This window comes from Micromys minutus (genome assembly GCF_963924665.1).
Source record: "Micromys minutus genome assembly, chromosome: 21".
In the NCBI taxonomy this organism is placed as follows: domain Eukaryota; kingdom Metazoa; phylum Chordata; class Mammalia; order Rodentia; family Muridae; genus Micromys; species Micromys minutus.
In genome coordinates this window covers 11,845,058-11,988,514 of record NC_137956.1, presented here as the reverse complement: position 1 = coordinate 11,988,514, position 143,457 = coordinate 11,845,058, and the positions used below count along the sequence as shown (strand labels likewise).

General features: G+C 44.2%; 4 protein-coding genes and 1 pseudogene across 5 annotated transcripts; 4 read left to right on the top strand and 1 right to left on the bottom strand.

The window, feature by feature from the left end:
• Positions 1-6,886: 6,886 nt before the first annotated feature.
• SLC17A5 (solute carrier family 17 member 5) lies at positions 6,887-41,969 on the top strand. Its single transcript, XM_080934412.1, has 11 exons — positions 6,887-7,010; positions 15,978-16,174; positions 17,494-17,727; positions 19,173-19,260; positions 22,462-22,548; positions 24,222-24,340; positions 24,519-24,677; positions 26,011-26,143; positions 29,284-29,431; positions 39,151-39,241; positions 40,362-41,969. Exons 1-11 carry the CDS (start codon positions 6,917-6,919, stop codon positions 40,497-40,499), a joined length of 1,488 nt encoding a protein of 495 aa, XP_080790538.1. The 5' UTR covers positions 6,887-6,916; the 3' UTR covers positions 40,500-41,969.
• A 36,287-nt stretch (positions 41,970-78,256) lies between these two features.
• Positions 78,257-78,968, top strand: LOC308434094 (ubiquitin-conjugating enzyme E2 R2-like; annotated as a pseudogene). Its single transcript has one exon. The product of its transcript is annotated as a ubiquitin-conjugating enzyme E2 R2-like (transcript).
• Positions 78,969-89,550: 10,582 nt separating this feature from the next.
• Positions 89,551-92,812, top strand: EEF1A1 (eukaryotic translation elongation factor 1 alpha 1). Its single transcript, XM_080933931.1, has 8 exons — positions 89,551-89,623; positions 90,561-90,738; positions 90,824-91,003; positions 91,099-91,395; positions 91,472-91,622; positions 91,731-91,987; positions 92,074-92,308; positions 92,402-92,812. The coding sequence occupies exons 2-8, from the start codon at positions 90,595-90,597 to the stop codon at positions 92,524-92,526; spliced, it is 1,389 nt and encodes a 462-aa protein (XP_080790057.1). The 5' UTR covers positions 89,551-89,623; positions 90,561-90,594; the 3' UTR covers positions 92,527-92,812.
• A 6,336-nt stretch (positions 92,813-99,148) lies between these two features.
• On the bottom strand, positions 99,149-124,083 carry MTO1 (mitochondrial tRNA translation optimization 1). The gene is made up of 12 exons (XM_080934007.1): positions 123,808-124,083; positions 122,432-122,631; positions 122,232-122,349; positions 116,887-117,176; positions 113,600-113,712; positions 113,322-113,512; positions 112,892-113,022; positions 110,388-110,592; positions 109,882-110,053; positions 107,300-107,418; positions 102,073-102,233; positions 99,149-99,555 (listed from the first exon to the last, which is right to left on the bottom strand). The coding sequence occupies exons 1-12, from the start codon at positions 124,019-124,021 to the stop codon at positions 99,439-99,441; spliced, it is 2,031 nt and encodes a 676-aa protein (XP_080790133.1). The 5' UTR covers positions 124,022-124,083; the 3' UTR covers positions 99,149-99,438.
• A 4,732-nt stretch (positions 124,084-128,815) lies between these two features.
• CGAS (cyclic GMP-AMP synthase) lies at positions 128,816-138,438 on the top strand (the record flags this gene model as incomplete). The annotated part of the gene is made up of 5 exons (XM_080934154.1): positions 128,816-129,439; positions 134,279-134,498; positions 135,968-136,210; positions 137,170-137,272; positions 138,096-138,438. The coding sequence occupies 5 exons, from the start codon at positions 128,816-128,818 to the stop codon at positions 138,436-138,438; spliced, it is 1,533 nt and encodes a 510-aa protein (XP_080790280.1).
• Positions 138,439-143,457: the final 5,019 nt, after the last annotated feature.

Genomic DNA, 143,457 nt, shown 5'->3' with positions numbered 1-143,457 from the left:
TTATGGTCTGTCTTGCTTCCTTCATTCATCTCCCACAAGTGACCTAGGAAATTTTGCATCTAGTTTACAAAAGGTTGTCTCTGTCTTGTGAATTTTTGAAAGGTTGATATTCTAGATTTCCAAATGTCATTAGTATATGTTACAAATGTCTTTCCAGTGCCTTGTTTTTTGTTTATTCTGTGCTTTGTATTTGCTAAGTATCAAATTCATCAAATTTTAGCTTAAGGACATGTACTTTATACTTTTTCTGGGGAAAAAAAACTACAAACACATCAAAATGTGTCCTCTATATTTCTACCAGTCTAAAACTATTTCTCACACTTAGGGTTTTTGCTTTTGTTGTTGTTGCTGCTGCTGGTGTTTTTGTTTTTTGTTTGTTTTAGGGCTTTGTGTTTTGTTTTGTAGTTTTTATATGGGGTTTCCCTAGCCTGGTCTCACTCTGTAGAACTTACTGTCCTCAAACTCACAGAGATCCTCCTGCCCCTGCTTCCTGAGTGCTGGGAAAAGGTTATCATGCCGTAGGAGAATGTGCCCTGAAATTGTGGACACACACACAAACAAACATATAAATAAAATAAATACTTTTAAAAATAATAACAATAAAGCAAGTCTAGGCCCCTAGTGTTCTCTGGAATTTAGGTGAAAGAAACTAATAACTCTTACGCAATTGGCTGCTAGGTCTGTTACTGAGAGAATAAAACAACATGGTTTCCATACTGTGTTTATGCTAATTTTCCATGTAGGCATCAGCCTATGTATGACCTCTCACTGAGATGAGGACATGCTTTAATTCAAATGATTCCATTTTGATTTTTGTTTTTGTTTGGTTGGTTAGTTTGGTTTGGTTGTTTGGAGGGGGTTGTTTTGGGGAGTGGTTTTGTTTTGGTGTTTTAGTTTTGTTTCTTTTGGTTTGGTTTGGTTTGGTTTGGTTTGGTTTGGTTTGGTTTGGTTTGGTTTGGGTTGGGTTGGGTTGGGTTGGATTGGGTTTAGGTTGGGTTTGGGTTTGGGTTTGGTATTTCAGCACAAGGTTTTTCTGTGTAGCGTTGGCTGCCCTGGAACTTGCTCTGTAGAACAAAGCTTCACACTCACAGAGATCCGACTGTCTCTGGCTCCCAAAGGCATGTGCCACCACCTCCTAGAAAATGGTTCAATATTAAGTTTGTTGTCTAATAAGGAAGTCCTCCTGCCAATTTCATTTTGTCACTTGGTTGGTTGGTGGTTTGCTTGAGACACAGTTTGTCTCACTTCTTAGCCCTGGCTAGCCTGAAACTCATTATGAAGACCAGGCTAGCTTTGAACTCACAGAAATCTACTTTCTTCTGTCCCCCAAGTGTTGGGATCAAAGACAAGCATGACCACACCTGTGCCCCACCAATTCTTTCTCAAAATTGTTTTCAGGGCCAGAGAGGTGACTCAGTGGTTAAGAACACTGGCTGACCTTGCAGAGGACCCAGACTTAATTCCCAGCACCCACATAGCATCTGTAACTGTAGTTCCAGAGCATATGACAGCTGTCTCTTGTCTATCCACTGGCCAGCAGGCATAGAAGTGCTGCACACAGACACAGACGAAATACTCTCATGCATAAGTAAATCTAAAATAATAAAATTAAAGCTTCAACTCTTTTTTTAAAAGCAGTTTGGGCCTTAGGCGCTAGTGTTGGAGCCTAGTGTGTAACATAGCAACAACACTAACAAGGCAGAATTATCATTTTAACAAGGATACAACCTAGCACAGGGTGGGGCAGGAGGAGGAGGACAGTGGGGCACAAGGGCTAGAGTGGTAACAAATGAACGGACACTCGATCGGGGAAGCATCCGAAACGGTAACATTTGGGGCAAAGGAATTTGTGCCAAATGCACACTTTTGGTCAATCCAAAAGTTGTTTTGTTTGGGTTGAGATTTGAACCTCAGTAATGGAGGCAATGCCATTCCAAAGCAGAACGAAGAGACAGCTGGGTCTGAGTTCTTGCAGGGATGGAAGCCAATCTAGGCTGAGCCCATTTAACCTCTCAAAACAGTGAAGTGGGGGATACTTTTGTCAGCTGCAGTATTCTCCAGGAGCCACCAATATATTCCTATATGATGTTATAATTTTAATCACCACCTCTAGAATCTCTGGTTCTTTTGTTCGGTTGGGTAGGTTTTTTACTTTCATTGTGCGATCAGAGTTAGATTTCAGAGAGTATTTGGTCTCTGAATAATACTCAGATTTTCAGCAGGAGGATTTTCTTATTAGGCAGCAGACTTCATACTGAATCACTTTTTCACATATGCTCTTTATGAGTACTCTTTATACTGTGGTCTCTTTAAGTTCTAAATGTCAGTCCAGGAGCTTGAACAATAACATTAAGGAGAGAAACAGTTCTTTTACCTACAGCCAGACCTGTACTTGAATGTCTAAAAGCAGAAACTAGAAGAAATTTGGAATATAAGCCCATGAAATGACAAACACTTGAATTCACCCAGACTTCACATTACAAATCTGGTGAAAGCAGTGCAGATGGTTTCCAGCCCGGCAGTGCCATTAAAGACAGAGGCTGTGGTCATTCTCCACCAGCCTGCCCCCTAGTGCTCACAGGACTTAGTGCACCACATTATCAGCATCAACATACAAACTGCAATGGAGTGTCATCCTTTTCTGCACCTGAGTCCTGCTTACTGGGAAAAATCAAGGAGGGAGAGCAGGCATTCTGTTCCAATGTGTCTTGAGCCATCCCAGACTCTGTAACAGACTTCATGACAATATAAACCTGAAATCGTATCTCCCACAGGTCTGGTCTGGAGATTGGAAAATCCAAGATCAAAGATGTGTGAGGTTCTGGGTCCCCTCCTTAAAAGAAGGAAAAAAAAAAACTTCTCTATACGTTTATTCTCTTTGTAATTTGTTATAGCAGTGGGAAGGTAGATAACACCATCCCTCTAAGTGTGGACTGAGACTAAGTGTATTTTAGTTCCCAAAATGTACTTCCTGAGCATTTGGTATTTTTAAAAACACTATGTTACCAAAAGTTCTTTTTTTTTTTTTTTTTTTTTAATTTACAGAGAGAAGGGGGGGGGGGCATGCGATACTGTGCTAACAGAGACCAAAAAAGGGCATGAGATTTCTAGGAGCTGGTGTTACAGGTCTGCAGGGTACCAAGTTTGTTACATACGTGGGTGCTGCAATCCAGATGACTCACAACAAGCAGTTATAACCACTGAGCAATCTCTCCAGTCCTTCTGGCTTCTACTTTCTTGGGTTTCCCAATGACTCTGTGCCAGCCCATAGGATTTAGCAATAAAAGCTGCCCCACCCCCTCCTTAGTCCTAGCCTAACGTACTCTCTAGCACATCATCAAACCTTCATCCTGAAACTCTTCCCACCGATGGTGGGTTTAAGTGATGGACCAACAAACTCCACGTTGACCAGAACACAACATGGAAAGAACATGGAATTAGAAGTCAGAGAGACACAGATTTGGCTTTGGTGCTTAAGCTATTTACCCTCAATGACGTCAGGTTTCCTCAGCTATAAAATAAGAATGAAGGGCTAAAGAGATGACTCAGCAGTTAAGCATGCAGGCTGCTCTAGCAGAGGACCCACAACCATGTCAGAAGGCCCACAACTGCCTGTAACTCCAGTTTCAGGGGCTCCAACACCCTCTTCTGGCCTCACTGTATGTGTACCGCACTCGCAAACACACGCACACACATTCTAAAATAATAATATAAAAATAAAAATTACATCTTAGCCTATGACTGTGGAGAAGTGGATAGTATGTGCATCACCATGTCTGAAACATATATTACATGGAATGAACACATGTTTTCACTGAGAGCTGTAGCTTGCAAGCTGTTGGCTCGGCTGCTTTGAGAAATTAATAGCATCAAATTTTAGCCGTGCTGTGGCTCTCTTCTCCATCAGGTAGAAATCTCCCCACATGGTGCTTTTGCTAGGGGAAAATCTGTAGTGGACAAAAGGAGCTATTATTTTTCTTTATCATCTCACTGAGGGTCTTCAGAAAGATGTGAAACCAGGCGTGTCTCAGCTGACATCACAATGAAACAACTGAACTACTGGGCTGTTTTTCCAAATAAACACAAATCAATGTAGAGGGAAATGCAAAATCTAACAGATTAAATAGCTTTGATTGCTCTATCCTTCAGAATAGTTTTGGAACTTCCCCCTAGAACTGTGCTCAAAATTTATAAAGCTCTTACACTGTCTTATTCTCACATATTGTAAGTTCAGACAAAGACTACATGAGATGCTTTCCTTTCTGTGAAATGGTGTATACACACACACACACACACACACACACACACACACATCACCATTGATAGTTCAACTAAAGGCTGGGGAGAGTAGGTCAACTAAGTCTCTAAACTACATTTTGGGGTTTGTTGTCAAGTTGTTATTATCCATAGTGATAGAGATTTGAGTCTGACAGAACTTTTTAAAATAGAAAGAAATGAATAATGGCATGGGGGATTTGAAATAGAGTTTCTCAATATACCCTTGGCTATCCTGGAATACTCTGTAGACCAGGCTGGCCTCAAACTCAGAGATCTACCTGCCTCTACCTCCTGAGTGCTGGGTGTATGTAAAGGTGTGTGCCACCATCGCCTGGCAAAAGAAGTGAAATTTAATATCCTGATTTAGTAGCAGAATGACATTAATTGCCACTAGATTTATAGAATTGCATTTCTTATTCCTGAGAAATGAAATTAAAAAATGTAATAATAGCTGGGTGGTAGTGGTGCATGCCTTTAATGCCAGCACTCAGGAGGCAGAGGCAGGAGGATCTCTGTGAGTTCTAGACCAGTCTGGTTTATAGAGTGAGTTCTAGGACAGCCAGGGCTGCACAGAGAAACCCTGTTTCGAAAAATAAATAGGTAGATAGGTAGATAGATAGATAAATGTATAAAATTTCAATTAAACAATAGAGTAAACTCTTGAACATACTATACAGAATGATTAGGAATGTTCAGCTACCTATTCGGTTTAAAAATGCAGATCCCTGAACTTCAAAGATGGTTCAGAGGTTAAGAGCACTGACTGCTCTTCCAGAGGTCCTGAGTTCGATTCCCAGCAACCACACAGTGGCTCACAACCATATGTAATGAGATCTGGAGTCCTCTTATGGCTTGCAGGCAAACATGTAGGCAGGATATACATAATAAATAAAGATTTTTTTTAAAGGCAGATCCCATCTTATGTGAAGTTTGGGATGTAGCTCAGTGTTAGACTGAGGAGTCTGTTAGACTGCCTGCTTAGCACACCAGAGGCCTAGAAGTCTCCGAGTTTACTAATCTGGGAAAGCAGAAAGGTCACACTGGAAGGACACACATGATCCTTTACAGAAAATTGTGTGAATTGCACAGGAATTCTTAACTCCGCGGGCAAGATATTTCACCCAGACCTGAGAAGGAGAGGCTCCTTTCCATGTCCCCACAGAGACAGCCTTCCTGTCCTACCTCGGACTCTGGGTATTGACTTTGCAACTTTCCTGTAACCTGAACCTTCCCAAGTAAAACGGATACTTAAACCCGGTGCTGCTAATTTCAAACTTTTGGAGACTGTTGGAATCTGATTCCGTGTGTTGGAAGATTCCCTTAGCTGTCCCTAGCCAAGAAGGATGATCTTAGCCATCTTTTCTTAGAAAAATGGAGCCAACAAGGGAGGGGAGATGTTGAACAAACCTATTGGCTCGGACAAGACAGCAGTGGTGCAGAAAGCTGAGAACCCTGAAACTAAAGAAACCTGAAGCCCGTCTGCTGGAAGATACCCCCCCATGCTCAGGGGTGGGATTGGGGCTTTAAGGGGATGAGGTAGGGAAGCTGATCTTTTTGATCTAATCAAACCTTCAAATAGACTGAAATCCACCCACGTGATGGACATATCAAAGCAACCACACCAGAACTGCTGTTTGAACATACATTTTATAAGAATTTTCCAGGTAGTAATTCACGAACTCAAGGGCCTACCTATCTCTTCAATTGTCCGTTGGAAATCCACAAGGTTATGGTTGTTTTAACCTGAAAACTTGCGAAGCAGCATTCACTGGCCCAAGAATTAGGGATGTCTTTAGTAAGTCTCAGCCATCTTCTAGACAGGGGCCTCACCTGACTCATCTGCTCTTCCTTGTCTGCCTGGAATTCTCCAAGGGCATCTACCACATCAAGTCTTTTCCATCTGTCTGCAGATATGGTCTTTATTACTCAGAGGCCCAATGGCCCCACCGAGGCTGACTGAAGCGTTTTCCTAGTTCCTCTTTCCTAGAGTCAGCAGTAGGAAAAATCTGTCCAAATTAGATTTACAGAGAAAACTCCCCCACGCACATACATCACGTGACCTGCAGCTGGGCCGTAGGTCAATGGTATCGGCGTTAGTCTAACGTGTGGGGCCCTGGTTCAATACGCAATACCTTCCTAAAAAGAAAAGGCAGCTGCCTACACTGGGGTTCACCGCTGAAACAGACAATTTTCGTCAGACAAAACAAGTTTCCCTTTGCTACTTTTCCACTCCAGAATCCATATGCTGTCATAAAACAGATTAAGATTGCTATTAGTAGCTATCTGGAAGGTAAATACTACCGGCCCATTTCCCTAGCTTCCTATCACTGAGAGATGCAAGCCCCATCGCGGCCTCCAGGCTGCCCAGTGCCCCGGCTTTTACCAGGGAAACAGAGCCCGGACTCCCCACCACTCGCGACACACACCCAAGCGCCACGCCCAACCCAGCCCTGCCCACAACCGGGTTGCCCGAAACTAAGATGGCGCCTTGGGAACGTGCAACCAGAGCTGGGCGGGCCCTAGAGGGCGTAGCGGGCGGAGCAATATCCTGCCCCGCCCAGCCAGCGCGGCGAGGGCTGTCCTGCCGAGAGCTCTGTTGGCCAAGCAACAACATCCGCACATCTGCTGTCCAGGCGTCATGAGGCCCCTGCTTCGGGGTCCGGCGGGAAACGATGATGAGGAAAGCTCGGACAGCACCCCGCTCCTGCCGAGCGTCCGGCAGACCGAAGCGGGTGAGCCGCAGGACCACAGAGAGGTTGCTAGTGGCAGCGTTTGGGGCAGGCGGGTGGTTCCCGGCCGTGGGCACCTCGAGGGAGTGGCTCCGGGGTCGGGGGACAGGTAGCAGGTGTAGCCCGGTTGGACGGGACGGAGCTGCCAGTGGCGCTGGCTGGGCTGAAGCAGTTCGGGGTCGGAGGGGTATCCAATCCCAGTCAATGAGCAAAGGGCCAAAGTGCCTCTCGCTCTCCTCCAGCGGCCGCCAGGTTTCCGCTTATGCCAGTCTGCAAGCATGTGATCTGGTAGCGCCTTGTTCAGGGAAGAGAGACAAAAACAAAACAACAGCAAAAGAGTTAACAGCTGTTGAGTGTGCCGAGGACAGTTGCATAATCCCGCCAATATCTTGACTTTGTGCTGTAAGAGACCGAAATATTGCAGACGTTTCTATTTTTTCCTTGTCTATCAGACTACAGTTTAAATTAGGAAACAGGTTATTCCCAAGATAAGATATCTGCAGCACTCTTAAGATAATATGCCATGCCAAAGGTCTTGCAGGAGATACTTCAAAAAGCATCTTCTCTGCTGGGGGTCGGACGTTGCTCAGTGGTATAGTTCTTTACTGACAAGGTTCTCATCTACGGACCCACCATCCCCCAAAGCACAAGTGTGTGTCTTCACTGGATTTCGCTACACTTGTGTAATGTTAGCTTCCTGAAGCTACAGAAAACTAAAGGACAAATCGCCTTGCACATACTCAAGGATATAGGTGTGAGAAAGACTTGAACTGGAATTTTGCCTTTGTTGGCCAGGAACAGTCTTCTGTGGGTGTCTTTTGTTAACATTACCAAAGAATTCTTTTGTAACTGCTTAAACCATACATTGCAGATAAGCATCCTTCCTAGTTGTGCTGGTAACTAACCTACTTTCTGACTTTATTCACACTACTTTTGTTGGGTTTTTTGGTGACTTGGTTTGGTTTTGTTTTGTTTTTAGAATAGTTTGTTGGGGAACTGGAGAGATGGCTCAGCAGTTAGAGCACTGGCTGCTCTTCCAGAGGACACGGGTTCAGTTCCCACCCACGTGGAAGCTAACAACCATCTGTAACTCCAGTTCAGGAGATCCAACACCCTACTCGGGCATGCACGTGGCACACATACATACAGGCAAAAATTCATATACATCACAGAATTTTTTTTATCTAAAATAGAATGTTTTTATTTTGAAAATTGTAAGGCATCAGTGGGTTGAACCTAGGACTTGTATTTTTTTGGTTGATTGGTTGGTTGGTTTTCTTTGAGACAGGGTCTCGTGTAGCCCTAGCTGGTCTCTTATTATGTAGCCGAGGATGGCTTTGCACTCCTGATTCTCCTGCCCCCACCTCCTGAATGCATGGTAAGCAGGCACTCTCTGCACCGATTTACACCTCCAGCCCTTTTCCTCTTCGGTTAGAATCAAAGTTCGCCACTGTCTAGATTCCCGTCCCTGTGCCTGTCATCACAGTCCTTCTCTGCACCGCCTACTGCCTCTGCTGCGGACACACAGGAGGCACTTGAAGTTTTACAAAAGGCCGATCTCTCCCCACCAGTTTGGTGGGGAGCCCTGTCTGTTCAACTAGGAGGAGCCTCGTGCCCCACAAAACTTAATTTCCCACAAATGAGAAATAACCACCCTTCTTAACATAGGAGCTCGATTTCCAGGATCCAGAGGAAGCAATGGCCGCAGCTCTGTTACTGGAGTTACTGTGTGCTGAGTAGTGTTCTGTGTGCTTGCGGTTCATCTTCGTCATTCTGTAACACGAGCTCAGTACAGTAAGCACATTAGCTGTAGTTAGTGAACCGACTCGGGCGAGGGAAGGTCTCCCTGTGCCCTCCCTGTGCCTCTCAGTCCCTGCTTCGAGCATGGCTGCCCTCACACCCACCCCACCCCTGCAGCTACCTAGCAACTTCCTGCTCGTTGATCGAGGAAGCCTGTTAGATGTCCCTCTTCCAAAAAAGACCTTTCCTGGCTCATCTCCCAAGGTTAGTGGGCCTCCTTTCTCCCTTAGATAGGTATGTAGCACTTTATTTTATTAGAAAAGCTTTCTCAGAGCCAGCCAATGATGGCACATGCCTTTCTTCCCAGCACTTGGAAAGCAGAGGCAGGTGGATTGCTGAGTTCAGGACCAGCGTGGCCTAGAGAGTGAGTTCCAGGATAGACAAAGACTACACAAAGAAACCCTGTATTAAACCCCCTCCCACAAACAAACAAGCAAAAAGTGCTTTCTCAGGTGTGGAGATGGGGACTTTGTGAATGTTCACTTGTGATTTCCTGTGGTCTTTAATCCCCCCCCCCCCCCAGTTCAGTTGAGCTGGATAATTGTAGAGGACGCCAGGGAAACCAGGAACGTTAAACACACAGGGTTGTCTCTTCAAGGGAAGAGATGTATAACTGTTTTCCACCTAGAAGACTAGGAGTAGATATGGTTAATTAAGCCTGGTGACCTCTGCTTTGTATAGGGCCAGGCCACACCTGACTCCCGGAGACTTTTATATCCATCCCAGACTCTTCCTCTCCAGACCTTTATCTCGGACATTGTTTCTCAATCACTAGAATCCATCTTTATGGAAGAGGTCACATGTACCTTGTGGTGCCTTAAGCTTCGTTGTGCACTTGGGGCTGAGTTCATTGTCACCAGGAAGCTTTTTTCCAAAATTGCACAGTACTTAAATGTGCCTAAAACAGACTGTCCATCGGAGGTTTGAACCAACACCAGCTGCTGAGCTGTGTAAAGCCAGATTCCCTTCTTGCCTCACTTGTATTAATACTCCCGGCAAAGCACCCCAAAGTCGGCGCTCAGTCATCAGAGAAGGTAAGAACATCTTTCTTGAATAGAAGCATAAGGCAGGAATTCTGTCTTCTTGCCCAAGGAGTCACGACCTTAAGTGAGAGAGTGAAAAGAATCATAGGTTCTAATCAGAGAACTTCATACCATTATTGAAACATTTGGTAAGACTCAGAGGAGGGGGCTGGAGAAATGGGTCAGAGCGGTTAAGAGCACTCGCTGCTCTTCCAGAGGACCTGGTTCAATTCCCAGCACCCACATGGCAGCTCACAGCTGTCTATAACTCCAGTTCCAGGGGCTCCAACACTCTCACACAGATGTGTGTGTGTGTGTGTGTGTGTGTGTGTGTGTGTGTGTGTGTGTAGGCAAAACAAGAATGCAGAAAATGTAAATAAATTAGTAAATAGAGCAGCCAGGAAAAAAAAATACTAAAAGCAAGAGCTTTACAGCTTTGTACAAGTAACTGTAAAATGTAATCCTTGGCTTCCTAACCAAGTAACTATTGCTATTAAATATTGGAAGCACATAGGAACTAAAGGTAGGTAAATTTTCTGTCAGTTATTTTGCAAGCTAGAATACAGTAATGTATTGCTTGGACCTGCTCAGGAGGATTATTTGAGAGCAAGAAAGAGAAACAAAGAGATGGAGAAAAGACAATTTTCTGCTGAAACAGATCTTGGCAGGGAGGGTCTAATGGAGTCCCACAACCGCTCAGACATACCCGGCTCATCCAGCTCAGTGCATTGCAGCTTGTTCTCCTGAACCATCTGACTGGAACTCAAAGCCAAAGGCCCTTCCTACTGCCTGAGTCTGACAGAGCCTGGAGCTGCTGGATACAACACCTGAGTTCCAAGGAAGGCGGGCAGGCAGGGTCTAGGTCTAGGCACCCCCGGAGTTTAGGGAGTTTGGAATTTTGTTTTGTCTTTCTCAAGATAGGGTCTCACTATGAAGCCCTGGCTATTCTAGAACTCACTCTGTAGACCAGGCTAGCATTGAGCTCAGAGAGCTAGCTCCTCCTGCCTCTGCCTTCAGAGCGCTGGGATTAGTGTGCGCCTGATTACATTATGCCGCCACCACCTTCTTCCAGATGGCATCTCAGAAGGACAGGGAGTATGTGTTTTATATACAAATTCCACCTGCTCCACCAAAAAAAGATTGTTACCCAGCCCTGGCTGTACAGCTCAGTGGTCTGACTGTGTTAATCAGCCAGCTTTTATTAGGTGTTTCTCAGCCACTGACTATTCTAACTGACCTAGTATATAAATTAGTGAAAGACAGAAACTCACTCTGAATGGAAACCGGCCTAACTTGAAGGGAAGTGTTGCCGAAGGATTGTGAATGTAGAGAGGGTGTAATGGAAAGACGGAAACGTTTGGAATGAGGCCCTCCATCATAGAGTCTAGTTAACGGGAAGTGGGAAAGGATGGGATGAGCAGCTTGGAGACAGAAACAGAAGAGACGGAAATATAAGAAGGTTTCGTGTGCTCCTTCAGCTGAGTCCCCTCGCTTTAAAAATAAAAGATAAATAGAATCAATCCTATGGAAACAGCGATACTGAACCGCTGGCACCTCTGTCTAGAGAACACAATCAGGCAGACCCTAGGAGGGAAGCCAGGGACAGCCATGGACTGTGCTTGATAACAGGGTTGATGCCGTGAGTGTTACTACAGGCCAGACACAGTCCCTGCTGATGCCTAGACCCAGCGCAAATTCATCCGGTGATGGCTCACAGCATCTCAGCCTTTATATCAAAATGGAGACTTTCTCCTTTGTTCTCTGTGTAGCCCTGGCTGACCTGGAACTCACTCTGTGGACCAGGCTGGCTTTGAACTCAGAGAGTTGCCTGTCTGTGCCTCCCAGGTGCTTGGTACACATTGTGGCATGGTTTTGTTTAGTTGATTGCTTATTTTTTGCTTAAGATTTATTTATTTTAATGTGCATTGTGTTTTGCCTGTATGTACGTCTGTGATCCACTGGAATGATGCCAAATTCCCTAGAACTGAGCAGACAGTTGTGAGCTGCCACGTGGGTGCTGGGACTCTGGTCCCCTGGAAGAACCGCTAATGTGCTTAACGGCTGAGCCATCTCTCCAGACCCGGTTCTTGGCTTTTTAAGACAAGGTCTTTCAACATAGCCTTGAGTCTCCTCAGCGATTCTCCTGCCTCTGTCTCCCAAGTGCTGGAATTAAAGGCGTGCACCACCACTGCCCAGCTTTTTTTTTTTTTTTTTTTTTTTAATTTGTATTTTTGTACATTAGGAATTTTTTGTAAATAGGCTTGGAATGGATTTAAGAAGAAAATAGGAAATTGAAATAAAGTTTTTAAAAAATATCCTGTATGATCAGCAGCCAAGAAATGCAAACATAATCGCATTTTTCTCAGATCTCCATATAGGCCAGAAGGGATTAAACCAAAAGTACGATGAATAGAGGTTAGATTATCTTGAAGTTTTCACCTAAAATTATTGTTGGTACAGCTTGAGAATTCCATCGAATCAGACTGTCTATAAAATGTAATAAAGGCTACAGCCTTCCATCGTGAAATTGTTCTGCTTGGGTCTTGGCCACAGTTTGGTTTCGTTTACAGCATCGCTTGTTCTGATCCATGCTTTCATGGAAAACCGATAGCTTTCTTCTTCAGAATTTCCTGTGATTAGTTCCCAGGTGCCTCTGAAACCCCTGTTACCTAGCAGGAGAGTCTGAAGCTCAAAATTAAAATTGACTTAAAATTTAAAGATCCGCATTAGCCGGGACATTGGTAGTGCAGGCCTTTGATCCCAGCAGCCCATCAGATCTCTGAGTTCCGGGCTAGTCTGGTCTACAAAGTGAGTCCCAGGATAGCTAAAGCTATGCAGAGAAACCCTGCCTCGGGAAAAGAAGAATAGAAATATTCCAAATCTTAAGTTTAGGTTTGAATCTTTAAAGCTTAAAGTCTGTTGTTAACCAAGTGGATTGTGTTTGCCTTTTAGTTTCATGCCATTAATCTGATAAGTGGTCAGACCCTGGCAAGGGAGGGAGTTAGGGGAGGCTCACCAGAGCCTGTCCTCCACTGAAGGCCTTGTTCAGAGAATGAACTCACAGCCCTGGGTGAGGCACAGGGACCCAGGAGCTCCAGGAAGATTCTGTTAGCCACATGTGGGACTTGACTTTGTCAAGTAACTCTTGAGTTTATCTTTTTATTGTTGCTATCTTTTTTTTTTTTTTTTTTTTGAGACTGTGTTTCTCTGTGGAGCCTTGGCTGACCTGTAAATAACTCTGTCAACCAGTCTGGCCTCGAACTCATAGAGATCCACCTGCCTTAGCCTCCCAAGTGGTGGGATTAAAGGTGTGTGCTGCCACCACCCAGCATCAGATAAGTACACATTTTCTTTCTAGGGCTCACTTCTACTGAGAAATGATAATGGCTGTGCTTATATTAGCAAACACTTTAAAGAATTTTACAGCTTCTATAATATTAGTCATGTTACTAAAACCCTTACAGTCCACAGGGTTATGCTGTTATGGAATGGCTGCATTAAATACTTAATTAGCAAAAATTAAAAATAAGAGGGGTGCATCCACCAGTTTCCATATGCTATGCTACATTTAACTATGCTGACTTCACTTTAAAGAATAATGCTTTCTCTACTGCTCAAAAGTATTTGGCCCTTAAGGAGACACAGTCTAAAATTGTGTGTGTGTGTGTGTGTGTGTGTGTGTGTGTGTGTGTGTGTGTGTAAAGTTCTAGAAACCAATCAATAGTAAGGGCCCAATGTTCTTCTAACATCAGGTCTAGGTTATATTTATATCTTTCCAGAAAATGAAGGAAGTCCCAGATGGCTCCCACTTCGATGCATATGAACAGGACAGCGTCCCGGAGACCGTAGGACAAATCAGTCATCTAAAGATAGGTGACAAACCCATCAAGAGGAAGAGTAAGCCAAAAGCTTGGGAAAACATCAAGACTTTAACTCATGAAGCTCAGACTGGGGAGGTGACAAGGATCCAGTACAGCTGACCCCAAATGATGCTGTTACACAATTCTCCCTTGCTAATGCAAATGCTCTTTTGTCTAGGGATGCATTAGGAGAGAGTGTGATATTACTTGATCATACAAAAAACTGTTTTTAGGCTTTTTTATTGCCAGTCCCAAAAATAGTTACATACACAAAGAGAGGTCTCAAAGATGGCCCGTGTGATAGTAAAACTACTAATATTGTGTCAAGCATCCTAGCAAAAATAAATCCAGAGATGGGTGGTTTGGGGGCCGGAAGTTTTACAAAACAGAGCTACTATAAATAATCTGTTGCTCAAACATAATCTTGGTTATCAATAGTTTCTTGGTATGTGTTGCTTTAATGTATCAGATTCTTCCCAATCTATCGATGGTCAAATCAGTGATTTACATAAAGAGATGTATGGGCAAAATCTCTCCAGTGACTGTCTGTCAAATGGTTATGATTGAGGTTCCCATCCGGTTCTCTGTTCACTAGTCTCAAAATTCTCTTATGCTTATGTTAATTGGACTAGCCTTAGAGCCATCGTATTCGTCCTCTATTACAGCCACTGATTTTTTTTTTCTTTAAAAAAAAAAATTAGAAATGGGGAGATGTAGAGGGTACGAGGTCCTATTGCTCACAGATTAGCACTAGGGAAACCAGGAATGTCAAACACACCCCTCTGTCTCTTCAACAAAGGGATGTTTACCTGTTTTCTTCCCAGGAGGCTGGGAGTGGATGTGGTTAAGAGCCTGGTGACCTTGTGTTGTCGGTTGGGCCAGGCCACACCTGATTCCCCTCGACTTGTTTATTCCAGACTCTTCCTCCTCAGACCTTTATCTTGGGCATTGTTTCTCTGTCTGAACTGTAGAATCTGTCCATATCAGAGATGTCACATGAGCTTTAGGGGTGGAACAGAAAGGCACACAGGCAGAAAGTGCTCTCACTAGAACTGAAAACCTTGAGGAGAAGAAGGCTGTTATCTTCTTCTGTGTCATCTAAGTAACTAGGCCCACTTGGTCAGAGCTAAATCACCCGTGGGCCTCCTTCACTGTTCGCCTTTATTCTCGGTGTCACCCACTCCATGTTCCTGTGTGTATAAAGCACATTTTAGAGGCTGGTGTTTGTTTTGATGAGTGCTTTGTCATGCAAGCATGATTTTGCTTTGAACTCAGTGTGGTGGGTATCCAGTATCCTGGCTCTCTGCTATGCAAGCTGGTTTTACCTTGGATCGATTTCAGAGAATATTCAAATTCATTCATAGGCACATTTTCCTTCCTAAAAATATTTCTGACTAAATGGATTTACAGGCACAACCATTTTCATAAACCTGGTACCGACTTATTTTTAGTGTAACTTTTTTAAACTTTCTAGTCTTGTATTTTCTGATTATTGACAGTACCTTAGAAAGGTAAGTTGCTTGAGCTATAATTTTTTTAAGGATTGTCATCAGTATTTTGAAACATTTTGCTCACCTCTACATTATTTTTAATTATTTGGGATTTTTTATGTGTATGAGTTTTGCCTGTCTGTATGTCTGTCTGTTCTCTGTGTGTATACAGTGACCACGGACCGGAGAAGAGAGCAATGGGTTTTCCAGAAATGGTGTTTCAGACTTCGGGTGCTGCTCAACTGACCCTGTTCAGTTTCAGACTGTTAAGAGCAGTCAGTGCTCTTAACCACTGAGCCATCTCTCCAGCCCTAAAAACCATTTATATATTTAGTGTTGGGGATGGGAGTCAGGGGATGACTCCCGGAAGTCGGTGCCTCTAATCATGTTGCTTTCAGAGACCTGACAAACAAGACCTTACCACTGAGCCATCCTGACTGCTCTTTCTCCACCTTTCTCCTCAGCCTCCAGACCCAAATCTCACTCACATAATGAAGGGCTTATAAAGCCACATCAACCAGGGTGTGAGGAGAAATGCACAACCTGCAATAAAAGAAGGGAACTATTAAAAAATATATATATATACTGTGATTAAAAAAAAGATACAGTATCCAGGCAGTGATGATACACACCGTTGATCCCAGCACTCTGGAGGCCGAGGCAGGCAGGTCTCTGAGTTCAAGGCCAGCCTGGTCTACCGAGTGAATTCCAGAACAGCCAGGGCTACACAGAGAAACCCTATCTTGGAAAACCAAATAAATCTCTTAATTTCAAGTTTTCTCTCTGTCTGAATTTCAGCTCCAGCGTGCTGCTCGGCCCGGTACAACTTAGCCATGTTGGCGTTCTGCGGCTTCTTCGTTCTCTATGCGTTACGGGTGAACCTGAGTGTTGCCTTAGTGGACATGGTAGATTCAAACACAACGCTGACCGATAATAGAACTTCCAAGGAGTGTGCGGAACATTCTGCCCCCATAAAAGTACACCACAATCACACAGTAAGTGCTATTTTTGAACAACAAGTGGATATACTTAAAAACAGAGATACTTAAAAGTAAAAATAATGAAAAATATATGCCTTTGTTAGAAACTAAAGTATTGGGGAGGTTGGGTTGGGTTGGTTTTGTATTCTCCCCAGGTCTTTTCCTAGCTTCTTGAGAGTTCATTGAACAATTAACTTAAAATTATAGTTTGTGCTTCCACATACATTGATCTGTTTGAAAAGTAGATTTTCAGGTTCCTGAGGAGAACTTGAAGACATCTCATTGGTGCATCAGAAGATTCAACTGCTTTAAATTATTTTTGTTTTTATTTTGCTTTTTGGTTTCTCTTACTGTCTTGGAACTCACTCTGAAGACCAGGCTAGGCTTGAACTCAGAGATCTGCCTGCCTCCTGAGTGCTGGGATTAAGGGTGTGTTTAACACTACCCAACTGTTTAAACCCTTTCTTAATTTTTATCTTACTTATGTGTATGAGCACTCTGTCTGCATGTATATCTGCATGCCAGAAGAGGACATCAGATCCCATTATAGATCATTGTGAACTGCTATGTGGTTGCTGGGAATCGAACTCAGGACCTCTGGAAGATCAGCCAGTGTTCTTAACTGCTGAGCCATCTCTTAATAAGTTGGTTTTTCCAGGACATTATTGGGTGGGGTTTGTTGTTGTTGTTGTTGTTGTGTGAGACACAGTCTCTGTCTATGTAGCCTTGGCTATTCCAGAACTCAGTATGTAGACCAGACAAATCACGGAGGATGTCTGTCCTTGCCACCTGAGTGCTTGCCTTAAAGGCATGAGCCACCACAGCCCAGCCCAAGCCTGTGGCTAAGTCAAGGTTGTTCCAGAGCCTCCAAAGCTCTTCTTTTACAGCTGCATCATAGAATGGCAAACTTGTGGAAGTTTGTGGCTTTCAGTTCTTTGTTCACTCTTTGGAACACTTTGGAAGCTGTGTTGTAGCAACGACTCAGCTACCTTCTAGAAAGCTTCTCTCAGGTCTTGGTGATGAAATCCCAGAACCACAGACAGCTGAGGAGGAAAGAATTTATTTTATCATGAAGGGAGGTCAGAGCAGGAAGCTGAAGGCAGGAACTGAAGAGACCACGGAGGAACAGTTCTTACTGGAATCTGTCCCATAACCTCTGCTCAATTTCTATAGCCCGGGACCACCTTTCCACAGTCGCATAGATAGGCACTCCCACATCAATCAATCATCAATCAAGAAAATGCCATGCAGACGGGCCTGTGGGCCATCTGATGGTGGTGTTTTCTTCATTAAGGTGGGAAGGATTGTCTTCTGTTTTGTTTTTTTTTTTACAGGGTAAAAAGTACCAGTGGGATGCAGAAACTCAAGGGTGGATTCTGGGCTCTTTCTTTTACGGCTACATCGTCACACAGATCCCAGGAGGGTACATCGCCAGCAGGATCGGAGGGAAGCTGCTGCTGGGGTTCGGCATCTTAGGCACCGCTGTCTTCACCCTGTTCACACCCCTGGCTGCAGACCTAGGAGTGGTGACTCTTGTGGTACTTAGAGCCCTGGAAGGACTAGGGGAGGTAAAGCTTTTGCTCCTCCTTTTACTTCTCGTGTTCTTTCTTTTCTTTTTTTTTTTTTTAATTAATTTATTTATTTTATGTATATGAGTGCACTGTAGCTGTCTTCAGACACACCAGAAGAGGGCACCAGATCACATTGCAGGTGGTTGTGAGCCACCATGTAGTTGGTGGGACTTGAACTCAGGACCTCTGGAAGAGCAGTCAACCGCTGAGCCATCTCTCCAGCCCCTAGAATTCTTCTAAACTTTTATGCCGTGAAAAATATTATTTGTTTTTGTGCCCTTCATCATTTTCTTCTTATTCGGTCTTGTTTCTGTGCTGGGAATTGAACCCGGGGCCTAGCACACACTGCGGATGTTCTCTAAGACTGAACTACAGGCCCACTTAGAAATCTCTTCATTTTTAACTTTATTTTCCTCTCCGTGCCTCTTCTGTTTCTCTCCATCATAAGTGAACGGATGGTGACCTTAATGAGTGGCCTCCAGGCTAGAGTGATGCTCAGTGACTAAGAGCCCTTTAACTCAAGCGCACGGTCGTCCCTGGCTCTGAATAAATAAATCTTAAAAAGAAAAAATAGTGACCCTTTGTGACAGCAGCAGTAACAACCGGCCACAATGTTAAACATCTACGGACAAGAGCCACGCCATGACAACAGCTCAGCAAAGAGGTGCAATAACCAGATCTAAGGCAACAACAAATCAATAAAATTCATTTAGGGAAGAAGAAAAAGAAAACCTGGGAACAGAGGGGCCCATAGGATTTATTTTGTAACCTGGAAAAAAATGATTTCATAGACTTCTGTGAGGAAGACTACTGAATATGGATGGAGTGAGGACAGGCAAGCTACCAACAAAACTTTAAGTTGGGAGGTGGAGGTGGTGGCACACACTTTAATCCCAGCACTTGGGAGGCAGAGGCAGGTCGATCTCTGAGTTTGAGGCCAGCCTTTTAGGCGAAGTGACAGCCAGGGCTACACAGAGAGATCCTGTCTCTTATCAATAAATGAATGAATAAATAAACAAACAAATAAATAAGAAAATTGTGTGATTCCTGTGAGTGAGGGTGGGCAGGTACTCAAGTCTCAATTATTTGTACTTTTTAAAAAGATTTATTTATTTATTATGTATACAGTATTCGGCCTGTATGTATGCTGAAGAGAACATCAGATCCCATTACAGATGGTTGTGAGCCATCATGTGGTTGCTGGGAATTGAACCCAGGTCCTTTGGGAGAGCAGTCAGTGCTCATAACCGCTGAGCCATCTCCCCAGCCTGGCTGTATTTTTAATAGAATTTTAAATTGTGTTTACACTTAGAGCCTCTCATTTTCACCATTTTTTTCTGTGCATGCCATTCACCTCACCCATAAAGCTAGGTCAGCAACTTTTATCTTTTCTGTCTGATTTTGAAGCTGCCTTGTATTTCATCAGAAATATCCACCCCCAGGGTGTTACGTTTCCGGCTATGCATGCCATGTGGTCTTCCTGGGCTCCCCCTCTCGAAAGAAGCAAGCTTCTTACCATTTCCTATGCAGGTAAGATAACGGTCCTTATAAAAGTTTTACTGTGAATCGATACCTATGTGCCAGCCTTGGGAAGTGAGCCTGCATGCCAGTGTCACACAGCGTAGATGCCTCTTCCTGGAAGAAATAGCCATGTGAGGATACACCTTTACCATCAGTTTTCCTCTTGGCTCCGAAACAGAATAATGTGCTCTGATTAGTCAGTGCTATTTTCTCTCCTTAGTGTTATTTATCTCATAATACACTGTCTTTTCAAATGTCCGTATTTATAAAATAGTTCAGCAGCTGGAAAAAAATTATTGGTTTTATTCCTTCTGTTGCTGTTTGGTTGTTTGGCTGGTTGGTTTGGTTTTTGTTGTTGTTTGGCTGTTGTGGAACTTGCTGTGTAAACCAAGGTACTCTTGTTCTGGTAGAAATCTGCCTGATTCTGCTTTCCAGGTACTTACTGGGACTAAAGGCATATACCACCATGCCCAGCAGGATTTCTTTTGTTTTTAATTTTGGGTATGTGCATGTGTTTGTGTGTGTGTGTGTGCATGAGTGTGGTATCAGATTCCTGATGTGGACACTAGGAGTTAAATTCATGTCCTATGAAAGAACAGTATGTAGTCTTAATCGTGTGTGTGTGTGTGTGTGTGTGTGTGTGTGTGTGCTTTATGTCTATGTGTGGTGTATGTCTGTGTGTATGGTGTATGTGTGTGTGTTATATCTATGTGTGGTGTGGTGCATGTCTGTGGGTGTTTGTGTATGTGTGTATGTCTGTGTGTGTGTGTGTGTGTGTGTGTGTGTGTGTGTGTGTGGTGTATGTCCGTGTGTGTGGTGTATGTGTGTGTATGTCATGTCTGTTTGTGTGTGGTGTGGTGCATGTCTGTGGGTGTTTGTGTGTCTGTGTATGTCTGTGTGTGTGTGTTATGTCTGTTTGTGTGTGGTGTGGTGCATGTCTGTGGGTGTTTGTATGTCTGTGTATATGTGTGTGTGTGTGTGTGTGTGTGTGTGTGTGTGTGTGTGTGTGTGTGGTGTGGTGTATGTCTGTATGTGTGGGTGGGTGTGATCGCAAGCGCTGTCACATGCATGGAGACACCCCTAGAGGTGTCTTCCCTAGAGGACAGAAGAGGGTGTGGGATCTTGTGGGATTGGACTACAAGTGGATGTGAGCCACCTGATGTGGAGGCCGAAGGGACTGAGTTCAGCACAAGACACCCCAAAATCAAGTCCTTAGCACAAAGGAGATTTGCCCCAAAGGGATAGAGGACAGGGAATAAAAGACAAAAATGGGAGATAGAGGATAGTGGAGAATAGGAAAGGAACCAGGGAGATGGGGACAGGATATTTGTCTGGGAGAACAAAGGACTGCCCCTGGATAGAGGAGACAGAAGGCACATTATGCAAATGGCAGTTTATGAAGGAGGAACCTTGCATTAGGATGAGGTGTTCTGTTTTGATTGGACAGGTTAAAGTAGCCAGAGCAGGCTTTTGATTGCTGGACTTCAAGACTCTGGGAGCTGCACCTTGGCAGTCAGCCTCAGGAGGAAGAAGCGGCCAAAGAAGGAAACAGACCTTGGTGGGAAGCATCAGGAATGTGATCTAACAGTGTTTAGCAAGGCAGAGGGAATGGGGGAAGGGCAAGGCCTGCCAGAGCCATGTTTGCCCTGCTCAAACTGGGTCCAGTCCTTTCGGGTGCTAGGAATCAAATCTGGGTCCTCTGCAAAGGTGACACCAAGTGCTGTTAACTGCTGGGCCATCTCTTAGCCAAGTGAGAGACATTCAGTTTATAATCTAAAGGCCTCTTTTCTGGCAGCAGTGAGACTGGCATGAGAGGTCTGATGATAAACTCAAGACTAGATGCTACACTGCGCTGCCTCTCCAGGGTCAGGTGCTGTCGCTCTTGACTCCTCCCAGCTCAGCAGTGCTCCGGCTCGGCAGTGCTCCGGCTCGGCAGTGCTCCCGCTCGGCAGCGCTCCGGCTCGGCAGCGCTCCCGCTCGGCAGTGCTCCCGCTCGGCGCTGGCACACTGCACCTTCCACAGGGTTCAGTTCTCGGCCACCCTTCCATCTACTTCTCAGGCTTTATCTCTGTTCCTTCCCTCTACCCCAGCGAAGTTCCCAGACTCATCGTCTGCTTTCCTGTCTCAGCCCTCTGTCCGTCCATCCTAGACTGCTTCCTGCTCTTGTTCTGTTTGGCTGTGCTTTTGGATTCGGTTTTTGGTTTTTTGTTTGGTTGATGATCGGTTGGTCAGTTGGTTGCTGCTGCTGCTGCTGTTGTCATTGTCATGTTTGAGACGTCACTGGCCCTGCCTCCTGAGCGCTGGGATTGATGATCTGTATGTACCGTTGCATCCAACTATCCTACTTCCTGGCCTTAGCTGCTCTGGGACTGAATCTTTGCTATCTTTGCTCCTCCATACATCCTGAGCCTTTGCTTGGGGAGGTCAGAAGTAACTCCTGTTTGAGCTCCGTGTTACTCTGTGGGTCTTCTGAATTTGGAATAGCCTTTGGTTTAGATCTGTCTCCTGCCTATGACCGCAGCATGGGATCAGAAAGTGTCTAAGCCAGGTCACGGTAACGTGTATTTACAACTCCAGTATTTCAGAACTGGAGGCAGGTCATCCTTAGCTACGTATGGAGACCTGGGATTCCTGAGGCTTCACGAGACCCTGGCTATAAAAGTAAGTAAATATTATCTAGCCAATCAGGGCGGTTCGCAGCTGGAATCCCAGCAGCTGGAAAGCTGAGGCAGGAGCATTCTGTAAACTTGAGGAAAGTGAGTTCAAGACCACCCGGGTTCATGGTATAATCCTGTCCCAAGAGAAAAATATATATACAGACTATTGTTTAGCTCCCCATTGCACTTGACTAAAATGTCAAGCATGGTTTAAATGTACTGTTTTATTTATAAAACACTTTAAAATGTAATATTAGGAAAAGCCTCATTGTTATTTCAAGCATGCCCGTGGCCACTGGCGTCCCACAACAGCCTCTCTTGTGCTGGGGTCACAGCATGCACCACTGTCTGCATGGATGTAACCACTGTGACTGTTTATGTATACGTCTGTGCTTTACGTCTCCTGGACGTGATCCTGTAGGGCGTGCTGGACTGTCTCTTCATGTGTAGTCACATCTGATTCCGTAGTTCCTTCCGTTCTGTCCACTTAGGTGGCAGCCCTTTACTGTGTTCCCCTTCCCCGTGGCTTACAGAGTCTTCTGTGTCGGTCTAGGAGCACAGCTTGGGACAGTAATCTCGCTTCCTCTTTCCGGAATAATCTGCTACTATATGGACTGGACTTACGTCTTTTATCTTTTTGGTAAGTATGAATCTTTAAATTCTAACATAAATTAAAAGTGTAATAGCATTTGATTACATGTAAATGGGATTCTGTCTCCCAGCTTCCTAACAGAAAAAAAATTTCATAACAACCTGGGAGTTCGTAAAAATATAGTAAAAGGTTTCTGAATACACATTGACTAAACAGTAATTTACAATAAAACATGTAAGGTCCTGAGGCCCTTCTGGCAGCGCTGGCCCAGGTTGTAGCATGTGACTTCACGGCAGCCTCAGCTCTGAAGGAGCACACACTTTGGATACACACTACTGCCAACAACTCAGAGTCAACAGCGTTGCATGCCATAAACTGAAATGTTTACACTATACATGCAAAGCTTTCTGCTGTTCTAGAAACGTACTAGTTTACTGTAGAAAACAAAAGGCAGTTTTTCCCACTGTGATTCTTCAGCTTGTAAGTTGGATCTTTGGGTTGGATCAGAGTGTGATTTTAAAAATTAGTGTTTGAGGGCTGAAGAGATGGCTCAGTGACTAACAGCACTGACTGCTCATGTGTGTTTTGAAAATACTTTCTCAAAGCAAAGTAGGGTATTGTCTCTCCCATGATGATTAATCTTTTTTCTTTCTTTCAGTGTGAAGGCATTTCATTTCTTAAACTGATTGTTAGGATCAGACATATTTGTAATAAATTATATATTTTTTAAAGATTTATTTATTTTATTTCAAATATGTGAGTACACTGTTGCTCTCTTCAGACACACCAGAAGAGGGTATTGGATTCTGTTACAGATGGTTGTGAGCCACCATATGGTTGCTGGGGGTTGAACTCCTCTAGAAGAGCAGTCAGTGCTCTTAACCGCTGAGCCATCTCTCCAGCCCCTAAATTATATTTTTAAATGGGTATTTTTTACAGAAAATGAACCTTCAAAATGAAGGAAACAGACATCTGGAGAGATATAGACACAGATGTTATGGAAATGGGTTTCTTTTTGTTTAAGACAGGGTTTCTTTCCGTAGCCCTGGCTGTTTTGAAGCTTGCTCTGTAAACCTCAGAATGGCAGGGACTCACTGTCTCCTGAGCACTGGGATTAAAGGGGTGTGCCACCGCCTCCCAGCTATAAATTCATTCTTAAGAGATTTTTCTTGTCCACAATAGACAATCCATTAGAGACAAAATGTAAATTTAGAATTTATGTCACAGCATGGGAAGAGATGGGTATTAGGATTATTAATTGTCACAGGTTTCCTTTTTTGGCTATAAAAATGATCTGGAGTTAATTATGTTAGTACAGTGAAATAGGTATTAAAAATTTGTTCTGAGCCAAGATGGCCATGGAGGCACATCTGCAGACCCTGATTGGCCAAGTCTTCGATTCATTTTATTAGATAGTGTTTGAAGCTGTGTATGTTCACACATAGGTGTTATCCCAGCAGTTGAAGCAGGAGAATTGCCTCAAGTTTGGCCTGAGCTTCATACTGAATACCTTGCCAGCCAGAACTACCTAGCAAAGCCCTGTCTCAAGTCATCCCCCAAACTCATAGAGTAACAGTTACCATTGCACTGAAGAGCTGAAGCTTGAAAATAAGTCTGATTTTACATTACACTTATAGATATGTAATCTTTTCAAGATGTGTGTGTACAAAATGCTATTGATACATTCAAATTGTACTTAGCTGTTATCTTTCTATTTTAAGGTATAGTTGGAATTGTCTGGTTTATTTTATGGATGTGGATAGTCAGTGATACACCAGAAACTCACAAGACAATATCCCATTATGAAAAAGAATACATTGTTTCATCATTAAAGAATCAGGTACGGACTTTGGCACGTATTAAAAGTTGATTTAACAGTTTTCAAACAGAGTTGATTTGAGATCTAGAGTGCACAAGGGGATTTGGTGTTCTGTGCTCCAGGCTGAGTTTTAGCCGATGATGTGTGTGGCTAAGTGTTACCAGCTGCAGCATCTCCTAATTTGGCCTGTTTCCTTCAGCTTTCTTCGCAGAAGGTAGTGCCGTGGGTGTCCATCTTGAAGTCACTGCCACTTTGGGCAATTGTAGTAGCACATTTTTCCTACAACTGGACCTTCTACACTTTACTGACGTTATTGCCTACTTACATGAAAGAAATCCTAAGGTTCAATGTTCAAGAGGTAAGAGGAAATCTACTGTAGACTGTACTTTATAGATAGAACACACAGTTCCTTATCATGCTCAGTCATTTTCTTCTGTGCTGGCTACTTTTTATGCCTGCCTGTCACAAGCTAAGTCATTTGGGAGGTGAGAACCTCCACTGAGAAAATGCCTCCATGAGAGCAGGCTGTAGGCAAGCCTGTGATGTCTGTTCTTAGTGATTGGTGTGGGAGGGACCAGCCTACTGTGAGTAGGGCCATCTGGGGATGATGGTCCTGGGCTCTATAAGAAATCGAAGTGAGCAACCCATGGGGGTCAAGGGAGTAAGCAGCACCTCTCCATGGCCTCTGCGTCAGCTCCTCCTGGAGGTCCCCCCCCCCCCACATTTGAGTTCCTGCCTGAGCGTCCCTGACTGGACTGTGATTCATGATATGTAACTAGATGAACCCTTTCCTCCCCACGTTGCTTTGGTCATGGTGCTTCTTCACAGCAGTAGTGAACCTAACCAAGACACCGCCTGTCTTCTGTGTTCTGCTGTACGAATTCTTTTGGTTTTTCTGTTGTTTGGGTTTTTTTTTTTTTTTCTCTTTGTTTTGTTGTTTTGTTTATTTGGGGTTTTTTTTTTGTTTGTTTGTTTATCTTTGTAGCTCTGGCTATCCAGGAACTCACTCCATAGACCAGGCTCACGGAGATTCACCAGGGCCCAGCTTGCTATACTGTTTTCTCCTACCACCGGTGTGTGTGAGTGTGGTGTGGTGTGTGTGTAAGACACAGAGAGAGAGACAGACAGACAGACCCTGAGACCGAGATCATATCTCATTGGATGAGAATAGGGTTTGAAAATAAGTATGTAGCTGCACAGAAACACAGTTCAAACCGACTTTTTCCTTCAAAATCAACATATTCATGAAACCCACGAGATGTTCTTTGCTCCCGATAGGGCTTATTCTGAGAAGCTTGTGTGTTAACGTGTATTTCAAAACTTCAAAGTAGCCAGATGTGGTGGTATATTCCCTTAGTCCCAGCACTCAGGAGACAGGTGGATCTCTGTGAGTTTGAGGCCAGCCTGGTCTTTGAGGTCCAGAACAGTCAGAGCTACACAGAGAAATCTTGTCCTGTAAAACAAAAACAAACAAACAAGGTGACCTCCACGAAGACCTGGAGCAGACAGAACTGTTTCCCATGAAACCAACTATTACTGGGATGATCGCTGCAAATGCTGATCATATATGTGTGATATATGGACATTACCATATTGCTCCACTGTCTCTGCTATCTTCAAGCAGTCAGGGTTGGCTGCGACTCGTATGTTCTGCCATAGTTGACATAGTCGAATCTCCTTCCCTCTTCCAGAACGGGTTTCTGTCTGCACTGCCTTATTTTGGCTGTTGGTTATGCATGATTCTCTGTGGACAAGCCGCTGATTATTTAAGAGTCAAGTGGAATTTTTCAACTATAAGCGTTCGGAGAATTTTTACCCTTGTAGGTAAGTGAGATGAGCCAAGTTTTGTTTTGTTATCCAGTCATACACAACACTCTAAACCCCTTTGCCTCTGACCACAAGAATGGAAATTTCCCCACATGCAACCAGTTTTGCAGCACACAAGCTGTGTGAAGCAGCCAAGTCTCACAAGACCGCCCTCTTTCACCTTAGAGGCTATCCACAAGACCCGCCGGGGCTGTGACCTACACTTTTAACTGGCTGGCTATTAATTAGGGTTTCCATGGCCTGTCCTTGGGCTCCGTTAATTTGCTAGACTAACTCACAGAACTCAGGGCACAGACTTTATTTCTGATTACTCACTTATTATAGAGGATATTACAAGGGAACAGATAAATAGACAGATAAAAAATCCTTAGGGTAAGGTCTATAGGAAGGGCTGTGGAGCCACCTCCCTTCAGAGGTAGACCATCTGACAGGGACACCACGAGGAGTTCTGCTGCCCGGAAGCTCACCTAGACCTCACCCATGTCCTCTGGTTTTGTTGTCATTGGTGGATGGACTGTTGGTTGGTTGGTTGGTTGGTTGGTTGGGTGGGTGGTTGGTTGGTTGGTTGGTTGGGTTGGTTGGGTGGTTGGTTGGTTAATTGGTTGGTTAATTGGTTGGTTGGGTGATTGGCTGGCTGGTTGGTTGGGGGGTGGCTGATTGGTTGGTTGGTTGGGTGGGTGGGTGGGTGGTTGATTAGTTGGTTGGTTGGTTGGTTGGTTAGTTGGTTGGTTAATTGGTTGGTTGGGTGGTTGGTTGGGTGGGTGGGTGGTTGGTTGGTTGGGTGGTTGGTTGGGTGGGTGGGTGGTTGGTTGGTTGGTTGGGTTGGTTGGGAGGTTGGCTGGGTGGTCAGCCAGGCTCAATATATAGCTCAGGCAGCCTGGAACCCAGAAGTCATCCTCCTGCTTCACTGCTCTGAGTACCGGAGGTACAGCATGGTTACTCTGTTAGTTGGTAGTTTAGGTGCTAATCTAAGTCAGATTCTCCATGCTGTGCTGCCTGGGTCTGTGCTCCGACTGTCAAGAGCTGGGATTACAGACCTGGAGCACTACATCCAAGCCAAAGCTTGTCCTTCTGTGATTCTGAGGAGGCTACCTTATGCCAACAGGACTGAGTGAATCATTGGTCATATGGGCCACTCAAGTTTCAGGCCCACCATATCTCCTCCTCGGTGACTGGTCCTTTGCCTTTTTAATAGTCAGTCAACATGATGTGCACTGTAGTCCTGATACTGGGGAAGCTGAGGCCAAGAGTTAGAAGCCAGACTGGGTAACATAAAAAGACTCCATCTCAGGAAGAAAAGTTGAGAGCCAAGCCTGGTGATGCGTCTCTAAGATCCCGGCACTTCAGACGTAGAGCCAAGAACATCAGAGATTCAAGGTCTTCTGATACATAACTAGCTTGAGGCCAGGTTAGGCTCCCTCAGATGATGTCTCAAAATACTGGGACAGATACACTCTCTAGGGACACTGGTCCCAGTGCTACCAGTCATGGTGTTAGCAAACAAAAGACAATCCTAATCACTCTAGAAACTCCAGACGCAAAAGGGCTCTGTGCCAAAAACAGGAGTGGGAGCAAGAATACACGTTTGTTCATGTCACAGACATAAAAAATAATTCTTTACCCCGATCACATGGGTTCTGACTTTGGTTCCCACTGCCACACCTGCCTGGAACTCCACTTACAGGGTATCTGACACCTTTTTCTGGACTCTGCAGATACAGAGAGTACATCAAACATACATAATAATATGTTTTAAGTAAATGTCTGTGCATGCTGGTAAAGTCCCTTAATCCCAGTTCCTGGGAGGCAGAGGCAGGCAGGCAGACCTCTGTGACTTTGAGGCCAGCCTGCTCTACATAAGAAGTTGCCAGGGCTACATAGTAAGATCCTGTCTAAATAAATAAATGTAAATGTGGGTCCCAGAGAGGTGGCCCCGCCAGTAAGAGAACTGGCTGCTCTCACAGAGAGCACAGGTTCAGTTCCCAAAACCCACATAGCAGCTTACAACCATCGGCAGCTCAGTTCCATGGAATCCGGGGCCCTCTTCTAGCTAGACATGCATGTGGTGCACAGACTTGCATGCAAGTAAAACACCCATACACATAAAATAAATCTTTTTTTAAAGCTATGTGGTGAAAAGATCCGTTCTAGGTAAATTCTTCAAACACCTGCTGAGCACTCACTACAGGAGTTGCTATTCTGTCCTGTTCACATACCACTCTGACTTTGATCATCTGTAAAGGAAATAATTTCCCTTTGAATTCAACCTGATTTTTTTTTTCTTCCATGGACCTGCTGTGTAATAGTATGCATTTTGTTATCAACCCCTAAAACCAAGATGGATCAGATTACATATATTTATTTATTTATTTATTTTTATTTATTTATTTATTTATTTAATATATGTGAGTACACTGTAGCTGTCTTGAGACATGCCAGAAGAGGGCATCAAATCTCATTACAGATGGTTGCTGGGATTTGAACTTAGGACCTCTTGAAGAGCAGCCAGTGCTCTTAACCGCTGAGCCATCTCTCCAGCCCCTGGATCAGATTTCTAACTACATCCAACAAAATTTATTATTTTGTAAGATTTACATGTGTGTGCATGCTGTGTACATGCATGCATGGGTATGTGCCATTGCAGAAGCCACTGGCACATGGAGCCACCCAACATGAGTGCTAGGAACCTAACTTAGGTCCTCTGGAAGAGCAGGAAACACTCTTAGCCACTGAACCATCTCTCCAGGCCCCAGTCTCGTTCACTGTATAATATATTCACTTTGATGATAGGAACTTTAGTCAGAGTCTGTGTCCGCTGTTGCTTCTCCCTTCTGCCCTGATTTTCAGTCTTTCTGTCCTTGATGTTGAACTCTGTAGATGCAGACTGAGTTTTTATCACAGGCCAACTGAAGAGCACAGCACGGGGAGGGTTTCCTTTTCTTATTACATGAGTTTTATATCCCATGTTTCCTGCCAGGCTTTCTAGTGATGAAAGCAATGAAGACGCTCCGGTCTTCCAGGCAGTTCAGTGTTTCTGCAGTAGGTGGCAGCACTATCCAATTCGGGTTCTACGCTTTTAAATTGAGCAACTATCATAATGACACTTCTTTTTCCTCTTACAACTTTGTTAACTCCAGGAATGGTTGGCCCTGCAATTTTCCTAGTCGCCGCTGGATTTATAGGCTGTAACTATTCTTTGGCTGTTGTGTTCCTAACCATATCCACGACGCTGGGAGGCTTCGCCTCTTCTGGATTTAGCATCAACCATCTGGATATCGCTCCTTCGTGAGTACAGATACAGAGGTTTGCTGGGAAGGGCCGTCATCTTTCTTTTCTTACAGTCATAGTGAAACATGGATAACGTAAAACGAGCCGCTTCAGCCGCTGTTGAGTGCAGTTCTGTGGCCTGAAGTACACGCTACTGCTCTCAGCCATTACACCTGCTCTCTCAGCTTTTACATCTCTCCAGTTAGAATCCTGTGGCCCTCCAACCAGCATTGGTGCCACATGTCCCGTTCCCACATCCTAGCAGCCACCACTCATATTTCTTCTTTCCGTGAGTTGGACCGCTAGAGGAATCACTTGACATTTTTTTGCTAGATTTCAGTTTACACAGCTCACAGTTTACAAACCCTGAACTGCCACCACCTCTCCCCCATGGGGTTCTTCTGCACACGGGGGTCTGTGCCCTGATAGCCCCTCCTCGGGAGCTGCCTCGGCGGTTGACACCAGAAGCATTAATTGGACCAATGAGCAACCGCCCTCTTGGTCAGAGACAAAGCTAAGAACTCAGCTGGGCTGGTAGAGGCTGCGGATGCGGTCGCCGGCTCCACATACACTGAGAGGTGCATCACACACCTGTAATCCCAGAATCTGGGAACAGGAGAGTTCAGAGCCAGCCTAGGACATAAGAGACCGTGTATCAAATAAGCAAGCAAATAAATAAAAATGGAGCCAGCAAGATGGAGGCTTAGAGGGTAAAGGCATTATATATATAATATATATATTGTATATATTAATGTATATATACATATAATTTTCTTTGTGAATCGAAGACGTGGAGGCAGGAGGAACACAAAGCCATTCCCATATGAGACCCTGTCTCAAAACACAAACAAAACAACAGTGGCAAAGAGTGGAACCATTGACTAGCCCAGTTGGCATTTGTCACCTTACCTGCATGTGACACAGGACTCCAGTACTCGGTTGCTTACCCATCTCTTTTTTTTTTTTTTTTTTTTTGCTTACCCATCTCTTACGTGAGCATTCTTGTTCATCCTCAGAGGTCCAGTGAGGTGGGCGGGTGCTCTTGACTTACTTTATAGAAACTAAGTAGCCTGTGTTATGCCACATGGCTAACAAATGCTAAATCCACAACCTAAACCTAAAATTCTTACCTTAAGCCCAAACAAGTTTTTATATCTACTTCTCTGGAAACATTCTTTGAGCCACATGGCTCTATTTTTTTTGTTTGCAGCTAAGATGAAGGAAGGGACTAGATTGAGTGCCTTGCCTTAGAAGATTTGGGGTACTTAATTTATAAGAAGTAATGCATATCTGTCTATTTTTGGAGGAATTGCATTGGAGGAAGTATTTTCTTTACCTTTGAAATACCCCAGACTGCACCTAGCCAGATGTTAGAGCCCTCTGACTCCTGTTAATCCTCTCTGCCAGTGAACACACCAAGACAAGGCCTGCTCCACACTTCTCAGCGAGGCCTTCCTAGGTCTGGTGGCACACTTCTGTAATCCCAGCATCATGGAGGCTGAGCCAGGAGGGTCACAGAAAGGTCAAAGCCAGCCTGGGCTACACATTGAGACTGTTTCAGTTTTTTTCAAGAAAGAACCTGATTGTACCTTTAAAATTAATCTGTTCTCGTATGGAAAAAGATACAAGAAAGGATTAGGGTTTCATCCTGGAGTTCAGCTGGTAGAGCATTCCCCTGAGAGATGAAGTCCTGAGGTCAAGCCCCACAGCTGAAGAAGGGGATACTTTCATCTTCTTAATAAGGGGGCAAGCTCCTTCCAGCTGACAGCCTCAGAGCTCCACATACAACCATTCCCAACAGAGCTCACAGAACACCAGCCATGTGGGAGCTCATAACTCTAATTCTAACACCTACCTGTCGTTTTTTAGTCACAGAAGCATGTACCTAATGTTGAGAGGATTTACTATATACCTGCAACTTTAAAATAACTGTAAATTATAAAGAGAAGAGTTCGTTGAACTTTACAAACTAGACACTGTTGAATATGCATATGGATAAGGTATGAACTGAAGGAGTTTAATGGTGAGAGTTAATTGCAAGGAAACTTGGTTGAATTTGGTGATAATTTGAAAGATAGAAACCTAACTGTAATAATAAATGCTTTGCCAGACAGTAGTGCACACCTTTAATCCCAGTACCAGGAGGCAGAGGCCGTGGTTTTCTGAGTTTGAGGCCAGCCTGGTCTATAGAGTGAGTTCCAGGAAAGCCCGGGCTACACAGAGAAATCATTTCTGTGGGGTGGGCAGTAGAGGAAGTTGGAGAAAACACTTCGAAACTGAAAGAGCTGAGGCACCAGAAGCTGTTCTTTTGGAAAATGGACATAGAGATGCTTTATTAACAAAGAGCTTCTTCATAACGGGGGCATCCCTGGTTATATACCTAGTGAGTTCACGATGTGAGAGACCCTGTCTCAAATAACAAAGTGACAAAGAACAGAGCTATTGATTTTTCCAGTTGTCACTAAACACCATTGTCTAGTACTTGATAGCTTCCTGGTCGCTTGTACAAACATTTGTCCTGAAAACAGTCTAGTGAGGTAGGTGTGCATTCTTGACCAGTTTCCAGGCAGAGGAAATGTTAACAATTTATGGAGTCGGAACCAAGCCTGATTACCCGGATGGTTCAAGGAGATAAACAGTTATTTTAAATAGGAGGGTCTGGGGCCATGGCTCCTGATAAAGAACTTACTGAGTTTGTGTGAGGCCGTGGGGTCAGCACTGCAGACCAAGAGAAATCAGAAAGCATTGCAGATAGAACATGTTTCCAGTTGTGTAACTCGCAGGATCCTAGAGTGTTGAGTTGGAAGGATTTTAAGTGACCCCCTGAGTGCGCTCTGCAGAGCAGGGGCATCAGCTCTGAGCTGATGAGAAATGTGACATCCTGGGCTCTACCACAGCACACTAACAAGAATCTCCACTTAGAGATCCCTGGGTGAGTCTCTCACACATTCAAGTCTGAGGCACCAGTCAGATTCTGTCTCCCCCCCCCCCAGAGCGAATAGTTGTGGAGTTTATACTCAGCATCTAGAACCCCACATGACTAAGAAAAGATTCAGTGCCTGCTTTGGAGATTAGTCAAAGACAGGGATGAACCAATTACAATTAGGCAGTTGTAGTATAGTATAATTTTTTTCAACAAATACTAAGTATGTATAAGTTTGTACAAGCCCTAACAGACAGCCTACTCAATTGTGGGAGACAAGAAAACCACACAAGTAAAGCAATCGTTTTTTGTTCCGGGGCTTAGTGGAACATGTCCATAAAGAATGACAGGTTGAACCTAGCCTGGCCTACATGGTGTGAGCCTGTTTCATAAAAGCAAAAGAAAAAAAAAAAAACAAAAACTGTGACTGAGGCATTTAAATATCACAGAAGTCTGAAGGAACATTGCAAAGTTTGCCAAGCAGAGAAGTTGTGTATCAGCTGGGCAGCTGGATTTGGTGGCACACACCTTTAATCCCAGAACTCAGGAGGCAGAGGCAGGTGGATCTCTGAGTTCAAGGCCAGCCTAGTCTGCAGAGTGAATTTCAGAACAGTCAAAGCTGCACAGGGAAACCCTGTCTCAAAGGGAAAAAAAGAAAAGAAAGAAAAGAGTGTGTCCAGGGTTTGAGGATGTAGTTAAGTGGTAGAATACTTTCCTCACCATGGATGAGTCCTAGGGTTGTTGGTTCCCAGTGCCACAAAACAGGGCAAAGAGCTAGTATTCAAAACAGAGGAATTTATAAGAGAGGCAAAGAAAAATTGGTGTCTTGGTACAACAAAAGAGGCTTAAACAAATCAATTTCATATTCTATCTAGTTCCGAGACATATATCGTGAAAAACATTTTTTGTTTTGTTTTAAGATAAAAGAAGGGCTGGAGAGGTGGCTCAGTGATTAAGAGCACTGACCATTCTTCCAGAGGTCCTGAGTTCAAATCCCAGCAACCACATGGTGGCTCACGACCATCTGTTATGGGATCTGATGCCCTCTTCTGGTGTGTCTGAAGACAGGCTGTAGTGTACTTACATATAATAAATAAATAAATAAGTACATAAATAAATAAATAAGTAAATAAATAAATAAATAAATAAATCTTTTTTTAAAAAGATAAAAGAAACCTAACCCAAGCATGTTAATATGCTCACAAAAGCCAGTGAAATTTCACACACACAACACACACACACACACACAGGCAATTGAACCTGGCACCTTACACACTGTCCCTCAGCCATGAGAAGGAAAAAGAAAGTAACCCTCTCCCGTTCTGCACCCACCCACTAGAAAGTGCTAAGGATGCTCAGAGTCCGTGCAGCAGAGACACACTGATAAATGTGCATCCAGAGAGCACCAGAGGACACTGTTCCTTCCCTAGACCTTTGGAGCCTTGAGCTCAAATCTTGGCTAGCCTCAAACAAGCAAGCCCCAACAATCTTGCTTTATCGGGTTGCTGTGAAGCTGGATTTATAGCATTTTCCAGATGCCTTGTGTATTTTAAAGCATGGGCACTGAGTTCTAATTCTCATCCCCAGGACGGCCCAGCAAACGCTGTTCACCACTCAACCCTATCTCCTTAGCCTTCACAGAACTGGTCTTATATTGGATGAGATGTGGAAAGTACTTATAAACCACTCATAGTTTTCCCAGTGGACAGTCAATATTCCTGTTAACATGAAGTGTGTGCCTGGTATTTTCCAAGCCCTTCCATAAATTGAAATGAAGAGGGTTTTTTTGTTCGATTTTAAAACAGGCCAGCCTCAAGCTTATATCAGTCCCCCACCTCAACACCCTGCTTGCTGGGATTACAGGTGTGCATCAGTATAGGTGAAACCATGATTTACCTATGGTTAGTTAAGGTGCCTGGAACCTATAGATTTTTCAGTTGTTCTGTCCACAGGCATCCCACACTTCAGGACCAGAAAACACTGACTAGATATGTGCAACGTGTTTTCTCATCTGTAGGCGTCTGTCTTCAATGGCGCTTCCTGGCCAAGGGGATATAAATAGTTGAATGGGCGTCTTGCTGCTGACATTTAGTATTCACAGCATCCGTCCGTACTTACGATCTGTCGGTGGAAAGTTCTGGCAACAGTGCAGCTGGTTCCTCCTCCTGCCAAGGTGCTAATGGTTTGAAAAAAGAGAAGGAGAGAGGTCCTGCCAAGCTTGGTTAATTTAAGCTGTACTCCTGAGGGGAACGAGCCAAAAAGATCTTGGCTTGGTTATTATATGGTTTGTGTATGAACTTCAAGTATAAAGATCTGGATATTTGTAGATGGCTGAAACAGGCACAGCAGAATTTATTATCATCATCATCATTTAGGAGTCTTTCCATTTAAAATGAGAAAGCAATTTCAGATCAGTAGCTAACAGCCTAGATGCCAAGGGTCCAAGCAGAACTTGCAGCATCTGTCTCACAGCATGAACTATAGAAATTCTTTCATTTGGGCCAGGAATTTGTTTTTCAGGCCTAGTGGTCACCTATGTAAAACACTAAAGCTCCAGCAGGACTTCTCAGGAATGTAGGTGAACATCGTGAAAATATGCTTACAAGGCTGTTTTGGGGAGCCACGATAGCTGAAGCCCTCCACCTTTCTTTATAACAAGGTGTCAAAAATAATTCAGGGAGCCCTCTAAAATCCAGACTCTAGATCCTACCATATGCTTGGAAGGGACATAGGATTATATTAAATGATGCACCATCTGGGTAATCTATAAAAACCAGAGGTTGTTTTTAATGATTTATTTATGTATATGAGTACACTGTAACTATCCCCAGACGCACCAGATCCCACCACATGGCCACTGGGAACCAAACTCAGAGCCCCTCACAGAGCAGTCAGTGCTCTCAACCACTGAGCCACCTCTCCATCCCAAAATCCAGGGTTTAAAAAAAAAACACATATCACCTCGGTAGAAAGAATAGTTTACAGAATGAACTGGTTCTAACAACAGTTTGTAGTAAGTCAGCAACCCTGGTATGTAATTCAAAATGTTACACCTGATTCCACCTGTACAAAATTCCTGATCAGGAATTGGCACCTTCGGGTCCCATGTGTGAGAGAGGCACCACCCTTTGTGCAGCTAGGCTCCCCGTGGTTGGCATTTCCCGTGGTCCACGCATGGGCTGTGGCTTGCCCATGGATAAGCACGTGTGCCATGGGAGGCGGTGGACAGAGAGGAAGTAAAGCCTGAGTTTGCGTTGAGATTGTGCGCTCAGTCAGCAAGCTTGCGATATGGGACAGTTGCCTGTATTGCTAACATGGAGGACAGAGCAGGCTTCCCAGCAGAGAGGCTGAATGGTGAATGGTGGAATTCAGGAGTTCCGGTTTTAAGTGGCAGTAACAGCAGGAACAGTCAGGTAACAGGAGTGCTTGTGGCAGACATGAGCACCCGGAATGAGCGCAGTGAAGGTCTGAAGGTGTGAGTGTACCATTCTTGGGAGTAAGGGGAATCAGACAGGCAACTGCTCTCCCTCTCTTCTAGTTAGTTAGTTAGTCAGTTTGTTTGTTTTAGTTTTAGTTTTTGAGCACATGGTCATCTGTAACCTAGGCTAGCCTTGACCACAAAATGTAGCCAAGGATTACCTGCTTACTTTTCTGATCTCCTGTGTCCATCTCCCAAGTATGAAGATTGCAGGCAGGCACCACCATGCTGAGCTATTACAGCCTTCCTGAGATAGATGTTAAACTGTCATTGTAGGCTTCTTACTAGGAGAGGAATGGGCTAACCGCGTACATTAAAGTATATGCAGTCTAAAAGGCAGGCCAACTTTGTAGCTGCTGGGTATGGTGACACATCCATAATGCCAGGACTTGGGAGGGAGAAGCAGAAGAGGCAAAATTGGGGGGAGGCAGGCAACTGGAAAGGTGGCTCCACATTGACACAGAGAATCTGAGTTTGGCTCCCAGCGTCCATGTCGGCAGACAACTCACAACCGCCTGGAATCTAGTTCCAGGGCATCTGACATCCTCTACAGCCACACACTCACACAAACACATACACTTGTTACAAACAAAAATCTTTAAAGAGAGTTCAAGGTGAGGACTAAAGAAATGGCTCAGCAGTTAAAAACATGCACAACTCTTATAGGTGACCCAAGTTGAAGTCACAAGATCCACATCAGGTGACTCACAACTGCCTATGACTCCAGCTCCAGGTTATCTGATACCCTCTTCTAGCCTCTGACACATATATACATAATTTTAAGATATAAAAAATGTAAGAGTTTTAAGGCCATCTTTAACTACTTGGTTAGGTTCAAGGACAGCCTGTGGTCTAAGAAACCCTGTCTCAAGAAAGTTTGTAACTGACCCTCTTGCAAAGTTTGTGCCCACTCTTGGGTAGGAACTATCTTTTCTCTAGGTGCCTCTTCTCTCTAATGGCTTGTGCTTAAATCTATATTAAAACTCTGCCTCAAAAAGTGTTTATGGCTGGGGGTATGGTGATATACCTGTAATCCCAGCACTCAGGAGAGTCCCAGGCCAGCCTGATCTACCTCAGACCTCAGAATTTAGTAGTGAGAGGGCTTGAGACCTGGCTCAGTGGTTAAGAATACTTGTTCTGCAAAGGACCTGGGTTCAGTTCAAAGAACCATCCACAGCTAAGATCCAGGGGATCTGACTCCCACCTCTGACCTCTGAGGACACGTGGTAGACATGCATGCAGGCAAAACACTCATCTGAGATAGAAATTAACTTTTAAAAAAAGAATTTAATAACAAGGTTTCCCTGGAACCATTCCTATCCAATAGCCTCCCTACGTTTTCAGGTGCAGAGGTGGCTCCATGGTTAAAGCACTTCCTGCTCTCACACCAGAGAGTCCGTTCCCAGCACCCACACCAGGGACCGGTGCACATGTGGGACACATAAACTCATACAAGCACATACGATTATATGTTTCCCGTACATGCACTATGTGGTGGTCATATTGGTCATGGTGGTAGCTGGTCTCATTAGCCCAAACTCAGCTTTACGAGTGAAGTGATCAAACCCAGTGCTTCCTACATGCTAGCCAAGCTCTGTACCAGCTGAGTTGTAGCCCCTGAGTAAGTAAATCTGGTGGAGTGAGAGGTAGAGAGCTCGGTAGTTAAGTGCACTGGCTACTCTTCCAGAGCTTGTTAGTTCCCCAGCACCCACATGGCAGCTCATAAGCTGATGCCCTCTCTGGTCTGCAAGCATTCATGCAGACAGACAGACTGTGTACATAAAACAATAAATCCTTTTTTTTTTTTTATAAAGTCTGTTGGCACATATGGGACGAGCTCTCTATATGAGAACCTGACAACAATAAACAGCCTGCTGTCCACTGGTCTAGGGTCACATGTCATGCATAGTGGAGCTAGCAAGTATCTGTGTTCCTGCTGACTCACAGTAGGCCTCTTCAGACAATAAACCTTAGTTCTCCATAGGATGGAAATCCATGAAGGCCTTGGCCAGCCTTCTTTAATCTGCATGTTTCTTTCTTTCTTTTTTTTTAGATACTCTGTATTTACATTTAAGATGTTATCCCTTCCCCCCCCCCCCACCTGCTCCCATCCCTTTGTCTTCACAGAGGTGCACTCCCTCCTAAGTCTGCATGTTTCTTAAATACAGCATATTGAAAGTTTTGGGTTTTGTTTTGTTTTGGAGACAGGATCCTGGAATTTTCTATGTAGATCAGGCTAGCCTTGAACTCACAGAGATCTTTCTGCCTCTGCCTTTCAAGTGCTGGGATTAAGTTTTTTTATATATAATTTTTTCTTTTTTTTTCTTAAGATTAATTTATTTATGAATGAGTGTTCTATCTGCATGTACACCTTCAGGCCAGCAGAGGGCATCAGATCCCATTAGAGATGGCTTTGAGCCACCATGTGGTTGCTGGAGATTGAACTCAGCCTCTGGAAAAGCAGCCAGTGCTCCCCAGCCCCTGGGATTAAGATTTGTATCAAAGCATTGATAAAAATATCTGATTGCAGGGGAGGGGCTGTGTCAGGGCCAGTGAGAACTGCAATCAGGATGTAAAGTGAACTATTCAATACTTAAATAAATAAATGGAAAAATTTTTAAACAGGAAAAACAAAAACAAAAAAATCTGATTTCCTAAGGTTTACCCTTAAAATAAATCACAGCATTTGAGAAACTTTCCCCCTGCTTATTAAAACCGCCTTTCTCCACACATACAGAGTAGACCTAACTTGTGTACTAGGACAGTGTGTGTGGAGATTTATATGTCAGCAAATACGTAATTAGTGAAACAAGTGAGTTGTGAAATTGTATATTTAATATGATCTCATGTCTAATTACATACTTGGAAATATAAGCATACACCAGTAATGAGTACATTTACCAAGGTGCTAATTAGATGATTATCTCTAAATGAAAGAATTATAGACTTTTACTTTCTTAATTTTTTTTCTTGTCTATATAATTCTCAAATTTTTAAATTCAGAGAACTGTTGGAATCGCTCTGTCGCACTGGGCAGTGATGGCACCTGTCTTTAGTCCCACACTCAGGAGGCAGAGCAGGCCGACCTCTGTGAGTTTGAGGCCAGCCTGGTTTACAGAGTGAGTTCCAGGACACAGAGAGACCCTGTCTAGAGGGAAAGAAAAGAAAAAAAGAAAAAAAAAAACATAACTACATGCAAGGTTTTTGCCAAATATAAAATCCTGGTTCTGTAAGTCATTTCATGGAGACAGAATGTCTCACCACGGGCCGGGAATGGGGAAGCTGTCTGTACAAGGAGCTACCCTTTAACACAAGCCTCTGTGAAACTCTTCCCAGGTATGCGGGCATTCTCCTGGGCATCACAAACACGTTCGCCACGATTCCCGGAATGATTGGGCCCATCATTGCTAAGAGTCTGACTCCAGATGTAAGTAGAAATTTGGCTTTTAAACTAAAATATTTGGAAGCTTCACATCTGTGTCAGGTTGATGATAAAATCATGAGGTTTTTTTAATGTTTATATGGATGTTTTGCCTGAATGTTATATCTAAACACCATGTACATGCAGTGCCCAAAAAAGCCAAAAGAGGTTTGACAGTTGTGATATTTCTCCAAACACACTGTGTGTGTAGTTTGAAACTAGCAGCGTATCGGCAGAAACACAGCTCAGTGACAAAATGCTTGCCTAACACAGACTCTGACTTCAATCTCAGCAGCAAAAGGCACATAGAGTATAAAATAATAATTATGTGAAATGGATCATCAGGTGTGCGGTGTCAGGAAATCGGGGAGAGAGTGAATGGGAAGCAGCCAGAGTTACCGTGAACATCCGCAGGACTCACCTACCAAGCGAAAAAAGTACTAGCTTAAGCCAACAGCAAGGATAGTGTGTGCCTATAGGCCAAGCACTCTAGAGATGGGAAAGAGTGGGAGAGGATCAGGAATTGAGAGCTGCAGAGCAAGGTCAGGGCTAGCCTAGAACACATCCCTAACGCAAACAGGTAAAGGAATAAGCCGGACACTGCATGCACCCGTAACCCAGCACTTAGGAAGGCAAAGCAGGGCTACTTAATGAAAGCTTGTCTCGGGAAAGAGGAAAGGGAGGAAGAAAGGAGATGGGAGACAACTTAGTTCTGTAAAGGCGGACGGGACAAGTCACAAGAGACATTAGGAGAATTCACAAATCCTAATGAGACAGCTCCATACATATTCAAGACATTGATAGGTCTCGGAGCAGCACACCACCCCTCAGAAGGAGGTTCTCTTTCCTGCCATCCCTCCCTCACCACTGAGGGCAGCAGCCACCAGCTTTGTCTGAGCTTTTTATAAAAACGTATTGTCCGTGTCTGTATTCGCTGGTTCACCCTCGTCGCCAGTTGATAATGGACTGACGAAACGCTCCACGGTCCTCCTGCTGACTGACGGGTATTTGCTTTGCTCCAAGCACAGACATTTGTGAATATTTCTGTTCTCCCAACCTTGCGATTGCGTCCTTTTTATACAAACGTTTTTTTTTTTTTTTCTTCACCTCTTCCTTCCTTGTCCAGAACACTATTCGGGAATGGCAGACTGTCTTCTGCATTGCTGCTGCTATTAACGTGTTCGGTGCCATTTTCTTCACGCTGTTTGCCAAAGGGGAGGTGCAGAGCTGGGCTCTCAGTGACCACCACGGACACAGGAGCTGAAGACAACAATAACTGACGTATTTGTATTTATCGTGGAAACTGAAAGTGCCTTTGGTATTTGAATGTGCAAGCATTCTATGTGAGAAAAAAAATAGTACTTATATTTGTAAGATAATCATGAAATGTTACTAGTTCCAAAATCATTTAAAGTGAGCTGGTTTCAATTATTACTAATATATCTGCCAGACGTTATACTGGGTTCACATACCAGGCTGCAACTTAGGCAGCATGATATAAGGTAAGGGAATGGAAATAAAGCCGGAATGGATACCCCACATACACATTGGCACACTTGTTTAATTAAATCAGATAAATCATCTCAGATCTTGTTAAATACCTGTTTCTGTCTCCTTCCCTTATTAAAAGGTTGCCAGCTCTCCCTGACACATAGGTCTCAACAACATCTCCATAAATCTGCTAGCCACGGTAAGAACTGGGCTGGCAGCAGCACTGGGGGCTCCGTGCCCAGACAGCTGCTAAGCCTTCCGTCCCTGGCTGCGGGGCCGGCATGCCCAGCACTTAACAGGGGTGGCTTCCAAGTGCAGGGCCAGTGACAAGCGTTTGGCTGACACAGTTCCCCGTGGCTGTTAATGTGTAGATAATGCTCTAAATGACTGAAGCAGTGGGATCCGAAACTACCGTCCTAACACTGCCTGCCTTGGCAGCACCCAGGCCTGACTGCTGGCAGGGGATCCACAGAGCAGAGGCGTAGTAACCAGTCCGTCGCAGAGAATACCAGCCTTGATGACGGTGAATGGTCCCTGAGTCAGAGAAAAAGATTTCACATTCAGGTTTTTCTAGCTACGATAGAGCTTATTTAAATGTTTTACATTTCTTTTCTTCAGTTCTGTCTTGATGTATGCTCCTGGTTACAGTTTAATGTAACTTTCAGGGCCAGGGGTTTGGCCCAGTGGTAGAGCAGTCAGATAGGATTGTGTTCCGTCCAACAGCAGAACAGGAAAAGGTCGGGGCACCCACGGCAGGTAAACCACCTTTATCCTGCTTCCTGAAGCCAGCATCATGCCGCTTCGCTGAACAGTGTCTCCTGGTTGTTGGGCACAGTGTAAGAGGCCCCTGGTCTATGTGGTGGCTCGTGCCTTTAATCCCAGCACTTAGGAGGCAGGGGCAAGGAGGCCAGGCTGGTCTATAAAGGGATTCTAGGACAGCCAGGGCTGTTACTCAAAAAGAAAGGAAGGAAGAGGGCTGGAGAGACGGCTCAATGGTTAAGAGCACTAACTGCTCTTCCAGAGGTCCTGAGTTCAATTCCCAGCAACTACATGGTGGCTCACAACCATCTGTAATGGGATCTGGTGCCCTCTTCTGGTGTGCAGACGTACATGTATGCAGAACACTGTATATATTATAAATACGTATTTTAAAATAATGTTTAATTAAAGAAATATCTAAGGATTATGCAAGGATTGAAAGCCTGCATTGTGTTTTATTGTATTTGTTCAACATTTGTCTGTTTTAACTAATGATTTGTTAATGTACTGTGTTTATATAATTTGTTTTTAATTTGTGAGTTGCCATGTGACATTTCTTTTATATAAATCATCAAAATAAATCCTTTTGCATTAGTTTTTTTTTGTGGTTTTAATTTATTTTATGTGTATGGTGTTTTGCCTGCATGTACTTTTGTACAACACCTTCATTCTTTGCTTCCCAAGGAGATGAGGTCATCAGCTCCCCAAGAACACAGGTGTGGGCTGCGATATGGGCACTGGGAATTAAACCCAGTTCCTCTACTAGACCAGCCAGTGCTTAAATGACTGAGCCAGCAGATCCCTCTGCGTTCCTTGTATCTGGCTGTTCTGTCCAGTTTTTCATCTTCTCTGCATCCTCTTCGAACCACCCTTCCAGCTTCAGGTGCATCTCTGCCACTACCTGGTGGGAACCATCAGAAATCTCCCGTCTCCCTGGAGAGCACATAGGGCACTAGCTGAACACTCCTGAGAACCAAGGTTTATCCAGAGGACTGGGGGGAGGAAGAGGTGTGAGGAGAAAGGAGAAGAAATCTTATTTATGAAAAACTTGGGAAGGGATGCTCATTTCTTTGTGACAGGGTCTTAGTCTATGTCCCAGGGTGACCTGTAACTCATTATGTATCCCAGGCTAACCTTGACCCCTAGGCAGTCCTCCTAGGATAGCCTTCCAGTTGCTGGTGTTTACAGGCATTCCAACCTTTGAAAACTTCCATGCAAAGCTTTGTTAGACAACATCCAGCAATGAAATCCCATGGAGATGAGTTGCCAAATGACCTTGAAAACCAGGCCCTTGAAAGCAGTGTAGACAAACACCAGATTCAGCAGTTTGTTCTAGCCCTGGTTATCTCTCTCTGGCTCCTGTTTGTTGCAAAGCAGATTCTCTGATTTCTCTTAGGACCACATCCCACTATTAGAAATAAAATAGAACACACACACACACACACACACACAAACTGTGGTGACAAGTTTAAACTTGAGCCAGGTGTGAGCACTGGTGGTGGCCTGCACCTATAATCGCAGCCCAGCTGTAATCCCAGCCCAGCTGTAATCCCAGCCCAGCAATCAGGAGGTAGAGGCAAGATGATCAATTCAGTATCATCCATCCTTAGCTACACACTCGGTTCAAGGCCAGCCTAGGCTACGAGAGACCCTGTTTCAGGAAATAAAACCTGAATAGATCTGAAAGCAGGAAGAACACTGGGAAGTAGCCTGCTTCCTCTCAGCAGCACGTCGCGCCTCACGGAGGCAGTACAAATGCGTCACTTCCGCTGAAGAATTAAACTTTCTCGTAGACGTAAACCTGGATGCCTCTGCATGTCAGAGCGGCCGTGGGCTGGACCACAGGAAAACGCAGGAAATATCTCCAGATGTTCGTCGGTAGAGGGCGAGTTGGAAAGGTGTAAAAAGCTGCGACTTTCCCACCTTCGGGAAGAACACTGGTGATTTTTCCAGGTGTCTGTTTGTTTATCTGGAGGCTAGAGAAGAGGAAACAGATCCCACCACACTGCCAGCCCAAGTGTAGCCGGCCTTGCGCAACAGCATCTAAACATCCGGCCCAGGGCCGGCAGAGACTACCCTCTGGCCCTAGAGGCTAGCAGGTAGAAGTTAATCAACACCCACATACAGACACTGGGTTGCATTTCTAGGCTTAATAGCCGAAACATCCCAGCTTTTCTTAACACACACATACAGTGGGTCCAGTTTGCTCTCCGCGCACTGTGAGCCCTGCTCTAAAGCATTTTTTTGTACTTTCCCTTGGCAATCCGCAACACGCATTTTAGTTTCGTTGAGATGGATAGCAATCTGTACAGGATAGTCGGGTCTTTTTAATGTTCAAGAACGCACTTGTGTAGTGGCTGTGATGGAGATTTCCCTAAGGTCGATCCAGGAGAGTGGTTGGTGCAAGTCTGTAACCCACAGGCAGAGTCAGGAGGATCGGGAGTTCAACAGCATCCTCAACCACTTGGTGAGTTCAAGGCCGTTCTGGGCTACATTAGACCCTCTTTTTGAAAGCTAAGGTGAGGAGAGGAGTTTATCCAGAAGACCTGGTCTATAATCTCAGCAATCAAGAGGATGTCTGCAACTGTGAAGTTAGGCTGGTCTAATGAGGAATTCTAGGTTATTGGTAGCTACATAGTGAGTCTGGAGAAATGGAGTGGGTAGGGGGAGTCCTTGGGGAACTACCCCCTAGGAAAGTTGTCTGTTCTAGAGAACTTGATCAACAGTATAAAACCCACCTAAGCACACTGGTCTCTCTGACCACTGGTCACTTACACCCCATTCAAGTGTTCCCCTCTGCTCTGGTCCTTTTGACCACATACCAGAGTCATTTTTCTAGAGTCTTATAGATTATGATAAGCACCACCTGCTTTTTACACTGTGCTCCATGTAAATTACTTGTGATTTCTTTCAACCCAGAACACAAGGGACAGAGCGCTAAGGGAAAGCAAAGTTCAAGATGTCATTCACACTCCTGTTCGCCCAAAGATATCACTGAGTTAATGAATAACGGATGAGAAGGGAGCTTGCAGCTTCCTATCAGTCCGAAAGACTATTTAAAAGAATTCTTGTAGATCTACAAGAAAAGGTAATAAAATTAAGTTTTGTGTGTCAGTGAAGTTCACATTCCGAACAATCGGGAGCTAAGACAAGGATTTGGAGCCATTTTGACTACACAGCAAGTTCAAGGCTAGCCTGAGATACATGAGATGCCTTGTCTCAAAAACCCAAACAGAAAAGGGGAAATGGGGGAGCAGAATAGACAATTCAATTAATAGGAAGGAGAGCAGATGTCAAACAAGCATAAGAAAAGACGGTCGGTGTCCTTAGGAGACAGAGAAAATAGAAAGGGAGAAAGGGCCGAGGAAAGAGAGTGCTAAAATCACAACAGTTCCTTAGGGCAGCAAAGACAGAAACATTTGGAGCAACTGGCTCAGCAGTAGTGTACCCGCCTCACAAGAGTGGTACCCGGGGTTCAGCGCCCAGCACTACATACAAAAGGGAGAAAGGAAAGTCTAGAGTTTCGTTGTGTTGGCAAAGCGTGTGCAGAGATGAACATTCCTGTTCAGGAGAGGAAAGGAAAAGGCTCGGGCTGGCAGACCTCCCAGAAAGCTGGCGATCTGGGCTCTGGTTAGTTTGCGGAGTGGTTGGGTTTGGTTTTGAGACTGGCCGGCTCTGGAACCCACTTTGTAGCTGACCTTGAAGCCTTAACCTCCCTTCGTCCTTCCTTTGCCTCCCTGGAGCCAGCATTATAGAGGCCTGTGTTTCAGCTAAAAGGGAACATGACCTTGTTCCCAGATATGTGCTCTGTACCTGACTATATCCGGAGTGATTCTTTCGTGGGTTCAGGCTTAATGTGACAGAGATAAAGGCAGCCCACAGGTGTTCCGCATCATGGCAATAAAAGTTGAATATCAAGTTTACTAAGAAATAATGTAAACTAAGAGCATGCAAAGACCTCAAAATATTGAGTAAAAAGTTTTATACTACACTACCACTTTCAAAAAAAAAAATTTTAAAAAAGAATCTTGAGACAGGTCTCATTCTGAAGCCTGAAGCTAACCTAGAACTTACTTGATAGCCCTGGCTAGACTCACACTTTGGTTGATTTGCAGCATTTCTCCCGTCTCATACTCCTGGGGGTCACCAGCATGAGCTACCGCATCCAACAACAGCTTTTTGTTTGTTTGTTGTTCAGCTGTTTATGATACTATCTCCCCGTAAAGCTCTGGTTGGCCTGAAAGTTGCTACATAGGCCAGGATGCCCTTGAACTTACAACAGTCCTCTGGCTCTGCCTTCCAAGCCCGGGGAAAGGTTTTCATTTTGATAGCTGTTACGTTTTTTTTTTTTTTGTTTAGTCCTAATTTTTTTTTTTTTTTGGGGGGGGGGGCGATGTATTGGTTGCAAGCTTAGCCTTTAATGGCTGAACATTCTCTCCAGTTTGTTTGCTTTTTTTAATCATATTTACTTACGGGGCAAGAGCACAGGTGTGCAGTGGCCGGGGATCTTCAACGGAGCAATTGTCAATGTTAAGGGTTGGCAGCAAGCACCTTTTCTTGCTGAGTCATCGCACTAGCTCTTTGGTGTTGTGTTGTCATTGTTGGGCTTTTTGGTTTTATGTTGTCTTTTGGGATTTGGTTGGTTTGTTTTGTTTTGTTTTTGACACAGGGTCTTGTACAGCCCAGGGTTGCCCCGACTCACTGTGTAACTGAGGATGACAGTGAGCTCCCCCAGCCCACTACTCCACCTCGGTCAGGTGGGGTCACAGGCCTGTACAAATGTGGCAACTTTCCAAGGGCACCCACATAAATGAGAGTAAGTAATAAACACCTTAGAGGGGCAGAAGGGGAATAAGATGGTGTGGGGGGGTTGAAAATCAAAAGACTGAGGGAGGAGGTGGTGGAAGCAGTGGAGGAGGGGACGGGATGGTGCAGGAGACCCACTCAGGAAGGACGGGAGCAAGAGGCTTACTGTAAGTTTCCAGTCAGCCTGGTCTCCATAGCAGATCCCAGCCTAGCTATTTGATGAGACCCTACATCACAAGAAAAAAATAAATAAGCAATGAGACTGGGGGTGTAACTAGGCGACTGTGCCCGGTGCTAGTTCCAATGGGAATGTTCTCTATAGGTTTCTAAGTGTGGCCTCATTGGGGAGGGTGTGTCACTGGGATCTTCAGTGTATTAAACCCAGGCAGGGAGAAAGCTTTCTAAGTTTCTTTCCTGTGCGTTAATATTTTACAAGGCATGCTAATTGTTTTGGTAATTAAAAATATAAAAGTGTTATAGAAAAATAGCTATTGGGAATATTGTAGGACTAATCATAATACAGTGTTAGGGTTTTTTTTTTAAGACTTATTTAATTTACATGAGTACACTGTAGCTGTCTTCAGACACACCAGAAGAGGGCATCAGATCCCATTACAGATGGTTGTGAGCCACTATGTGGTTGCTGGGATTTGAACTCAGGACCTCTGGAAGAGCAGTCAGTGCTCTTAACCACTGAGCCATCTCTCCAGCTCCACTGTGTTACTTTTTATAATGACTACTGAGATTTTTAAAGATTTGTTTATTTTTATATATTTGAATACATTGTGGCTGTCTTCAAACACACCAGAAGAGGGCATCAGATCCAATCACAGATGGTTGTGAGCCACCATGTGGTTTGAACTCAGGACCTCTTGAAGAGTTGGCAGTGCTCTTAACCACTGAGCTGTCTCTCCAGACCCTAACTACTGAAATTTAATTCACATACCATGAACTCTCCCTTTGAAAGTGTAATGCTAAAATCAGGGATGTGGCTCAGGGCAGAATGCTTGTCTAGCATGTGGAAGCCACTGTCTGGTACAAACCCCAGCACCACACACACAGAGGCATTTCTTAGAGTCCCTGGGTGCATTGCTATCAGATTTCTAATTCTGGCACAGGCAGAAGCCCCACCCCTTCTAGCACTCACTGGCTTCCCTTTTGCCAGTTCTCTCTGAAGATTTGCTATGGTGGCCAGCTGGTGTGATGGAATCCTTTAGGACCAGAGCCATCATGGCTGACATCTTCCTCACAGGATCTTAATGTCACAGCCTGTCCCGGTACCCCATCCTGTCATGCCATTTTTCTTTATCCACTCATCCCTTGATGGACATACTTAGGTTACTCCAGTTTGAGAACATTGTTAATAAAGCTGGTGGGGGGGTGGGGGTAAGAGATAATTCTGTAGATAAAGACGGCCTGAGTTCCTCCCAGGAACATGAAAGGAGGGACTCTCAAAAGCTGTTCTCTGACCTCAACACTCTTTGCTGGTGTGTGCTTCTGCGCTCGAGTGCGCGCGCACACACACACACACGCACACACACACACACACACACACACAAAATGTAATCTAGAAATTTTTGTTTTTTTTTTTTTAAATAATGCTGGTATAAACACTTAAGTGTATTCCCAACAAAAACTATGAACACAGAGAAAACAAAACGTTAACAGTGTTTGCTGACAGTGAAAAAGGGGTTAGGTGTTCTGTTTGTTTGTTTTTCTCTCCTGTGTTTTCATTTAGTCTTGTTGAGATAGGGACTCATACATCTAAGGCTGCCTGCCCTTCTGTCCCTGACCTTCCTGCTTCCACCTCACATGCTGAGACCTCAGGCCTGTGCCACCAGGACCCCTTTATTTAACCAAAATGTTCAGAAATTAAAAAGAAAAATCAATCAGGGGGAAAGCACCTCAGGGTCAATCTGGACCTGGTGAAAGGCTAAGAAGGCCACAGAAGGCCTCTCTGGGCTGGCCTTTAAGTGCCTGCACCCTCACAAATCACAATTGGCTGGGCTGTGAAGTGGCACCTTGGGACAAAGTGGCACTTGTTGATATTCACATCAGCCACTGGCCTTGCCAAATGGCCCACATTTACTTTCCCTGGAGTTTGCCCCTCGGCTCTGCCTCTTCCTACACTCCCTTACCCCAGTATAAATCCCTTATTTTATTTTATTTTTTCAGTATTTTTTTTTTAATAACCACATTTTTCTATTTTGAGACAGTCTCATAAAATTCAAACTGGCCTCAAACGGACTATGTAATGACGGCTGGCCTTGATCCTCCTGCCTCCACCTGGCAAATGCTGGGATTACAAGCCACACCACGCCCAGACATTCATTCATTCATTCACTCTTTCGGGTTTTTTGTTGTTGTTGTTTTGTTTTGTTTTGTTTACTTCATTATTTTAAATCCGTGTGTGAAGGTTAGAGGGCAGCTCATTGAACCCGGTTTTCGGTTTCCGCCTTCCCAAGAGGCTGAACCCAAGTTTTCAGTCTTGATACAAGCTCCTCCTCGGAGCCATCACGCCTTTCCAAAGAAGGAACGCTGTGATTTTTAGAGAACGATTTTTTTAAAGCGCACAAATGCTCGTCTCTTCTGAAGCTTGGGACTTAGGACAGTTTCCCTGCTGCTCTCGCTTTCCGCTTTAATCTTTGACCCCGAACCCCACAGAAACTCCGATTTGCCCCGGGGCAGCGGGCGTTTCCCCTGGGGGGAGGGGAGGAGCGAGCGCTAAGAGCTCTCGGGAAGCACGAGTTTGACTCATGGCCTTAGCAGACTCAGGAAACCTGATTAGCAAAACCTAGATTTCTTTGTCTGGAGAAAGGAGATGACTCACAGCGACCACGTGCAAAGAAAGGCATTTAAAAGGGCTCAGCAGCACGACTCAGTGGAAAGTCACTGCGGTCAGGGGAGCCCCTGGCGTCACCCCCGCCCGCGCTCCCGCCTCTGGCCGCTGGAGGCAGCAGGACCCTGGCTTCTTCATTTCCATTCTAAAAGGAAATGTTAGCTACTAACCGCGATTCCGGCCAAGTGTGTGGTGACTTTGAAACCAAAACGAAAGCCACGTTGTTATCAAGCCTCCATACCTTACAAGAATAAATCTGTTTTCTAAGCCTAATGTATCCTACAAGCCATGTTTTTCAACCTGGGCTAAACTTGTAACCCCATGGTGTATACCCACCCCTTTGCCTTGCTAAACCCCTGAATCTGTGATATATGATTGCCCTTTTGTCTTATGGGGATACGTTTCTCCAGATACCTTGATGATTCCCCCTTCGTGTGATGCATTTTTGCACCTACTTACGCCAGAGGCAGCCGTCCTGAGTCGCTCCTCCACCACCAGCACCACACTCCTGTGTCCAGGGGCTAACAGCTAATTATCTCGACAGTTCTTTTCTATCAGCCCTAACCCTTCTGCATCTAAGACCCCAAAAGCCAGTGAAGGGACTGTTGGGATTCTGTAAACCCCACACCTCAGTTACCGGAAGTAGCCAGGTATGCTCCGCCCCAGTTTCCTGACACTAAAAAGGGGTTGCTTGCCCCCTCCTCTTTCTTGCTTCTCTTGCTCTCCCACCCTTACCAGTCCTCTTCCCCACTTCCCTTCCCCCCCCCTCCATGTGCTCATGGCCAGCCTCTACTTTTCTACCTCTCTTCTCTCTCTCTCTCTGCCTCTACTACCCCCTTAACTCCCCCATGACTTGAATAAACTCTATTCTGTACGATAAGCGTCGTGTTGCTGGACCCTTAGGGGGAAGGGATTCCCAAAATGGGCCTCACAGAGGCACCTCCCTTGCCCCCGGGCCACGCCTGCACCTCCATGGGCCATTACCCCACCCCCACTCTCTTCATCCTTTTCCTAACAGGGATGCTCTCTGAAACCGGAACTTAGGGAAAGTCCACCTTCTAAATACAGCGTACTTTAATCAGACAGTGGTCAAAATGGTTTTTTCCAAGGTCTAACATTGACCCAGGTTTTTAATCCCGGCACTAGGGAGGCAGAAGCAGGCAGATCTCTGTGGATTCCATGCCAGCCTGGCATACATAGCAAATTCCAGCCCAGGCTACATAGACCGAGTCTCCAAACAATAATGCCTTTAATCCCAACTCTAAGAATTAGGAGCTTAAAGTCATCCACAACTAGTGAGTTTGAGACCAATCAGGACTGTAGGGCCCCAGGCACAGAATAAGAGCCTGACATGCTTGCTCATGTCTGTAATAACAACATGTAAAGTTGTTAGACAGCTGTAAGCTTGTGGCTAGCCTGGGCTACAAATAGAAACCTGTCTCAAAACGGAACAAGATCAAGAACTCTGCCTCTGAAACCCTTGGCTCCATCCCAGGCATGAACTTCCCAATATAGTTGAAGGCCAGCATGGATCTCAGTACAGAATTGGTTTTTCTGCCAGGAACAGGGACTTCAGAAATAAGTTGGCTGAGGCCTGGAAGTTAGAAGGAGTTTTCTTTAAAAAAAAATACAGCCGTTTAATAGAGGATTTGCTGTCTTTGGGATTTCTCCTGCAGAACTCTCAAGGAATGGAGAAGCTACAGCCAGTACTGAGAAAGTCAGTAGAAGTCAGACATGGTGGAAGCCCTATAATCCTAGCCCTTTTGAGGAGGACAGAGGCTTGCTAGCTTACTGTCCTCTTAGACTGCGTAGTCCTAGGCCAGCCTTGCTATATAGCAAGACCCGGGCTCAAAAAGACTTAATTTAGCCAGGCTGTGGTAGCTCACAGCTTTGATGGCAGCACCTGGGAGACAGAAGCAGGCCATTCTTGAGTTCCAGGACAGCCAAGGCTACACAGAGAAACCTTAAGTGGGGGGGGGGGGGGACTAAAGAACAGGGAGAAATATCAATAGAATCTGTTAAATGATAGCTTTTCATGTGGCAGAGCATCTGCCCATAAGTAGCATGGAAAAAAGGTCCAGGCTGGAACAGGCTGACTCAGAATATTCTAGGATTTCCCTTATCCCCAACCCCCCCCCTATTCTCTTCCCAGCCCTATGTAATTTGGGTTCAAGTTTCCCAGTTCACACTCTAAGCACAGTCTCCTCTAGGGAAAGGAGGATCTGCCCTCCGGCAGACTCGATGGCCAGTGTTCCCTTCCCCTAGAGTCTCTGCCACCCCACCCCTGTGCACAAGAGCTCACAGGTACTCAAACTGCTTTTTATGCAGATACTAAAACCTACAATAGGCCATCCATTCCTGATACCCTGGTATGCATCAATCCGGTCACCTCTGTCTTCTAGGGAGGATGTGGTCATGTGGCTTGCCAACTCTACTCAGATTTAAATTTTTTTTAAATTTACTTTACAGGTGTTGTGGTTTGAATGAGAAAAACATCAGGTTTTCTGCTAAATCACTCTTTTCCTTGACACCGCATCATGCTGGGTAGTTTTATGTCAACTTGACACAAACTATAGTCATCTGAGAAGAGAGACCCTCAATGGAGAAAGTACCTCCAGAAGAACAGACTGTAGCCAAACCTGTAGGGCATTTTCTCAATTAGGGACCTATGAAAAAGGACCCATTGAAGGTGGGGACACCCCAGGCTGGTGTTCCTGGGTTCTCGTTGTTGTTGTTGTTGTTGTTGTTGTTGTTGTATTGTTGAGACGGGTTTGGTGTTCCTGGGTTCTCGTTGTTGTTGTTGTTGTTGTTGTTGTTGTTGTTGTTGTTGTTGTATTGTTGAGACGGGTTTTCTCAGAGTAGCACTAGCTGTCATAGAACTCACTCTGAGTACCAGGATGACCTTGAACTCAAAGATCAGCTCCTTCTGCCTCCTACCTGGGTGCTGTGATTTAAGGCATGCCCACCACCCCCGGGCGCTGTTGTCTTCCTTTGACCCTAGATTGTATGATCTTCCTGCTTCCCTCTCCCAAGTGTTGACATTACAAACCTGTGTCACCATACCCGGCGTACCTGTGATTATTACAGACCTATGGTGTTTAGGGAAAGTAGCTGCGCTTCTCTGTAAGTTTCTAGCTGCCTAGATGTAGTTGGCAACAGCAGACCAATCTTTCTCAGCAACAAAAAAAAAAAAAAAAAAAAAAATGGTTTTGATTCAGAATCTCACCATGTAGCCCTGACTGGCCTGAAACTCACAGTGTAGGCAGGCTAAGCTCAGCTTCACCGATCAGCCTGCCTCTGCCTTCTGAGTGCTGGGGTTTGAAGGTCTGTACCACCATGCCCAGCATCTCAACACATACTTTATAACATATACTCTATGTGGATAGTAAGTGTTTAGGAACTTTCCGTGTATAGCTCGTTAAATCCTCATAATACCTCTAAGAAGCAAGTATTACCACTGTTCTCCTTTCACACATGGGCATTGAAACTGTGCAGACATCACAGGTGAGAACAGAAGCCAGTATATTACCAAAGCTACCTTATGCCCACCCAGCCTCTGAATGCTTCCTAAGAAAGGTCGAACTCGCTGATTAGGATCCTTAGCTTGTACTAAAATGTGTTTACTTCGGGGCATGCCTCTAATAAATATTCCCCAGAGCCATCCCAGAATAAGACTAGGTTCACATCACTGCTGTAAGACTCTTTTTTTAAAAGATGTATTTATTTCATCTATAAGTGTACACTGTCACTGTCCTCAGACACAGCAGAAGAGAGCATCAAATCCCATTACAGATGGTTGTGAGCCACCATGTGGTTGCTGGGAATTGAACTCAGGACCTCTAGAAAGAGCAGTCAGTGCTCTTAACCACTGAGCCATCTCTCTAGCCCACTATAAGACTCTAATGGGTTCTGTGACATTTTCCGGTGCCTAAACGGGGCACAAAAGAGACCAGAGGAACATTTTCTCCCAGGTCTAAGTGAAGCAGTTTAGGGGTTGTTTGGTGTGGCCCAGAGATTATTACAGGAACATGGATGGCTGAAGGCATACGCATTCTAGAAGCACAAGACGGCTCCAGCTCTGGCAACAACTCCCAAAAGCAGCCTGCTAGGAGTTCTGCGCACCTTGCTGCCTGCTGGGCTGGTTGGAGAGCCTCCTTCCCCGCTACTTTTACAATTTATATAAACTTGAGGAGCCGCCTTATGAATCTTGTAAGTTTTGGGAGCTGCCTGAAATTTGTGAGTGTCCTGCACTCTCTGACTGGTAAGTTGGAACTGTTTCTGTTATAGGAAGTAGCTACCTAGTAACTGACAGGAGAGTCTTTCTCTTTTCTCCTGTAGCCTCTGCTAAAGGACAACTCAGCTTAAACCGACTGTGACAGTGCACTCCTGCAATCCCACCAGGGAGTGGGACAAAGGAGGGTCAGTGGTTGTAGGGCAGCTTCAGCCATAAACTAGTGTCAGACCAGTCGGAGCTCCCTGAGAGCCTGTCTCAAAGACGAAACAAAATAATTGTTTACTTGAAAACAAACAAATGAAAACTCTCCATTTTCTGTTGCTTTGAAGATCTCCCGAGACATTCTTCTTTTCATGTATTATTATTATTATTATTATTATTATTATTATTATTATTATAATTATTATTACTGAGGATGACCTTGGTCCTCCTGCCTTCACCTCCCAAGTTCTGAAATCTCCAAGTGACACCACCGTGACTGACTTACCCGGCTTCCTTTGTGGAAGCCTCATCTACCTTATGCGGGCCTTGCATTGCCACAGAAAACAGAATCTCTCCAGCATCTGCAATCCTTTATCTGCACAAACCTGCAAGCCTTATCTCCCCTACACAGCCAGCAATCGCTTTCACACACAACCCTTAGCTCTGCACACTTCCACTTAAGTAGCTCACAAATGTATAGCCCCGTGTTGTCTACCTTCGATTCATTCTCTCTGCTAAGCAGCTATTAATAAGTATGATGCACTGACCTTTATTTATTTATTTATTTATTGATTTATTGATTTATTGATTGATTGATTGGAGATGGGGACTCTTTATGTAGTCTCGGCTGTCCTGGAAGTATCTAAAGACCCACCTGTCTCAGCATCTCAAATGCTGGGATTAAAGGCATGTGCCACTATGCCAGCCTGATTATTTTCAAAGCACAAAATGCCTTTCTTCTAAAACAAGAACAGCGATGGCAATACTAAAAATAATAAAAATTCTTATTCTTATTATTACTATTGTAATAACTCATGTCTTGGATTTGGCTCAGGAATCTGTCTTCCATGTTCTGGAAATTTAGGCTGACTGTTTTGAGCCAAGGTTCTCAAAAAAGAAATAGAAAGCAGTCACACACATGTTATATGAATAGGTTTTTCAATAAGCAAGTGGATCTCTGTGGTTTCAAGGCCAGCCTCCTCTGCATAGTGAACCCAGGACAGCCAGAGCTGCAGAGTGAAACCCTGTCTCAAAACACACTTATGTGCACTTCATACACACAGAAACAGAGACACAATGATTCAACATGTTTTCAGTATAAAAGTCATTTTCAAAAGCCAGACACAATGGTACAGGTTTTTAAGCCTTGAACCTGGAAAGATTCCCTTCAGCAGGGGAAATCACAAGTCCATGGTCTGTCTGGGTTAGAAGGCGTGCAAGCCTATCTGGGCAACCCTGTCTCAAAATCAGAAGTAATGATGATAATGAGGAAGAAGAGGAGGCTGCTGAGGCTGCTGCTGAGGATGCTGTATCTCAGTGGTACAGTACTAGAACACTTGTTGAGTTTGTATGAAGCCCTGAGTTCAGCCCCCAATACCATCAAAAGCAAAACACACAGACTTAAATTCCTGGAGATTTCTGAAATTTGGTATTACATTTTTGTAAAGCAAATTAATTCAAACCAGCCACTGTTCAAGTGCTCAGCTGACCCACAGAGCCAGTAGCATCCATTTTGATCAGGACAGGCCTGAACTGATCAGCACAATCTCCCCCTTTACAACCCAGCAGGCCAAATATAGGCCCAGGAGTATTAGCCTGGGGAACCTATGTTGTGTCAACTGAAGCAAATTATTTGCTGATTAGTTGTGAGACATTTCTACTGCTTGCAGTAACCAAAGAAGCCTGTGGCTCTGATTGGTGGGACCTTAGTAGGAATTGTCTTGTAACCAAAACTATCAGGCCCAGTGTCAGGAGGAAGCCAACATTGAAGGTTGAAACAAACAAACAAACAAACAAACAAAAATACACATCCTGGGGGCTGGAGAGATGGCTCAGTGGTTAAGAGCACTGACTGCTCTTCCAGGGGTCCTGAGTTCAATTCCCAGCAACCACATGGTGGCTCACAACCATCTGTAATGGGATCTGATGCCCTCTTCTGGTGTGTCTGAAGACAGCCACAATGTATTCAAATATATAAAAATAAATAAATCTTTAAAGTACATATTCTTAATACGATCAATAATTATAGCTGGAAGGCCTAGGCAAAAGAATCACCATAAGCTTAAAGCCAGCCTGGTCAACATAGTGAAATCCTGTCTCTAACAGTAATAGTTTCCTTTGAGTTAAGCCAGTGTGAGTCAGTTCATCCAGGAGCACCCCATGACCAAGGCTAACCTTTGAATCCAGTTCTCTAAGCTTCCCCACCATGGTGCCTTAAAAGGCAGATACTTAGGTAACTCTTTGGACCTCTTTTAGAGTTTTTCTGTGGCACAGCAGTGGTTAAATGACAATAAATTTGAGGTAAAGATCCCCTGGCCACCCCTCTCCCCCCACAAGTGAGTCAACACAGCAGCAGATGTCAACTTAGAACATGGGAGGGTGGGAAGTCCCTTCTCGGGCAAGCTAGCCGCTGTCTGTACAGTCGGCCAGCTCGAGCATTTGTCACAGCCTTTCAACACCTCCCCTGGGTCCAATAGACCTTAGGGCTGTCCAAAATCTGGATGAGTGTACGTCCTCTACCAGAAGGCTGCCCAGAAAGTCATTCCAGTGTGTTATAGTAGCCTTCTCTGGCAGGCCCTGAAAATAGGATCAGCATATCCTCAGCCAACCAATGGCGTGAGGAATGTGGGGAAAAGGTCAGAAAGATTGACAAGAGCATTGGCAACTACAAGGCCTTAGACTGAAAGGAAGGACAAGTGGGGAAAAGAAAGCAGAGAGACAGTTGCTTGAGTATTGAATTCCTGACACTGTGCTGATGACTCTGAGGCCAGCAGCTGATGGCTCAAACAGAGCACAGGTGCTGTAGCTCCCTCAGTAGAGAAGACAGAGCATTCAGTAAAGAAATGCCTTACTGTCTTGGAGAACACACACAGGGGAAAGTGGTGTGGAGAGACGAACGTGGTTTTGAGAGCCATAGACTGCCCTGGTGCCAGGACAGTGTGGGAAAGCCACAGGCCTCCCCGGGATGTTTCCTAGTCTCTAAGTGCTCCACTATCTCTCACAGCTCCGGGATGTTTGTTTACTTTGTAATAAGTGTAACAGGCAGGCTGGGACAGGAGGAGCTGAGAGTTCCTCATCTTTATCTGAAGATTGCTAGCAGAAGACTGGCTTCCAGGCAGCTAGGGTGAGGGTCTTAAAGCCCACACCCACAAAGACACACTCTCCAACAAGGCCACATCTCCAAATAGTGCCACTCCCTGAGCCAAACATATTCAAATCACTACATTGTCTAAACTGGCTAATTTCTGAGCTCTTGAGATTCTTTGTTTCAGCCTCCAGAGATCTGGAAAGACAGAAAAGCAACACCACACCTAACTTATCTGATAGGTCTTTAGTATCCAGAAACTATGAGCATTGTGTGACATTCCTGGGATGATGGGAATAATTTTCTCTTTACCCCAGCTAGGTCATCAAAAACAGACCAAAGAATTCTACCTGTCTATAGATTGTGGAAACAGTCCATTTAAGTGAGGTTATTTATGGAGCAAATCGTGAGAGATACTTACAGGAGCATGAACAACTTATAGACAGCTAAATCACCAACAATAACACACCACTACTCCTCCACCTGTTCTTCTAATTAACAGCTTTCCCCTGAGAGAAGAGGCGCTTTGTGCACCTTGGGTCCTTGGGCTGCCTTGTGAGCCCTTCCTGACTTTCTCAAGGGAATATTAATATTGATTGTCTCATGCGGTTAATTACAACTGTTCTGATTTCAAAACGGCGATGTCTGTGTCGTGCTAAGAACGGAGTGCCACAGCAATCTACCTCTTCCTCTGGCTTTACATTCTTTTAGCTCTCTCTGCCTCAGTGTTCCTTAAGCTTTTTGGCAGGGTTGGGGGAGTGATACAGATGTATTTTTCCCAAGTAGTGAGGAGCATTGGTTTCTATTTCATTATAATAGTCACTTTTTTACAGAACTTTGGCTGGTTTTGAGTCTCTGCAGTAACCTCTGACCAAGGCAAACAGTGACGATAATCAATGATCATAAACAAATGTTTAGAAGGCGATCTGACAGGCACATCAGAGCCATCTAGCAAAACAAATTTCCCACCAGGCCTATAACTTTTCTAGCCACAGAGTTCTTGTCTTGGCTTAACTATGGGTTCCTTCTTGTAGTATGAACCTTAAATCCAACCAGAAAGTATGTGGTTGTACTTACTGACCATTATCCCATTATTGCACAAGCAGGAATATTTTAGCAAGACTGTTGGTAATCCAGAATACTGTCTGCAGGACATGAAGACTATGGCACACTCACAACACAAGACTAGTGAACACTATAGCACAGATGGTGGGGGAGCTCTCAAAGCTCCACTCCTAGCTGAAGGCCATTGGCAACTGACAGCTGCTGGTAGGTTGGTCATGCTCTGGTTCATCTTCCTGTATTCACGGGCATGCAGGCAGCATTGCTTGGTTTCAGTGGGTTAGATAAAAGAAAGAGGGAGACATGTTGAGTGGCCCAGGAAGAGTGGGAGGTGGAAATTATCATGACTCAGTACATGTATAAAGTTGTCAAATAAATAAATAAATAAAAAACATTCTACAAGCCAGTCAGCACTCAAGCACGAAGGAAAGAGGGGCTCAGTAGCCCACAACCTTAGTTGAGGAGCTGTTAACAGTTGATGGCTTCAGAAGAGGGAGAGACAGTTTTCTTTAAGGATGTGACCCCCTAGTAAGTTGACTGCTCCACTGGGTGGCTCTTCACCCATGAGTGACATAAATTGGATTTGGTAGTATAGATATGTGGGAGGGCAGGAAGTTGGGTGGGGGTGGAGATTTGAAAGTAAATCTGGGAGGAGCTGGAGATAGAAGTGAAGTTGAATATGTTCAAAATAAATTGTATTCATGTATGAAATTTTCGAAGGGTTAATTTAAAATGTCAATATAATAACTTTAATATACAATTCTAATAAAAAAGATTTCTTCAAAGTATGTCTTTTTTCTATACATTCAAGATGTTTCTTGCTTTTAAATTACTTGGGTGGGACTCAAGACGTGGTAAAGGTGCTTGCTGTCAACCCTGATAGCATTTGGGAACCCACACATACACAACACATGTACATTTTCATTTATTTATTTACTTTGATACAGAGTCTCACTGTGTAGCCCTCGCTGGCCTGGAAGTGTCTGTATAGAACAGATTGTTCTAAAACTCACAGATACCTACCTGCCTTTACTTTCAGAAGCTGGGATTAAAGGTTTGTACTACTATACCCAGCAAATACAATTCATGGGCTCTCTCTCTCTCTCTCTCTCTCTCTCTCTCTCTCTCTCTCTCTCTCTCTCCCCTTTCTTTCTGTGTATGGGTATTTTTGCCTGCATGTATATCTGTGCACAATGTGTATGGCCAATAGATACATTCGGAGGCCAGAAGAAGGTATCATGTTAGTGGAATTACAGATGGTTGTGAGTCCTTTGGAAAAGGCAGCAATTCTCTTGACCCATGAGCCATTTCCCTAGACTCCCAAAATACAGCTTTTTTAAAATGTCCTTAGGGCCAAGTGTGGTGGTACATGTCTTTAATCTCAAACTTTGGAGGCAGATGCAGGCAAATCTCTGTAGGTTCAAGGGCAACCTGGCCTACACAGTAAATTCCAGGACAGCCAGAGCTACATCAGCCCTACCTGACTCCACTCCCCAAAGTCTTTAAGGCCGTTGTGGGATTTTCCTCAATTGCCTGATGATCATCATCTGTGTCTTATCCAAGAATTTACATCGGTAACTGAATTAGCCCTGTGTGATGATGCAGGCCTTTAATAACAACTCTCTAGAGGTTGGGACAGGAGGATTGCCATGAGTTTAAAGTCAGTATGGATTCCAAGGTTAGTTTGAGGCCAGCTTGAGTTATGTTACAAGACATAGAAACAAAGAGTCTGCCAGCATCCTGCAGATCTTTCTTTGATCCTCTGCCCAGTCTGTCCTCACGGCCCAGAGAGATGCTCAGCACGTCAGAGCAGCCACTGTTCTTGCAGAGGACCTACACTCTGTTCCCAGTACCCATGGTTAGGTAGCTCACAGTCACCTGAGACTCCAGATCGAGGGATCTAACACCTCTGGCCTCCATGGGCACCTGCACTTGTGTGTACATATTCACACTCAGAATCATACATACATACATACCACATAACAAGTACATAATACATAGTAAATAAAGTAAGCTTAGAAAAATAGATAAATTGCCTTTCCTAATTCACACTTCAGTGAATGCTTCGTCTGCTTTTCATGGTAACCCTTTAAGTTAAACTCATACAGTCAAACTAGAAATTCCAGTCATTTGTCACCGTTGGTGGAATTTTCCTGCTTTATCTTCTCAACCAATCTGTTCCAAATGATTCCACCCTGGAGTGAAGCTGGCATGTCTGAATGTGTGTGCGCTGGTCTGTGTGCTGGCCTTGCTCACCTTTCCAGACCCATCTTTGCCACAGGGTAGAGGTACCACACACATGCTGCTGGCTTTCTCCCCCAGCCCCTTACAGTGTTTCCTTGACCTAGATCGTGATGGCCACGTTGATCACCCAAGACTTAGCTCCCTGACAGTCCTCTCAGAAGCTCTTCTGGGCCTCATCCCTCATGTATTTTGAACATACCATAGGGGCCATACCTTCATCTGCTCCTATATCTTACTTTGACACAACAATCTACAGATCTGTGTTTAGTGCCAGCTTTGCTACATGACACAATCAGCGTTTAGCTACTGAGCTAATAACTAAGAATATCAAATGAATGACAAATGTGTCATCCAAAAAAACCAAACTGTGTTTTTTGTTTTGTTTTTGGTTTGATTTGATCTTGTTTTTTTTTTTTTTTTTTTTTTTTCTGCTGTCCTTTCTTCCTTTTTATTCCCCTCAAAATTGGTATTCTCTGAGTAGTCTTGGCTGTTCTGGAATTTGCTCTGTAAACCAGGCTGGCCTCAGCTTCACTCAGAGATTTACCTGCCTCTCCCTCCCAAGTTCTGGGATCAAAGGCATAAAAAGCGTGAGTCACCACTCCTTGGCTTACTCTATTATTTTATTTATTTATTTATTTATTTGAGACAGGATCTCAATTATCCCAGGCTATCTTTGAACCCCTGAGCCTCCCAAGTGCTGAGGTTAGCATTATATACCACCATAGTGAGTATCATTATTTTTAAAAGTCAATGGAAGGAAAGAAGGAAGAAAAAACGTTTCCTGAGTTCTATGGGTCCTGAGGCCTCAGGACAGTGAGGTTAGATCCGGATGTTCCTGCAGAGCCTCTGCCAATCCTCATAAGACAAATGCTTGGAAGCAGCTTGTGTGGAAACACACAGATCTCTTGTAGCTGTAATACTGAAGTTTATGCTGCCTGTCAACACAAACACCAGGGCAGAGGCAGGTACTGGATCTCCAAGTGATGACTGATTCAGACACAGCAAGCCATCCAAGAACTCAGCAATTTCACGCTCTAAGAAAGATCCAAAACTCAGATGACAGCAGATGCTGGCGAGGCTGCGGAGAAATAGGAACACTTCTCCACTGTTGGTGGGGTTGCAAGCTAATACAACCACTCTGGAAATCTGTCTGGCGATACCTCAGAAAATTGGATATAGTACTACCTGAAGACCCAGCTATTCCACTTCTGGGCATATACCCCAGAGACACTTTAATACACAACAAAGATATATGCACCACAATGTTCATAGCGGCTCTATTTATAATAGCCAGAAGCTGGAAGGAACCCAGATGTCCTTCAGAAGACGAATGGATACAAAAATTGTGGTACATATACACAATGGAATACTACTCAGCCACCAGAAACAATGACTTAACCAAATTCTTAAGAAAATGGCTGCATCTAGAGAAGATCATCCTGAGTGAGATAACCCAGTCACAAAAGAACAGACATAATATGCAGTCACTGATAGTGGGATGCTAACCCCAGAGGCTTGCACTCCCCCAGAAACAACTCACAGACTGTATGAAGTCCAAGAAATAAAGAAAACAAAAAAATATACATATATTCACAAAACAAGAAGACTTTGACTATTTCCATGTTGCGTTTTGTTTTGCATGTACTTTACGCTTATTTCAACTAGTACGTTTTCAATGCATACTGTCAAGCCCTTGAAAAAAATCAAGTACTGACTAAAAAACATATTCACATGGTTTTATGTAAAATTTATTTTAATGTCTGAAAAAACAGTACTGACAAAAATGTATAATTTTAAGCAAAAAATGTTTAAAATCTTTACATGTATCTTTGTTTTGCAAAATAAAGTCGTTTAAAAAAAAAAAACAAGAAAATACGTGTATATTTTAAGTACTTGTTAGAGCCCAGCACATATATATTTTGTATATTTAAATAAAAAGAACATTTTCAATACAAAAAAAAAAAAAAAAAGAAAAGAAATGGGCCACTTGATGCTGTTTATCCAGCCAGTATGTTTCGGGAGGGTTGACATGGACGGGACAGAACGCAGGAAGAAGGTAGGCAGCGAAGCTCTGGAGAACTCAGTCTTGCGCTCTGGCTGGATGGTCAGTGCCTTGTCCCTGAGAGGCACACTGTGGCTTTAGCTCTGCTTATCACCTTCGGCCTGTTCCCTTCTTTATCTCCCCCTCATTGTCCCTCTGAGCATCTGGGTCTGGTTAGTATCTGCTGGCCTCAGGCCTGTGTTCCTTCCGGCATCACCTGGGTTAGGGATTAACCCAGAGCAAGCAAATCATTACAGCAGTGCGTGCACAGCCTTCCTATACCACGGAATGCAGAAGTGTGCTACGGCCCTGACCCTTGTCATCCTCACCTCTACCAGGCTGTTACTAAAAGTCAGAGGAAAGGGTGACATGTCTGCCTTCACTCCTATCAGCTGTGGAGACACAGAGATGAGCAATCCTCATCCCTGGCTCTGGAACCATGGAGGGTCCCAGGGACACCAGGAACTGAGAGAGCACCCCTTGCTCTCACCCCCAGATGAAGGCAACTGTCCGGGAGAATGAGGCCACACCCTGGAGCAGAAGTCATCTCCTGAAAACCAGCAGATGGTTTTCCTCCAGGCAGCAAGGACTGCTTGGACCAGCTTGCAGGCGCAGAGCTCAGACGACAACCAAAGGATACAGCCAAACCCGACTGCGTTGATTATGCACACTAAGGACCTTTTCCTCTCATTTTTCCTCTAGTTCAGCCTAAAGTTCGTACGAACACCATGAAAACAAGACTTAGGCCCACTAAGGGCCTGGCCTCTACCTTCTCTAAGTAGCCACACTGAATAAATCTCTTTCTCTGCTGTTCACCATTCAGTTACCTCTTTAGTTGGCACCTCAGGGCAGGTGACTGAAGCTACCTTACTGGGGCAGCTAAGTCTAGGCTATGCCCCTGGGAACTGTTCACTCCCATACAGTACTTGACATATTAATGACACATTTTTTTTTCCATGTGAATTATGAATTCATCTTCTAAAACCCCACAAACCATGTTACAGTCACTTCCCCATTTAACTACTTATCCTATGGCCTCAGAACTATGTTCAGTCTGTCCACAAACTCTGCTGACTTATGTTTTTAAATATATTTTATTAATTATTTGAAAATTTCATATAATGCTTCTTGATCGTATTTACCTTCCACTCCTCCACCTAACTCCTCCCAGATTCACCCCTACTTCCCTACTCCCCCCCATTTTAAGATTTATTTACTTTTATGTGTATAGGTATTTTGCCTGCATGCATATCTGAGAAGAAGGCTTTAGATTCCCTGGTACAGGAGTTCTAGAAGATTGTTATCGGTCACGTTGGTACTAGAGATTAAGCCAGGTCCTCTAGAAGGGCAGTCAGTGCTCTTTTTTTTTTTTTTTTTTAATTTATTTATTTTATGTATATGAATGAGTACACTGTAGCTGTCTTCAGACACACCAGAAGAGGACATCAGATCCCATTATAGATGGTTGTGAGCCACCATGTGGTTATTGAGAATTGAACTCAGGATCTCTGGGAGAGCAGTCAGTGCTCTTAACTGCTGAACCACTTTTTCTTTTTTCTTTTTTTAATAGCCTAACAGTTCTTTATGCTGCCTATATACTGATGAGTATGGGACCACTCACTGGAGAGAGGCTGACTTAGCAGAACCAGGAACTTAAAGAAAAGGCTCTTCCACCTTCAGGAGCCCTAAACTCAGAGCTGCTGCTCAGTTATGGGTGGAGCTCCTGAGCCGCCCCGCCCCTTTCCCGTGCTGGCCTTAGACTAGCTTGGTCTTGCGTTGTGTGCAGGCACCGCAGCGGCTGTGAAGATGGGTACAGTGGTCTCATCGTGTCCAGAAGCTACGGTTTCACTCCACACCCAACCCTGTGTCTCTTACAACTTTTCCTCCTTCTTGTTGACTTCTCTCCAAAGTTTTCGGGCTATCAGGGAACAAATTACAGCGATTTAAACATTTTGGGGTTGACATTATGCCAGTCCAGGCTGAACTCAGTTTGTAGTTGAGGATTACCTTGAACTCTTTATCATCTGTCCCTACCTTCTAAGAACTGGGATTACAGATGTGTACCAAGTTGCCTACCGTATCGTCTCTCTCTGTGTGTGTGTGTGTGTGTGTGTGTGTACTCACATTCAAGTGTTCTTCTATTCACTGAGCCATCTTTCTGGCTCTAGCTTTTCCTACCTTACTCAGTGCCGCAGATCAAACCCAGGCTGACCCCAGGCCTGTACTCTAGTTCTGAGCTACATCCCTGCCCTGCCTCTTACTTTCAATTCCAGAGCAGCCGGTCATTCCAAAGGAAAAAAAAAACTTTGGTGGGCGAAGCAGGGAAGGTTGTTTTTATAGACTAGGAAGGGCTGAAAAAAGCAAAACAAAGTGTCTGACACTGTCTTCTGGACTCTGCAGGCACTAGGCATGCGTGTGATACAAACATGCTCACACAGGCAAAATAAATAAACCTTTTTTTGTTTTTTAAATGATGGTGCACATCTTTAAGCTCAGTACTCGGGGAGAGGCAGAGGCAGGGGGATCTCTGTGAGTTTCAGGCCAGCTAGGTCTACAGAGCAAGTTCCAAGCCCGCCAAATTTTATCTCAGAAGGATAGAGGAAGAGGGCTATTGTTCCACACAGAGAACAATTTAAGTTTCTTTCTTAAGATTTATTTCCTTTTGAAACAAAATCTCATTATTCAGTCCTAGCTGGACTGGAACTGACGGAGACCCACCAGCCACCGCCTCCCCCGAGTGTCAGGATTAGTGTGAATCACTGCACCCCGTTTATTTTTTCTTTATGAGTACATGTGAGTGTTTGCCTGTATGTATGTGTGCTACATGCGTGCAGGTGTCCTGGGAGGCCAGAAGAGGGCTGCGGATGCCTGGAGATCCCACAGACTGCACTGGTCCTTCCGATGTAGACCTGGGAACCACACCTGAGCCTGTGCAAGAGCAGCCAAGTGCCCCTTAACTGATGGCCCCTATCTCCAGCTCCCTAAAGCTACTTTCATTGTGACTAGGGACTGAGTAATTAGAAGACAAGCTAGCATTAGGATACCTTTTGTGTGTGGCTTAATGATAAGGGACATGAAAATTTCCAGCTTAGGGAAATGAGCAACGGGCTATATTATCTCTGTATGTGTGTATATATAGTTTGGGGAAATAATCAATGGGTTATATTATCTCTGTATGTGTGTGTATACACACACACACACACACACACACACACGGGGAAATAATCAATGGGTTATATTATCTCTATGTGTGTGTATACACACACACACACACACACACACACACACACACACACACACAGAGGCATGCACTACCATGCCTGGCCAGGCTATTATGCCTTTCATCCTGGTTTCCTGATTTCATAAAATGTATGTAAACAGCTTGGTTTTGGTTGTGTCACCTGGTAGCTTGTGAATGACTCCATCCCGACCCTCAGTCCCTTCTGCAAGCCAGCAGCCCCTATAGTGTCTATTTAACAGCAATGCTCTCCCTCAAGTGCCACAGGGATCCAGGATGGACAGAGACCAAGTAGACAAGCATGAGCTAGAAGGCCAGGGTAGGGCCTCTCACCTCTCCATCACAGCACTCAGAAGGCAGAGGCAAGTGGATCTCTGTGAGTTCAAGACTCGGCTGCTCTAAGTAGGGAGTTCCAGGCCAGCCCAATGCGCAAGGAGATCTTGTCTCAAAACAAACAAACAAACAAACAAAAAAAAAAAACCAAAAAACCCAACAAAACCAAACAAACAAAACTCACAATAAAAACAAGCATGAGCCAGGTCCAATGTACTAGTCTATAATCTCAGCTACTTAGGAATATGAAAGAAGTTCTCAAATTCAAGGTCCACAAGGATGAATTAATGAGATTCTAGAATGAATGAAGCCCTCTGTTTAATCTCTTGTATGGAGGCAAAGGAAGAGGGGAAGGGAGAGGGGGAAGGGAGAGGGGGAAGGGAGAGGGAGAAGGGAGAGGGGGAAGGGAGAGGGAGGAGGGTGGAGAAGAAGAAGGAAGGGTCAGGCTAATTATGGCTTAACTCAAATTCCGATCTTATTTCTCACAAATACCTACGAAATTCCTGAAGTCAAATAGTCTAGACCTGCTGTCTTGCTAAAGTTCAAACCAGTCCCTCACAGTCCCTGCCAGGCTCTGTCCCAGAATGCCTATGCATCCTTTGAAGCCTGCCTCAGTGACAGCATTCCTCCGCATATTATTCCTGCCGTCGTCGCTAGCCAGTAAGCAAGGCTGCCATTTTTAGGGATAAACCCTTAAGAATGCGTCTGCAGTGTGCCTTTTCCCTTATTCTTGGCTAGCGTTGGATGACGCAAGCTGAGCGTACCCAGACAAGGTGCGGTGTTCCTGTCCTACAGTTTAAGTTTCAAACATGGGATCCATGGCGGCAAGTTGAGCAAGCTCACAAACGTGTCTGTCACCGTCTGAGATAAGGAGCTTCAGCTGCGCATGCTCAGCAGCGTCCCCAGTCCTGAGGGAGGGATTTTCTCCCGAATAGGAACAAAATCCCTGCAGTTCTCTGTTAGGGGAGGACATTGCTCTGGAGATACTTCCTGAGCTCTCACTGAAGCCTTTGTGTATCTTTTGAGTTTTTTTTTTTTTTTTTTTTTTTTTTTTGGACTCACCAAGATATGAACCTATTACATCCAGTTTCAGTATGTGCTTCAAAATAATTCCGGCAGAGAGCCGAAGCTGTTAGAAGTGAGACCAGACCTCCATGACTTAGAGTAATCAGTGGGTCTAACAGATAGGTGTAAAGGACATAGCAGGAAAGGGGAATTATTCTCTCATTCTTTCTGCTTTTCCCAGAAAAAAATAAAAAAGCTATATTTACATCGTGGATTCTAATGGGCTTGTTGACTGATTGAACTTAAAAAAAAAATGCCCTCAGAACCCAGAAGACAGTGGATCCCCTGGAGCTGGAGTTAAGACAGTTGTGAGCCATCTGACATAGAAAATAACTTGTCACACTGGGCAAGAAACTGGGAAGGAAGCATAGTGGGGAGTCTGGGAGGAGTTGGGGGGCAGTGTGGGTAGATACAGTCATAATACATTGTATGCATGTAGGAATTCCCAAAGAGGAAATTTAAGTTTTAAAAAAAAAACTGTTTTCCCTTTGAAACAAGGTCTCAACACCATGCGCATCCAAGCAAGGCTGGCCTCAAATTCTTCCAGAGGACCTGAGTTCAACTCCCAGCACCCACAGCAGGAGGCTCACAATCACCTGTCATTCCAGCTGCGAAAGATCCTGTTTTGAAGCTCTGTAGTCACGTCTGCGTATCACTGACGCAGACAAACAGACACATCCTACTTCAAATTACTCCAATTTAAAAATAAAATGCCCCTTGTACCATTGCCTTTGGCTCCTGTTTTAACAACAATGGATCCCATGAAAATGCAGTTCTCAGCCAGCCATGGGGTGCATCCCTTAAGTCTCAGCCCTGGAGGCATAGACAGGAGGTTCGAACCATTCAGGTCTTGTATAGGCAGCCATGTTGAAGAGACTTCATGGGTAAAGCTTCCCTGGCATTTCTAGGAGACACCACCTCACAACAAACCTCCTGCTTCTCTGGCTCTTCCAACTTTTCTGCCCCTCTTCTGCAATGATCCCTCAGCCTTAGGTCCAAGAATGATGCTGTAGTTGTAACAACAAGAACGGGGTACCACATGGGGTCTCTGTGTTCTGGTAAGTTGTGGTTTTCTGTATTGGTTTTCATCTGTTTGCAAAGAGAAGCTGCTTCGATGAGGGGTGAATGTAAAGATAAGTATTTAGAACATAGTTAGGAATTGTGGTGATTTAGTACAGTGTGAGTTTTAGATTCTCCTTCAAGGTATATGATTTCACTAGCCTTGGGTAATTGGCTAGGTTTACAATACTAGTCATAGTTTTCTCCCTGTTGAGTAGGCTTTAGGTCCATTTAGAGAGTTATTGGTCACCAACAAGGCATGTGTGCCTCTATTACACCCTTAGAGTCACTGTGTCATGCTGGTCATTTTTGAGGTTCATGGGCATCATAGCTGGGTAGGTATCGGGGTTGTCCTTCTTCCTTGGAAGCATGCATAGTGCCTCTGGTACTATGAAAGCTAGTCCTCAGAATAGATGCATCTAAGCCAGGCCTAGCTCAGGTCCTCTGGGGTGTCCAGCAATAGGGATTTACCTTCCACCTCTGGGAGGCAGCCAAGGGTAACAATAATAGCCCATAATGTCTTGGGAGTCTGGTGAATGACCCTGACAACTCAAAAGGGACCTTCTTAGGCCTGGTGTTAAGGTTTTTGTTAGATTGAGCTCTTGGGAAGAGCTCTGTCAGCACATATGCGGAAAAAAGTTTATGTAAAATAGCTTTAACAAAGAAAGAAAGAAAAAGAGAAAGGAAAACTGCTTTTCACATTCGGCTGTATGGTGTGTGTGTGTGTGTGTGTGTGTGTGTGTGTGCCTGTGTGTGTATTATTTAGGTGTAGGTGCCAGAGATGTCCTCTCAGCTACCTATCTCTAACTTAGTCCTTTGAGGCAGATCTCTTCCTGAACCTTGAGATAGTGTGGGTTCTTTTCATCTAGAGGTGGGCAGCAAGCCCTCAGAATTCCCCTGTCTTTGCCTCCAACAGAGTTGGGGTTACTGGAGTGTGCCAACCCATCCTGATGTGGACTCTGGGAATCGGGTCCTCTTCATTGGGCAGCAAGCATACTGAACCCCAAGGCCCCATGAGTGACTTCATTAAAATTCAAGTCAGTTGCTGACGTGGAGAAGGGTGATAATACAGGGATACTGTGTGAGAAACGAGGGACAATGCTGACTTCATTCAGCATAAATCCCCACAAGGCAGCTGGCAGGGCTACCTCCAGTGCCTTCTCCCGGCCTCTGAGGTACCCATCACACAAGTCACACAAATGGTACAGAAACAAGCAGGCAGGCAGGCAAAACACCCAAACACACAATAAAAATAAATTGCCAGGCAGTAGTGGCTCACACCTTTGATCCCAGCACATACATACATATGCAAATTTATATTTATATACTTTTGGAAAAGAAAGAATTGAGCTGGAGAGATGGCTCAGTGGTTAAGAGCGTTGACTGCTCTTCCAGAAGTCCTGAGTTCAAGTCCCATTAACCACATGGTGACTCACAACCATCTGTAATGGGATCTGATGCCCTCTTCTGGCTTGTCTGAAGACAGTTATAGTGTACTCATATAAATAGCAAATAAATACATCTTTAAAAAATGTTAACAAGGAAACAATATACTTTGTAATTTAGGGATTTACGGTAATGACTACTACTAGACCCAGTACAACAAGGCTAGCACTCCTAGGCAGAAAGACCATGCTTACTTAAGAAGTTTATCCCCCCCCCCCCCCCAAAAAATAGAAATATAATTTTGCAGGTCTAAAGATTTAACAAGAGGCTGGAGCGATGGCTCAGTGGTTAAGAGCGCCCCCACTGCTCTTTCAGAGGTCCTGAGTTCAAGTCCCAGCAACCATATGGTAGCTCACAACCATCTGTAATGACATCTATTGCCCTCTTCTGGTGTGTCTGAAGACAGCTACAATGTGCTTATATATAATAAATAAATAAATCTTTAAAAAAAGATTTATCAAAAAGATATTATTTAAATTGGCCCAGGCCTGTAACCACAGCTAATCAGAATGTTTAGGGAGAAGTGTCCCAAGAAGTTGGCTGGCTTGGGCTGTAGAGTAAGAACAAGGTCAATTTGGGTAACTTACTAAGATCCTGTGTCAAATGAAAAGTCAAAGAGACGGCTGGGAGTCATGGTGAGAAGCCATTAGTGCCAGCGGGTGCGGAGCTCATCTTACCTCACTGAAGCCAGTTCCACGCATGCTGTGAGGGAAGATGTCAACATTTTTACAGCTGTGTGATTCTTGTATGTGGACCACATTTCCACCAGTGGGTCCACCTTGACAGGACTTAAGTAGCACATGCCTGAAATTCCTGAGCTCAGGAGGTAGGGGCAGAAGCTATATAGCTTTAAGAATTCCATGAGAACCTGTTTCAAAAACAGCAAACTGGGCTCAAGAGATGATTTATTGGTTAAGAGCACTGACTGCTCTTCCAGAGACCCTGAGTTCATTTTCCAGCACCCACATGGTGGCTCACAACCATCTGTAATGGGATCCGAGGTCCTCTTCTGGTGTGTCTGAAGACAGCAACAGTGTACTCATATGCATAAAATAAATAAATGATTCTTTAAAAAAAAAAAAAAACAAAAAAGCAAACTAAAGCCCAAAAACAGAGTCAAGTACAGTGGCAAACATTTTTAGTCCCAACACTGTAGAGGCAGAGACAAGCAGATCTCTGAGTTCAAGACCAGCATGTCCTATACATATTGACAGCCAAGGGGAACGTAGGAAGATCTTTGGATTTTCAGGACAGCTAGGGCTAGTTATAGAGAAAGAGAGAGACCCTATATCGAAAAAAGGCAAACAAGCAAGGAAGACGAGAGAAAAAGTAGGAAAGAACAAACAGGGACTAGACAAATGGCTCAGCAGGACTACATAGAAACCCTGTCTCAAAAAAAAAAAAAAAAAAAAAAAAAAAAAAAAAAAGATGAGGGAAAGAGAAAAAGACAGAGACAGAGAGATTGGGGGAGGGTTAGGGGGAGGAGAATATGAGAAAGGACAAACAAGCAGGCTGAGCAGCCATGGGGAACAAGTCACTAAGCAGAGTTAGGGTTCACTGTGGCTTTTGTTTCAGTTCCAGCCTTGAGTTCCGCTTGGGCCTCAGTTCAGGTTATGTAAGTGAGCTAAACCTTTTCCTAACCAAGCTGCTTTTGATCTTGGCCTTTGTCATAGCAACAGAAAACAAACTAGGACGTAGACAAAGATCAGAGGAGCCTTTGTGGAGTTCTTCCTTCCATCTGTACATGTGGTCTAGGGGTCAAACTAAGCTTGTCAGACTTGTACAGCAAGGACCTTCTCCCACCTGAGCTGTCTCCTCCGACTGTGTTTGTTCATTTGGCCTCCTGTTTGTTGCACAGGCTCACTTTGGACTTCCTGTGAAGACCAAGGCTGACCCTGAATTATTGATCGTCCAGCCTCCACCTCCCAGAGTGCTAGCATTGCAGGATATTGCTGTGGGACACCACCCAGATAAATTTACATTTTAATTTACATTTAAATTTAGCTTTAGAATATAGCGGGCAGAAACTGCCAATGCAGGTGTCACACTTGCTGTTTGCAGAAGTCACTGGATATATACTGTTATTATTTTATCAGACAGGACCTTGCTGTGACGCTCAGGCTAGTCCAGCTTCTGATCCTGAGTCTTGAAATAACAGATCTGTGCTACTATACCTGTCTTCATTGTTGTGGTGGTGGTGATGGTGGAGGAGGAGGGAATAAATTGGGATTTGTATCCTAGGGCTTGAACCCAGAACCTCAAATATGCTAGACAAGTGTTCTACCAGTCCTTTGAGGCTGTTTTTAAAAATCTGTTGCGTGAATATATAATAAGAACTTTACTATTTTTTGCAAATTTTCTGTAAGTCTAAAATTATTACAAAGTTGAAAAATATCTTTTTGTTACTTGACTATTTCTGATTTCTTGGCAATGTGGGGAAAGCATGTGGGAGTAGGTATAGCTTCTTTCTCCAACAATGTGAAAGGTACAAGATATCCTACCATCTTAAAAAATGATTCAGGCAGGGTCTTTCTGTGATGTACCTCTGGCTGTCCTGGAACTGCCTCTGCCACTGAAAGATGGGGTTAAAGGTGTGTGCCACTACATCTGGCCCCTAGCATCTTTTTAGTAATGGAATTATCAGTATAGACACTAGGAAGTAGCTTCAAGCAACTACTCTATGTACAAACTGATCATCAATATCACATTCCTCTCAAGAATCCATTTTAATTAGGAGAACTGGCTGCTCTTCCAGAGGTCCTGAGTTCAAATCCCAGCAACCACATGGTGGCTCACAACCATCTGTAATGGGATGTGATGCCCTCTTCTGGTGTGTCTGAGAACAGTGACAATGTACTCATATATATAAAATACATAAATATTTTTAAACACACACACACACACACACACACAGTGGCACCAACAAATCCTGAGTGTGATAGTGCTTGACTGTGATCCCAGTATTTCGGAGGTAGAAATACAAGGACCATGAATTCAAGGTTATCCTTGGGTACATAGTGAGATCAGTCTGGACTACATGAGACCCTGTCTAAAAAAATAATACATGTGTTGAGGCCTGCTCCTCTTAACATAACTAGAGCCATTTTGTATTCGGTCTTTATTTTTCTCATAAGGTAAAATTAATTTCAGGTTCTCAGACTACTCTTCCCAGAAGTAATTATCCATACCAGATACTAAAGAATGTTACTGATAAGCCAAAAAGTTATGGTGTAATCACTCAAGTTCTGTTATCTCAATGAAACTCCTCTGTTCACCACCTGTCCACCTCCCCTGACCTCACTCAGGACCAATCAGTTTAAAGGTTGGCTGATGATATGCTATCTAGTTAGCCAAAAATGCAGTACCACTCCACTGCCTGCCTTCGAACTTTTGAGCCTGGGTTTTTCACAAAAAAAAGGGTCCTGGGGACAGACTGGTACCACAATTAGGTTCTTCCTTCTTGTGGTCCTGGACATCCAGTATTATGAGTTCAGTAAATTATTCTTGCTTCACTGAGACTGGTGTATGTATAGTTTCTGTGGTGATTCCCGGACTCCAACACATACATGCATAAATACATAAGGAAATAGCACTGGAGATGTAGTTCATCAGTAGAGTGCTTGCTTTGGTGCAGCCTCGGGCCTGATTCCCACAGAATAATGAACGGAGCTGAGGTAGAAGGATAGGCTCAAGGTCATCTCTAGCTAGGTCTCACTCTGTAATCTGGGCTGGTCTTTCTAACTCTGCATCCCAAAGCATCTAGAATTACAGACATGAGCCACTAGACACAAAACTGATCCAGTTTGTAACTGGAAACTAGAGTTGCTACTTGGGAAACCAAAATGTCTACCTGCCATGGAAAATTTCAGTTTACTCAACAGTGTAGGAATACCTTGTATCACCAGGAACCCTCTTAGGTGTTCTGTAGAGTACACTTCTAGGACATCAACCCTACTGATGTTGTCAGAAGGTACTTAGAAAATGAGTGAGCACAGAGCTCACCCTCAAGGTCCTGAGTACTTGGCTTTATTCCCCTTCCCTTTCTTCCTATCCTGTCTCCCCCTTCCTTTTTTGATACATGGCCTCTTGTAGCTCAGTCTGTTTTTGAACTCGCCAAATAGCCAAGGATGGCCTTGAACTCCTGATCTTACCTCCCAAGTGCTTAGATGTCAGACACATGCTCCCATACCTGGTTAAGAATTTTGTTTTTGTTATAGTTTGTTTCCTTTGAGGTCACTTAGGTTTCTGTTCCTGGACATTAAGAGTTTTCGAAGTTCAGTCTCCAATCTCTAAGCTCTTGGTTGTCCTAAATTCCTTCCTGGTTCCTATTACTAAGACCAACAACAACCCAGATGATGCTGGTGCACACCTTGGATCCCAGCACTCCTCCCAGAAAGGCAGAGGCAGGCAGACCTCCAAGTTCAAGGCCAGACTGGTCTACAAATTGAGTTCCAGGACAGCCGAGGCTGTTGTTACACAGAGAAACCCTGTCTTGAAAAACAAAAACAAAGGAACTAAGAACATCAAGCCAGGTGGTAGGGTTGGAAGTAAGAGAGCTTGCTGTGTGAGGACTGGAGTTCAAACCCTAAAACCTAATCATGTGGGCTCTGTGTGAGGAGGTGGAGGCTGGAGGATTTCTGAAGCTTGCTGGCTGCCAGTCTGGTTTTAGGCCCAATAAGAGACCCTGTATCGATAAAGCAGAGTGACAGATCAGGGTACCCAGTGTCATTCTCTGGCCTTCACAGGCACCCAGATGGTGCACATACCCACACATATACATATGTGTATATACACATGCATCACACACACACACACACACACACACATACACACACACACACACACACACCAGGCATGGTATAAGGCAGAGGAGAGGCTGAGGCAGGAGGAGTCAGTATCAGAGGTTCGGGGTCATCTTAGCTGTATAGTGAGTTTGAGGGTAACTTGGGCTGTGTGAGACCTTGTCTTGAAAAATCAAAACTGATGAAAGAAAAAAAAAGGAAGATAGGAATGAGGGAGGAAAAAGAATATATTCAAATTGGAGTGTTAAGCTGATCGGCAAGAATGTGTAGCACGGTGCATTGTTTCAACCCTACTTCTCCCAGAAACAAAGAACTAATGGGGACCGGGTAGATTCCACCAAGCACGGCAGAATGTCTGTAATCTCTACATTGAGGAGGCAGAGGCAGGAGGACCATAGTCAGGATAAACTTGTGTTAGACTTGGGCCCTGTTTCAAACACCAAACAGGGAGATCGATGTGGGTGAGTTTGTTTCTGCTGTGTGCTGCCGCTGCTCTTGTGGGTTTTGCTTTCTGCCCTTCTGCCCCGTGTTTGCAAAGACTAAATCCCCAAAGAGGCAGGTTCTCTTCTGATCTAGATCTTCACATTCCGCGCTCCTCGCCCGCAGAAGTTCTTCGTTCCAGAGCACTTTGGATTAAGCTCATTGTGGGGTTTGAGGCAGATGTAGCCCATTCCTACACACCCTCTGACAGTGTTTGGAAATAAAGGAGTAAAATCTTCAAAGACAAGAAAACTAGGAAGTGGGATGATGGCTGGATTATATATCTTACTTCACTTACTTACCTTGGTTTTTCCAGACAGGGTTTCTCTGAGTAGCCCTGGCTATCCTGGAGCTCACTCTGTAGTCCAGGCTAGCCTCAAACTTGGAAATCCTGCCTTTGCCCCCGAGTGCTGGTATCAAAGACGTGTGCCACCATCGTCCACTTGTATTAAGTTTCATGTGTTTATTTTGGTGTCGGGCTAAAACCTATGGCCTTGTAGATTTTAGACAAGCACTGTTACTGAGCTACATATGCAGCCCCTTTATTTAGTTTGAGTCAGGGTCTTCCTATGGGGCCCTAGTGCTTTGGAATGCACTAAATGGACCACGCTAACAAACTCACAGATATTTGCCTGTCTCAGCCTCCTAAGTGCTGAGATGAAAGGCATGTTCCTTTTCCGTTTTTGAGACGGGGTCTCACTGTGTTAACCAGACTGACTGGGCTGAAACTCACAGGATCCACCTGCTTCTGCTCCCGAATGTGGGGATCTCAGGCTTGCCCTGTACTGGCCTTACTTGGCCTTTACCTCCCAGATCCAGGAGATTGGAGGCTTGTACCTCTCTGCCCAATTCTCATTTCACTTTTTTTGTTTGTTTGTTTGTTTGTTTTTGAGACAGGACTTCTCTGTGTAGCCCTGGCTATCCTGGAACACTCTCTTAGATGGGCTGCCTCTGCCCCAGAATGCCGGAATTCAAGGCGTGGCCAGCTCCCATTTAACTTTTAAAGAAAGTGTGTTTGCTTGGGAGTTTGTTCCACTTTACATTTGCTGCATCTGCATGAGTCCCAGCTGCTCGACACAGATCTACAATCTCAGCATCTTTCTGAAGACATGTAAGGGACACTCATCATCTCCACTTGTGAAAGATTTACACTAGATAGAAAAATTTATATCTCTCTCTCTCTGTGTGTGTGTGTGTGTGTGTTTCTTCTGTCAGCAGTTTAAGACACAATTCTTTGAGTTCTTGCTCCAAGCTTCTTCTGAGCCCTCCACTGATTGCCTGTGCCCTGCACGTAATGGGTTTACCTCCCTCTCACAGCCCCCAGTGGTTTCCTGGTTCCTTTATTTACTTGTTTTGTTTTGTCTGCTGGGTAGCTATGGTGGGTCTAGGGAGGTCTCCAACAGTTGTGTGAATTTTGCCGATAGGGACTGTGCAAGCGCACAGCCATTGTCTCTCCATGCTGTGCATGCTAGTGTAGGTCAAAGACTGAGAACAGACCTGCCTTAGCTTTCACTGTTCTTTTCTTTTCACCAATGAATGACCACTCCGCAGCAATTTAGACGAACAAAATTTCAAACTGCCTAAGTTTGCTTCCAATTGCTTCCATTAAAACCAGAACCAAAAGCAACTTGGGGAGGAAATAGTTTATTTGGGTTACACACTGTCCATCACCGAGGGAAGTCAGGATAGAAACTGAGGCAGAGGCAGTAGATGAGTGTGCTGTTTACTGGCTCGTTCCCCTGGCCTGGTTTACTCAGTTTTTCTATACCACCTGACACCACGAGGGCTGTGCACTCCCACATCTATTATTAATCAAGAAAATGCCCTAAAGACTTACCTACAGGCCAGTCTAATCTGATGGAGACAGTTTCTCAACTGAGGTTTCCTTTTTCCAGAAGACTCTAGCTTGTGTCAAGTGGAAAAAAACAGCAAGAATAAAAAAACCAACCAAACCAACACATGCATAAACACCACACACACACACACACACACACACACACACACACACACACATATGCACTCACACAAAATACATGTGCACACGTATGAAAGCACACACACATGCACACCACTGCAGAACATATGTCCAGAAATCAGAGGATCACTCGACCACTTGAGGAATTGGTTCTCCCCTACCAAGTACATCCTGAGATAAAACTTAGGTTGTCAATCTTGGTAACACGTGCCTCAACCTGCTAATCCACCTCTACCTGGTTGATGGTTTGGCTTTCATTTGCTTATTTTTATTTATTTACTTACTTACCTTTTATTTTCATATGTTCTGTTGGACAGAGTCTCACTCTGAAGTCCTGACTGGCCTGGAACTCATAGCGATCCGCTTACTCTTGCTTTTTGAGTACTGGAATTAAATGGACACAGCATCACGCCCCACTAGGTTTTGCTGTTGTACCCACATTTGCTTAAAATGCAACGTAAACCTTCTGCATTAGGGTCCCGAGTTCTAGGCTTATGGTAGGTTTATGACACTATACCCAGCTCAGTAGTAGTCTTTAACAAGCATTCGATTATTTATTTGTTTATTATTTTTGTGTGTATGAGTGTCTTGCCTGCATGTATGTCTGTGCACAACACGCAAACCTGGTGGCTGCAGGCCGGAAGAGAACCCTGGAATTGGAGTTAAAGTTGTGAACTGCCTGTGGGTGCCGAGAATTGAACCTGGGTCCTCTAGAAGAGCAGGCAGTCTTAAGTGCTGAGTCAGCTCTCCGGCCCGGTTCCTATTTTCGAGTAATTAAACTGAAAGCAGCACTCCAATAATTAGGATTATACCCAGCCATTTGTTTGCAATGTCATTTCAAGAAACTTTGCATACTTCTTGGAAACCGCTTTTTAACTGAACAAAAATTATCTTTGATGCTTTTTTTTCTCACCAACATTCACTTTGACCTCTCCCTATTTTCAGCACCGGGGCTTAAATATCAAGACTCTCTTTAAGGACTAGGTTTTAGCTATGACTTGGACCTCATAAAAAAAAAAAAACCCTTGTCAGCAATCTTTATACTTGTGAGGACCCCTGATTTTTTTTTTTTTTTTGGTGTTTGAGATGGAGTTCTTTTTGCCACCCTGGCTTTTCTGGTACTCATCCAACTCTGAGATCCACCTGTCTCTGCCTTCCTAGTCCTAGGAATTAAAGGAGTGTGCTGCCACACTGGGGGTGGAGGGGCGGGGAGCAAGTCGGGCTAGAGTGGTTAGGAGCACTGACCCTCTTCCAGAGGTCCTGAGTTCAATTCTCAGCAACCACATGCTGACTCACAACCACCTGTAATGGGATCCGATGCCCTCTTCTGGTGTGTCTGAGGACAGCTACAGTGTACTTATATATAATAAATAAATAAATCTTAAAAAAGAAAGAACTTAATCTTAGTAGGTAGCCAACTGAGACCCGACTTTCCCTTTACATGGATGATTGTGGGACATATGCAAGGTTTTCGTATTTTTTAAATCCAAGTCTGGATAGTTCCTTTGGCAGCAGAAGTAGCTTGCTAATTGATAGAAGGAAGCAGATGGCACTTGAAAAAAATTAACAATTAAAAAGATATCATACTTTCAAAAAGAAAAAACGGAAAAAAGATATTTAAACCTGGAGAGAACAATCACATGATAAGACTTTAGGATTCAGGCTTCTTAAGAGCAACTATGCTGCCTTTTTAAAAAAAGTAATTGAGTGAGTGAGGAGGACCCCGGGCAGCCCCCCCCCCCCCAGGCGTGTGTGGACAGGGGCCCGGCCCGGCCAGAGGGCAAGCGGAAGGGAGGGGCCTGGTCCGGCCCAGCCAGTGGCGTGAGGACTGGGGCCGCGGCCAGACACAGCCGCTGCTGCCATGGCCCAGCAGCAGATGACCAACTCGCAAAAAGCCCTGATGCTTGAGCTGAAATCCCTGCAGGAGGAACCGGTGGAGGGCTTCCGGATCACCCTGTTGGATGAGTCCGACCTCTACAACTGGGAGGTGGCCATCTTCGGACCCCCTAACACCCTCTACGAAGGCAGCTACTTCAAGGCACATATTAAATTTCCTATTGACTTCCCGTATTTACCACCTACCTTCAGATTCCTGACCAAAATGTGGCACCCCAACATTTATGAGAATGGAGATGCATGCATTTCAATTCTTCATCTGCCTGTAGATGACCCACAGAGTGGAGAGCTGCCCTCTGAAAGGTGGAACCCTACTCAGAATGTGAGGACTATCCTGTTGAGTGTAATCTCACTGCTTAATGAGCTGAACACCTTTTCTCCAGCCAATGTGGATGCTTCAGTCACGTTCAGGAAATGGAGGGACAGCACAGGAAAAGATAAGGAGTATGCTGAGATCATTAGGAAACAGGTCTCAGCCACAAAAGCTGAAGCAGAGAAGGATGAAGGTCCCCACAACCCTGGCAGAATACTGCACCGAAACTAAAGTGCCTTCCAATGACAACAGCTCAGATTTGCTCTATGACGACTTGTATGACGATGACATTGATGACGAAGATGAGGAGGAAGAAGATGCCGACTGTTATGATGATGATGATTCTGGAAATGAGGAGTCGTGACATGTTCCTTCAGTTCCCTGTACTGCCCTGACGTCTCGGGACAAAGGGAAGGGAGCAAGTGGGGAACAGTAGCCACTCAGCAGAAACTTACTCTTGGGGCGGGAAGCAAACAGCCCCTGCTGACCCCCTTGCAGATCTCAGTTCGCTCCTTTCTAGGGACCTGTACTGGAGAGGAAGTTCTCTCCACAGAATGTCTGAATCTTTGCACTCTTCCCTCCATCACTGTATTGATTGTTTTTTAACAACAGCCACCACCCCTCAAACTCTCCTCACCTCATCTCTGCAGAGTGTTCACAGCAAAACACCTTTGTCTGTTTCTAGATTCTTGAAGAATTAGTCTGTTTAAGACATTGTGTTTAAAACTGGGAGCCCACTGGGAGTCCACAAGTGCTGCATATATTGGGTAGCAAAAGAAAATGGGGGGAAAAAAAAAACTCACAAAGCAAACTTAAAAAAAAAACCAAGCCAATTTGCCAAGGTTTAGCTGCTCCTTTCCATTAGTGAGTGTGCATTTGTTCAGCCCTGTGGTGGTGAGTTTTGTTTCTTTCCCTTCCTAAGGCTGGGCTGCGGTGGGCATGAGGGACTTACTCTTGCTAAGTCTGAAACGTGCTGCCTCTGTGAGACCTTCCCCAACATGGAGGCTGCTACTCTGAGGAGATATCAGATTTTGTTTTTTGGAATTGATTGGGATCTAAAGCCTGAAATAAATATTCATACTTTACATAGAAAAAAAATTTTAAGAAGTAATTGCTGGGTGGGGCAGCAGCACACACACACCTTTGATTCCAGCACTTGGGAGGCAGAGGCCGGCCGATCTGAAACCAGCTTGGTCTGCGAAGTGAGTTTCAGGACAGCCGAGGCTACACAGAGACCCTGTCTCAAAAAACAAACATCAAAACCCCAACGTCATCTCTGGGCATGGCTGCACATACCTTTAGTCCCCGGAGAGGCCGAGGCTGGTGGATCTGAGTTGGAGGCTAGCTGGGCCTACAGAGTGAGTTCCAGGACAGCCTAGAGCTGTGTAGATGGACCCTGCCTCAAAACAACAATGACAAAGTTTTATTAAATATCTAACTTTGCAAATCTGTCCTGGAACTCAATCTATAGACCAGGTTGGCCTTGAACTCACCTGCCTCTGTCTCCTGAGTGCTGCAATTAAATATATATAATTATATATTATATTAATATAATAACATATATGTATATATATGACAATCCATTTCAAGAGAAAAGAGGACTATTTATAAATTACTAAGCCCAAGGTATTTCTGTTAGAGTAACCTGATCAGACTGAAAATTAAGCTGTTAAGGCCAAGGTGTGGCTTAATGGTAGATACCTTGCACTGCAAGCTTGAGGCCCTGTGGGTATGTTGGTATGTATTTGTAATCTTCCTATTTAGGTTCAAGGTTCAAGGCCTGCCCGAGCAGCATAGCAAGTTCCATAGCAGTGCTCCCTAGTGAGGCTCGACATGAAGGGGCAGAGACATAGAGACAGCTTGCCAATGTTTTACCGGGGCTGGGGGCTCAGCATTACTATGGGGTATGGAATGTGCTCTGAATGCAGAAGGCCTTGGGTTCAACGTCTAATCCTAAAAGAAACAAACTGTTAAGCACTTGTAAGACACTGAGAACAGTTTTCCTTTTTTTACCCCCAATACTTACTTTTACTTAACGTGTATGGGTATTCTGCTTGCATGTATAGCTGTGTGTCATACGTGTAAGGTGCCCATAGAGGGTATAAGAGGCTGTTAGAACCCCAGGAACTGGAGCTTCAGATGGTTGTAAGGTTCCATGTGAGTGCTGGGAATCGAACTTGGATCTTCTGGAAGAGCAGCCATTGCTCTTAATTACACTGATCAACTCTCCAGCCTAAGCTAAGAGTTTTCTATTGGTTGTCAGGCTTGATAGCAGACAGAGCCCTTACTTTCTGGATGCCTTGATATTCTGCCAGACTTTCCTTCTATTGCAAAAAGAATGTAAAAATCCAGTCGTGGTGATACACACTTTTAACTCCAGTGTTTAGGAAGCAGGCAGGGGCAGAGAGACCTCTGTCTGAGGCCAGCCCGGGGTTAAATAGTAAGAACCTGTCCCTGTCTTTAAAAAAGGAAAGTGAGAGTTCGCTGTACAGCTTCTGACAATTATTTACTATGTTTTTGCATTACCAATTATTGTTTTGTAAGATTTATTTATTTTATGTATATAAATACACTGAGTTCTCTTCTGACACACCAGATCTCATTACAGATGGTTGTGAGCCACTGTGTGGTTGCTGGGATTTGAATTCAGGACCTCTGGAAGAGCAGTCAGTGCTCCTAACTGCTGAGCCATCCCTTCAGCCCCGTTGCCAATTGTTTTTAAGTGTTTATAATCAACAAGATACTAACAAGCTTTTTCTGGACTGACTCAAATTGAAGTCACAAAACATATAAGCTGAGAGCAGGCTTTTCTAAGAAAGCCCTGCAGGTACATGTGTTCACTAGCTAAGCAAGTTCCCGAGGTCATGTTCTGTCATGACATATTAGAACTCTGAGGACGTTGCTGCGGATGAGTAAGAAGCCTTCTGTTTTGTCGATGTGCTCCAAAGACCCACAGCTTCCATGTTTGTGAACAAAGGACCACAGGGACTGGATCCCTGAGTCTCGGCTTCCAGAACCGCTGTCAGTTAAATGCTGATTCTTTTTTTCTATACCCTAATATATTCCCCACAAAAGACTGGCAAAGGCATGCAATGAAAACAGCAAGGTGACATGTTATATTTCACTCTTTTGCGTGGTAACAGCAAAAGGTAAAACTCAGGAAGAATGTACGTGCTTAGTATAAACTGTTGTGGTGCACCCATCACACCAGGGGAAGCCCCACAGAAAAGACGAACACAGACAGAAAGCAGGGCATTGGGTAGCCTGGGCTCTGGTGGAGAAGCCACTGTAACCAGGAAGCTCTGTGTATTTATTATATTGTTGAACAGGGAGTTGGAGTTATTGCTTGCAACTGAACCTGAAGGCAGATTATTCATATAGATAAACAAATAGGCAGAGTTTATGGCAGACAGGTGGGCCAAAGAGACAGGTTTCGATAATCTGAGTAGGAGCAGTTGCTGTAAGGGCTGTGAATATGGGGGTGGGGAGAAAGCTATGAAGGAAATTTTTTTTTCAAAGACACACTGTCAACACTTGTACTCAGGGTCTCCCAGGAAGGCTTTGCTATCCCTGTGAGCAGGGTCTATGGGTCCTTACCTGGCCCTGCTTACATCATCAGTTCCCACTAAGGACTTCACTCAGGGCTACCTCTGCTGCCCACACTGTTGCTTGCAACTACTACAGCTATAACATGTTGGGAGTGGGCCTACATTACATCCTTCAAATCTTAAGAAAATGCCTCCAGCATAGCTGGGCCATTTTACTTGGATTATCATCGGCCCGAAACATTATTTGTGCACTTGGTGTGTGTGTGGTGTGTGTGTTTTTATTTAGGTTTACACTATGTTGCTTGCTATATAGGACAAGTTGGCCTTAAACTCACTGAGATCTACCTGCCTCTGCCTCCCTAGAGTTGGGATTAAAGGCACACAGTCCCAAATTTGGCTAATCCCACTCTTAAATACCCTTAAAAAATGATGCTGCACTCTTATAATCCCAGCGCCCAGGAGCCAGAGGCCAAGGATTTAGGAATTTAAGGCCAGTCTGCTTTCTTAGAGAGTTCAAGACCAATTCAGGCTACTTGAGAAGAGAGAGGGAAGGAGGGAGAGAGGGGGAAAGAGAGGATGAGGGAGACTATGATTATGGGTGAATCTGGAACTCAAGGTGTAGCTAGAACACTTTACTACTGAGCTACGTTCTCAGCTCTACAATGTCCTTTTCTGTCTGAGTGAGTATGGCACAGGCCTATAAACCCAGGACTCAGGGAGTTGAGGTAGGAGGATCCCCTGTTCAAGGCCAGCCTGAGCCATGTAGTGAAGAATTTGTTTAATTGGTATAGCAGGAGGAAAACGTGGCAGCAATATGTTGGTGCCTAAAAGTGTGTTAAATAGGACCAATGGTGTGATTAGCAGTCCCGAAAGATGCCAGTGTTCACCCAGCAGAGGAATGTTAGTTTGCCTCTTTATTCCTTTCTTTCTTCCTAAGAGTTCACATTCATGGACATACAAGCAAACTTAAGGAAAGCAGCTGGCAAATATGAATTCTGATTATTAGTCAAAAGTATATTTATTACTTACTAGTCAATAAGGTCAGTTATTAGCACTGACTGATGTTATCAAAAGGCATATAGCATTGGCTGTAACATGACGTAGGGTAGGAGGAGTCAAACTAAATTAGGGTTGCCCTCAAAACGGGGATTTGAGTAAAAGATTTTTTAAAAATCCTGCTATTCACTTCAGTCTTGTCCTCCAGTCTCTTCTGCAGACGAAGGACACAGGAAGGTGACCTCAGCGTGAAGGCGGGTGGGAGGGTGGTCTGGACCACCTCATTCTCGGGAGAACAGACGTGGCTCTTGGTGGCGTAGGCGGCAAGCAGGTGCACTGGCGACTTGGAGCCGCCGGCTGGGGGAGGGGAGGGGACAGGAAGGGACGCTGTCTCCCCACCCCCGAAGCGGAAGTGGCGTCCTGCCCGGAGCACAGGCTGCAGCCAGTGTCTACCAGAAATACATAACAATTCGACTCCCTTCATCTAAAAGCTATCTATGCTTAAACGCAAAAATCGAGATTTCTCTTCCTCTGTGGCGAGTCCCAACCGCGATCTAACTTCAGGAGCACCCGTTCGGCTACTTACAAACCCGGGAGTCGGCTGTGATTTTTGTCTTTTTTGGTTGATTTGTTAGAAAGCACCCTCTGTTGGGATTCTGTAAACCCCACCCCTCAATTACCTGGCAGTAGCCAGGTATGCTCCGCCCCAGTGACCTGACACTATAAAAGGGGCTACTTGCCCCCTCCTCTCTCTTGGCCTCTTGCTCTCCCCTTTACTCCTCCTCTTCCCCTCCCCCCTCTCCCCCTACATGCTCATGGCCGGCCTCTACTCCTTCCTCCCTCCCTCCCTCCCTCCCTCCCTCCCTCCCTCTCTCTCTCTCTCTGCCTCTACCACCCTCCTAACTCTCCCATGACCTGGATAAACTATTCTGTACTATACCTTTGTGTGGCTGGTCCCTCAGGGGGAAGGGATTCCCAACATGGGCCCCTCAGAGGTCTTGCTGCACCTTCATGGGCCATATGCCCCCCACTCTCTTCATCTTTTCCCTAACATTGATGCCGAGACTCTGAACGTCATCTTTTAAAGTGTGTGCTCTCATCCTGTGATAGCTGGGAAGGGACCTACATTCTAGGAGAGCTTTGGGAAGAAGGGTTGAATATCTGAACATTTCCTTCCTTTCTTTCTAGGAGTAGTCATAACGTGAACTGTGCCTAGTGGCACAGGCTTGCAGTTCCAGCTACCCAGGAAGCTGACTATCTCAGTTCAATGGCCTGTTTGGTTAACTGAGCAAGACCCTGTCTCAAAAAATAAAGCAAAGCAGGCATCAGAACCCATGCCTGTAATCCCAACATTTAGGAAAATAAGGCCAGTCTAGATTATGTGAAACTTACTTAAAATGAAAGGAAATAAAACATTTTTTTTTAAATTGCGTTAGAATACAAATAGAATGTTGGCTTGGCCCATGAAAGGGCCTACGGTCAATCCCCACTGTCAAATAACAACAATGTCAATAGCGATTGACCCAGGAACCAGGGACTGAGGTGGTGCTTATTTTACCCATCAGAGCAGACCAGGCCTCCAGATCTTCCAAGCATCCCTCAGGCCCTACCAATCATACCCTGCCCTCAACCCTGAACTTTACAGCCTAGGGCTGAGCCCCCCCCCCCCAGGCAAAAGGCTCCTCCTTATATAATCTCTCTTCCCCCTCCCTCTTCTTCCTCCTCCTGTTCTCTTTCTCGGTGTGACCTGTGACCTGACCACCCTTTCTCTCTTTCTTCCTCCCCTCCCTCCTCCCCATGGCGACTTCCTTGACCTCCTTCCTTAGGGCTGGCAAACTCTCCTGCTCCTGAGCAGCTTCCCAATAAACCTGCCACTAAACTAAACTACTATGGCTGAAGATTTACTTCTATTATTTTAAATGTGTGTGTGTGTGTGTGTCTGTGTATGTCTGTCTGTCTGTCTCTGTGTGTGTGTGTGTGTGTGTGTGTGTGTGTGTGTGTGTGATTGAGTGTGTTACCCTTGGAGGCCAGAGGCATCATGTTTCCTAGAAGATGGGAACTGAACTCATATGTTCGGGAAGACCAGTTAAGTAAGTGCTGAGCCACCTCTCCAGCCTTTATTTTGTTATTTTTAATTATATGAAGGTTTGTTATATGTCTGCATTGTGGCCAATGAATGAAGGTACCCCGAGAGGCCATAGGTGTGGATCTTCTAGAGTAGGGAACTGAACTGTCCTCTGGAAGAACAGCGAGAATTCTTCACCACTGAGCCATTTCTCCAGCCCTGTCCTTTATCAAATAAAATGTTTTTGTTTTGGTGTGTGTGTGTGTGTTTGTGTTTTGTTGTTGTTTTTCAAGATTATGTTTCTCTGTGTAGCAATGGCTGTCCTGGAACTCTGAAGACCAAGGGGGCCTCGAACTCAGATCTGCCTGCCTCTGTCTCCTGAGTGCTAGGACTAAAGGTATTCGCCATCACACCTGGCTTGTTTTGTTTTTCTTTTTTGAGAGGGTTTCTCTGCATAGCCTTGACTATTTAGCTATCTGCATAGCTCATTGTAGACCAGGCTGGTCTCAGGCTGATGTAACTGAAAGCACCTCTTTGATTATTAGTATTAGGATTATACAGAATCATTGGTTTGCAATATCATTTCAATAAATTGTGTAACTTTTAGAAATCACTTGTTAAAATGATTTGCTTATTTTTATGTCATGTGCATTGTGTTCTCCCTGTCTTGTGTCTGTGTGACAGTGTCAGGTCTCTTGGAACTGGAGTTTCAGAGGAGGAAAAGGAGGAACTGTTCCAAGTCTAAAGCAAACCTGTCATGTGGGTTCTGGGAATCGAACCTGGCTTCTCTGGAAGAGGAGCCAGTGTTCTTGATGCTTTTCTTTCTCACCAATATTTACTTTAATTTTTCTATTTTGTTCAGTACTAGAGATTAAATATCATACCTCTCTTTAAGGATTAGATTTTAGCCATGATTCTGGACTTAATATAAGATTTACAAAAGCTCAACTTTCAGCTGTCAAGGTTGAAGACAGACTCAGTTGCCAAAGTGCTTGTTTGCCTAGTGTTTGTGAAGCCCTGGTTGGATTCCTCAGTGCTGTATAACAACAGGTGATGAGTGAGAGGTGGAGGCAGGGGAATCGGATCAGGATTATCTTTAGTTATAGAATGAGTTTGAGGCCAGCCTAGGCCATATGAGGCTCTGTCTCTAAACAGAACACAACAGAAGACCAGAAACACCCCCCCCTTTAAGGCAGAGAGAGTCAGGAGGATTTCTGAGGCCAGTCTAGTCCACAGAGTAAGTTCCAGGCTAGCCAGGGCTATACAAAAAGACTCCCTCTCCCCAACTCTGAAAACAAAACAAACAACCAATATAAAACATCTGGGCTAGGGAGATGGCTCAACAGATAAGAACGCCTGCTGTTCTTATAGAGGACTGGGGTTCAGTTCCCAGAACCCACATTAGGTAGCTCACAACCATGCTAGTTCCAGAGGCCTGATATCCTGACTTCTGAGGGCATATGACACATACATAGTGCACAGACACACATGCAGGTAAAATAGCCATATATATAAAATAAGAACTAAAGCCAAGAGATTCTCTAAAGTTTCAGTCTTTAATCTTTGACTCAAATCCTCAGGTCATGAAATAATAATTTATTTACATTGTTAAAAATTTAACATTCCTGCTAAAATACGTAGGGTTGCTAGGCTTGGTGGTGTAGTCCTTTAATCCTGGGCACAAGGACAGCAAAGGCAGGCAGATCCCTGTGAATTCGAGGCCAGGCTGGTCTACAAAGTGAGTTCCAGGACAGCTAAGGATGTTACATAAAGAAACCTTGTCCTGGAAAACTAAATAAAACAAAGTAAAAGGTGTGTATTGTTGTATTACCCCAATAATATATAAGCCTAAACCATTGGAAGCATATACTGCTACAGCAAGTATGGAAAGTAGTATTTAGTGTGGTATATTTACCACACACATATGTATGTATGTATATCTATCTATCTATCTATCTATCTATCTATCTATCTATCTATCTATCTATCTAAAATATTCACTAATACATCCCACAACTGACTGTGGGAAACAAGCTCTAAAGACGAATCACTAACCAGTGTTTCCAAGGAAACAAATGAGAGCAGACAGAGCAGTTCTATTGCTGCTGATTGGTTTCCCAGTATTACTTGCAATTTCTCTTGTTACAAATAGGGTATCAAGATAATTTTATCCCATATGTGTATGACTGGTGAGGAACCCTAGAAAAATTCTGTGTGAATAAAGAATTGGTGAAATGAGAGAGATGCTAATGTGGACATCATAGAAAAGGCTTTTGTGTGTCTAGCATAGAATAGATCCTGTGTTTGATCTTTAACAACCTCATTGGCCAGAAAAAGAAAAGGCTTCTGTGGATAGAAAATGATTAGTGTGTGTGTGTGTGTGTGTGTATGCTTGGAGAGAAATTTTGTTCTGGATTCTTTGATTTGCATTTACCAGTGTTAAATGAAAATGAAGCTAGAAACCACCTAATGAACGAGAAAACCCATTTTTAGGAAGTTATAAGGATCTGTAAAATAAGAATCAGGAAAGCTATTACAAGGGCGTTGTTTTTCACTTAGGCAAGGAAAGAAACCTTGGGGAGAAGGGGGTGCACACCTGAAATTCCAGGACTTGAGAAACAGAGCTAGGAAGATTAGAAGTTGAAGGCCAGCCTCAGCAATATAGTGAGTTTGAGGCCAGCCTGAGCTACATCAGGTTCTGTTTGAAACAAAAACAAAAGGAGGTAGTGAAATGGCCTTGTGGTTAAAGGCGTTTGCCACAAAGCCTGACTGCTTAAACTAGATCCCCTAGACCCACAGAGTTGAGGGGCAGAATTGACCCCCTAAAGGTGTCCTCTGGCTTTGGCTTCTGCACAAGCGCTGTGGAAAGTGCATTCACATACACCAAATAAATGCCACCTTAAAAGTTAAGAAAACAGGTTTTGTTTGTGAAAAATAATTGAAAACTAGTTTCAGACAAGAGATAAGGAGCAAGCATCATGTAAATTTGCTTTGAACTGTTTCCAAATTGTTTTATATTTAAGTTTTTTCTTGTCTGTGGAACTCTTCCCCAGAAACAAATAGCTCCTTTGCAAATCCTGTGTGTTTCTGTGAACACCGGACAGGCCCCCAAAGCCTCTTGTGTGGTTGGTGCAAGAACATCAAATGTTTGTTACTAGTGATGTTGTACACCTGTGAGAGGATAATGACGAATAATTAGATTATTAAAAAGAAGCGTTCTTTGAGCTAAGTGATAGTGTTTCCCTAGTGTGCAGACACCCTGGGGTTCCATCTCCACCACCCCACATCGCTAATTCCTTTCCATCTCTAGCATTAAAGTACAAATGAGTTTTTCTTTCCTCAGAGAAACACTTCTGGTTGCCTACCCAACAGGTCGAATTTCGGTGAATTTGAAGTTAGCCCGGTCTACAAATTCCAGGGCAGCCAGGGCTAAAAAAAGAGACCTTGTCTCAAAAACAAATCAATCCAGGTATGATCAGTAGAACTGCCTGCAAAGAAAGAGATTTAAATAACAAGACAAGTCCCTTGTGAGAAGCAGTGATTTCACAAGTGTTAGGGACGGGCAATGGGAGAGGTGGCTGATGCTGGTATTTAAATGAGACCATGTGGCGTGGATTTAGATTATTTTCAGGGTCCTCACGTTCAATCTAGAGACTGCGCGCGCACACAGATACATAATGTTTTTTTTTTTTAGCGTTACCAAACCTTGAATCAGAAGTAAAGCTAACTGTAGGATTAAAGCATATTCTGAACGGAACCCCTAGGGGGTGAAGGCCGCTTCAGGCTTCCAGAGCCTGGAATGAACCAAGGGGCCAGCACAGGGGCAGATCCGTCGAGCTCTCTGCTACTGAGCTCTTGGGTTCTGGAGCCAGGAAGGGTCCCCAACATTGTGTTCCTCTTCCGGCCAGAGGAGCAAGGGATACGGGAGGCTGACGTCGGGAGGTGGCCTCCGTGGGAAGGACACCCGGATCTTGACACAGCCTTGGCAGCCGGAGTCGGGAAGAGTAGGGAGAGATTCTGGACGCCCCCTTGGCCAGCTCCTCGCTGCCCCACCCTCGGCTGGGGCAGAGAGTAATTCATACAAAAGGAGGGATCGCCTTCGCCTAGGGAAATCCCAGGGACCGTCGCTAAATTCTCACAGCCCCGAATCCCTGCACCCGCCCCACGACAGCGCGAGGAGCATGCGCCCAGGGCTGAGCACCGGCCGACCGGAGTACACACGCTCCCAGTCCCCGGCGGTGGGGGGAGGGGCGGGCTGAGCGGGGGCCAGGGAGCTGGCGCGGGGCAAACTGGGAAAGTGGTGTCGTGTGCTGGCTCCGCCCTCTTCCCGAGGGTGGGGGAGAACGGTATATAAGTGCGGTAGTCGCCTTGGACGTTCTTTTTCGCAACGGGTTTGCCGTCAGAACGCAGGTGAGTGGCGGGTGTGGCTTCCACGGGCCCCGGAGCTGGAGCCCTGCTCCGAGCGGGCCGGGGTAACCTACGAGTATCGTCGGCAGGGATTAGCTGCGAGCATTCCCACCTCGGCTGGCGGGCAGTGCGGGAGTGAGAGTGCGAGGCCTAGCGGCAACCCCGAAGCCTCACCTCGTGTCCGGATTGAGGCCTAGCGTGGTGTCCGCGCCACCGCGTGCCACTCGGGCCGCACTGTGGGTCTTTTTAATTTTTTTGCCCTGCCCTCGGTTGCCTTCAGCAGCATGGGGTAACAAAGGGAGGGTGTGGAGATTGCTCGTACAGAGCCCCTGAAGCTCTTGTTGGATGGGGATGGGAAGACATGGGGCCGGCTGGGGCCCGCCCGCCTTCGGAGCACATGTCCGACGCCACCATGTTGGGGCGAGCCTTGAGACTTTCCGAAGCAACTAGGCGTGAGTTTAGCGTGCCGGGGCCATGTGGCCCGAGCAGTCGGCACGGTCTGGCCCGGCGGCGCCGCGTTCTCGCCTCCAACAAGGGTGAGGCCGTCCCGCCCGGCACCAGTTGCGTGCGCGGAAAGATGGCCGCTCCCGGGCCCTGTTGCAAGTAGCTCAAAATGGAGGACGCGGCAGCCCGGTGGAGCGGGAGGGTGAGTCACACAAAGGAAGAGGGCCTTGTCCCTCGCCGGCCGCTGCTTCCTGTGACCCCGTGGTCTCGGCCGCAATAGTCACCTCGGGCTTTTGAACACCGCTTGTTTCGGAGGGAGGGGGAGGGGATCTAATGGCGTTGGAGTTTGTTCACATTTGGTGGGTGGAGACTAGTCAGGCCAGCCTGCCGCTGGAAGTAATTCTTGGAATTTGCCCCTTTGAGTTTGGGAGCTAACTCAAAAGCTAATTCGCAAGCTTCTTAGCGGTTCAAAGGTATTTTTTAAACCTGCTTTTAGGTGTTGTGAAAGCCACCGCTAATTCAAAGCAAAAATGGGAAAGGAAAAGACTCACATCAACATCGTCGTAATTGGACACGTAGATTCTGGCAAGTCCACCACAACTGGCCACCTGATCTACAAATGTGGTGGAATCGACAAACGAACCATCGAAAAGTTTGAGAAGGAGGCTGCTGAGGCAAGTATAAGGCAAATGGAAGGTTAGAAATTGGGTAAATGGGGAGTAGCATCTCTTGGATATACTAATTAGAAATCATTTGCAGATGGGAAAAGGCTCCTTCAAGTACGCCTGGGTCTTGGACAAACTGAAAGCTGAGCGTGAGCGTGGTATCACTATTGACATCTCCCTGTGGAAATTTGAGACCAGCAAATACTATGTGACTATCATTGATGCCCCAGGACACAGAGACTTCATCAAAAACATGATTACTGGCACATCTCAGGTGTGTAAAAGTTTACCAAACCGCCCCTGGTCCAGGATATTTTAATTGGGATGTTTTCTCTGATTGACATGGTATGATTGCCTTATTTCTTGCAGGCTGATTGTGCTGTCCTGATTGTTGCTGCTGGTGTTGGTGAATTTGAAGCTGGTATCTCCAAGAACGGGCAGACCCGTGAGCATGCTCTTCTGGCTTACACCCTGGGTGTGAAACAGCTAATTGTTGGTGTCAACAAAATGGATTCCACCGAGCCACCATACAGTCAGAAGAGATACGAGGAAATTGTTAAGGAAGTCAGCACCTACATTAAGAAAATTGGCTACAACCCTGACACAGTAGCATTTGTGCCAATTTCTGGTTGGAATGGTGACAACATGCTGGAGCCAAGTGCTAATGTAAGTGACTTTTAAGGTAGTTTGAGTGTACAAAGCTGCAAGCAGGGGGATTATAATATCTGACTATCTGTTTTAGATGCCATGGTTCAAGGGATGGAAAGTCACCCGCAAAGATGGCAGTGCCAGTGGCACCACGCTGCTGGAAGCTTTGGACTGTATCCTTCCACCAACTCGTCCAACTGACAAACCTCTGCGACTGCCCCTCCAGGATGTCTACAAAATTGGCGGTAAGTAGAACCTTAAGTACAGTGTTGAGGTAAATTTCTTTGACGTGTAAGTCTTAACTGTTTTGTGTATTATAAAGCACTTATTCATACAAAACATTTATACTTTAGGTATTGGAACTGTCCCCGTGGGCCGAGTGGAAACTGGTGTTCTCAAACCTGGCATGGTGGTTACCTTTGCTCCAGTCAATGTAACAACTGAAGTCAAGTCTGTTGAAATGCACCATGAAGCTTTGAGTGAAGCTCTTCCTGGGGACAATGTGGGCTTCAATGTAAAGAACGTGTCTGTCAAAGATGTTAGGCGTGGCAATGTTGCTGGTGACAGCAAAAATGACCCACCAATGGAAGCAGCTGGCTTCACTGCTCAGGTAACCCATTCTTAAATTTTAACGTGTCGAAAGTTTGCTTGTGTGCAGAATCAAAAGACAAGACTTAAAAAATATTCTTTTTCTAGGTGATTATCCTGAACCATCCAGGCCAAATTAGTGCTGGCTATGCTCCTGTCCTGGATTGTCACACAGCCCACATAGCATGCAAGTTTGCTGAGCTTAAAGAAAAGATAGATCGTCGTTCTGGTAAGAAGCTGGAAGATGGCCCCAAGTTCTTGAAGTCTGGTGATGCTGCCATTGTTGATATGGTCCCTGGCAAGCCCATGTGTGTTGAGAGCTTCTCTGACTATCCTCCACTTGGTAAGTTATCTAAGTTCCTGTTATACTGATAAAGTCTGTAATATGAAATGTGCTGACATAACTAAGGTAATGATAAATGATGTTTTTCTACAGGTCGTTTTGCCGTTCGTGACATGAGGCAGACAGTTGCTGTGGGTGTCATCAAAGCTGTGGACAAGAAGGCTGCTGGAGCTGGCAAAGTCACCAAGTCTGCCCAGAAAGCTCAGAAGGCTAAATGAATATTACCCCTAACACCTGCCACCCCAGTCTTAATCAGTGGTGGAAGAACGGTCTCAGAACTGTTTGTCTCAATTGGCCATTTAAGTTTAATAGTAAAAGACTGGTTAATGATAACAATGCATCGTAAAACCTTCAGAAGGAAAGAATGTTTTGTGGACCATTTTTTTGTGTGTGTGGCAGTTTTAAGTTATTAGTTTTCAAAATCAGTACTTTTTAATGGAAACAACTTGACCAAAAATCTGTCACAGAATTTTGAGACCCATTAAAACAAGTTTAATGAGAAAACCTGTGTTGGTCAGTACAATGAAAGCTGAGCGTGTATATATACAAAGGTGCTTGGGGGTCTACAGGGTATGTTCCTAGGAGTTGTCATTGTGCTTGACAGCAGGGGTCTGTCTACCCAGAAGTAAGCTATTTCAAAGGCCATTTTACAAAAAAATAGGCCTTTGAAATAGCCATAGGGTTTGATTAGCTTCAAGCTCTTCTGGTCAGGACAAACTAATGTAATTTAGATGTATCAATTCAAGGTGGTATAGTTGGGCAGACATGGATACTACACTTCAGTCTGTTAGACATACAGCTAATGTGTTTAACCTGCATTGCTGGAGTATGCTACCACATGGCATGTACTGTTGGTGGATATTGGAAACGAAGCAAGGTTGAGTTAGAATACATGAGCTTTATAACCAGGACCAATGTTGAATGTGAATAGGTAAATAGGTTAAATCCAAAGTGGCTAAGAAATAGGGCTTTCTAAAATGAGCTTAATAGTTTTTCTTAGCTTTTGCTAGAATGTAAAACAGGCTGGGGTGGCATTTTAATGTGACAACTCAAACTGGAAAGATTTAGGCTAAAGGCTGTATGGAGATTTGGGAAACTAGTATTAAACTGGTAATTTTGTAAGTTTGCATGTTGCAACGACAGGACTTTGTTACCAGAACATGTAATTTTGAAAGAATTCCCAAGTCTGAATGTTAACCTGAAGGATGTTCAAGGGCATACAAACACGGGCTCTAGTCCCTTGGAGTGGGTTGTCCATGCTGCATAGGATATGTTCATGTGATCAAAACAGGTGACCTAAGTTTAGGCAACATGAGATTTAGACACCTTTGAAATACTTTGGACTTAAGCATCCAATGAAGTGTCAATAATAACTTCATGGCTGAACTGAGTGCTTTCTTGAGTTTAAAGGCTACTGCAGCAAACCCTTTGCCAAATTAATGTTTGTCAACTTGTTGAAATTATTAGGGGTATGGCTGGTTAAAAATGGGTTGCCAATAAATAAGTGTAGCTTTAGTAAGCTACACTTCCAAATCAAGACCTACTTGGGAAATGAGCTGGAGAGATAAGTTTGTCAAATCTAATCTGCATGCTTAGTGGGATAGCACCCTCTACTGGTAGCGATAAGCATGTTGGAGCTGGGGATGGAATTCAGGGCTTCAGGCTTGGTAGGGAAGCCCCTCCACCAAGCAGTCTATATAGCAAGCAGAACTCAGTATTGTTCGCACTGGTTAAAATTAAACATCTGATGAAAGCTAAGAAGTGCTTCCTTCTAGGCAGGCTAGCTGTTATGCGGCTTTAGTGTTAACTTGGTGAGATTTTCCCTCAATTTCCAGCACCCATATGATCAATTCTGGGAGATCTAATGGTCTGCCTGTACCAGGCCCATATACAGTACCCATTTGGGAAAAAAATCTTAAGGAATTTAAATGAAAACGAAAGTTTTTAAAACGTTGGGCCTTAATGTGGGGAGGTAAAGGGTTCCACAGCAATAAAGCCTATTGATACTAACTAGGGTTTAAAGTCACTGGCACATTAAATTTTGAATTGCATAAGGACTATTGAGTCTAACATCCTTGGAAATAAGGTAAATGAAGCTAAGCTGGGCTAGAAAAAGGCTGGTGAGTGGAATGCCTGCTGCTAAGCTGGATGCAGAGATCAATCCCTAGATCCCTCAAGTTTTGTCCACAGGCACATTCTCTATTAAAAGGATGAATTAGTTTTAATACGCTGAAAACGCTGTCCCTACACTGCCTTATCTTAGAGCCAAGCTAGATTCTGGGTCTAAATGAATCTAGTGGCAGCTTTGGGGTACTGGGTGAACCTAGTGCCTTCAATGACACTCATTTAGATTTTTTTTTTCAGAGGCTCAGGGAGGCTTTGAACTTGTGATATTTCCTATCACAGCCTCCTGAGAATAGAATTATAAACTTAATATCAGGTTTGGCTCAAATTTGAGTTTTAGAATACTTTTCTACCAGGCAATTTTCTGAGACAGTTTGTCTATTCCTGGATGTCCTGGAACTTGCTCTGTAGAGTAGGTTGGCCTGAAAATCCGAGATCCACCTGCCTATCCTTCCCAAGACTTGGGATTAAAAGCATGTGCTACCATACCCAACTACAAAGCCAATTTTGTTATCTAAAAACATGGGTTCTTTTTCTTTCTTGAGATGGGTCTTGCACAGTCTACACTTGCTTTGAATTTGCTATGTTGGCAAGACTGGTACATACCATCATGTACAACTAGGTTTTACTAAAATTTGCCTTGGGTGCTTGCTTTAGTTTCTCTTTCAGAAGTTGAGGCAGGAGGAACATTTGGGCATAGGGATTTGAGGCTAGCTTGGACAAAATGAGACTCTTGTTTAAGTTACTCTTCTGTATTGAGAATTAAGCTGATAGCATATTAATCTGGCCTGTGCCTAAAATGCATTTCATGAGAAGGGTGCAAACTAAAGTCAGAGATGGCCTTGCATGTGTTTGAAGCCATTATGTTCATCACATGGGAGGTATCTTGAGTGAACGAACAGAGGAACGACCTCTTTCCTTTCGTACAGAACAGTTCTGTACGAAAGGAAAGAGGTCCCATCCAGAAGGACAAGTTGTCATTTTACTTACAAACTACCCATTACTGCTTATGTGGCACTTTGCTCATTTGCAAGTCTCTGGGAACTTTCATAAGAAGTTAGAGTACTACTCAAATGTTTTCTGTGTTAATTTTGAAGAAAAATTATTTTAGGAAATAATTGCATGGTACTAAATAGTATTGACCATATCATGCAATGGAAATCTCTGAAAGGCCTATGAGTAATTAAGTGTATTGGAGAGTTCAGTTTGTGATCCCTACAAGAGACAACAAAGTTAAAATTTAAAGATTCTCTATGTTGGCTCAGCGGTTAAGAGCACTGGCTTCTCTTCAGAGGTCCCAAGTTCAAATCCCAGCAACCACATGGTGGCTCACAACCATCTGTAATGAGATCTGATGCCCTCTTCTGCAGTGTCTGAGGACAGCTATAGTATACTTACATATAAGTGAATCTTTTAAAATCCTGTCACAGTAATTCTTATACTAGAAAGAGGTGAGAAAACTGCAAGAGATCATCCCATTCTCATTTCTAAGATATTCACATACACTAACACTCATTTTTTTCTTTTCCCTTCTTGAGAGAACTTTTGTAGCCCAGCTAGCTCGGAGTTTATGGTGTTATCTAGTGGTTTGTGTATGCCCCCCCACCCCAGTCTCCACTCCTGGATTTAGTATGTGTCTTAAGGAAGGCTCTTCCTTTTTGACATAGTGTTTATCTATTTTATGTTTTGCCTGCAGGTATGCTTGATACTTATGGAGGCCAAAAGAGGGCATCAGATCCCCTGGACTTGTGTTACAGATGGGTGTTAGCAACCATGTAGAACTCAAGTCCTTTAGAAGAGTAGCAGATGATTTTAACTGCTGAGCCATCTCTCCAGCCACCCACTCCTTAAACCCCTACTTTTGAACACACCTTGCTTTGTGGCTCCAGTTTGTTTGGAACTTCTAGGTACTAAGTAAACCAAGTTGACCTTGAATTGTGGCTTTTCTCTCAGCCTCCCCAGCCTGGGATTGCTAGCCTGTATGTTTTGCTCTAATCTGAAGCAATCCTGCCTCTACCTCTAAGATTTTGGGATTACAGGTGTGCAGTACACTTCTCAAATGTGTGTCACCTACATGTCAGCTATGTAGTCTATGTATTTGTACACTGCACATATGGGACTGACTAAAATAAAGGCTACCTTTTGAAATTAAGTATCAAGGGGGCTGGAGAGAAAGCTCAACAATTGAGAGCACTGGCTGCTCTTCCAAAGGACCCAGGTTCAATTCCCACCATCCACATAGCAGCTCACACCTGTTAACTCCAGTTTCAAGGACATGGCACCCTCATACAGGCATGTGTACAGGTAAAACACAATGTACATAAAAATATCTCTAAAAGATTATGTATCAAGACATAATTCATAATTCAGACCTGATGTGGAAAGACTAGTTAGATGGAACACACCTATGAAAACTGAACTACATCCAAATGGCCATCTGAAATTGTACATATCAAAATATTTGGTTGCCTTCCCATAATCAGATCTTAAGATCTAAGGCCAGAGTGACTGGAACCTTTGAAAACACTCTAGCTGAAGCCTAAGCAGACACGGGGGCCTCTCCTTAGGCAGGCTAACAGGTTGACAGATATAAAGCAGGATCATCTGGCCCACTTGGCTGCATTCATTCTCTAGCCTACCCATAAAGGCTAGCCATACTGGTTACCCAATGCAGGCCTTGGACTACACACTACCCACCAATTACTATGGACAGATTGCTTTAATGTTAAATTATGGTCAGGTCAGTTGCACCAGCAAACATTTTTATTGTATGAAATAATATGACCACTTTTAACCTCCCTTAACCAACTTACGAAGTAAGTTTATGTCTGTTTTATAGTACTTTCATTAATGTTTAAAACTGACTACTGAACATTTCTGAAGTACTGAAATTTAAGAATTAAATGTCCTAAACCAGTTTTTAACCTACAAATTAAACTGCATAGGTGCCAGATAGCCCCCATCAACCTACTTGAGGCTGGCTCATGTAGCTCAGGCTAGCCTCAAACTTAAGATGACTGAACTTCTGATCCTCCTGTCTCCACTTTCAAATGCTAGAATTAAGGGAAAAAAAAAAGAGAGAGAGAGGCTTGGGGCCCCAGGGACTGGGGAGGCCTAGTGGGGTGGGGACATCCTCTTGGAGATGGTGTGTGTGTGTGTGTGTGTGTGTGTGTATACACGAGTGTGTGTGTGTGGGTGGGGGGGGTGGATATGGAACAGTTGGAAGGTGGACCAGAAGGGGTTAAAAGTCTGGACTGGAAAAAAATATATTTAAAAAAATGTGTACAGGTGTTTTGCCTGCATGTATGTCTGCGCACCATATGTGAAGAAGGCCAGGAGAGGCTGTTGGATGCTCCCTGGAACTGGAGTTACACTCTTGTGAACCATCATGTGGATGCTGAGATGCACCCTGTCCTCTGAAAAAACAGCTATTGCTCCTAATTGCTGAGTCATTTCTTCAGTTCCTCCAATTACATGCACATGGTTTAGAACAGAATAAACAGCAGAAGACTGTTGAAGCCGTCTGTCTCCATGCCTGTAGAGAGGCTTTCACTGGAGCCCGAGACCCTCCTGCACTGCAGTGTCTCCTTTAGGAGTCTGACTTAGTCTCCTTACTTTGTAAAAAGGTCTCGATGGCCTCAGCACCCTTGTACTTGACAAAATAACATGCTCCTCAGGCATTTGGAGTCAACTTCCTTGGCGTTTTTAATCTTTAAAACTTGCTTTTCTTTCTTTTTCCTCCTCTCTTCCTTTCTTTTCTTCATTCTTTTGCCTCTACCTTGGAGAGTTACCTGTCTCAGGCTTCTGAGTACTGAGATTAAAGGTGTACACCACCACTGCCTGGGTTATAATTGGGTTTCTTGATGCCAGTTCTGGACTGGTTGTATATGGTACTCTTTAGACACCAGAAGAGGGATCCCATTACAGATGGTTGTGAGCCACCATGTGGTTGCTGGGATTTGAACTCAGGACCTCTGGAAGAGCAGCCAGTGCTCTTAACCTCTGAGCCATCTCTCCAGCCCTGTATGTGGTAGTCTTAACTTGGCAACATCTACACAGTAACTGGTAGTTCCTGAAGAGCCTGGGACAGGAAAACAATAAGCTCCTCAAACACTTTACCTGAGGCAAGTCCTTTACAAAGCAGGTCTTGTTACTAGTGGAGGCCAGAAGAGGGCATCAGACCCTTTGAGCTGGAGTTACAGGTATCAGCTGGGAGTAGAACTCAGGTCCTCTGCAAATGTAGCAAGCCCCTGGGCCATTTCTCTGAGTACTTTGTTTCTAAAGCTCCAGTACAGTTTTACTAGAGTTTGGGAGAAATACAGGGTAGGCATAATGTAAATTCCTGAAGCTGCCACCAAGAGAGAGCTGGAGAAGAAAAAGAAAGAATAAAGCCAGCAGGCAGGAATGGAGGCTTCAGAGAATGAGTGGGAAAGCATGCCTGTGTTTCCCTAAGTTCAGGTCTCACTGTACAGCCAGGTTAATACTGAACTGGTCCTCCTGCTTCAGTCTCCTAAGTGATGGGGGATTTTAAGTCTGTTCCACCACACTGGCTCAGGTTTAGTTTGTTTAACTAAGATGAATGCTATATGACCCATAGAAATATGAGCCCAGAGAGAATTACACACTGTTTTTCACTATTTTGCCCAGACACATAAAAATAGCACAACTGTAACCTTAGTCTGTCTTTACAAGGACAAATGTAAAATCACCCAATGACAGTATTTCCACAGGTGCCATTTTTATTTCCTATTCATATTCTCTAAGGCAGTGAGCGGTTCCCCCACAAGGATCGAATATCAGATATTTACATTATGATTCATAGCAGTACCAAAGAATGAAGTAGCAATGAAATAATTTTGTGGTTGGGGCTCCCCACAACACGAGGAACTGTATTAAAGGGTAGCAGTGCTATGAAGGTGGAGAGCCATTGCTCTAAGCCCTTATTCTAAGTCCTCTGTGAAATGAAAGTTAGAATTCTGTCTGCAGGTTTCTTTGCATCACAAGTACTAATTGGCCTGGCGTTCCATCCCTGCTGTCTGTCTTTGCTGAGCGTTCCTCACGAATCGCAGCAGATTGATGATGGCAGCTGGTGTCACTCCAGGAATGCGACTAGCAGCCCCAATCTAGGAATCAGAATGACAAAAGATCCAAAATGAGCCACGTCAAATCAGAGGCCCTCTCCCCCAACCTCTTTATAAGACAGGCCGCAAACTAGGTAAGATTCTGAGTAGCAGTCAGACCACACTGACCAGGTTACTTTTGAACTCTTGGGCTATTTCATTCTCCCAAGTAAGCAGCTAGGACTACAGGCAGATGCCATCACTGTCAGCTAAAAAAAACTATCCGAGGGCTGGAGAGATGGCTCTGTATTTAAGAGTACTTAAGAACTTCTCTTGCAGAAGATGCAGATTCAGTTCCCAGCACCCACATGGCAACCCATAGCATCTGTAACTCCAGTTCCGGGGATTCAATGCCCTCTTTTTCTGTTTCCATAAGCACTGGGCATGTACATGCTGCCGACAAATACATGAAAGTACACCACTCATACCCATAAAAATCTGAATGTCATTAAAAATAAGTTTGTAAAAAGAATAAGGGAAATAAGACATGATCTATATCATCAGCTCAGAAGTTTTCAAATGATGTGTGCAAGACCATATTGTTGTTTTTGTATGTTGGTTTCTCTGTGAAGTCCTGGCTGTTCTGGAACTCGTTCTACAGACCAGGCTGGCCTCAAAGAGGTCCACCTGTCTCCTTAACTGTATGGAAGCACTGGGGTTAAAGGCATGTGTTCCCACTGTTTGGGTAGATCATAAGAAAAGTGGATATGCATGTAATCACGGCACTTATGAGGCATCATACAAGCTGGAAGCTAGCTTGGTCACAGAGGGAAACCATGTCTCAACAAACAAAGCCACTTCCAGGTCTTGGCACACACCTGTAACCCCAGTACAGGGAAGACTGAGGCAGAAAGATCTCAAGGCCAGCCTGGGCTACAAAGACTCTTATCTCCTTCTTCCCCTGCCCATAATGTTACAATCTTCTTTCCATTAAAGAAATCTGTGGGAGAGCTGAAGAGATGGCTCAACGATCAAGAGCACTTGTTGCTGTTTCAGAGGACAGCATCCAGCATCCAGGGTGGCTGGCTCACAACCATAACTCCAGTTCCAGGGGATCTGAATCTGATACCCTCTTCTGACCTCACAGGCACCAGGCACAAATGTGGAACAAGGAAAACACTCATACATACAAAACAAAAAATCTTTCCCTCCCTCATTTCCTTGTTTTCTTGAAAGTATGTGGTAGAGATGGCAATTAACACAAATTCACAACTGTCAACAAATGGAAACTTCATGACTTAGACATCTGTATCAACAACCCTCCCTTCAAAGAACAAGGATCTTTGAGGAGAGGATGGAAGAAGCTAAGGGAGGATAACTTAAAGAATACAGTGTTTCAAACCCAACTCACAAGTCTGGCTCAACTTCAAGCCAGACAAAGTCCCATCCAGGAGTGGGTGAGGGGTTACAAAGTCCCACCTCTAGATTGTAATTTAATAATTATTGGGGGGAGATACAATTGAATGTTTACACTAAACTGCTTTGCCTCAGTGGTTGCACAATGGGAGGGACTAGGTAACAAGGAAAAGAATGTTTTGAAGCACATACACAGTTAAGACTAAATCACAGGGTGGGAGAATTCTAGCTCTCCTCTCTTAGAAGCTTACAAAATCCTGAGGGATCCACGGAATGATTTGAAACCATTAAAATGTATTCTAGTTCAACCTAAAATGATAATGTCATGTTAAATATTAATGATATGTCATATGTATGTACACACACACACTCGTGTGCAGTAATGCCATGGTTGGGATTAGAGAATAATTGCAATCAAACTAAATATTTTTATGTATTTTTTTACTTATTTAGTTATTGCTTGTGTGTGCATGCATGCCATAGTGTGTATGTGAGAAGGTAACTTGAGAGGAAACCCATTTTGTAATCATCATCATCCTCATTTTATTATTTATAGAGAGAGGTGTTTTGCCCTCATGTAAGTCTGTGTACCATGTGTGTGCCTGATGCTCATCAAGGGCAGAAGAGGGATTTGGGTCCCTTGGAACTAGACTAGTAGATGGTTTGAAGCCATTGTGTGGTAGGAATTGAGCCCAGATTCTCTGGAAGAGCAGCCAGTGCTCTTAAGCACCAAGCCATCTCTTCAGCAAATCCTTCAACAACACCACAAATACACACACACACACTTTTTGTGGCAAATCAATTCTTAATTTCCAGTTATTTCAACTAAGCTTAGCTTTCTCATCTCTTATAGAGACAGATCAACATTTGTCCTATGCAAAAAAAATAAGAAGCTAAATTTCTCTCTTTTTTAAAGAATATTTTAGATTTATTTTATGCATATGAGGGCTCTGCCCACATGTCTGTACGTTCACATGCACATGTAGTGCACTCAGAGGTCAGGAGGGGAAATCAAGTTCCCCGAAACTGGAATACGGATGGTTGTAAGGCCCCAGGCCCTCTGCAAGAGCAGCCAGTGCTCTAACCTGTGTCAGCTCTTACTCAGAATTAAAGCCCTTTTTGGCTTTGCTTAGCACTTGCTTTTCCCACTGTTTGTTTGCTTACCGTCTGTGGGCGACTCAAGTGTAGCTTCTCTCGAACTTCCTGGGACAATGACACATCCTTGATTGTTAGATAATCTAGATCTTGTGGAAGTTGCAAAGCTTCATCTTGTTGAACTTCCTTTATTTCTTGTAGCTGATACAACAATACTGACTCATAAGTGGCTGATGAATAAAATTAGAATTATATTATGATTACTCTATATTATATTAGTTACACTAATAGCCTATAATTGTATAACCCTTTACTATTTACAAATAGCTTTTGCATATATCATTTTACTCAACACAACACCTTGAGACAGGTGAGGTAGATAGTCTGTTTTCTTGTTTTGAAACAGAATGTCATATAGCCCAGGCTAGCCTCAAACATGCCACATAGTGAGGATGACCCTGAACATCCTCACTTTCTGAGAAAAAGGAAACTGAAGATTATCATGCAGATGAATTACTATACAGCCAAGGATGACCTTAAACAGCAGCCTGCACTGCAAAGTGGTAACACTTCATGGGTCTGCCACCATGCCCAGCTGACGCTGACTTTCTTGTCCGTGCAAATCTTATTTATAACATTATATGTTAAGACCCAAAGGTGGGCTGTTTCTCCAAGAAAATGTTTCTCTGTTATTTGTATGTGAAGCTGTGTGTGCATGTGTGTATTTTAGGTGGTCCCACAAACTGATCCCACAGCCTATACAAGACAGACAGGTAGCTCTACTACTCAGCTATCCCCTCCATGCCCCTCTGGCAGCCATACCCTGCTCCCAAAGCAGTGATTTTTAGAAATGGGCTTTCTTAGTTGGTAAACATGACTTATGCAATTTAGATGCCCAGGTCATTCAGGGTATCATGAGCAAAGAAGACACACTTTACCATTACTGCTACTGTTAAAATAAATCCCAGCCCCTTTTATATATTTAGGCATTGTCTTACTGAGTTGGACAAGTAGACATTTTATACTTCTGCTTCAGCTTCCCAAGCAGGGACAAGTCTGTGAAAACAGGCCCAGCAACACCTCCCTTAAAATAAGAGTTGAGGGCTGGAGAGAAGACTCAGGGCTTAAGAGTCCACAGTACTCTTTCAGAGGAACTGAGTCCAGTTCCTAGCACCCATGTCAGATGGCTCACAACCACCGTTAACTCCAGTCCCATGGAGTCCAATTCCCTTGTCTCAGTTGCTCAGGCACCTACTTACACTCACATCCTGCACCACTGCCTCCAACATAATTAAAAAGTACAAAACAAAACAAAAACCCATTAAAAAAAATCTAAATTGAGACAGTCCTTCATCTTGTTCAACAAAGGATAAGTCCTTTATCCCCTCCCCTTTTTCTTTGAGACAGGGGGATCTCTGTGTTATGGAACTCTCTGTAGACCAGGCTGGCTTCAAACTCAGAGATCCCCCTGCACCTGCCTCCCGAGGGCTAGGATTAAAGGTGTGGATCATGACACCTTTACCTATTACCCATCCCATCGAGTACTACACGCAGTTTGGGTAGGTTCTTGCTCACTGTGCTAACTAAAGGCTCAAGGCTATCCTATAAATAACAAGTTCCAGATCAGCCTGGACTATATCAGACCCATTTCAAAAAAAGAGGGTAGAATAAGCACAAGGATTCGGTGTTCAGGAACTGAGTCTAGAGAGGAAGGAGAGAACTGACTCCTGCAGGTTGTCCTTTGACCTCCAAACACCAGCCATGAGATGAGCACACACTTTAGGCCTCGAAGTGGCTTGAATGACAATGGCTCCCATAGGCTCATATATTTGAATACTTGGCTTTCAGTGAGTGACACTCTTTGGAGAAGATTAGGAGGTGTGGCATGACTGCTGCCTGGGGATCAAGATGTAAAGTTCTCAGTTCATGCTCCAGCACTGTGCTTGTCTGCTTCCTGCCGGGATGAAACTGTTTCTTTTTAAAGAGTGGCGGTGGTCACGGTGTAGTTTCCCCACGGTAGAACAATAAGACTGGTCACAATGTTAATACTATCCTGAACAAGGCAACAAATTGTAATGCAAAGTTTTTTAAAGACAGGGTCTTACTAAGTAATCCTCAAAGTCCTGGAACTCAGTATGTAGACCAGGGTGGCCTCGTACTCATAGAGTTACCTGTCTATGCCTCCCATAGATTGGGATTAAAGGCATATGCCATCACACCTGGCTAAATGCAAAGACTTTGTTTTCTTTAAAACTAAGTCTCAGGCTGGTGAGATGGCTCAGTGGTTAAGAGCACTGACTGCTTTTCCAGAAGTCCCCAGTTCAATTTCCAGGAACCACATGGTGGCTCACAACCATCTGTAATGAAATTCAATGCTCTCTTCTGGTGTGTCTGAAGACAGCTACAGTGTACTCATATACATAAAATAAGTAAATAAACAAATCTTTAAAACTGAGTTTCACATAGTTCAGCCTCCCAAGTGCTAGAATTGCATGGAAATGCTTCACCATACCTGTCACAATCTTATGATTCATAAACAGACCTCAGGGTATAATGGGATTTGCTGGTTAATACTGACTACTGATTTGACAAGAGTTAAAGGCACTGTGGAAATGTGAGTATGTCTGTCAGGATGTTTCTGAAATGGCTTAAGTGAAGAAGGAAGAGGCACCATCCTCAGGTCAGGTTCAGACTTTACAAAAGGAGAAAGGTCCTCCTGCTGTGGACGGACCGACAATAACTGCCTCATTTTCAGCAGACTCAGTAAGACCTTAAGCCATGAGGCAGAACCCACTCATCCCAATGACCAGTGCTCTGGGTGGTTCTCTAGCCTCTGCATTTATAAACCCAAACTTCACTGCCAGGCACTTTGTCACAATAACTATGTTACTAACAGGGCAGCCGAGACCTTGGGTATGGATGGCCAAAGGGCATATTTCATCTCTCAAATATACATTGCAAAATAAGAAAGATAAAGGTAACATTGAGCTCTGCCCTCAAGAGACTTGTCTAGGGGCTGCCTGGCATGTAGCTCAGTTGGCAGAAGACTTATCTGGCATGTGCTCAGGCCTAAATCCTGTGAGTCTATATCCTATCAAGCTGATAATCGATCTTACTCATCACACTGCAGCGTAGCACACAGCCAGCTGTGGTGGCAATCCTGCAGTCCCAGCACTTTAGAAGGGTTAAAAGGTTAGAGGTCAGCCTCAGCTGCTTTGGAGTTTGGGGTTGGCCTAAGCTATACCAGCTGTCTTCAAAAAAAAAAAAAAAAAAAAAAAAACCACCACCACCACACACACACACACACACACAAATCTCACCTAAACCACTGGAGAGTGGCAGTTCGAGGCCACCCTGGTCTACAGAGAAAGTTCCAGGACATCCAGAGCTGCACAGGAAAACCCTGTCTCAGAACCCCAAAGGGAAAAAAGTGAGCACGTGCTGCTCTTGTGTTTCACCCAGGTCAGGCAGGATCAGATGAATGCCTTCCTCTGCCTCCGTGAGCACCTGCATACATGTGTATACACAGGCAGACACAGGCACATCAACGTACAAAATAAAATAAATTTGTCAGGTTGGGGAGATTCAAGTAGCAACTTGGAAATCACCCATATATATTGTACTTTAACCCCATGTGGTTTCTTTTAAATCTTCAAGTGGCTGCTAGAATCTGTATAAGCACTAGCCCTTTTCCCATTCATTTCCTTTATATCCCAATCACAACCCCACCCCCATCCCCCAAGTATTAGCCTTTAAAGAGCAAAGAACAGTTTACTCCATGGCTGAATTATTTTCTATTAACAGGTTAATGATAAATGCTTTTGGACTATGCTAGTCTAAAACCTAATATTTATTGAACAATGTAAAGTTGCACACCAAGTTTAAATATGTCATCTAAGCAGCTGTTTCCAGTGCTATACCCTAATATCTAAAGTATTCAATAGAGAAACCATGATGGTGAAATAAGTCTGAATCCTTCCTATATGTTGTCATTCGAAATACTGGGTGACTTGAGGTTTAAGATTTCACACGTTATTTTGAATCACATACTGCATGTGTGTGTGTGTGTGTGTGTGTGTGTGTGTGTGTGTGAGAGAGAGAGAGAGAGAGAGAGAGAGAGAGAGAGAGAGAGAGAGAAAGAAGGCTGCTGTCTATATTCAGATGAGGACAAGCACAAGATAAGAGCCTGTGATTGGCCAGTAGAAAAAGAAGGTGGGCATAGGGTTAGAGATGGGACAGATAAGGACAGAGAGGTCAGAAAGACAGAGAAGATGGAGGAAGAAGGGGATAAACATGATCAGTGTGTTTGAATAGCTACAGGTAGCCATGAATATCTTAGAAGAAATAGAACAGGAAAATTTGCCCAATCTAGGTGGGCAGTTTGTATCAATATCAATTGGATGAGTTTACTGTGTGGACATTTTGTGGGTTGAGAATTTAGTGATATAAATCTGACTGATAAATTACAAGCCTTTATAGAGTTTTGATTTCACTGGGTTATGGGGATTTGTGGCAGCTAGTCAGGGAGTGGAGGGATGGGAAGATAGTGAGTGGTTCGGAGGCAGGAGAACTGCAAGGAACAGGGAAAACAACGGCTTGCAGCTCCCACTGGGGGAGAGAAAACAGCGTTACTAGAGTGTAGCAGGCGTTACTGTGATTGGTATATTTAATATTACACAAAACATGTGATTGTGCATACACCTGTAGGAGCTTGTGAAGGCCAGGGGACTTGGATGCCCTAGAGCTGCAGTTACAGGTGGTTGTGAAGCACCTGATGTGCTTGTTGGGAATTGAACCCTGATCCTCTGTAGAGCAGCACATGCTTTTAGCCACTAAACCATTTTCCAGTTCCATCTGGGTTATTTTTTAAGATTCATTTTTTAGTATTGGGTCATTTGGGAAAATGTTTTTAGAATTTCTGGTAGGTTTTTCTTTGTTGCTACCTTTCTATAAAATTACACAGGGAATGGCAATAATCACTCTATACACAGCCAAAGCACAGTTAGCTGCTATCTCTGTGGAACTGAAAGGGAACACCAACGCTGGACGGAGTGCACCATTTTCATTACTCTGGCTGCTCCCCAAGGAGGAGTCTTTTTTTCTGCATAAATAGAATAGTGTTCCCCACTGGTCCCATAATCATCCTGTTCTGCACACTCCTGGAGGACAAACCTATGTCCATGTAGAGCCTGTACTATCCTCAGGCACCACTGCTTTGCTGAGCAAACATACTGCTCGCTCAGTCTGCACCTATGGAAAAGGGAGTAACACTACCTAAGGAAAACAACGCTCCTACCTTCGATTTTCAGTCTTCTGGCAAGCTCTCTACATGCAGTATACTTCTTCAAGGGCTCGGGAACAACACTGGCTAGTGACTCCATGTCCACTTCTTCATACTTAAGCACATCCAGAGCACTGCAATGTAAAACGTTTTATCAACGTAAAAAGTTTTATCAACGTAAGGATCCATGTCTTGTAAACCAAACTCAGAACAAAATTCCTTAGAATAGGGACTCTCAAGTGTTTTTTCAGTATAGTGAGCAAATGTAGCATCTGGCCAGGTGTGGTGGCACACACTTTTAGTCCTGGCACTCAAGAGGCAGAGGTGAAAGGATCTCTGTGAATTCAAGGCCAGCCTGATCTGTATAGCCAGCCAGGGCTATAAAGAGAGAACTTTTCTCAAAATAAAATAATAAATAAAACGTGGAACATCGGAGTGAAGAGATGGCTCAATGATTATGAGCACTGACTGCTCTTCCAGAGGTCCTGAGTTCAATTCCAGCAACCACATGGTGGCTCACAACCATCTGTAATGAGATCTGATGCCCTCTTCTGGTGTGTCTGAAGACAGCTACAGTGTACTTATATATAATAAATAAATAAATCTTAAAAAAAATTAGAACATCTGCAAAGAAGATTATCCAAGAATAAATAATTGATTCTCTCTGGGTCTGCTAATAACGCATGCCTGGTTAAATGAAACTCTGGCTCAAAATCCTCCATCCACAAGAACTCACTAGGGTGAGCACTTAACTTCCTGATAACAGAGTGCCGACTGTGACTCCTCATCACAACTCTGGTGCTGTTGAGGCTTTCTGAGGCTTTGCCCTCCACTGTCCTCTAGAGTCCTACAAGGAGACATCCTTTTGTGTGTTAGGGTTCAGACACGCCTTGTGTCCCTCAAAGGCCTATGCTCTGGAAGTTCGGCCTCCACTGTCATACTGCTGAGGCTCTCAGGCTTTAAGACAAAGGACCGGGTCTGTTTTTCAAAGGTCATGCTATGGCTAAAAGTGCTCACAGTGCGCTCTGGTCAGCAGAACAAGCTCAACACTGGCTTCCTATATTTCTATATGTTCTCCAAAGAGCAGCACACTCTTAACTAGAGATCGCTCTCTAGTCCCGTATGGGTTATTTCAAAGCTTAAATGTGCTTCTGCTGCTGTGAAGTCACTGCCATAACACCCCCAGCAGAGGTCAGAGAGAGGAAGCTGCTAGCATTGCAAGTTTCGGCCTCTCAATTGGTAGCCAGATAAATACTCTTTTAAAAAAATAAAATATGCAGGCTTGGGTATCTTATAATAACATAAAACTGATTAATAGAGCCAGTAAACAAAAATATTGACTGCAATAGTGAAAATGTTGGTGTCCCAAAATTTATATGTTGGGTCCTAAAAACCCAAGTCCTATTATTAAGAGGCAAGGGCAGACATAGGCTTAGTGCTCTTTAAAAAGAGGGGCTTCTCGGAGCCTGTTCGTCCCTTCTGCCACTAAAGGATGTAGGCAGACGACCAAGAGCATAAAGTAATTGTCAGCCATGGAGCAAGTTTGGGACACCACAAACCGAAAATGAAACTAACTGGCACACAACAAAAAACTAAAACCACCACAATATCTGTAAGAGCCATCTCAGAGGACAGGTCCCAGAAAAGGTAGACTGTCAGTGCCACCATGATATGCACAATGTCCCTCTGCAGTCCAGTGCAGTCCAGAGGATTGCTGATTTGTACTCTGTGGGCTCCCTCTCCTACCTAAATTACACTGTCTGTTTTCCAAATGGGGATTAAAAAAAATCAATGCTTAAATACACACATTTTATATTACTCATGGTCCCTGAACTCTATGCTCTAGCACGTGGAGCTGGGGCAGGATGACTGGGGAACAGGCTCATCTTAAGCGATTTCAGTTATGGAGGAAACATAAGGCTGGCTTAGACTACATTAAGTATGTGTGCCTGCATATGAGCACGTGTGCGCACACACACACACACACACACACACACACACACACACACCACCCTTGTTCTTGGAACAAAAGTGTTTTCTAAGAATGTCCTTTCAACTCAGAGGCCACATAAAACTAAACCAAGGGAAACAAAATCTCAAATGTAGCATGATCCTTCAAAAAATTAAGGATTGAGTTGGAGAGAGATGATGTAGGGGTTAAGGACACTGGCTGCTATTCCTGAGGACCCAGGTTTGCTTCCGCACCCACAGGCAGCTCATAACCATCTGTAACTTTAGTTCCATGGCATCTGACATCTTGATTTTCTTTTAAAATTTATTTTTCAAGACAGGGTCTTACAGAGCTCACTTTAGACCACACTTTGTTATATGCTATAGCAGAGATAGACCTGAACTTCTGATTCCTATCCCTACCTCCTAACTGCCAAGATTAATGTCATACATGGCTCATGTGTGTGTGTGTGTGTGTGTGTGTGTGTGTGTTTGTGTGTGTGTGAAGAATTATACTAAACACTGATGAAAAGCTTAAGAGCAAGCTGTATTCATTTAAAATGTATAGGTAGGGGCCTATATACGATGTCTCTATGATATCTCATTTTTCTGTAAAGACTAAGAAAAGTCTACATTGAAAATCATACCTGACAGGAAGGCTTCTATTAATACTTATAGGAGCTTGTGGAATTAACTTTTTCCACTTGGAGCTTGAAAACTTAATGGATTTCAGCACAGAAATACCTTCTTCTAAAGATGACTTCATCCACAAAGCTCTCTCATATCGCTGTGGGGACACACAGCCAGCATCCTTATGGGCTAGGAAATGAAGAGGGAGAAAGAAGTTTTAAAGAGCAGCAGAGTCCAGGGCAGGCAGCACACACCTGTAACCTCTGCTCAGAGGGAGGAAGACTGCACGCAGTGAATTCAAGGCTGGCCAGGCTACACATGGAGTAACCAGTTCACCAATTCCCACCAACACCTACTTCCCAAGGCTGGTTGTAGTAGTCACCTATTATTTGATAGGCGTGGTAAGAACAGGAATTCAAAATCATCTTAGGCTATACTGTAAGAGATCCTGCCTCAAAATAACTATAAAACTCAGTAAAATACAAAACAGTGAAATACATTACAAGACTCAATTAAAAGTTACCTCGGAATGTGAGCCGGGTGTCAGCATTATCTGGGCGCAGTGACAAACGGAACTCTACTCTGCTAGTGAACATTCGGTATGGTTCACTGGTGCCCAGGGTAGTGAGGTCATCAATCAAGACTCCTATGTAGCCTTCTGTGCGACTCACAACAAAGGGTGGTTTTCGACGCACTCTTAGACTGGCATTGATTCCAGCAATCACGCCCTAGAAGAGCACTGAAATGTGTAAGAGGCCATTATGAACTAGAAATAGCTATTCTACTGAGAGCACGCTATCTAGGAAAATCCCACACAGGGAGGAAGAGCTGGGCAGTGGTGGTGCAAGCCTTTAGTCCCAGAGTTCAGGAGGCAGACTCTCTGAATTCCAAATTAGCCTGGTCTACAAAGTGAATCCAGGACAGCCAGGGCTACATAGGAAAATCCTGTCTTATTCATAAAGAATGTAAGAGAGGTAAATGTGATTCCCCACTCAGAAACAGACTGTGTTAGCATGCTATGATTCATTCCTCTGTGGACTGGGGTTGAGGGGTGTTGGTTTTTGCAAACTCACTTGTGAGAATTCTCTAGCTGTTCTGTACAAAAAACAAATGATATAATTTATCATTGTACAGTGGAGTCCCCAGAGGCTCATATATTTGAATGCTTAGTCATCAGAGTGGAACTACTTGAGAAGGATTAAGAGGTGTAGCCTTGTTGTATTAGTTGTATCACTGGGGGTTTTGAAGTTTCAAAAGCCCAAGGCAGGCCCAGTCTCTGTCTCTTCCTGCTGCCTATAAATCCATATATAGAACTCTGAGCTCCTTCTCCATCACCATGGTTTGCCACCATGACAATGGACTAAGCCTCTGAAACTACAAGGAAGCTCCAATTAAATGCTTTCTTTTGTTAGAGCTGCTGTGGTCATGGTATCTCATAGCAATGGAACAGTGACTAACTAAGACAGTGGTAAAGATTATGAGCGGTTAGAGTGATTTCATAAGATGCCTGCCTCAAAAGCATAAGGATCTAAATTCAGTCCCTAACACCCTCATGAGAAGCTGAGCACAGCGGTATAAGCCTATAATCTCAGCACTGAGGAGGCAGACACAGGTCACTGAAACTCACTGGTTAGTCAGTTTAGCCTAACTGGTAAGCTTCAATGAGAGATTCTGTCTTAAAATATAAGGTAGAAGGGTTGGAGAGGTAGTTCAAGAAGTTAAGTATGAGGACCGCTCTTGCAGAGGACTCAAGTTTGGTTTGCTGCCCTCACACTGGGCATCTCACAGTCACCTATAACTTCGCTCTAGGGAACCCCTCTTCTGGCACCTCTTCAAGTGCTCTTACCCCACACATAACTAAAAAAACAAGAAGGCAGCTAGAGAACCGGTTCTACAGTGGGAAAGAGTATTGGCCTCTTCTGATTTGGTCCCCAGCATGCATATGGTGCAGAATCATCTGTATTTCTAGTTCCAGGGGATCTAAAGCCATGTTCTGCCTCCACAGGCACCAGGCACACATGTGGTACACAAACATGCAGACATAACATCCATACACATAAAATAATATAAAATAACATAGTGAGGAACACTTGAGAAAAGCATCTATCTAATGCTGATCTCTGACTTCAACATGCACAAAGCACACACACAACACAGGATAGTATTAACAGTGCAATTTCAGATATCTTCAAAGACTCTGTGATTCTTACACTTTAGAAGTAATCCCATATTTTCACAACATGCTAGCACATCTAGGAACTCAGAAACTAGCTATAAATTCTTTCAAAATCATCTCCTACAAGCTGGGCAACATGGCGCACATGCCTACACACTAGGAAGGTGAAGCAGAGAGATCAACAGTTTGAGCTGGGAGTGGTGGTACATGCTTTTGATTTTAGCAGTAGGAAGGTAAAGGTGGGACTGAGTTTTCAAAGTCAGCCTTGCTATATAGAAAGTTTGAGGCCAATCTGGGGTACATGAGTCCCCACTGAAACAAACAAAATAAAAGATGAGTCTGGGCTACACAGCAAAACAAAACAAGTATATACAACAACTATCTCCACTCAACCTGAAGTACTGTTGTATCTAAGATCTGTATAATGAACACAACAGACAATAAGAAATGAACACTATAGTCTGCAGAGGTGGCTCAGAGGTTAAGGGCACCGACTGTTCTTCCAGAGGCCCCGAGTTCAATTTCTAGCAACCATGTGGCTTACAACCATCTGTAATGGGATCTGATGCCCTCTTCTGGTGTGTCTGAAGACAGCTACCATAAACTCACATACATTAAATAAGTAAATCTTTAAAAAAATGAACACTAATAAAATGGCCTTTCTGTTTATAGTACCATCTGAATAAACTCTTACCTGGAACTGGGTGGATACGATGGTTTATGCCTCTAATAAGGAGGCAGAGGCAGGTAGATTGCTGAGATTTTCAAGTGGGCCTAGTTTACACGGGTGAGTTTCATAGCTAAGATTACACAGAGAGACCCAGTCTTAAGCAAAACAAAACAAATCTCACCTGAGCTGCAGCTTCCTCATAGCCTGTGGTTCCATTTATCTGTCCAGCAAAGAACAGCCGCTGAACCAAATGTGTCTCGAGGGAAGGACTTATCTGACGGGGATCTAAATAATCATACTGAACACCATAGCCTGACGAAGAACAAGAGCACAACGTAAGGCAACATTTCTGCACTTGGCTCAAGGAGAAAATTCAAAGCACATCAGACTACATAAGATGTATAGATGCTGGGCTGCATCTATTTTATTTATTTTGACATAGGGTCTCGCTACGTACACACACTGCCTCAAACTTGCAGAGACCTTCCCAAGTGCTAGGATTACAGATGTATGTCCCCCATGTCCAGCTTGGACTGCTTTGTGGAGCAACAGTAGAAGTAGCTAAGACCACCTCACTGCTTACACTGAAGAGCATCTGGGGCCCTCTTTACCTGGATGAACCATTTTGGCTTTCTCCAAGCCTCTGATGCATGTTATCATTTTCTCCTGCAACTCCGCTGGTAGTGTAGCAGACAACCCTTGCGGGTAGATGAGATCAGAATCCATTCCTTCAGGCTCCAGCCAAACCTGATGTAGTCGGTTTGGAAAACGTAAAACCTTTGATTCAATAGAGGGACAGTATCTAGAATAGGATATTTAAAGTAAATCTGATGACAGAAAAGGTTTCCCTTATTCCTTAAAGTGATTAAGCATTCACTTCTGTCCTTACCGGGGCCCTCTTGTAGTTTCCTTAACATGGCTATTCAGGTGAAGGTTCTCAAGGACAATCTCATCCACTCTGGGGTTGGTGTGAGTCAAGTAACAAGGCAGTTGATCTTCCGGCTAGAAGACAGCAAGCAGATATATCGCAGACTTCACCTGCTTGTCTGTTTGCGACAAGGCAGCCTAACTGGCCTTGATCTCTCTGGAGAGAAGCTATCCTTAACTCTGGTTCTGTTGCCCTCACTGCTGTGATGGCATGTGACATTATCTTGCTCCTTTACTTACTGATTTGCTTCTTATTCAAATAAATCCTACAATAAGTTTCTAAATCCAATGAACAGTTTCTGGGGAAAGGGTACAGGCAATAATCAGACAAATATAGAATATGGGAAGTTCTGGAGGGAAATGACTTAACCTCTTTTATACATAAATACTGGGGACAGGAGCAACAGACTTAAAACAGCCTCTAGTGCAATGTGCATACTTCTCTCTTGGGCATTTTTAAAAGTTTAAAATAAAACTACTGCAAGAAACACATCCAAGGGATGATGTCGTAGGACAATCTGAGTTTCAGAGCAAAGGAGGTAACTCCCACCAGTTGTCCACCACTAGCATGTGATCTTCACATGCTAGTCATAGGACACAAGAGAGATAGTGAGAGAGAGAAACAAGAGGGTAGGGGAGAAAACACACACAAAAATAGAAATAAGTATGTTTGAGGAAAGTAGGGAAAATCCAGGCGTCAGAAGACATCATGATGTGATGTTTAGCCAGGTCGTGGTGTCCTACCCTAGCTGAAATATACTACTTCTTAACATTTTTAAGCCAATAGCTTGAGCCATCCATTAAGAAGTCATAGAACCAACTGTATGGTGGTAGCCCACGCCTTAATCCCAACACTTAGGAGACAGAGGTAGATGGATCTTTGAGTTCGAGACCAGCCTGGTCTAGAGTTCCAGTACAGCCAGTGCTACACAGAGAAACCCTCCCTTGAAAAACACCAAAAAAAAAAAAAAAAAAATTTTTTTGACGATTTAGTAGGGCATAATGCTTCATGTCAATAATCCCAGCACTTGGGAAGATGAGACAGGAAGCCTTTCTAAAGCTACGTAGCGAGAAAACCCCAATACTAAATGAAGTTTGGTTGTGATAATCCTGTGAGCTTTTCTTTGTTAAAAACATGTAAAATCTATAAATGTTTCAAAAATCATTAAAAAGGAATGAAACTGAGTCAGCAAAATGACTCAGTAGCCAGGAGATGGCAGTGTATGACTTTAATCCCAGCACTCTGGGGACAGAGGCAGGCAGATCTGAGTTCAAAACCAACCTGGTCTACAGAGTAAGTTCTAGGTCAGGGCTACACAGTAGGACCCCCCCCCCCATCAACCAACCAACCAACCAACCAACAACCAACCAACCAACAACCAGTCCATCAATGACTCTGAGGATAAGGGTACTTGTCACTGAGTCTAAACACCTGGGTTTGATATCGGGAACCTACCTGCTAGAAGGAAAGAAGTGATTCCCTCAAACTGACCTCTGACCTCACCTGAGTGTCACAGGACAGAGCACCCACATAAGCAAGGAAATAAATGTTTTGAAGGGTGTAAAACAGCCAGGTACAGTGGTATATACCTTTAATCCCATACTAGAGCAGACACAGGTGAATCTTCAAGAACTCAAGGTCACCCTGAGTTTGAGGCCAGTCAGGAATATATAGTGAGAATCTATCTAAAAACTAACATTATAAAACTAAGAAGAATGAAGCAAGCCAGACACAGTGGCTCACACCCATAAGCTCAGCACTTGGAAGGGTCACCCATTCCAGAAAGTCTTGGTTCAGCTACATTGCTGAGACCCTATCTTAAAAAAAGGGTGGAGGTGGGGGGAGGGTTGAAGAGACAACTCAGCAGGAAAAAGCATGTTCTACAGCTTTTGCAGAGGGCTCGGTTCTCAGCATAGATATCAGCTGGCTCACAACCACATGTAATGCCAGCTCCAGGAATATGTGATGCCTCTAGCAAAGTTGTTGTCTGACTTCCACAAGCATGCACCACATACAAACACACACAGAAATAAACTTATGCATACATGTAAACACAAATGCAAATACAGACATAGATTGGGGTGGGGATGACTTTGGGGTGATACGGGGGAATCAGCAGACTCTGGCTAGGGACTACCCACTAGATAATAGCACTGGATCAGTATGACTGTCCTCACATTTCAACACTGCGCTGCATTTGTATTAAGGTCATCTGTGTTTAGTTGAGGTTCAGATTGAATTATGTAGAGAGAAGGCTCATAGTCTCTGCAACTTACTATCAAATGTTCCATAAAGAGAAATGGGCATTTTACTGACTAGGCAATACATACGTACTTATATACACACTTTATAAGGAGGTGGCAAAATACTCACAATGTGTAACTTTCAAACATACATTCAGGAGAAACTGATATACATAAAATAGAAATAAAATCTTAAAAATTTTAGTTAGAATTTTGTTATAATAATCTCACAGTTTTTTATTACATTTTTGTACAAGGGCTTATATGTGTATATGTCTGCATACATACATGCTACAGCATGTATGTAGAAGCCAGAGAACAACTCTTGGGAGCTCAACCATTTGGGTCCCAGGGACTGAATCCAGGTCGGCAGGCTTGGCAGCACATGCTGCCTGCTGAGTTACATAGCACCCCACCCCAAGTCTGTTTTTCTACTTCATAGATCTGAAATAGTTTCAAAAAGGTTTGTATGTGGTAGTTTAAATGAATAATGGCCTCTATAGGCTCCTATATTTGAGCACTTGGCCCCTAGTTGGTGGAACTGTTTGAGAAGAATTAGGGAACATGGCCTTGTTGGAGGAGGTGTGTCACTGAGGATAAGCTTAGAGACATTCACCCCCCAGGCTTGTTAGATCAAGATTTAAGCTCTAACCTATCATTCCAGTGTTATACCTGCTGCCATGTGCCCTACCACAACAGTCATGGACTCACCCTCCGGACCTATAAGCTCCCAATAAGCTCTTCTGTAAGTTGCCTTGGTCATAGTGTCTTATCTTAGCAATAGAAAAGTAACTAAGGCACTAGACAAAATAAGTTATAAAAGCAATGAAATTTAAGAACATATAGGAAAAGACCCAACCGCTCAATTAGCTAACAGATAAATAAATCAGAACAAAGCAAAAATGTAAAAGAACAGCAAAAAGAGAGGAGAAAGAGACAGCTAGATATGTCCGGCTGTAATAAGCTAGCATCAGCTATCAAACCAGGTTTTTCTAACTGTCTTACCTTGATCCACACGCTGTCACTGAGAAAGCTGAACGGTATGGACGGATTATCTGGTATGTGCTTATTTAGAATGTTGAAATCAATGGAGTCTTTGGCGAGTCGGGGTGGAGTCCCAGTCTTCAGTCTTCCTACCATAAACCCTAACTTCTCCAGAGTCTGAGCCAACCCTATAGAGGGCTGATCCCCCAAACGTCCTGCAGGATGCATCTCCAATCCAATTATGATCATGCCTCTCAGAAATGTCCCAGTAGTCAGAATTACACTCTCTGCATAAATTGTACTTCCATCTGCTAAATGATCAAAAAAATAGAAAACAGTGAAATCTTTTTCTCATTGTTTCAAAAGGCTTTGTATGTGGTAGTTTAAATGAATAATTAACAAACTATTCTACAGAACAAAATAGAATGTAAGTACTTTATATCGGAATTCCAGAGCCAGGCAGTGCAACCCTTTAGTCCCAGTTCTTAGGAGGTAGAGGCAGGTGAATATCTGTTGAGTTTGAGGCCAGCCTGGTCTACAGAGTGAGTTCTACAACAGCCATGGCTATACAGAGAAACCCTGTCTCAACAAACAAAACAACAACAAAAAAAACAAAAACCAAAAACCAAACCAAAACAACAACAAAAAGCCCCAACCCCAACCTCCCCATCCCTGCAAAAAAAATAAATAAATAATAATAATTACAGAAAAAGTTCCTGTCTCTAGAAATTTGAAAATTTTTGTTAATTTTTAAAAACCTTAAAGCATGAACAAATTTACTTTTCATCAGTAAGTATTTATGTATACATGTTTCTCTCTCTCTCTCTCTCTCTCTCTCTCTCTCTCTCTCTCTCTCTCTCTCTCTCTCTCTCTCTCTCTCTGAGATGGGATCTCTCTATGTAGAGCTCTGGCTATTCTGGAACTCAAAGATCCACTAGCCTTTGCTTCCTGAGCACTGAGATTAAAGGTTTACACCCCCCCTGCCCAGCAATAAAATAAATACTCAATATAAATTGTTTATTAAAATACTAACAAAAACTACATATTTATGATGAATATTATAGTGTTATAGGTCTACCTTGCATAAGGAGTCCCAGAATCCTACTTAGAAAAATCTCAGGTACATTATATTCTTAACTATAGTTACCAGTCTACACATTACATCTCTAAAAGCATCCAACTTATAACAGAAAGCTTGTGCCTTTAGATCAGCATCTCCTTACTTAAGACCCAAGACAAAGAATTTTAAATGAACAAGAAGCTTATGTAGGCCACAGTGCTTGGTGTCTGTGATCTCAGCATTGGAAAGATGGAGACAGAGCAGCCAGGCTGGCTGAAACAGTAAGTTCCAGCATCAGTGAGACACTGCTTCCAGAACTAAGCAACTGCAGAGCTTGGAGAGATGGCTCACTAGACAAAAAAGGAACTTGCAAGGAGGCCTAGTGACTTGAGCTTGGTCCTTGGAACCCAGGAGGTAGGAGTGAAATGCCTCCTACATGCTGTTCTCTGACTTTTGTGAGTATGCCACACATGCCCCCAGTAGTGTAAAAATAAACAAGTATGATGTTGAACATACACATGCCCTACAAGCAAACTCCATCTCTAGTCCCTACACAAGTCTCCAACTCATATCCTCAAAGAACATTCCTAAGGGGTGCCTCGGTCTCTGGAGGGCCATGGGAGGATCATGGGAGCTAGGCATGTTTCTTGTGTTCCTTGGCATCCTGGACTCCTCACAAACAATTGCTGTGTTTGTGTATGTCTGCTGAGGTTTGATATTGAGCAGTGCTTTTCAAAGCCATTTCAGACTTAGCTGATTTGAGTAGTTAGTGCCAGGCTCTGGGTGTGATGGCAGAACGCAGACAGCATAGATTCACTCTGTAGTGTCTTCACACAGTTTCTCATTAGGTGACTTGTGTTCCAGTGAATTCCCCAGACAAGTGTACACAGAAGTACACTTTCCTAGGAGCCAGTGTCTAAAGTTCAGGCCCAAATGTCTAAAGTGTCTAGACTTTTTTTCATTGGTAATGAGACTGGATAAGTGGTATTTAAGTGGTTGTACCCTACTTTTGGAAGATTGATTTACCAAGGAGTAATCAATGAGAAATGAGGCTCAGTTGGTTTTGCTGAAGAATGTTTCAAAAAAGTGACAAAGATGCCTTTCATCTTGACAAGTGAGCAGGTGGAGAAGCATGCTCTGAATGGTGAACACTTCGAGTCACGGAAGCCACTCTTGGAGAGACTATCTCCTAGCTACAACCTTTTAAAGAGCAGAGTGAGACAGGTTTGTTTTCAGTGGCCTGGATCTTAAGCTACAACCTAAGATCTATTTCTATTAAGCTGCTTCTCCACTGAAAAACTTTCCCGGCTCTATGACAAGCTTTGCCATTTTAAGTTGTTGCTTTGAGAGACCTGAAGCACAGCCCCTGCCTACTGCGCAATGTTCTTTGTCTGGGAAACTTCCCACCCAGCACAGAAGCTGGAGTGCTGGGGCCTCTAGCCTTACTAGAGATTCTGTACAGGATCTTAGGATACGCTATGAAGGAAAGTCAGAACCACATGCTCTGGTTTTGTTTGTTTGTTTTTAAAATTCAATTGTTTGGATCCACTAAGACCTTCATTTTAGTATGATCCTTACCTCCTAACTGGCCTGGCATCAGTGGGCTCTGATAACCAAATCAGCTGGCAGTTGAAGCAGTGCCCTTTTTCTATTTAGAGTCAGTTTTCCCCATGAACTCTGACCAGATGGCTCATCCTCTGTGCTTGGGATTCTTGGAGATTTTTATTTTCTTTGTTGATGACTTTGTGGCCTTTAATAAATGTGGGTATGATTATGAAACATTCCACTATTGGGATAAGAATAGTGAAATTTGCCATTTCAAGATGATGAAAGGACATGCTGGCTCTATCTTCAGGAGGAGAGGCTAAAACTAAAACCTTCTGGATTTTGAATTAATGGGATACCCTACAGAAAAATGATCTGCCATAAACCAAACAGTGAAGGGGAAGAAAAGAAGAATTTCAATTGACAGAATTTAAATAAAATATGGTTTTTCAAACAAATAAAGAGAAGTTTCTTTTTTTCTTTCTTCTTTAAAGATTTATTTATTTTATGTATATGAGTACATTATAGCTGTCTTCAGACACATCAGAAGAGGGAATTAGATCCCATTACAGATGGTTGTGAGCAACTATGTGGTGGCTGGGAACTGAACTCAGGACCTCTAACCACTGAGCCATCTTTCCAACCCAAGAAGTTTCTTTTGGATTGCAGAATCTAAACAATATTTATATGTATAATTCAACTATTATTTAGTTTAAATGGGCTTATTGGGAAAAGTTATCATTTTTACTACTTTCTACAGAGAAAATATTTTCCAGTTTATCAATTAACTCTGGACTTTGGAATTACAACCTATTTTTATGTTCCAGCTGTCTATACAGTTGTTGCTTTGAGATTGTACATAAAATGTTTTTACATTAAAATGAATTACTGTATAAAGCACTGCATTATGCCATAACAAAGATACTGTTTAAAAAGAAAATAAACAAGTGTGGAAGACAACTAATTCTGATCTCTAGCCACTACACACATTGCACATACCTAAATATGCACAAACACTCTAGATGGCTATATGTGAATCTCAAGACTCTAAGAAGGGTGGCAGGGGGGGCTGGAGAGACTGCTCAGTGGTTAAGAGCGCTGACTGCTCTTCCAGAGGTCCTGAGTTCAAACCCCAAACAACCACATGGTGGCTCCCAACCATCCAACACACCTTTCTGATATGTGTCTGAAGATAGGTGCAGTGTACTCATATAAACAAAAATAAATCTTAAAAAGAAGAAGAAGAGGAAGAGGAGGGGCAGGAGGGGGAGGGGAAACATGATGCATCATCACCAATTCGGATGTTCCTAAAAAGTCCCTAGACATGCTGCACTTGGTGAAGTTCATTCAAAAATTAACTGATTTTAGACTTTCAGCTAAACATGACATGATTTCTTCTCCTTTCTGAAATTGTCAGAAACTTAAAGAAATTTTAAAAATGTATAAAACAGGCCATATGTGATGTATGCCTTTAATCCCAGCACTTGGGAATTAGAAGCAGGTAGATTTGTGTAAATCCGAGGCCAGCCTTGATTACACAGAAAGACCTGACTCAAAAAAAAAAAAAAAAGTTTAATATTAATATATTTCTGAATGATAGCTAGTAGCTGGAAGAATGTCGGAAGGAAGAGAAGAAACTAGTAAGACCGAACTAGCTTCTCCTTGCAAAGGGTCAGAGATTAAAGAACCAGAAAGACTGAGGCTGAGAAACTGTGCTGGTTAATTTTATGTCAACCTAACTCCGACAAGAATATTCTGGGAGACAGGAACCCCACCTGGGAAAACCCCTCCATAAGATTGGGCTGTAGGCAACCCTATAGAACATTAGTTATTAATGTGGGAGGGCCCAGCCTATTGTGGGTGGGGCCATGTATGGGCTGGTGTCCTGGGTTCCACAAGAAAGCAAGTAGAACAAACCAGTAAACAGCACTGTTCTATGGTCTCTGCATCGGCTCTGCCTCCAGGTTCTTGCCCAGTTTGAGTTTCTATTTTGGCTTCTCTTAGTGGACTAAGCCAAATCAACCCCTTCCTCCACAGCTGGCCTCCAGTCATGGTGTTTCATCTCAGCAACAGTAACCTTAAGTAAGACAGGAAAGTAGGGGTGGGTGATGCAGTTTAGTTGATAGAGGGTTTGTTTAATATGTAAGCTCTGGGTCCAATCCCTAGTTCTAATTAATCAGACATGATGGCACATGCCTATAATCCCAGCATTTAGGAGGTAGAGAGGCTGGTGAATCTGAAGCTTAAAGTCGTTTCTGGTTATACAGTGAGTTTGAGGCCAGCCCAGGATATATGGGAGGGAAATATATTTAAAATGTGTGTTGGGGTGGGGATCGTGGTGGGGACGGCTCAGTGGATAAAAGTGCTCACTGCTGATGACCTGAATCCCAACCCCTCCCTCATACCAAGTGTTGACAGCAGGGAAAGGTCTCTTGAAAGTTACCTTCTAATCTCCACACACATGTACTTCACAAAGAAAATGGGCAAATATAGAAACAAATTTATGACAGAAGAAGCTGGATAAAAGACACAAACTGCTCTGGAGTCTCACACTAAAATAGTATTAATGAACCTAGAATTTGACTTGAGATTCATGATGGTCAAAATGAAGAGACATAGTATTATTTACATAATTTCCTTATTCAGGCATGGAAAACCAGACGTTCCTGGAATAGCAAAAATATCTGCACACTCTTCTCTAAAGTAAGTTTCTCACAGAGTTTTTGATACGCTGGTATTGGCATTATTCACCAGTACATACCCAAGACAACACCTCTGACCCTGGACTTCCCAGCGTATCCAGGCTCTGGTTCTGCAAGAACTAGATCTTCCACAGCTCCCTCCTGAACAGTGAGCAGGGGTGTACTCAGGATTTCTTTCTGTCAAGAGAGAATGCCAATTGAAAAAGCAGTTGGAGAAGCCCAGTCCCCTCTGGGCTCACCTGGGCTCACCTGGGCTCACCTGCATGTTCTGTTTATAAAGTTTCCGATCAATCTGCGCCCTCAGTCCCCACACAGCAGGGCCCTTGCGCCGGTTTAAGACTTTGTAATGTATACCAGACTGGTCACAGATCCGAGAACACAGACCATCCAAGGCATCTACTTCTCTCATCAAATGCCCCTTGCCGATGCCACCAAAGGAAGGGTTACAGGACATCTGACCTAAAGAGAATGGGCACCACAGTGGTAAGTCAAGAAGTATCTTGTACAAATTATTTAAAGATTTATTTTATGTATGTGCGTACACTGTCCTTCTCTTCAGACCCACCAGAAGAGGGCATGAGATCCCATTACAGGTGGTTGTGAGCCATGAAGTGGTTGCTGGGAATTTAATTCAGGACCTCTGGAAGAGCAGTCATCTTTCCAGCCCAGTGCATATTATTTAATAAAGAGTGTCCGTAAAGGTAATCAGACTTACCAGACTCATTTACAGAAACAAAAGATCACATTCTCCTCCAACTTCAGAGGAGAAATTAGCAGAAAATGAGTGACCCATGCTGTTCTCTTCATTCCTACGGACTCAACCTTCTAAGTCAACGTTACCTTTCTTCCTTGAAGCCAAGGAATACTTGATACTGTACCAAATTCCTTAATCACTTTGGTCAGTCATAATGGGGTACACCTTTAATCCCAGTACTCAGGAGGCTGAGGCAGATGGACTACTGTGACCTCTAAGCCAGCTTGATCTACATAGAAAACTCCAGACCAGCCAAGAACTGAGACACCCCTTTCCCCGATCTCAAAAATTCATCAATAATAATAACTGCCCTAATCATTTCGTTTCAAATCAGAATTGTTTTCATTAAACTCGTTTAGGAGAATTAGTAGGCTTCTGAAATGTTTTTAGACATAGCCTGCAGCGTTGGTAGAACATAGGTTTTGCGCTACTGTGTATATATCTAAAAGAACTTAAATCTGTGTGAAGTGACAAGTGTACTCCTATGTTTAATGAAGCATTACTCGCCAGAGCAAAGTGATCATTGGGTGATCAACCTAATGTTCATCGAGTGATGAATGGATAAAGAAAACGAGGTATCATCAGGTCTTAGCACGAAACACACAATGGAAATACAGAACGTGACAAGCAGCGCCCTTTCTCACAGGCTTGACCAGCTCTCGGCGAACGCACCAGCACCAGGTCGGTCGCTTAATCAGACGGGTGCGAAAAAGTTAATTCACGCTTTCTCTGAGGTGCGAATACGGGGGAAGTCCAACCCAGCGACCTTCCCAGCGGCGTGTTTTTCAGTCTTCCGCTCTCTCATCGCGGGCACCCACCACTCCCGTCCACCGCCACCCTGCCCACGCTCGGTCGGACGCCGAGGCCACGGGGCTCCTCACCGATCGTGTCCACGCGGTGTGTGAGGAGCAGAGTTCGCGACCCACAGCGAGCGGCGGCGGCGGCCGCCTCGGTCCCCGCGTGCCCTCCTCCGATAACTACCACGTCGAAGTGCGGGCCGCAGGGCGCCGCGCTGTCGCTGCGGAGGCGACGCAAAGGCAGACGTCTGCCGAGGGACGCTGCGGCCCAGCGGCCACAGTCTCGGAGAAGGAACATGTCGAGGGGAACTAGAGACGCCCCGAACAGTTAGGCAAGAGGAAGCCGGCTGGGCACCGCCATCTTGGCTGCGTCAGAGCGTAGCGCGCCTGCGTCCAGCGACGCATCTGATTGGTGGTTTAGAGCTATGAGACGCCAGGGCCACGGCGTGGTGCGCGCAGGCTCGGTGTGATTTCTTTGCGCTGTCTGGGGATTCTATTTTGGAGGTTGAGGTTAGGCTTTTCAGGTGGGCTAGTCTTTATCGCCAGGTTTACACCTGCGAACAATAAATTTAGTACGCCTTAGAATCTTCTGAGAGGTTCGTCGACTAAGGCAATCCAAGTTCTAATCATCACGTTGAAGAATATCTGGGTCTACATATGAGTATCATGTCTCCAAATCAAAACCCCATTATTTATATAAAGCTTAAGCGTTTTTTTAGACATTTAATTTATGTGTATGATTGTTTTGCCTGTGTGTGTGTGTGTGTGTGTGTGTGTGTATGCGCACACATGTGCGTGCACGCAAGCCAAGAACTAGCCTGTTACCTACAAAGATCAGAAGAGGGCATCGGATTTTCTGGAACTATCTGGATGCTGAGAGCCAAACACAATTTCTCTGCAAAGAGCAATAGCTCTTGGTTACTGAGCCATCTCACCAGTTCCTATTTATACACAATTTAGACATTATATATACACAAGACATGGAGAATTAGGGAACATGTAACTCCCATCAAATGCTCTATCCCTGCTTTACATGAATGCCGACCTTTTATTGCTAGTAACTAATTTTATATGCACGTACAGTTTCCTGTGAAGTGAACCAAGTTTACAGGTTCAGTCTGAGGAAGATTTATAAATTGCCAGGCCCACCCCTACCTCAGGCTATATACAAGCAGGGACCATTGCTAGGAGGAAGACTTCAGGACTATCAGATGTGCAAATCCTTCAGGGAGCTCCAGGAATACATCTTTTGTGAATTGTTATCCATACTGGCCAGGGCTTTTCTGTGATGCCGCTGTCTTTGAGTCATCCACATTCCTGTAAATACCTCCAATAAATGCACCGTTTCACTAAATTAGACTCAAGTGGAATCACTTTCTTTGGCTTGTTCTTGGTGCCCTCGGGTAAATATGCATGTGTTCACATTTCCACAGGAGGGGAAAACCACACAGCACCGGAATGCTATTGGTTTGCATATAGAGTATGTGATTATGTCATCATTCACTTTACTCCTCTCCACTTAACTCATTTAAATGTTGTAATTGCATGTATTCATTTTCATGTGCATATGTGTATGGGCTTACTCATACTACAGCACACGCATGGAGATTACAGGATAACCTGAGGGAGTCAGGTCTCCTCATCCTGTGGGCTCAGGGAACTGAACCCACCTCACCAGATATGGCAGCAGATACTTTTACCTGCCAACCATCTGGACAGTCCCCTTAACAAAATATTTGTTTAGCCGGGCTCAGCAGTGCACAACTCAGGCAGAGCTCTGAGTTTGAGGTCAGCATGGACTACACAGTGAGTTTCTGGACAGTCAGGGTTATATAGAGAGATCTTGTCTCAGACAAAAAGTAAAAGCAAGCCCCCGACAAACATCTTTTTAAAAAAATGTCCTCCACACTGTATCCAGGATTGGTTTGTTTGTTGTTGTAGGCATTTTGATTTAGATGAGAGAGACAGACAGACAGACAGACACACAGAGGAAGCTGAGCAGGAGTCTGTATGCCTTGGTGAACAGGTGGGAAACAAGATGACAACTTTTGGGGAGCCCGTGAACTCCTTCTACCTTGTTTTGAAGCAGGGCCTCTCTTGTCATTTCTCTAGATGTTCTGTGTACTTCAGGACAGCTGACTAGAGAACTTAAGGCCGATTCTCCAGTCTCTGCCTCCCATCTTGCAGTCAGAGGGCTAAGATTTAGAGGTATGTACCATGAAAGCCAGCCTTCTGTGTGGGTTCTAAGGATCAAAAACAGGTGTCAGGAGTGCATAGTCATCTCAAGGAACCATCTTCCCAGCATCTATTGGGTTTTTGAGATATCTTACTTTGCAGCCCAGAGTGAACTGGAACTCAACAGCAACCCTTCTGCCTCAGCCTGCTGACATTTCAGATTTATGCCACAATGTTTGGCTTGGATTTTTCTTTCCCCTTGGAGACATGTTCTTTCTATGTAAGTCAAACTAGACTTGAATTCTCCGTCCTCCTGCCTCAGTTACCTAAGTGTTTGGATTAAAGTTGTGCAGACTATGTCCAGCACAGAAGTGGATACTTATGTTTTAACCGTGAATAATGAAATTGGTTTAGATAAGATGTGATGTTTCACAAACATTGGACATTTTTCAAGTATCATCAGATAGTTATTAGCAATTCTCAACCAACTCTTCCTTGCTCTGTTCTTGCCCTCTCAGTCTGGAATTGATACATAGACCAGGCTGGTCTTGAACTCATAAAGATCTGCCTCCCTAAGTGTAAGAACCAAAGTAGTCCCCCACACCCCCAAACAGGTTTTACTATATAGCCAAGGATGGCTCTGAACTCATGATCCTCCCATATCAGCCTTCAAAGTGTTTATATTAGAGTTATGGCCTACCCCATCTAAAATATATGACTTAAATTTTAAGCCAATAGCTTAAATCATTTACTAAAGAATCACAGACTCATCCATGCGGTAGTGTCTCATGACTGTGATCCCAGTACTGGGAGGCAGTGAGGGGCAGAGAAGCAGAGGTAGGTGGATCTTTGAGTTCAAGGCCTGATCAACAGAGTGAGATCCAGGACAATCAGGGTCACACAAAGAAACTCTGTATCACAACCCCCTCCCAAAGAATCACAAACCCAGTTGAAACTCACCTGTGAGGATCCTTCCTGCCTACATTTGAAGACTAGGCATTAATCTGTTCACATGATATTTATTCAGTGCAGAATCTTCCCTTTTCAGTGAAGACATTACTCATAGACCCAGAACCAGAAAGTTCAGTTGTAGTTTAGGGACAGATAATAAAAGACAGTAGAAAGTGATTTTCTGTTGTGAAAATCTACAAAACCTGTGGGGCAAGTTAGGCCATGTTGGGAACCCTGATTCTTGGTCTAGGTGGTCGAAGCCCCAGAAATGAGTGAGGCAGCAGTGAACAGCCCCTTAGGGTGTTGTCCAGGCCCCAAGTACCTCCTCCACAGGAGGATGTGATGTGACCTCAGCCAGATCAGCCAGATCAGCCACACCCCAGGTCCCTCCCCCACAGGTAGGCCTGACTTCAAGTCATTTAAGCTCCAGGCAGAAGCAGGCCCCTACCCAAATATGTAGACAAGCTCTCCCCAAGCTCTCAGGCCAAGCCAATAGAAAGTATCGGTGGTCAGACTCTGAACCTTTTCAAAACTGGAGAAATAGGGGGTTTGGGGGGACAGAGTAAACCCGAGTAAGAGTCATTCCACCGCTTGAGAGCCTTTGTTCTGAAGAGCTGATAACACCTCCGAGAGGGAAGAGAATTTCTCTCCTGAAGCGTCTTGCATCTAGCACCGAAGCCTCTCGCTGACTTTGTTCACCTGAGCTCACGAGCCCCGCTCAGCCCAACAGCGGAAGCAGTGAAACCAGCATCGAATCGGCCAAACCGTTTTTTATCCCTTTCTGGAGCTGGTGTGCATGACAGTCGGACCCAGTGGCAGAGGTGGCAGAGGTCGCCCCTATTTCTAGCCAGAGAGCTGCGTGAGGTTTCTAGCTCAAGGTCCCACAAAAACCCGTATGTGGAAGGTAGTCGGTTACTCTTGTATCAGGGTCCCCAGGATGGACTTCAGACTTGTTGTTTGTCTGAGACAAGATCTCACTCTCTTACCAGGCTTGTACTTCTGGGCTCAAAGATATTCTGCCTAAGCCTCCAGGGTAGCTGAAACTATGGATCTATGCTACCACAGGCGAGGCTAAGTGGTGTTCTGAGCCGTGTAAATTTTCAGAAAGCTGTTTTTGTTTGTTTGTTTGTTTTGTTTTGTTTTGTTAGGCAAATGTGTTGGAAGGCAAAATGAGTTCCGCCAAGGACAACTTTCAAAGAAGCAGCCACTGTTGACAAGTTTGACTTTAGAAACCGCTCTTTGAAAGTTCACATTGAGGGGGAGGGGGGGATGGGTGCGGGGTGGGGGAAGGGGATAACATTTCAAATGTAAATACAGAGATGATGTAATAAAAATGGAAAAAAGTTAAGTGAATATACATTTATTATAAAGTTAATATTTATTAAGCAGAAAGAAAGTTCGCATTGAAGTGATACAGAATCTCAGCAGCTAAAGTTGGGTGGCTTACACTGTGCTACTCAAGAATCTCGCATAGGCTCTTTAAACATGTTCTTAAAACCCTGTGCGCTTTTAGAAAGATAAGTTGAAATACTAATTCCAAGCAGTCAATTTAACTTGTAAAGGTTCAGTGAATTTCTATTTCTCGTTAACAAGAACAGCACATTTTTTAAAGTTTGCGTTAAAAAAGTTTTTATCAACTACAAATGTACCAGAACGAGTAGTGTCCTGAAATACATCTTGGTGGTAGGTCAGCAAATCTGGTTTTCCGTGTCTCTGCCGTAAAGGAGGGGTGGGTGGTTTCCCAGCCAGTGGCTCAGCTGGTTGCCACGGGTGAAAAAGTTCGCATCTGTCGGACCGCCTCTTCCTGACGCTGACTTCACGTGTGCTCCTGCGCCTGCTCCTGGCGGGTACAGGATACGTTCCCGCCAGATATTTAAGTTTCGTTTCCAGCGGTCACTGAGAGTTCCCCTTCCCGCGGCCTTTCTCCGAAGTCGAATATACTTTCTGGCAGCAACGAGCGGCAGCTATGGAAGATCGGCGTAGAAGGACGACGGCGTCGCGCGCTAAGAAGGCGTCCGCGAAGCGCGCCCCGACGCAGCCCAGGGGGACCGGGGCCACCCTGGCCCACGCGGGAAGCTGCGGCCCGCAAAGGGGAGCGCGATCGCGGCGAGCGGAGCATGACGGGGACGCCACGGAGAAGCCAAGCGCCCCAGCGCCCCGAGTGCGTCCCGGAAGGGCCACTGCGCGCACCAAGGATGCACAGCCTTTGGCCACGGACGCGGTTGGAGCCTCCGAGAGGCTCGCCGTCCCGGAACCCCCGTGGGAAGCCATCCTCGATCCTGAGCTGCTCGCCGAGCTGGAGCTCCAGCCGCCCGGGGATCCCGTGACGGCGAGTGTCGCCAGGGGACCTAGCCACAGAAGGGGCGCGCGCTCCATCGGGCAGCCCAGAGCGCCGCGAGGGTCCAGGAAGGAGCCAGACAAGCTAAAGAAGGCGCTGGACAAATTGAGATTGAAACGCAAAGAAATCTCGGCGGCGGCCGAGACGGTGAACAAGGTCGTGGAGCACCTGCTGCGTGGAATGCAGAAACGGGAGTCGGAGTTCAAAGGCGTGGAGCAGCTGAACACTGGCAGCTACTATGAACACGTGAAGGTGAGCGGCCAAGACCTGCTTGCTGGAGGGGCTCCTGCCCCACCCCTCACCTGCGTCCTCAGATGTTCCCCACACTCTTAGGCTTCCCCATCTCCCTTTTTAAAAAATTCATCTAGTTAGCCCACAGCAACCAATACTGATAGCTCGTTAGTTTCTCTTAACACTCTGCTTTGGGGGAATTCTGGACTTCCTAGAGAGGAGAGGGGACCTTAAAGCAGTCACAGTGGCCTGCACTCAGTGTGGATGGTGGCTGTTATGGCTGAATGGATGGAGTCACCTTTCTTAATCCTCTAGATTGACTCTAGCCTATCCCAGAGACCCTGGGACCTCTTGCAATTGGGACAGAATTGTATACAACTAGTTAGGAGAGGTGGCTGGGTACTCAAGTGAGGGTCCCATGACATTCTCACACTTTCTCTGAGTGAACATCAGTCAACAAACCTAGCGCTAATGCTCTTTGGAGAGCGGGCCCAGCAGAATTCCTGGAGATGGTGGTGGTAACTATTCTCCACCGGTGAAACGAGCCAATTCAAGCCAAATTAAAGTATAGTAAGGCAGGCTGATTGGAAAGCTGCTCTTGGGCAGGGTAACAACTGGTCCTAAGAAACAAAGGCCAGGGAAGTCACCATGGGGAGGGGTGGTAGCAGAGAGAAGGAGGAAGGGGAGAGAGAGAGAGAGAAAGAGAGAAAGAGAGAGAGAAAGAGAGAGAGAGAGAGAGAGAGAGAGAGAGAGAAGAGAGAGAGAGAGAGAGAGAGAGAGAGAGAGAGAGAGAGAGAGTGAGAGAGAGAGAGAAAGAGAGAGAATGAGAGAGCACAAAATGTCCACATTATATAGGGAAGAGCTTCTAGGGGAGGGGAAGCCCAGCCCCTTGGCTGGAAAGTTCAGGGCAGAGGGTGGGGTATACCAGCCATGCCCTGTAACTGGTAGGGACTGAGGGATGCTGGGAGAACCTGTAGGCCAGGTTGGCTTTGGTTAAATATGCACCTGGATCTGACACCCCAGCTTTTTGTTGATAATAAATGAACGAGAGGCCTGGTGATTGTCTGTGACTACTTCCTGCTGACACTCGGGTGGGTGCCATTATTGGGGAAGGGGTCCAAAAACTGGAATGTTGGCCAAGTCTGGGAAGAGCAGGCTGTTTTACTTGCTGTCCAGGTTGTGAGACTATTTGGGGCTAGCCACTTTTGGAGCTGTCCTGGATTCAGGATGCTGTAAGAGATACGTTAGGGGCAGAAGATAAAGTTAAGGAATTTAGGAAGAACAAAATTTGGGGGGGTGTACAATTGAAACTTTTAGGCCCATGGTCTTGGTAGTTGGGGGCGGGGCTCCCAGGGAAGGGGAGTAGATCCCCCCTCAGGAAGGAAACCTGTTGATTGACAGTACTTCCCTGGAGTCAATTTGACCTGTGAGAAGTGGATTTGGGAGCCTGCCCTGAAGCTCTAAAGTATCTCTTCAGTTTACAAAAAGATACATTTTAGATGTGTTAGTGTTTCCGCTGTTTCATGTTAGAGCTCTGAACTTTGAAGTCTCACCACAACGGTAGCTCAGGGAGGGGAAGATCTCTGAAGCATGTGCCTTCTGTGTCCCTTCCCTCGCTTAGGTCACCATTCAAGGTTTTCACATCTTCCAACCTTCATACACCTTACCATGCTTACCAACCTCAAAACACTATTTCCTCAAACACTTTCTTAGAAACTTTCCTATTCTCAGACCTTATATAAACTGTAAACTGTTTTCCTATTCAAAGTCACCATGAAACACTGGTGGGAAAGGTCACTAAAGTGAGTTCAGATAAAGAAATAGTTAGAAAGTTACTTCTTTTACTAGTCTAGTCTTCAAAGCCCTCAGAGACCTCAGAAGGATACATTTTCCCGGAGTAAGCAGGAAGTATAATCTGGATAGCTTATATACTAATTAAAATGACAGAGACTAGTCAGAAGTCCATGGATCTCGTGCAGAGACAGTCTGGCTATTGGCCCAGAGTTTGAGAGGCTTTTTTGTGGAGGAGGAACATGGGAGAGACCTACCTCACCCTGTCTTAGGCAAGATGGGACAATTAACTCTCTGGTGTCCTGTTTGTCCACAGTTCAGGCTGAACCCTAGCCCGGGCAAGACAATGTAGCTGTCTTTCCCGTGATTAGTGTAGTATAGTCTAGGTGGACTACTTTGTCACTATGCCAGGATCTTCTTGGAGACCTTGGGGGTAGTCACTGCTAGGATTTCGGAGTCTCTGTTGAATAGGCTGCCCTTGACTTCCTCTACATAACGAAGTCTGCTGGCTATGGGTGTTGTGGGTACCAGTGCTCTGGGACTAGGGTCCTGCAAGAAGGACCTCCATGGCCCAGGGGCTGTGGTTCTGACCCGCACACCTGCCCCTGTTTTCTGTTATCAGGGTGGTGATTCTGGAGCTGGTCATGAGGCAGCCTTTGGCCCTCAACAGGGTCTTCCAACATGATTAAAACCTTGATCTACCTTTTTTTTTTTTTTTAATAGAGTCTCTGTCTGTCATGGTGACTGTAAGCATCTTAAGTCCCATATCCTGCAGGTCTCTGAAGTGTCTGAGGACCATCTGTCTATCTAAAGCATATCTGAATAGGCAAACTTTCCTTGTTTCTAGTTACCTGTCCTAGGTTTAACTTTAAAAACATGTGCAGGTGGTTAAATAAGGTTTGAGGGCTAGTGCTGAGCAAGCGTACCTGAGTGAAACGGTCTTGGTCTGTTTTTAGTTGTCCGCTCTAAATTGTATATTAAAATAAAATGCCTTTTTGAAGAAGAGTAAAGACATAGAGCATGACCACAGTGTTCAGAAGACAAAAACTAAGTTCTAACAAGTGTAAACAAGTTAAGGTCTCCAAAAGTAATACCAAGGAGGTTACTATTTGGCTGTCAGGTAGGGACTGAGGGATGTTTGGTGTGGCTCAGAGGCTAATGCTGTAAAACAATAGTGAAGATTGTAAGAAATCAATCAAAACTAGTGGTTTCATTCAAATGATGTGGTAACTCTTCCCAGCAGGGAGGCAGAGGCAGATGAATTTCTGTGCACTCAAGCTTAGCTTGGTCTACATAGAGTCCCCAGACCACTAGGGCTTTAAACAAACAAATAAAAGAATGAACCACAGCGAGTTGCAACATGAATGGATTATAAAAACAAACTAGTGCACATAGCCACTCAGTCTGTCAAGAAAAAGAGCCCGAATGAGTAAGATTGGCAAAGGGGCAAAGAACTATTATCCCCAGATGACAGAATTATGTATAAGCTATTAAAATGACCAGTGAGCTAGCAAGATTACTAGACACAAAACCAATACACAAAAGCCAACCGTTTACATGTGCTAGCAAGAGAAGTACAAATGCGGTACAGATGGAGTGAAAACCAAGTAGAGGGAGGAGAGATGGCTCAGAGAGGCTAAGGGCACTGGCTGCTCTTCCAGAGGACCAGGGTTCGGTTCCCAGCACCCACATGGTAGGTCAAAACCATCTGTAATCCCCTTTCCTGGATCAGATACTTTCTTCTGGTTTGCACAGGCACTAGGCACATACATGGTACCAAGACATACATGTAGGCAAAATACCCCTATAAATAAGATAAATAGGTAACATTTAAAAAGTACTGCTCAAGCTAATAAATGCTGTGTGGTATTTTTGTTTACTATTTTATTTTATGACAGCATCTCAAGTATCCCAGGGTGACCTCTAACTCACTATGTAGCCAAGGATGACCCTCCTGATTTTACCCCTCTACAGCTGGTATCATACTGTTGTCCTAAGCGGTTTATACAGTTCTGGGCATTGAACCCAGGGCTTCACTGGTGCTAAGCAAAATAGTCTATCAGATGAGCTCGCTTCCTAGCTCTCTGTGTTGTTTAATACAGGAAGAGTACTTGTGATTGCTATAATTATTGTTGAACACATGAAAAAGGATTTCTATTGTTGTTTTGTTTTTAGACAGGATTTTACTGTGTAGCCCAGGCTGGCTCTTCAAACTTGTGATTCTCTTACCTCAGTCTTCCAAGGGCTGGGATTTCAGGTGAGTGTTATCATGCCAGCCCCAGTACCATTTCTGTGGCCACTCTGGCAGGAATGTGTATTTGGTGATATAAAAAGTAACGTCACAAACTTTTTAATTTTATTAAAAAATGTTTTTGATGACTGTTTTTGATTTTTGAGATAGAGTCTCACGATTAAGCCACTAGGAAACTCATTAAATAGATCAAATAGGCTGGCCTCAACTCACAGAGCTCTTCCTGTTTCTACCTCCAGAATGCTGGAACGATCCCCATTCCTGCGATTTTGATATGTAAATTATACCAGAAAAATTAAGCCGTCTAAAAAGAGAGTTCTTTTTGTGGAAAAATTTACTTTATTTAAAAAATATTTACTTATATGTTATTTATGTATATGTGTGAGTTACAGGCACTCTATGTACAGGAACCTGTGTGGTCAGAAGAGGATGTTGTGTCGCCTGGAACTTTAGTTACAGGTGGCTGTGAGCTGCCTCATAGAGTACTGGGAACCAAATTTGAATTTTAGCCTAGCCTGGGCTATGTCGTGCGTTCCAGGCCAGCCTGGGCTACAGAGTAAGTCCCTATTTTAAAACAAACAAAGCATAGGTGATTTCTTGGCTTAAAAAAAAAGAAAAATTGAGGGGCTCTATAAGCTAAAACTAATAATGTAGTACATAGTAACAGGAACTTCCTGTTCTCAGGCATTGTGGTCCTGTTCCGAAAGGGAATACATTTTGGGGATCTTGCTTTTCAATGTGGAGTGCCAAGTGAAAATTATAAGGGGGAAAAAGCAACTGTGTGGAAATATTTCAATATTATTTTTACTATTCCTTAGATTTCTGCTCCTAATGAATTTGATGTTATGTTTAAACTGGAAGTCCCCAGAATTGAGCTAAAAGAATATTCCAAAACGGGTGCTTTTTATTTTGTGAAGTTCAAAAGAATTCCACGAGGAAATCCTCTGAGTCATTTTTTAGAAGGGGAAGTATTATCAGCTACCAAGATGCTGTCAAAGTTTAGGAAAATCATTAAAGAAGAAGTTAAAGAAATCAAAGGTGAGATTTGGGGGTTTGAATCTTTCAGATCTGACGCTGCCTTACTGCACAGATACACTCCTCCAATGATTTCCTCTGTCCACCCCCCCATATCTATCCATCTCTCTCCCCCACTTCTCTCTCCCCTGTCTGTGGGCGCCCCCAGAAGTCTTTCCTTGGAGCAGTCTCCTGCCACCCCACAAAGCTTTCTGAACTGATCACACCACCTGTCCTGGGCCTGTCTCCACATGGGCATCTCCGCTCCTGCTATCTGTTCGTACACCCATCTATCTTTTGAAACAGGATCTCACTATATAACCCTGGCTGACCTATGTACTGGTTACTATGTAGACCAGGCTGGCCTTGAACTTAACAGAAACCTGCCTCCTGAATGCTGACATTAAAAGGCACCCCAGCATCCCCAGCAAGCTCATGTTAAATTTCATTTTGGTCCAGTCTTTCCGCAACTGTTTTATAGGACAGACCTGGTGGGATCAGATTGAATCTACTTTCCCTCCTTAGCTCACAGGTTTAGTGCCCTTCCCAGTTCTGTTGATTTGAGACTATTTGTGTGGCTGTTTACTTAGAGATGGGGTATCATTACATTGCCCACGCTGACCCTGAAAACATTTTTGGGGTGACACTAGGGGTTTAACTTACAATCTTGTGCAATATTGGGCAAGCACTACCCCCGAGATCCTATCTGAACCCCTGTAATTGCTCTCACTTCTACTCTGTCGATACTCGCTGTCTTTATGCTGGACTGTGGCTTCTCACATCCCTGCCGCTATGTAGCAACTCCTGCTGGCTTTTCTTCAAAGTACCATCTAAAATTCTAAATGAAAATGTAATTACGGCACTCCTGTAGAAACAATATTTGAATTTTGGGTTCTTTAAAAACAACAACAACAACAACACAGAAATAAGACTGTGTTTTTGTTTTAGTCCCAGGTATGGGGATCCAAGGCTGCTTAGAACTGTCCAAAGCAGCTGACTCTGATTTGCCTCATGCTCTAGCAGAGGCGTGGTTTTGCCAGCCACAGATAGTTTCTGCCATTGTATGACATTTGGAAGTCTGGGAGCTTTTCAGAGGATGTGTAAATGCTATTGTCCCATGGGAGTGGTTGTTGGTTATTCAAGGGGGTTGGTTGTAGTTTGTTAGTGGTTGTGCTCAAAGAACAAACAAAAGGAAATTAGATTCAGGGTTCTCTCTCTCTCTCTCTCTCCCCTACCTAGTGATAGGGGGTGAAATGGAGAGATAAAGGGTGAGAAAAAGAAGAACCCACAAAGTAGCAAAGACCAACTACACACTTTTAGACCCAAAGTCTTTAGGAATGCTTTCACAGGTTCTAGGTAATTTCCTGACAGCATCTCCAGACAGTAACTTTGTTACATGGTAAAACATGGCTTTGTGGGGTATAGTTCTGTTACTTTCTGTTTTCCCAGAGAAAATGTATCAACTGTTTCTCTGCTTCAATATGTGTAAACAGATATAGATGTCAGTGTGGAGGATCAAAAGCCAGGAAGCCCTGCTGTAACACTTCTTATCAGGAACCCTGAAGAAATATCTGTGGATATAATCCTGGCTTTGGAATCAAGAGGCAGCTGGCCTATTAGTACCAAAGAAGGACTACCTATTCAAAACTGGCTTGGCACAAAAGTGAGGACCAGTCTAAGACGGGAGCCATTTTATCTTGTACCCAAGAACGCAAAAGATGGAAATGTTTTTCAAGGTTAGTTACATGGAAAGGTGTCTGGGAAGGATATAAAAGGCTCATTAGTGTCATATGTAAAGATAGTAAAAGATGAACACAGAGCGTGCTGGCATTTTGAGAGCCATCAGGCTAGACAGAACACAAAAATGAGTGTGGTCATCTCAGACTGAGAAATGTGTGGCTGTCTTCCTTGAGAAGCGTGCAGGCAGCGGCGGGAGGAACAGGGGTTTCAGGTCATCTCTGAACATGAGATCCTGTCTCAAAATTACTCCCAAGCCATGGGAACAATCATTACTTCACTTTCAAATGTCCACAAGTCACTGCATGTAACATTTGTTTCTTTGTAAATGAAGACAGTACTGCCTTGGACCCTGTGGTTCAGAATCTTGGGGCTTCCCCTCAACCAGCTGTGTGACCTTGTGCTAGTTTTGAAACCTCTTGTGTAGTTGCTCGTCAAAGCTCCTTGAAAGATTGTGGAGAAGTTAAACCACTGGAGAAGCAAAGCATAACAAAATTAATTTAGCACAGTATAAGAGATAATATGTCTGATCTTCCTTAAGCACATTAAGTTCTGATCTCTATTTCCCCATTTAAGCCTACTTTAAGAAAAAAAAAGATGTATTTATTTATTTTATGTATATGAGTACACTGTATCTGTCTTCAGATACACCAGAAGAGGGAATCAGATCCCATAGCAGATGGTTGTGAGTCACCATGTGGTTGCTGGGTATTGAACTCAGGACCCCTGGAAGAACAGTCAGTGCTCTTAACCACTGAGCCATCTCTCCAGCCCCATTTATGCCTTACTTTTTCTGTCTAATATTTTCTTTAGTAATTACTTTGTCTATCCATTCACTTCTTTTAATCTGTCTTTTTCTTCAGGATATTTTAGTATAGGATCTAGACTTAGGTATTGTGTTGTTTACATGCCGCTGCTTTTAGTGAGACAGCTTTCTGTTTTTCTTTCTGAAATTAAGGCAAGACATGGCGTCTCTCTTTCTCTCACATTGAAAAATACATTTTGAATAATCACGGGGAAGGAAAAACATGTTGTGAATCTTCTGGAGCAAAATGTTGCAGGTAATGTCCTTATTTTTTTTAATGGCAAACTAACATTTAATGCTTTCTTGGCACTGCAGCTCAAGTGTGAGGGTGATTATTGCTGGGCTGGGTTGGGAGAAGGGTGGTGTTGGGATGATTTTGGGTAGAGAGCAAGAGAGAAGGCGAGAAGAGGAAGGGAAGAAGGCAGAGGAGGAATATATATTCCTGGTAGCTCCCTGAATAGCCCAGGCTGGTCTTGAACTCACAATAGCCAGTAACGACCTTGAACTCATTGTGATCTTCCAGCTTCAGCCTCCCAAGTGCTGGGATTATAGACATGCACACTACACACGTCTGACTGAGCATTTCATTGTCACGAAAGGTGAAGAGGCCAAAGAACGACTCACTGGTCTGCAGAGACGGCTTTGGGGTGGAATAGCAGTGTTGCTATTAGGAACCGACTGGCCAATCTTTAGATACACTAAGTGGGTCATTTTTCTTGTTAGAATATACACCATCAAGAAGCAAGACTGACCCACGGCCGGGAGTGCACACTGTATTCCCGGTACTTGAGAGTTAGGAGCCAAAGGTCAGCCTCCATGACACCTACCTGAGTGTGTGAGCCTACCTGAGCTAAGGAGAGACTGTCTTTTAAAAATTGGAAATAAAGAAGAAAGTATGTTTAAAAAAGAAAGAGACAGACAAGGTGTCGCATAGCTTTAATTCTAGCACTTGGGCTTGGGAAACAGAGACAGGTGGATCTCTTAGTCCCAGGAAAGCCAGGGTTACACAGAGAGACCCTGTCTCAAAAGAGGCAGGTTGTAAATAAGTAAAAAAAAAACTTTTTTTTTTTATTTAACAGGAAAGAATGTTTAAAATTAATGAAATACCTTTTGGAACAGTTGAAAAAGGAGTTTCAAGAGCTAGAAGCATTCTGTTCTTACCATGTGAAGACGGCCATCTTTCACATGTGGACCAAGGACCCACAGGACAGTCAATGGGACCCCAGGAACCTAAGCTCCTGTTTTGATATGTTTTTGGAATTCTTTCTTGAGTGCCTCAGGACAGAGAGACTGAACCATTATTTTATTCCAGGGTTTAATCTATTCTCTCACGAACTAATTGACCAAAAAAGTAAAGAATTTCTGTTAAAGAAAATCGAATATGAAAGAAACAATGGGTTTCCAATTTTTGACAAGCTTTGAAACTATGTATTTGTGTATGTGTTCTAAGTTAAAATGTGTTCCTGTGGGTGTTTAGGTCAAAGGGTGATGTCAGATGTCTTCTTCAATCAAGTCACTTTGTGGGGGGTGTGGGGAGAGCGGTGATTTCAAGACATGGTTTCTCTGTGTAGTCCTGAACTCCTCTGTAGACCAGGCTAGTCTTGAACAAAGAGATCTCCCTGCCTCTGCCACTTGAATGCTGGGATTAAAGGCCTGTGCCACCAGCAGGTGGCACACTTTATCTTTTTGGGAGAGGGTCTGCCTCTGAACCTGGAGCTCAGGAGGTGTCTAGACTGATTAGTCAGTAAGCTCCTGGGATCCACCCGTCTCTGTTTTCCCAACCCTGGGATGATAGATGAACATCACCTATGTAGTTTTTACATTGTTACTAGAGATCTGAACTCCAGTTCTCATGTTTGCCAAACAAGTAATCTAGTGACGAAGCCATCTTCCCAGCCTGAAAATATCTTTTGAAATGAAATTGGGTTAAAGTGACATGATTCCATTGTGGTGCTGTCTGCCTGTAGTTTCAGCACTTGAGAAGTTTTCTTAGTTTAGGTTTTACTGCTGTGAACAGACACCATGACCAAGGCGACTCTTATAAGGATCAGCATTTAATTGGGGCTGGCTTACAGGTTAAGAGGCTCAGTCCAGGAAGGCATGGCACTGAAGTAGTAGCTGAGAGTTCTACATCTTCATCCAAAGGAAGCCAGGAGCAGACTGTCATCCACATCACTAGGAGGGTCTCAAAAGCCCACCTCCATAGTGATCCACTTCCTCCAACAAAACCACATCTACAACAAGGCCATACCTCCTAATAGTGGCCACTCCCTGGGCCAAGCACATTCGAGAAGTGGAGGCAGAAAAATAATCCAGTGTGATCCTTGACTATTTTTTAGTTCAAGGATAGCCTGGGGTACAAAAAACTGCTTAAAGTACAAAGAGGCTGGAGAAGTGGCTCAGTGGTTAACAGCACTTACTGCTCTTTCAGAAGACCTCTGTTGGTTCCCAGCACCCAGTGGCAGGCACAACTGTGACTCCAGTTCCAGGGAATCTTGTTTGACCAGCACACACACTATTTCTTTAAGAGCATAAAAAGACAATGAAACTATGATCTGATCCCATACTATGATAAGTGTGTTGGCACTTACTTATAATCCCGGTACTTGGGAAGCAGAGGTATGAGGCAAGGCCAGCCTTGGCTACAGAATAAGATCTTGTCTCAAAAACAAACAAATAAACAAAACAAAACAAAAAAACCCCCAAAACCAAAAAAGTCCACCAAAAGCCAACAGCAGTCCCTTTGAGTCACCATGAGTCCCTATGAGTTTAGCCTGGGTTTGCTCACCTGTCCTGACTGAAAAGGTACATTTTCTTTTTTCCCTCTTTAGAATGGTCAGAACCTAAGGAGGCCTTTTTTGGGGTATATTGTACTTCCTTTCTTTCTCATGAAATTCTCCCCAGCACCTTGATACGTTTGTCTATCAGATGGCTGATTTTTTAAAATACAAAATAAGAACCCACAAAATGTGATTATAATAATTCAGATGTTCACAGCCCTGACTAAAATGAATATAATTATTCAGTTTCTCATAATTCACTCCAATATAAAGAGCATAACAAAAATGAAATGCTAAAATAAAAACGAAGACCTTGCCATATTAGAAAGGAAAACCAAATACGATCTTTCCCCAATTAGCTGCATTAAGAACTTAATGAGTATCACTTCTCACCTAGTAGACTCTGCAGAAGGCTGTGAGAGATCGTCGTAGCGATAGTTGATTTAGACTTTGTCCAAACACAAGGAATGTACAGGGATGTACTGTGTGCTCCTCTGCCCTAGGGTAGAAAGGAAAATTACGTTCTCCACCAGCTCGACCTCAGGTACGTTATCATGTAAGCATAAGCATGTAATTTATTTTTATTTATTGTCATTCTATACATGTTTTTACAAAGCAATGGTACCTAACGCAGACAAGATGTGGGACACAGGATGACTCCCTCTGTGTCCGAGCAGCAGTCCCCAGTGACAGCTGATGCTCATTAACTTTTTTTTGTTGCATGTATTGTCGAAGGAGCCTTTTTTCAACACTCTGTAGTTGTTCCCTGTGTAACAAATTGAGTCTACCATGTGTGTTGTCTTCCCCTTTTTAGCATCTTCCAATAAATAAGATTTAAGTTGTGCCTTCTACTTGACATCTGGGTTTAAACATCAGAGAAAAAGTGTCAGCATGAGGAAAGTTCTGAGGTGAGTTAAGTAGAATGCCGGACCCCTCCCCCTAAAAATCCAAGCTCAATTTAAGATCTTCAAATGCACCTCCTCCCCCAGATGGTTCAGAAAGCCCTGGGTTTGGTTCCCAGCACCTAAATCAAGTAAAAAAGGAAACCACAGGCTTTGAACTTCAGATCCTCTTGCCCCAGCCTCATCAATTTCTGGGATTATGCCCATATGCTGCCACACTGGGCTTGCATTGCTCTTTTGAGTTCAACTCATGTTTGGATTTTGGACAACTCTTGCTGTTCTGATGGCTTTTAAAAGCAGACTTTAGGGAACAACTATATCGAGTTACAATGCACCCACCACTGTTTATCCATTTGAAACATTCAGTGGTGAACCTGGGTCCTCTGCAAGAACAGCCAGCGTCTTTTTTTTTTTTTTTTTTTTTTAACCTTAATTAAACAGCTTTTAATAGTTTTACTTCAGCCGGAAGGTGTAGTCAGAGAGCCAATTACAGGAACAGATAAAAATAAAACAAGAAAACAGAACTTAAAGTGCTTCGGATGGGCAGAAAGAGGTCACCTAGCCCAACCCCAATCCCTGAGAGAGGAGAGCCACTGTCATTGTTGTGGGCGGGTGCAAAGGAATTTTGGAGGCAGAGAGGATAGATGGGGATGAGAACACTCTGTAAACTTGGGACAAAGTGAAGGGAGCTCCCGCAGCCCTTGCCCTGCTGGGGTAGGGCCAGCACTCCCCACCATCAGGTATATTATTGGCTGAACTCCAGCCATACTGCCCATTTCCAAGTTTCTGCCCTCATTCTTCACCAGGCCATGGCCTCTTTGCCCATAGTGAGAGACACAGCCAAGGAACAGGAAGCCCCTCCCGTTCCTTGACAGGCTCCACCACCAAGACTTTACATCCTCACTTGGCAATCTTATCTAGAGAAAGCACAGCCTTGACCTGGGGTAGGTAGGGGGGACAACCAACAGGGGATGTGATGGCCCTGTGTTCCATCACACTGACCTGGAAGAAAACAGAGACTGTGGGCTCTGTGAGGGTATAGCATCCTGCACAGTGACTTCTGACCCCAACTCCCCCCCTTTTTTTTAAAACGGATTTCTTTATTTTAATTAATTTTATGTAATGTGAGTACACTGTTGCTCTCTTCAGATACTGGAAGAGGTCATCGGATCCCATTACAGATGGTTGTGAGCCACCATATGGTTGCTGGAAATTGAACTCAGGATCTCTGGAAGAGCAGTCAGTGCTCTTAACCACTGAGCCATCTCTCCAGCCCCCCCACTCCCTTCTTGATCAGACTGACATCAGTCCAGGTCCTTTACCTCATGAGGTGGCTCAAGGGAAGGCTGTTGGTGGGAGACTGGGAATGGCTTAGACTGGCCTGGTGCCTCTCCACCAGATCCTGGACAGCAGGAGGCTGGGATGGCTCTTTTGCCACACACTGGCAGTGAACTGGAGCTTCAGTTTTATGTGCTAGCACAGCTGTGTAGGAAGAACCAGACCTTCTCAGACCCAGGTAGGACTGGGTTTCCACCTTTCCCGTGCCCAGCTTTCTGGTGCTACCTAAGACATTTCCCCTCTAGAAGCTAAAAGCCCTGCCCATTCTACCCAACAGTGTCCTTAGGGCCTGGAGGGCCACGCTGCTGCCAGGGAGAAGCCAAGGTTACTGAAGGGGCACAGACGGTAGAGCCTGGGGCTGTCTGCATGGTCCCATGCTCCCTCTCACACAGCTCCTTTCCAGCCTGTATGGGTGCTGGAGTCCACACAAGCCTCACAGCAAGGAAGTCTTGGAGGTTGTTGAGTAGCCTGTAGGTGACAGTGAACAGGGGACTCACAAGAAGCAGTCATCACAAACCAGGCACGGTCTAGGCAGACACCAGGCAGGCAGTAGTGAGTGTAGATGCTCTGGCTGAAGGGCAGCTTTGGGGTGACAATCAAGGGGACTTCAAGACCCTCCGGAGCCCCAGGACGGGGCTGCTCACCCTCTCTCAGCTGAAGTAGGAACTTCCAGGCCACCGAATGGATGGACAGGGGAAGTAGTCAGAGCTACCAGGAAGCCGAGAAAGAGCTCATGAAGACTTCCCCAGACTGCAGATATTGTCCACCAGCAGCACAGAGCCATCAGGCATGACAGGCCGATAACTGGTGCTGAAGTTGGGGAGGATTCGGACATCCCAGACAGATATCTCTTCCTGGGAAGAGCTATTCAGCATCTTGAGCACTGGCAAGTGTTTTCCAGCCACAGCGAACGGGTATTTCGGAACTGGAGAGGGCAGATGCGTCAGTAGGGTGCTTACTTGGGCCTGGAAGGCACTCAGTTCTCCATGGAAAGTCTGCTCGGGAAGAGTCTGTAGCAAGCTCAGGTAGCCTAGATCTGACTTCTGGTGCCTAAACCTCCTGTTTCCACACTAAGGTCTTGGCTTTGGGAGTCTCTGGGGGCAGTCAGTCCAGTGAAATGGTGAGTAGAATACTTCATCTGTGGACACAATCAGTACTTTCACAGGCAGTGTGGTCGCTCCCTATGAGGTAGCACCCCCCCCCCCTTGGGTGAGAAGAGGGTTGAAGTCTCAAAACAAACCCCTCCCTGCCCCTCCCCCTCCAGGGGATCGATATCCTGGTCGCAGGTGCAGCCCAAGGCCAGAATGGCCAGGGCAATTGCCAGGTCGATCCAGACCCCTTGGAACGCCCAGCCCGTGTCATCCAGGCAGTGTGCAGCAGCAGGAAACGTACTGTCACACCCCAGGTACAGATGTTTACAT

What these genes read in the sequence shown, in the direction of transcription:
- EEF1A1 (XM_080933931.1), top strand. Translation starts at nt 90,595, where the DNA reads ATGGGAAAGGAAAAGACTCACATCAACATCGTCGTAATTGGACACGTA. An exon ending in TTGAGAAGGAGGCTGCTGAG is followed by an intron (nt 90,739 to 90,823) that starts GCAAGTATAAGG and finishes AATCATTTGCAG; the next exon opens with ATGGGAAAAGGCTCCTTCAA. An exon ending in TGCTGGAGCCAAGTGCTAAT is followed by an intron (nt 91,396 to 91,471) that starts GTAAGTGACTTT and finishes TATCTGTTTTAG; the next exon opens with ATGCCATGGTTCAAGGGATG.
- MTO1 (XM_080934007.1), bottom strand. Translation starts at nt 124,021, where the DNA reads ATGTTCCTTCTCCGAGACTGTGGCCGCTGGGCCGCAGCGTCCCTCGGC. An exon ending in GAAACTACAAGAGGGCCCCG is followed by an intron (nt 113,513 to 113,599) that starts GTAAGGACAGAA and finishes ATCCTATTCTAG; the next exon opens with ATACTGTCCCTCTATTGAAT. An exon ending in ACTTGAGTCGCCCACAGACG is followed by an intron (nt 99,556 to 102,072) that starts GTAAGCAAACAA and finishes TCTGATTCCTAG; the next exon opens with ATTGGGGCTGCTAGTCGCAT.
- SLC17A5 (XM_080934412.1), top strand. Translation starts at nt 6,917, where the DNA reads ATGAGGCCCCTGCTTCGGGGTCCGGCGGGAAACGATGATGAGGAAAGC. An exon ending in AAGTACACCACAATCACACA is followed by an intron (nt 16,175 to 17,493) that starts GTAAGTGCTATT and finishes TTTTTTTTACAG; the next exon opens with GGTAAAAAGTACCAGTGGGA. An exon ending in TTTCATCATTAAAGAATCAG is followed by an intron (nt 24,341 to 24,518) that starts GTACGGACTTTG and finishes TGTTTCCTTCAG; the next exon opens with CTTTCTTCGCAGAAGGTAGT.